The sequence below is a fragment of the Puccinia triticina genome, chromosome 14A (assembly GCF_026914185.1).
Source record: "Puccinia triticina chromosome 14A, complete sequence".
NCBI classification, from domain to species: Eukaryota; Fungi; Basidiomycota; class Pucciniomycetes; order Pucciniales; family Pucciniaceae; genus Puccinia; species Puccinia triticina.
The window spans coordinates 4,952,845-5,092,373 of NC_070571.1; the positions used below are offsets into that span (position 1 = coordinate 4,952,845).

A 139,529-nucleotide genomic window follows, 5' to 3' on the forward strand; every position below is an offset into this window, starting at 1 on the left:
TTTTCCTAAAAAAAATGATCTCCCTGGATTGAAAGAGCTAAAACTTACATTATTAAATCAGATTACCCTCAAAGTGTAGGAAGGTCGCGTTCCGAGCTGCCTGAATTACAAATCAATCAAGAAGCTCATGCGTGGGTACCAGTGGGTCAGTTCTTTGAATTTTTTATGTATTTTACTATCCCTCAGTTTGAATAGGCTGTTACACTTCCATGTTAATGATATATGTATATCTGTATCACTAAACAGGCGGATTTGATACTTTCTTGAATAAGTGTAAGTCGATGATTTCTAAATTCAAGCCTCCACAATACATAATTCAAAAAAAGGAAATCTGATACACTTTGAATTTATTCAGGGATATTTCAGCTAAACATCCCAATGTCAAAAAGATTAGTGACATTATAAGTAGATTAGCAGTTATGCCTCTAGGCATGGCAGTATCTGATAGCCAACCTGCCAGCATCAATATCAAATCAGCAGTTTCGAGATTGTTGCTATTTTATGGAAGAGAGCTTCTTCCACTTTTCATGAAAGAATTCACAGACCAGTGGGGCAATGCATCTAGGGAAGAAGAAGGAGCAGCTTGTCTTGAAAGTTTGGAGAAAATTCTGGATTTATACCGCGGTGGGGATTATTTCCCAAAGGAAGATTTTATTTTGGTGACAGATGCACTTTATGCCCTTAAGCTCCTGTATGAATATGACTTTATCAGATACTCACAAGTGAAAGACTTGTTCAAATCTGAAAGGATAATAGAATCCATTGGGAGGCACCTTGTTCACTGTCATGGGAAAAAATATCCTGATGTCTCTGGCTTCAAAAACTTCATACCTGATATGGATTTCTTAAAGGAAGACTCACAAACCTCAGAGATTCATTGGTTGCTAAGAGGTGAGCAATGAAATGACACATTGAGGCATAAATTTCTGACAATATTGCATTTTTGGTTTAATTAATTATTTTATCTTAGTGCTTGACAAGCCCACTGAGGGAAAGGTTCTTCTAAAATCAATGCAAGAGTATTTTTCAAATATGGAAACAAGAGCTACCAGAGGAAATCTTCCCTCAATGAAATGGGCAACACTACTTGACAATATGTTTTATCAAGAATTTGAATGGATACACTCTTCCACAACAACTAGTCAAGAGCAATTGGAATTTTTGTCAGTTTATGTAATCAACATTTTACAAAACAAATTAACAACCACTAGCCTGGAAGAAGTTTTGTCAAACTTCTGGATTATAAAATTCATACTCAAATACAATGCCAACAAGGTAAATCAAGAAATAGTCAACACAAATTATAATATCCTGTTGCAACATTCATTGATTGAGAAGATCCTTGAAATCCAAACAACTCGAAACAGGTTCTTTGAAGACACCTGGTGGTTTGATTCAGCAAATCCAACAGTCCGCATTCAAAGTACTCGGTTTATTGAGGAATTTGAACAGAATAAAAGGAAAACAACACCTGAAGATTACATTGAACTGAAAACTGAAACCAAGTATTTAATTCAGGAAATGCTAAGATTCATTCCAGGAACTGCAAAATTTGGGATTGTTTTTGTTTTAAAAAGCATTGACAGAACTGGTTCTGTAAACCTGAGGAATGGATGGCTAAAAAAAGTGGATTTTGTAACTGATCCCTCCATAAAAGAGAGATGTGTTTCAAGACGGGAAAAATGGAGAGCATCATTCCATGATAAAATAGATAGCCACAGAAAGAAAAAGAATGAAAGGGAGGGTATGGGTCAAAAGTAGGTGAGAAAGTGAGTATTTTTATGAACCCATGGAATATCTCCTGGGATCCTAACCAATATATTCCATCAGGAAACTTTATATGACAAGAAAAATTGACTTTTACTGTTAATATTTGTTTCATTTAGGCAGGTGCAGATTCAATCTACAAAATATTTGATCACATACAAATTTCAGAGGGAAGCCAAAGATTTTTTCTTTCAACATTTCTTTTTCCCCTTCTGCATGTCTACACTTTCAGATTTGATCTTGGTTCTGTTGATTAATTCTGTTATTCATATTTCTCTTATCAAATCTGGCTTTTTTTTCAAAAACAAAAGAAAAAAAAATTCAAAAAAAAAAAAAAATGGAACATATTTAATTTTCAAACTGTGAAAAAATCCTTGTGCACTGCAGAAATTGTCCACTCAAATTCCTGTTGAAAGTGTGTGGTAGTGTACAAACCTTTGTGCGCTGCAAATGAAAAAGATGAATTTCTAATCTTTATTGCTGTCAGCCAGCAGAGATGACTTTTCTTTGTTAATTTCTTGGAATTTTTGAGACCCTCAGTTTGAAAGAAAAAAAAAACTAGGGCCTTTTTTGGTGCCAAAGAATTCCTTGATATATTGAGGATTATTGGGTAGAGATGGCAAACAGGTAATTGTTGCTGGATATCCAGTAACTGTTGGCAGGTACCCGTCTTACCGTACAGGTAGCTGCTGGCAGGTGCTGGGTGTCCAGTCTGAGTGAAATTTGAGGCAGGTACCTGCACCCGTCTCAGGTAACTGGGTTTGAAGTTCCTACCCTAAAGGGCAGGGGTGGCTCTAAGTGCCAGTTTGCGGGTACCCAGTGCCTGTAGGCGGGTAACTGTCTGTTGTTGCAGGTACCCTCTACTAGCAGGTGCCGGGTGCAGGCGTGGGTGTCAGGAATTGGTGAAACTTCAGGGGGGTACCTGCACCTGCCAGAGGTACTCAGGTGCCATATTCCATCTCTATTATTGTGAAATCTGATCAAGTTTTGGTGGGCCTGATTGTCTCACTCTTTTTTCTCTCTGTGCATTGCTGATCTGCATCCAGTACGCTGTAAATCCTCACTGCCCCTTCATCTCAAGCCTCAACACCAAGAGCTCATCTGTGATTTTGCTTTTGTCTCAAGAGGTTTAAAACTTTGCAGGCTCCATGAAACCCCCAAAGGAGTAGTGGTTGAATCACAACTTCAGCAAGGCAATGGCAAAATGGGGTGAGTTTTAGCCAGTACCCATATAATAATGAGACAGTGCAAGGAATGGATACCTGCATGTTTTTGAGCCATCCAATACACCTTTGCAAGAAAGGTTCAGGCGGGGAGAGTGTTTCAGATTGATTCCCATCAATAAAATCAGTACATTCAATTGTGTGATCTTCAGATTATTTATCAGCTTGTTACAGCCATGATGATCACAAGTTTCATCGATTTCTCTGGCCTTCTGGCCTGGCAAATGTATTTGGTAGTATGTAAACTGACTTTGGCCAAACCTGCATCAATGGCTCAATGAAATCCAATTGGGGGCAGTAAGGAACTTGCACAACCCAAAAACCGCAAGTAAATGGCACAATAAACTTTCTGGGGTGAGCACTGCACCTGTACAATGCATTCAAACCTGTGTGTTGTTGAGCCGTGCTATACTTCTTTTCAAGAAGTGTTCTGGCGGGAAAGGTGTTTCAGAGCTGGCTTTCCAGCAACAATGTTGGGCGAACCAAGATACATTGGTATATTTGATTGTGTGATTCTCAGCTATTTAATCCCCCCCAGGCTTGCACTGATTCTTCTCCCTAGTGTCTTTGCTTGTTGTTAACATATTAAATCTTCTTTGTGTTTAAAACTTTTTATACTGAAAATTTACAGTCTAGAATTATATTTGGCTTGATCATTATCAGGATTATCCAAACATGCTTTACCAATTCCACATATGTATCTTCCTAGCAGTTTTCCTCCAAGGGTCCTTCATAGGTGGGAAAAGGTTGGAAAAACGAATGCACAGCTGGGAGCGCGGCTGGGAAGGCTTGATTAATCCCGCCTGGAAAGGTGAGCTTAATCCTGCCCAATTTTGTCCCAATGTCATACTCACTAAAATTTGAACTATAAAAACATTTATAAATAGAACAAAACGGGTACAATGCAGCAGCATATAAGTGTGATGCTGACTCTCCTTCAACGGATCTCAAAGGCAGGTTTTTGTTATTTAAATCCATATGAGAGAGAATCAAAAAAGCTGACACTGTTCATGAAATCAGAGTACCCAAGAAGGCTCTATTCTGAGCTCAATCAATCAAAAAGTGAAGAACTACTTGGGGTGTTTGATGAAGTTGGTGAGTTTTCAAATTCTGATTTATTCCTATCTCTCTCAGGCTTACTCATTCTGACACCTTTGTGCTAATACTGCACCTATGTATCACAATAAAGGAAGAATATTGTATAATTTGTCAAGTGTTGGTGAGTTAACAGTTTGACAACTTGAGTCATCAAGGCAGAAAATTCACAAGAAAAGCTAATAAGTGTAGATTCAGCAGGGGAAAATCATCAGGAGTATCTTGATCTCAGGATTATTCGTACAGATACGGAGGAATTAATGGGAAATTATGTCAAGGCAGCACTACAGGTGATACCAGAAAGCGATGCTGCTAGTAACATGGAACCAATGCTTTTTGAATTGTCAAATTTTTATGGGAGAAAACTTGCCCCACTGCTTGCAAGACACCTTCTAGAACCAAGATATTTCAATGAAGAAGTTAAGAAACAAGAAGGAGAAGCTCATCTTGCAATATTGAAGGAAATTCTGATCTCAGAGCGTGGTGGAGACAGCTTGCCACAAGAAGAATTTGTCTTGGTTAAAAATGTACTCAGTGCAATTCGTCTCCTGTGCCAATATAAATTCATCACACCGGAAGAAGTGAAAGACTTTTTCAAAGATGAAGGAGTAATCAAGACGCTGGGGAGACACCTTGTCCGCTGTTATGATGAACAATACCCCAACCTCGTTAATTTTAAAAGCTTCATACCTGACATGGATTTCTTAAGGAAAGATTCCAAAACCAATCAATACCATTGGTGGCTAAACCGTAAGCAGAAAACTGGGCCATCCCAATTGAAAACAGATCATGACTAACAAAGTTGGAATTCCTGTTTGAAATTTTTATTAAAGTGATTGACGAAACCACTGAGGGGAAGATTCTGTTCCGATCAATGCAGAAGCTGTTTGCAAACATGGCACCCCGACGAGTTTTAGATGGCGATATGTCATCATCCAAATGGGCAGTCTTCCTTGATGAAGGGCTCTATCAGGGATTTGAATGGAAAGGCTCTGCCGTAGACCCTCACAAAAATCAATTGGCTTGTTTGAAGGCTTACATTGAGGATATTTCACAAGACCAATCAACAACCGACAGCCTTGAAGAGGTGTTATCAAACTACTGGATTAGAAATTTAATATTCAGATACAATGCCAATAGCATAGGTTATGCGCTGTACGAATCCGGAAGACGTGATCTCTTGAACCAACATGACATGACTGGGAAGATCATCCAAATCCAAACAACTCGCAACAGGTTTTTTGAGGAAAATGGGTGGTTTGACCCAAACGCTTCGCCAATAAGGATTCATAGCGCTCAAAAGATTGTGGAATTTGAACAGAACAAACACAAACAAACCCCAAACCGTTACATGAATCTGAAAGCTGAATACGAGAGTTTGTTGGAGAAATCAGTAAAAATTACTGGATTTCATCACTATGGGATGCGTTTAATTTTAGACAGATTCAACAAAGATGATCCAATCAATCTTATGAATGGATGGCTCAATCCGATTGATCATGTAATTATCTCCCCAGCAGACAAGCCGGGCACCTCAAAGCTGAAAAAATTGAAAAAAACGCTTAAGAATTTAATAGGTTACCAGTAGGGGGAAAAATGGCCATTCATGTAAGTACATGGAACAATTACTTGGATAAGAACCAGTATGATTCCAGTCAATGACTGCAGAGGATGAGAGGGAGTATGTCGTGTGGCTGATTTACATTCTCTTTGGGCAGGTGCACTGGTCAGTGGAAATTGTGATCACCTCACAAGTTCATGGAGAGGGGCCAAAATCAATAATCTTCAAGATTTCCAGTTTTTTTTTTCTTTTTTCTTTATTTCCTCTGTCCCTTCTACCATTTCCGTGTTGAATCTTTGTTACTTGTTCCAGTTAGTCCTAATATTTTTCTTCATATGTTTCTCTTGACTGCAACAATGTGGCCATTATAAGTTTGTTTCAGAAAGTGCATGTTGCTTGTGTGCTCCAATGCGGCCACCAAGAAAGTTGTTTCCATTCCTGCCGTTTGGAATGAGTCACTGCGAGAGCCTGGGCAAGGGGTTGCCTTTATCTTGAGTAGCCTGCATCTAGTGCCGATTACATACTCAGAGCCCTATGATCAAATGGCAGGAGGAGGGGGAGATTTCCAGGGAGGGTTTCCGATTGAGTTTGGATCGATGTCGGGCTTGGCGGGCTGGATACATGCGCTGGAACGCTGGCGGGTGCAGGGGCAGTGCACCCAACTGGGAAGACGGACAAGCCCGGCCGGCGCGCGGGAGACGGCCAGCCCACGAACCGCACCATGCCAGCGCCGAGCGACGGACACGCCGCCGAACTGGGCTCATCGGTGCCCATCTGCACCCCACACGCCGTCTCCGTCTCGCTGCCGACCTGGAAGGACAACGTCGACTACGAGCTGGGGCTCGACCGAGTCCATGCCAGGCTCACCACGGGCTATCCGCGCTTCTTCATCCACCAGGACATCCAGAAGGCTCGCCTGTCTCGCTCTTCTCTCCCCTCCCTCCGCGCGGACAAGCACTGACTTCGCCTGGGTGTCTGCACAGCTCGCTGAGATCTGTCGCGCTGCCCATGCCCTGTCGGCCCAGGAACGCTGCATCCTCTTCCCGTCCGAGAAAGCCGCCAACCTGTGCCGGAAGTTCGTTGCCGACCAGGCGCTGAAGCAAGGCCTCTCCGAGCCACGCCTCGAGAAGCGCTGTCGGATGGTCCGCTTCGAGGCCTCTTCGGGGAAGCCGTCGAGTCCAGTGACCACCCGTCCCGAGCCTCCCCTGCGCGTCTTCGTGCTCTTCGTGCCGGACCAGAAGATCTTCGGGCTCGCTCGCACCTTCTGGCAACACACCGGCCTCGGCATCTCCTCCCGGTTCGCCGAACGGGCGCTGCGGCTCATGGGCTCATGTCCCGTGCGAGAGTCCGCCCGGAACCCGCTCAGCCCGAGCCTCGACGACTTCCCCTCGCCTCCCAACTCGCCCGCGGCTGCCCCGCGGCGCTACAACGTCAAGCAGAGCCCGATGTTCCCGCTGCCTGCGCCGCCCATCACCCCCCGGGTCGAAACGGACGAAAACACATCGACCTACGTCGAGGAGCGCTACGGCCGCAACCTGCCCATCCAGCATGTCCAGGGCGCCAAGCTAGCACTCCGCCGCCGGATCGCCGACATCCTCGTCGAGACCCCGCCCTCCGACCGCTCCACCAGTCCGCCGGCAGCACTCAACCTCAAGCGCTCCGAGCGGGGCGCCGGGCAATTGACCGAGTCCGACATCTATCTGTACCCCACCGGGATGAGCTCGATCTTCTACGCCCATCAACTGGCCATGGCCATCCAGGCACGTCTCCGCCCCGGGCAGGAGATCGGCAAGAGCATCTCCTTCGGATTCCCGTACACCGACACCCTCAAGATCATCGAGAAGTGGGGCCCCGGCGCACACTTCTTTGGCCACGGCGAATCCGAAGACCTTGCCGCTCTGGCCCAGCTGCTCGCCCACAACCAGGCCCAGGGGCGGCCGCCGATCGCCGCCCTGTTCTGCGAATTCCCCTCCAACCCGCTCCTCAAATCCCCCGACCTCGTTCGTCTTCGCGAGCTGGCGGACCAGTATGGCTTCCTGGTCGTCATCGATGAGACCATCGGAAACTTTCTGAACGTCGAGGTCCTGCCATATGCTGATATTCTGGTCAGCTCGCTCACCAAGGTGTTCAGCGGAGACAGCAACGTGATGGGCGGCAGGTGAGATACACCCATCCCTTCCCCTCGCCCACTCCCCCATGGAGAATACAGATCTCACGCTCTTTTGGCACCGACACACAACTGGACCAAAAAGCATGATCATCAACCCGTCGCAGAAGCACCACAGCACGTTGAAGGCGCTCCTGGACGGAGACCCGACGAGCGGGAGCGGGATGTACGAGGACACATACTTCGGCGAAGATGCGATATTCATGGAGCGCAACTCGCGCGACTTCCGGACGCGGGTGGCCAAGATCAACACGAACGCGAGTGGGATATGTGCGTATCTAAAGAGCCTGACCGAGTCGGGGGACAACAAGATCATCAAGGCGATCCATTATCCGCGATACACGACGCCGGAGAACTACGAGACGTGTCGGCGGAAGCAGCCCCCAGGCGGCTACGGCGGCCTGTTCAGCATCATCTTCAACGACCATGCCTCCTGTGCCACGTTTTACGACCATCTCCGCTCGTACAAGGGCCCCTCCCTCGGCACCAACTTCACCCTCTCCTCGCCCTACGTCATCCTCGCCCACTTCCACGAGCTCGAGTGGGCGAGTCAGTTCGGCGTTGATGCTAATCTTATCAGGGTCTCCGTCGGCTTGGAGGACTTGGACACGCTGCTCGAGTGGTTCAAAGACGCCTTCCTGGTCGCTAACTCCTCTTCGTGACACTTATTACCCTTCTTTTACTGCTCATCTACATCTTCTCCCTCTCATCCAATGCATTACAAAAGAACAGACCTGAATATGTGGTGGGGTCACCGCAAAACATTCGTGTCTTCTTTTTGCTGGAGCCAGTCAGCTTGTCTGCTGCAATACTCCACCAAAGCCCGTGGCCCCTGCTCTCACAGTTGAACTTATCCAATCCTGGGATAAGAAGACCATGCTTCTCTGGCATCCAGAAGAAAATAGGGATGTAGACTGAAATCAAGCTTGGGCTGGATGCAGCGAGCGTTGCTTGTGGTGGATGCAGAATGTTTTGAGAGCTTTGAGGGCAATGAGCAGGGATTTCACTGCAATCGAACTTGAGATTGGGACTTTTGAATCATCAACTGTGAGGCATGCAAATCCCTAGCCTAACAAAGCCTCGCGAGGCTGCCGAGAGCCATGCGCAAAGTGCATGCGAGGCTTATACCCAAGACAACGGAGCTCGCGGATCTGAGTTTGAGGTGTAATTCTCTCTTTTTCTACATTTTAGATTCCACCACTCACAATGCCGCTGAACATTTTTCAAAGGACTAGCGCTGCTTGATTGTGCAGCAATCCCTCTGTTCAGATTTCTTTTTCCTTTTTTTGGACATGCTCTCATTCCCCGGTAGTGTTGACTTTCTTTTTGTTGTTTTTTCCCCCGCAAACATCTCTTTTTATTTTATTTTCTTTAAATAAAACAAGTACTGGCTTTGGCGGGCCAACTTTTTAAATTTGGGGCATGTCTACGTATGGGGTGATGGGTTATATCACCCTGGATGGCTGAGATTGGAGGTTGTGTAAATGGAAATCTGGACTTTGGACCAGGGAGAATTAGCATGATAGGAGCGGAATTCTATAAATCTGAGTTGATGGATCCAAAGCCAAGAAGCTCAGGATTAGTGGCTTCAAAAGATTCTTTGATTGGGTTGTGGTAAGTATCTTTCCTGGGCCATGGAAGTTGGTTTACACCAAACCCTCAAGACCCTGGATTCCTCACACGCAAGACACGGCCGCTTGGGTGTAAGTCCCTCTCCCGTTGTGCATCACACCTCAACAAGGTTCCCTCGCCACAAAGGGACGAGGGAAAGTCAGTGCAAATCCAACAGTGACAGGGAAGTTGTGAAATCTGGAACCCTTGATCCCCCTTGATTCAAAGCCTCAAAAGCAAGATATCCCCAAAAAATATGCACATGGTTTGGGAACTAGACATCCCAAAAAGTCTCATTTTTTGCGCAGAAATCTAGCTATTTAAGTCTTTAAATCAATTGTTAGAGGGAGGGGGGGACGTACATCTCACCAGAAGTCGACTAGTGCTACAAAGTGTTGTTTGAAAATGGCAAGCAGCTGTTTTAAGTTTTACCCATAAACCTCATAATCTGCTGGTGCTTTGTGCTTGCTCTCAATCAATTTTCACCAGCAAACACGTTCTACACCTGGTCCTGACTAAATACAAAGCAATTACAGGCAACATGAAGCCTTATATCATTATTTGAGGACTTCACATTGCATAATTAATGACTTGCAGATTTTGAGGGAGGTTCTAATTAATCTAATTTTGACAATTGGGAGCAATTGACTTTTTGTCAGCAAATAAGCTGCTTTAGAAGGCTTTCCTTCCAGATTAACAGTGTTGAATAGCAGACACGAGGTACTTGATTGAGGACCAGGTGAGGCGCCTGTGGCACATTTGCCAAAAATTAAAGAAAACCTAGAGGCAAAATCTGCTAGAAGAAAGTCAATGAGATTCCAATAATAGAAAGGATTAAGAACTCGACAAGGAAGGGGTGATGAAATGTTGATTGAGAATTGATGACTTCTTTTTCCGGTTATTTGTAGATTTCATTTTCTCAGTTGAGCAATTATGGGAAGGTCATAAGCCAAGAAACCCCCGGGAGTCGCCCTCTTTGAAACCTAGGATTAAAGGAGATAGATTCTGGGTATACTGGGAATTACAAGAATTCTAGGGATGCTAGGGGTCCATAATTATCTTTGCGCCAGTCATATTCCCCAGATTTCGAATCAAGAGGCCGAGTGCCACTTGAACGTCCTTAGGGTATCCCGGTGTTGCATGCTCTGGGCCGGACGAGCTTCTCCGTTTTGGCTCATCAGCGATCCATTCTATGATTTCCAGGTTTTCTGGCGTGATGTGACCGTCCCTCTCTACCTTATCGGAAATTTGCACAAGCGTGTTTACGTATTCAGCACCTGGAATTTCGTTGAAGTTTGGTGAGTAGCCCAACTGTTGCAGCGTCTCCTGGAGGTAATCAAGAATCTTGTGTTGCATGCTAAAGGGATTGCCTTCAATCGGCTTCACGGGGCCTGCTTTATAACGTTCATCCGGTTCGACGAGGGTGCTCATATCACCTGCTGGAGAAAAAAATCAGCGCGGGGTTGGTGTTTCTGGAGGGGAAACAGAACATGGATATCATAACTTACCTTTCCGCTTTAAGCTTCCATGATGGATGCCCTGCTGCGCCTCCTCTGCGCTATTAAACCGACCGACTCCGTTCATATGGTATGCCTCCTCCATCCCATGATCATGGATCCAGTTGCCGGCTGAGTGTTCACGATTCATACGATCTTGTCGAATAAAGCGCCGGAATGTGCCAGGAGTGCGAGTCAGCTGTTGACCTTGTGATAAAACGTGCCGAAATTTGCGAGGAGGGCAAGTCAGGCTCAGCCAATATACATAATATGGAAAGCAGACTGGAGCAGGAGATGTAAGTTACCAAAGCTTATATCCATAGGAGCAGCATCCATCGGAGCAGACAGTAACAGACGACTGGCCCCCAGCATGTGGAGAGCAACGTAAAATGACGATTTCTTGACCATGGTAATGATTTTTTCACAGTCAAGATCGAGGGAATTTTAGTAAGGGGTGGAAAGTCCGCTCCGGAACTTTGAACGTCGCGGACGAGCTGTTGTGGCCCCGTTGGGCAGATATTTATGTGTCCCACAGCAGTTGTCTTCTAGCTTGAAACCAGATTTGAGCATTTCGGGTTTCCAGACGGCTGGAAGAAATGTTGCCAGTCTGTCTATGTAGGTACAGAAAAACATGCAAGAGGAATCGTAAGAAAGAATGCAGCTTCCAGTGATATGAGAAACAGTTTTTGGATACGTTTCAGGCCTAAGGTTCCTTTTTTGAAACTGTTTCGAAATCAAGGGACCACGGAAGCCATTTGGGCTGCCTCGGACCGAAAGCCCTGCGACAAAGGTCCCGTTGGGATCGCGCACCTTTGGTCAAGAGGTCAGGCGGCATGACCATAGTCAATCCACCGCAGGCCTGCCCGTCTGTTGCCCCTTGCCAGTCGGCCACTCGGTGTCTTGACCAACCCCGGGCTGACTCTAAGTACTTTAGCGCTGGAACCCGCGGGGTACTCGGCGTTTCCATTCCCGCCGGTGGACATAAAGTGCCTGCGGGTATGCCCTCTAGTGCTCGGGTACCAATGCGCCGGTTTTCTGTACCGTCATCCAGGACACGGGATATACCCGGCAATTACTCAACCAGCAGAAGAAACTAGAAGATATGGATGAAGCTCCAAGCCTGTCTCAGCCCGAACTCAACAAAGTCCCTCTGCTGCGGGCGTGTGTCTTGCAAAGCAAGCCTTCGACAGCCGGGACTTCCGCGCTATCGCCCCTTCTTGGCGCGCCAAGAATCTAAGTTTGGCTGGGTGGAATTTTTGAAGCTTTATAATCTTTGCCCCCTTGACATTCTTCAAAATAAAATAGCTTAGGTTGTAGGCCTGATTTTTCCTAATCAAAAATTCCGCAAAAATCCCCAAACAGCTGGAATTACAAGCAGTTCTCAGCTTGACTGCTGCACCTTGCAGCTTGTATGCACAATTGGTGGTTGTTTTTTTGTGTAGATTTCTCTCAGAGGATGCTATCAGCCCTACAACACCACAATTGTTCACCAGCTGTATACATAACTGGAATCAAAGTGGCATTCTTGCTGTGCCATTTTGGGGAGGTACAGTTTAAGTCCCTCCTGACGGAGGCTTGCTTTGCGAGTTCAGCCTACCCCCCGGGGGCCCAAAGTCTTGAGGGACTTTGATAAGTTTGGTCTCAGCCTGTCTCAGCCCCCTGATTCAAATGTGACTGCAAACCTAGCTCAACTAAGCCTCTTGAACAGAGGGTCCCAAAGGGACCCTGTGTCCCCATGGGACACTCTCTGTAGAGAAGAGGGCACCCGCGCTGCCCGGGCGCTTTAGGCCTAGCGGCTTGCCCTCTGAAATGACAGGACTTGTGTTAAGTTAGACCGCAACCCCCATGGTACAGAAGAGCTGGGTCTGTATGTATTTCCAAGTTGCAGACAGCAAACACGCCCTGTGTCAAGTTGCACAGAGCTACTTGCAAAAAAACTCCTCCAAAAACACCCCACCAGAAGCACCCCATCAATGAGTGAACACCTCAGGAGATTCCATGGAATTCTCTTATCAAGTCTAGCCAATACAACTCTGTGGTCCCTCCCCAAATCATTGCAACAACAGTGCCTTGAGCATTAGGTATGTGACTTGACTTTCTAACAGATAGTACATTATCATTTGTGCTTACAGCCTCTCATTCAGCCTGTTCTCAATGTAGACTCCTCCAACGGACCATCACATACATGGTTGCCGAGGCATACTTACCTTACTAAATAGTTTAGTGGGAATCCTTCAAGAATCTACTCACAATTCTGGATTCACCAACCCTGAACATGGAATTTGGCCGGAAGACCATTGCAAAAGAGGTTGACATGCTGTTTTTTGCTCATACAAATCCTCTCTAGAAGATTCTTGGTGATATGAGGTATCTTTTGTACACCGTTGAAGCTTCGACCTCTCCAAATGTCAAGGCTTTCATGGCCATCACCGTGCATGGTATCACCTCTGATTGGAAGGTATTGTATTTCAGGGTGTAAATGGGTGGGGTTTTTGGGTTGAAAAACAGCGCCCAAACCCAACCCAACATTTAGCGTGGGTTGGGTTGGGTCGGGGCAGATTTCAAAATATGCTGCCCGAACCCAACCCAATGTCATACTTTTTTGGGTTGGGTCGGTTTGGGTCTTGGGTCGACCCGACCTATTAGGCGCCAAAACCCCCCAACTTGACTGTTGGAGGCGCTATAGTCAGGTTGCAGGCTGACCCAATTGGGAAATAGGTTGCCCGGACCCGACCCGACGATTTTAAAGACTGGTCGGGTTGGGTTTGGGTCATGCCATTTTCTTTAAGAACGTGCCCGAACCCAACCCAAAACCCAATGGGTCTTGGGTTGGTTTTGGGTTGGCCCGACCCAATTACACCCTGAGTTGCATTACTCTTTGGGATGCCAATGGTTCATGGCAAGTACACATTGTTCAACTCTCTTGTTCTACCATGCATTGTGCCCTCATCTAGGACAACACACCGGTGACAATTTGGGAGATATATTTGTGGGTAATCTGGCCAATCTGAAGATTACCAATGCGCTGTGCTGTATCACTGCTGATACTGCATCCAACAACTCAAACCTTGTAACACAAGTCAAACAGAAGTTGCGTGTAATTTTTGATGCAGACCCTCAATTGTTGGGCTGTACGGCCCATGTTATCAAGCTTGCTGCACAAGGTGGCATCAAGTTCTTTGGTGACTGCAGCCATGATGACACGGAGAAGGAGGTTACTCTGAAGTTCCTAGTGCAACATAGTGTTGAAACATAAACCTTATCATAATCTGCTGGTGAATTTTATTTGATCTCAATCAATTTACATCAGCAATTAAATAAATTTTACCCCAGGCTAAATAAAAAACCATTCATTATTTGAGGACTCCATATTGCCTAATTAATGACATGCTGAATTTGAGGGAGGTTTGACTTTGGAAATCAATTGCAAATAATCCTTTCACAGGTGATAGGCTTCTTTAGAGGGCTTTCCTTCCAGGCTAACAGTTTTAGATCACCAGTAGTAAGTGCTGCCTGGGAACAAAGAAACTGCCACAATTCAAAGAGACAGCCAGGTTTATAACCCGACCCCAAAAGCAAAAATAGCTATGAGAAAATCGGAATCAGATAATAGAAAGTAGCACGAAGGAGTAGCACGAAGGTTCTTGGGTATGGTTGATACTGAATGATTGATGAGATGTTGATTGAGAATTGACGACTTCTTTGATTTGAAAACTTGTTTTCACTTAATTAGTTGAGTGATTGTTGTTTATTGAGCAGTTTTTGATCCAGGAAAATACCCAAAGTCTTCCTCATCCTCGGGCCCCCAAGGGTCTTCTAGGAATTCTGGGGAGTCTGGGGGTTTGGGGGCTCCAAGGGGTTCTTCCCATGACTTTGTTATCTTCTGAAGATTGCCACACAACATGTCGATTGCCACGTGAACTTCATAAGGGTATTCCGGTTCCGGCGCTCCACCGCGTGCTGACCGTTGGGTCGTCCGTTGCGGCTCATCGATTTTCCATTGTAGATATTTTTGGTCTTTTAAAGACATATGTCCTCCGTGCGTCTCTACGTTATTGGAAATTCGGACCAGCTCTTCTACCAAGGCGACACCTGGAGTTGTATTGAACTCTTCTGGTGAATAGTGATTGCGGAGTGCATGAAGAATCATGTTTTGCACGCTATTGGGATCGCCTTGAATTGGCTTCACGGGTTGTGATTTATAACGTCTGTCCGCTTCTGACAGGGTGCTACCATCACCTACTCGAGACAAAATGAGTTAATCAGTGGGATGCTTGAGTTTTCTGCAGGGGAAACAGAACATGGATATTATGATTTACCTCTGCGCTTCGAGCCTCCACGATTGTTACCCAGCTGCGCCTCATATGGGCTATTAAGCCGGCCGACTCCGTCATGGCTTGCCTCCTCCATGGTATGATCGTTGATTGATTCGCCGGCTGATTGTTCACGATTCAAACCATCTTGTCGAAAAATGCGCCGATATTTGCCAGGGGTGCGAGTAAGCCCTTCTGCAAGAACGTGCCGAAATTCACGAGAACAAGTCAGCCAAAATGCAGAATGAAGAAATGACAATACAGCAGGAGACGTTAGTTACCCAAGTTACCGAAGCTTATATCCATAGGAGCAGCATCCATCGGAGCAGATAGTAACAGATGACTGGCCCCCAGCATGTGGAGAGCAACGTAAAATAACGATTTCTTGACCACGGTCATGGTCTCTTCACAGTGGAGATCGAGGGGAATTACGGATTGGGCAAGGGGTATCGGATGTATAGTAGGGTGTAGAAAGCCCGCTCAGGGATTTTGAACGCCAGACTGAGCGGGCCCGAATGGTCATGGAGCAGATATTTATGTTCCCTGTCCATCTACCCCACGGCTGGTGTTTTCTAGCTTGAAATCAGAGTTGGCCATTTATGGTTGTGAGACGGCTGGGATACAACTGAGGAAAGCTGAGGAAAGATGAGAAAGAATGTACATATTTATGTATGAACCAGTTTTTGGATATGTTTTAGGCCCCAAGTGTTTCTTCCTCTTCCTCCTGATCCTCTCAAAACAGGAAGTCCTTCATGACAAGAACTGGGCTGCGCGCGCACCCGGCTGTTGAGAACGAAATTTGCACAGTTCTAAACCGCTCAGTTGATCAATCCAACTCATCCGTCAATTCCATAGTCAGCTTGAAGAACCCACTCATGAGGGCAGCAAGCTGGGCTGGGCAGGGAAACTGTTGGTTGGTGCTACCGTATCTTGGTGTTTGGAAATCTGAAGGAAGGTTGGATTGGTGGGGGATTGCCGGCACATAGCACGTCGCGCCCGACGATCAGAGCGGACCGGCCATGGAGAGGAGTGTGCACTCCTGTCGATGCTGAGCAACCAGCGAGTCTTGAAAGAATCGATGGACGATCTGGACAATCCGAGCTCGGGCGGGCTCCCGGAGGAGCTGGGTCTCCCCCGGGGGAATATCCTCCTTAAATATGTACCAACATCCCACCTCCCCCACTGCCGTCACCCACTTTCTCCACAAACCACCACCACCGACACCAACAACCATGCTCAGATACTCGACCATCCTCGGCGCAGTCGCTCTGCTCTTCCTATCCTCAGCCCATCCCAGCCGAGCAGAAGCCGGGCAGATGATATACAGCCCCGCCAGCACCAATCAGCTCAACTTCCAGCTGGGCCAGCCAGGCGCCCCAGCCATCGACTCGCTCCTCGGAGACCACGCCCTCAGCCGCGCACAATCCGAGAGCCTGCTGGCCGACGACCATCTCGAAAAGCTCGCAGCACACGTCCAAGCCCATCCGGAGAAACGGCTGATCCGATGGGTCGACGGCCGCCAGGAATGGACCACCGAGGGCGAGAAAGCCCTGCTGATCTTCAGGGACGGCCGCCGCAAGTTCGTCGACATCACCGACTCCTGGCTCGCGAACGATATCCACGCCCAGGCCTTCATCCTCGACTCCGACCCCCAGCAGCTCAACCCCAACTTCGTCCCCCACACCACCAACCAGCCAAAGCTTCCCGCCGACTCCTTCCCCAAGAAAATCACCTACGGCGCCGAGAAACTCGCCCGTCTTACTCGCCACATTCACACCTCTCGGATGGAGCAACGATTGAAGAAATTCACCGACTTCAGAACTCGGTTAGTCAGTCATCTGAGACGCAGGAGAAAAGACGATTATCACTAGCAAGCGGGCAATGCTTGGTTCATCCAGATACTACCGTTCATCGACTGGAAAAGAGAGCCAAGCGTGGCTCCTCAACGAGATCCGGACGCTGGTCTCCAAGTCGAGATCAAACGTCACGGTGAGTGAATTCCCACACAAGTGGGGCCAGAACACGATCATCGCGCGGTTCGAGCCAGCAGCGGGCACGGCGGCTGAGGAGACGGCGGGGACGTTTATAGTGGGGGCGCACCAAGACTCGACGAACCTTCTGCCGTTCCTTCCGGCGCCGGGGGCGGACGACGACGGGTCGGGGACGGTATCGATCCTGGAGGCCTTCGACATCCTTCTCCGCCACAACTGGGCCCCCAAAGCCGGCCATGGCGCCCTCGAGTTCATGTGGTTCTCCGCTGAAGAGGGCGGCCTCCTCGGCAGCCAGGAAGTCGCGCGCGCGTATCGAAAGGATAACCGTAACATCTCTGGCATGGTCCAGTTCGATATGACCGCCTTTGTTAAGAAAGGCACTAAGCCCACCGTCGGCCTGGTCACCGACTTCGTCGACCCTGCTCTCACTCGTAAGCTTATCTCCCCCCCTCCCTCTCTCTTTCTTACATCTCTCTCTCTCTCTCTCCCTTCTTGCTCATTTTCTGTTTGTGCTTGATGTAGAATATTTGAGACTGTTGATCGACGAGTATCTGGCCATCGGCTGGACGAACACCAAGTGCGGCTACGCATGTTCGGACCACGCCAGCTGGATCAACGTCAATGTGCCCAGTGCGTTCACCATCGAGTCGCCTTTCGAGGACTCTAACCAGAAGATCCATTCCATCGGCGACACCATCCACCAGCCTGAGTTCAGCTTCGACCGTGCGTGCCCCATCTCTTCTGTCTCTCTCCCTCTTGCCAGCTTTCACTGATAACTGATCTTCTTGCGATATGTTTTTCAGATATGGCCGAGTTCTCCAAACTCGTCCTCGCCTTGGCCGTCGAACTCAAAGGTCTCTAGGCCTTTCGCCTGTCTCCTCTTCGGGGAGACCATTTGTACCACTTGTCGTCTTCCCCTCCTTTTCATGTTGGTTGCCCCGCTCTTCCTTTCAATATCTTCTTGCAATCCATCCGGTCCAATGCGCTTCTTCTCGTTCTTCTTTCTTTTGCTCGATGTAGATATTAATTGATTCATTGTCGCCGGCTTCTTGTAATGTTAACCATACCATTCTGCTTTCATTTCCATTATTGGACACACCGCCTGCCCAAACGAGTCGTGAATTGAGCCAACTTTCATATGTGCAGACAACACATAGATGCCATGTGTGCGTGCGATGACTGTGCAGAGGGGTCTACAGACCTGAGATTCCTGACAGCCAAATGAGAACAAGCCATGTGAAGTTCACTGTGTGTCTGCCATGATTGGTGTCAGTGCTAAAGATTTCACTTGATGCCCGGGTACCCGCCACAGGTGCGGCCCGGGTACCTTCCCAAAAAAAACGCTAATTCTCAGCACGCGCACGCGCACCCCTCACCTCTGAAAAGCACCTTGTGAGCTTCTTGGCAGTAGCACACCCCAGGAAATTCATGTGCAACTGGGGGTCTAACTTGGGTGATTTCCTACTAAAGATACCCGCCAGAACCTTAGCTACATATCAGTGCTGAAAACTCCAACAATTTTGGATCATCAAGTTAAATACTCTTTACCAAAATAGCTAGCTGCAAGGCATTAAACCACCAACAGAAATAATTTTGAGGCAGCTGGAGACTTTGGTCATATCTACTACTAATTGCCTCCACCACAGTTGATTGTGCCTCCACCACATTTATTAGTCCCTCTGCCACAGTTATTAGTCCCTCTGCCACAGTTATTAGTCCCTCTGCCACAGTTAATAGGCGGAGAGACTTGGAGGGACTGATAACTGTGGCAGGGGGACTGATAAGTGTGGCAGGGGGACTGATGAGTGTGGCAGGGGGACTAATAACTGTTTCATAGGGACTAATAACTGTGGCAGAGGCACTATTAACTGTGGGGGAGGGACTAATAACTGTGGCAGAAATGATTAGTAGTAGATATGACCAAAAGCCCCAGCTGCCTCAAAATTATCTCTGTTGGTGGGTTAATGCATTTCAGCTAACTATTTGGGTACAGAGTATTTAACTTCACAATTTGGTGCACTTTTCAGAACCATAGATAAGGTTCTGGCAGAGATCACTGCCAGCATATTTGGCTGGGATGAAGTCATCCCAGTTTAACTGGGATGCACTCAACCAATTTAAAATGGGTTGATCTTATCCAATGAAATATAAAACCAAGGGGGGGACCTTGGATTTATATTTCATCAGTTGAGATCAACCAAGTTTAAATTGGCTGAGTTCATCCCAGTTTAACTGGGATAACCTCAACCCAGCCAATTATGCTGTCAGTGTATCCTTAGTAGGAAATCCACCAAATTAGACCCCCAGTTACACAAGAATTTCCTGGGGTGTGCTACTGCCAAGAAGCTCACAAGGTGCTTTTCAGAGGTCATGCTGCACACTGTAAAATTTTTGGGGGCTTTGGGGCACCGTTGCTAATGCTTTGGCAGATTTCCTTAGTAGGAAATCCCCCAAATTAGACCCACAGTAGCACACCCATTTCCTGGGGGTGCTAATGCCCTGCAGTTCACCATGTGCTCTTAAGAGCACTTTCTGACTGCTGTAAAATTTTGGGGGGATTTGGGCACCCCAGTGAGGAGGTATAGTTTTTTCTTTAATTTTCAGCATTTTTTGTGGAATTAAAATTCTGACTCCCATTCTGGATAGTGGAATTAATTCTCTGACTTCCATCCTGGATAGCCGAATTAATTTTCCAACTCCCAAAATATTTCCGGACCAATTTTGGGTCCTGGCAACCCAAGGCGGACGTCAAATTCAGGTCTTTGGGACGTCCACAACATTTGGGAGTCAATTTAAATTTTTGGGAGTTGATTTTGAAACTCCCTATAAAAAAGTGCCCACCAAAAGTTGAAATTCTCTCAGGCCACGGGGTCAACATAGCGCGTAAGTCCGTCCTTTGGGGGTTGCTTTGCTCCCCCAAGGAGGAGGGAATTAGCTAAGTTAGCTTCTCAGCAGCCTTCTGACTAGGACCAGGCACAAGGTTGGAGATGTCTGCTTGGACTTCCTTGAGGCTGTCAACGTCACAAAATGTCTGAGTGACAGCTGCTGTCGTGGATGCGGCGGCTTTTCCCAAAGCTGGGAGCTTGGAATACGATTTATCTTTTATCTTTTTTCTTCTTTATCTTTATCTCCAATAAGGTGTCCCCCGCTGTGCGCACAGTCCCAGAAGTGGCGGGAGTTTGGGAGTCAGCTGAAGCTGCAGCAGGATCAAACGCGCACAAGCTTGTTTGGTTATCTTTATGGCCTGATCCGCTGAGGAGCCATGAATCCCGGCGGTCACTGCAAGTTTTCTCGGATCCTGCTCATTATAAAAGCATCCGGCTGGAGGTTTATGATTGGAAATGCTTGTATTGATACTAATATTATTACTCTGATGATCATGATGGTTGATGGTATTGTCCCAGATGATCTCTTGGGGGAAGAGACAATGGGTCCAGAACAAGTAGATAATAGGTAATGAAATCAAATGAGAGAACGGGTTACTTTGGGTTGGATGAATGAAGAGAGCCAATGAGTTCAATGAAAACAAAATAGGGGTGTAATACATATTTTTGCTCGCAGTTCACGATTTATCCTGCAAAGTAGAAGTCCATGAGAATTTGGTTTTTTCTAAGCTGTTATTCATACCAGGCTGTTCAACAGAAGATAGCAATTACAGGTTCACTTGACTTTGCGCCGTTTGGCTGATCGTTTGCCCCTGAGGATTGTTTCATGCTCAAGTTTCTGCTTGTGCTCTGCAGAGAAGATAATGAGTATTGATTTTGACTAGGCTAGTATTCATGCCGGCCTGTTCAATGAAAGGGAAAACCTACGTGCTTGCTTGGGCGCCCGGCTGTTCCGCCCCGGCGAGTCGATTTTGGCCTGGCCGGCATGCTTTTCATGTTGTATACATTTAGCTTCTGCTTTGGCCTGCGGATTAGAAGATAATTAGTATCTTGGACAAGGCTGGTATTCATGCCACCTTGTTTGATTAGAGTGGGAAACTCACAGATGCATCCGAATGCGCTGACAACCGGCGCCGCTTGGCTGATGGTTTCCCGCTGAGGTTCTTTCTATGGTTGGGTTGCTTCTTGTGCTCTGCGGAAAAGAAGATAATGAGTATTAATTTTGACTAGTCTGGTATTCATGCTGGCCTGTTCAATGAAAGAGAAAACCTACGGGCTTGCTTGGGCGCCCAGTTGTTCCGCTCCGATGAGTCGATTTTTGCCCGGCCGGCTTGCTTTTGTAGTATACATTTAGCTTCTGCTCTGGCCTGCGGATTAGAAGATAATTAGTATCTCGAACGAGGCTGGTATTCATGCCAGCTTGTTCGATTAGAGTGGGAAACTTACAGATGCATCCGAATGCGCTGACAACCGCCGACGTTTGCCTGATAGCCGCGTCTCACAATTTTTCCTGGAGTAGAAGATCAGGCTTGAGTGTTTGATCCACTTTTCAGTAATCTCATCATCTCTATCGTGGATCTTCAGGAAGTCTTCTGGTATCGCATAAATCAGTTGATTTAGCGCCCAGCGCATCTCCGGTGTTAGACACTGAATTTCCTCCAGACCAAAAAACTGATAATAAACTTGTGTCGTGTCAAGGGTGGCTGACGGACTTATCCAATTGGTGATGGTTGAATCAGGCTTGCCTCTCAAGTTGAATAAAAGAATAAGATACGGATTGAGAGGGTTGATCCCTTCAATTTCAGCATAACTTTTACTCCACTTGAAACTGTCCTTCCATTCAAGGGGACCCGACTGATTTTTTGTTTGAACACCACAAAAGGCGATGTTTTTGAGGTCTAGTTTTGGAGGTTCAACCCCAGGTGTCGGTCCGAGATAAATCGTAAAAAGCTTGTCAAGCCCACGCTGCCCCCGCTTACATTGGACCGCAACGCCTTGGTACAAAAAATTCATCAAGTTGCTAGCGTCGGGCGTGTACTCAATCCTGGAGAGATGGTTGAAAAAGATGCGCCCACGATCCAGGAGTTGGGATTTGTTTCTATTCTGTTCCGTGTGCAGACCCCTCAACATGTTTTCTCGAGGTTTGCCGGTTAAGGTTTCGAGAAAATCTACCAATCGAACCAAACTTCCGCCTGGGATTGATTCCTCCTCGCTACCAATACGCTGCTGTGTTTTTTGCATAGCACGTATCAAGATTAATCTGGTTGCCATTTCGCCAGCATCTCCGAGGGCAACGAGTCCTTCCTGCACTGCGATAGCAAGTTCTTTGATACATTTGACCCAACACGCGTCCTTCTTGACAAGGTATTTGCTGGCCGCTGCCGCATAGACGAACTGCGGGGGATAATCGCTGACGATCATTTCTCGAGTTGAGTCGATGAACATACAGTGCGCCGCATGACTCGAAACAAGTGTTGAGTTTATGGGTGAATGTGAGCCTAGCCGGGTCTGTATCATAGAGCCCAGCAAGGCAAAGCATCGCGCCGGGGTCAATTCTTGAAGAGTAGGGGGTCTAGACAGGCCCAGTAGTTTTGCCCCAGCAATCATCGCCGTCTTTCCGATGGGATCTGGGGTACCCTTTGCAGTTGCGCCTTTGAAATATAACCCGTAAAATGGGCAACCATAGTTGAAGAGCCGAGCGGGCGATTCCAGCTCACGCCAATTTTTTGGTGGTTTGTTGACATCATCGACAAACAGGTCAAGCGTTGATATTTTGTAGATCGGCGCAAACAATTCGTAGCCCAATTGGTGGCCCCTGGCACTTGGGTCTTCTGTTGACGACGGACTGAAGTTGGCCACCTTTGAAGTTGTATCAGTGAAGACGCTAAAGATTCCCTTTTCGGCGGGTATCTCGGATAAAGCCCGGCGAAACAAGCAAAAGTATGAGACATCATGATTCTTGTCTATTGGATCCATCAAATTGCTGGGCTCATCTATCGCTATTAGTACCTTCAGATGTCCGTGTTGGATGCATTGAATACTTTCGCTCATTCGCATTGCAGCATCCTTCAAGGAACAAGTCAGGCTCTTCGCGTCCTTCTCTTTCATCGCTCGCATCCCGTTCCTTACACTAGCATTGAATTTCGTTTTCGGTGTGTTGTTCTTTTGAAAGCTGTAATTAGTCCATTCTTGCAATTGCTTTACCACGGGTTGAGCAGCAGTTTTCTTATTTGAAAAGAATTTAGTCACCGTGTTGAAAATGGCAGTCAAAAAGCTGAGATAGAGGATATTCATGTCCTTCTTCTGTTCCACCCGTGGGACCATGTCCTGAGCAAGTTCGGAACGAGGGGGCTGGTCGGTGGAGTCGGCAGGCCGGAGACAGATATACACCACGCATGTGTGGTGAGCCAGCTCCATGAGCAATCGAGTTTTGCCGCTCATTGTCGGGCCAACGATCGAAGTGTAGGGTGCCTGGAATTCACTTCTTTTCCATTGATATGCAAAGTTTTGAAGGGTTTCCAAGCATGGCATAACGATAAGATCGTACCGCTCGTATTTTACGGAGAAACCTTCCTGGACGACGTCTGTAGACCAGTCGATATCTTCAACTCGGGCAGTTACATCTTGAGCTGGAGTGGTGGAACCAGGTTTCTGAAGTTGAGCAAGCATGTCTTTGACCCCCATTTTAAGATAGTTGGTATCGGCCGGGAACCGCAGCAAGTAAGCACACCGGATGAGTTTCAGTTTTTCCTTTTTTCCCTTTTTTTTCTTGTGTCCACCAGGGTCTATGAGGCTCTCCTGCAGTCTTTCAAAATTTCCCACATTAATGAAATTTACCCATGACAGGCCGAAAAGTTTATTGCTGGCGGGAGGAACTGCTTGGAAAACTTCGTCGTTGTATTGTCGCACCTTTTCCACTTGAGAACTCGTATAGCGTGTCAGTGGGTGTCAGGAAGCTTGTGGTGACCTGAAAGGAATCACTTACATCCAACAGCTTTGAGAAAATCATTGAAGGACTGTTCACAATTTCGAAGATTCCGGTGAAGTAAACGAAAGCGGTCGCGTTCATTCTTCGTGGCTTGATCGTCTTGATTTTGTGATGGAATGTTTGACTGCCGACAGTGATGAGAGTCCATCAATGTTGAGATGTCAATCTCCCAGCTGTGAATATGAGGAGATTAGGAGGGAATCTTACTTTGGCCATCGTCGGGTGGTCGGTTGGAGGTGTGTTGGGTGTGTTTCGGGTTGCTGGGTCGGTATTGGGCACCATGTGCCAAACTTAGCTAAGTCCCTCGATCGGAGGCGCGCGAGGCGACCCTCCGAAGGAGGGACCCTAACTTGACACAAGTCCCCCCTGGTGGGAGGCTCGCTGTGGCTGGCCGCGAAGCGGCCACTCCCGCAGGGAGGGACTTGTGCACAAAGTCAAAATTTTGGCTGAGAAAGAAATCATGAATGGCTGGAGGAAAAATACTTAGCATCACCCAGCCTCCCCCTCAGCTCCAGTGGACCTGCCCCAGAGCCAATTTACACTTCTCAATCTCAGCTTTCAAATGGCGCTGGTCTCATCTCCTCAATCCTTATCATTTTTTCTGTACTAATGTTTTAAAAATAAAAAAACACAAAGAAATGTAAACCAAGGAATTACAACCATCATGCCTTGTGGATATTGGATTCACAAGCCTGCAGATATCTGCAGATCCTACACCTGTAGCCACTCAATTGTTGCAGATAGGATATTCAATTGTGCATATTATAATAGGATCTTCAGTGCAATGGAATATCCTCCAGGATTCCTTTGACCTCCAAAACGGATTCCTTCAATCAGTTTTGGAGTTTATGCCTGAAAAACTTGGGGGAGGGTGCCCATCAGCACTGCCAAGAAAACTGTCTATTCAGTTTTTCTTGTACATATTTTGGTGAATTTTAAATTTTGTTTTTGTGTTTTTAGGATTGAAAATCCTTCCTTTGTCTGCCAGCCTGCAGACATTATTCATAAGCCTCTCCTACGGCGAGCCCTCCAGGCGGGGTCCCCCGGACCCTCCATTTGAGAGGCTTAGTTAAGCTAGCTTATGCCCTACCTCGCAAAACAGTACGCAGCAGAAATCCCATTTGGCTGAGGAAAATTTTCAAAAAATTCAACTCTTGATATCTCGACTCAAGTAAAAGCCATTGGAAATCTGGGCAGACAGAATTGTCCGCCTACATACATCTGCCCTTCCACCTGCCACCTCCCTGAGGCAGTGGTGCTCTATTTCCACTTTTGAATCTGAAAAGGGAAATCAGGGATTTGTGAGCGCTCTTAACACAGGTCCTTGGGTAAATCCATACTTTGACACATGCCAAAGATGGTCTTATGTACAACATCCCTTGAGTCTGACAGACCAATACAAATGTGCAACCCAATGCGTGTGATTATCAAGAAGGTGGTGTTCAGCTGTCAGGTTTCAGAAAAACATGCACTAAAACAACTGCTAGCACTTGCAAGAAGGCAGTCAGATGTCTTGTGTTGGATAATTATTTATAAATCAGGTTTGGGTGTTGAAAATATATAAAAAAATGTGAGCAGACAGCCATGCTTCTTGCACATCTTTTGGGGTAGCTCACTTGGACTCAAGTACATTTGTGTAGCTGCTACAGGACAAGACATAACAAAATGTGCAAAACACCCTTCTGCTGCCTACTGTTTTGCGAGGTAGGGTGTAAGTCCCTCCTTTGGAGGGTTCCTTTGCAACAGCGCTTGCGCGCCTCCAATTGAGGGACTTAGATAAGTTTGACCATGTGCATATATTTATGTATTTACACAAACCACTACTCCTATCAACTCCAGCAAGATGGCTCAGTCCGCCAACAAACAAGGATTGCTTCACCACCGTCTGCGCAACAGTCTCACTTTACAAGGGATCAACACCGTTTCAGATTTCTTCAGTCGTGAACGCAGCGGTAAGCAAGCCAAGCACTCAATCATCAACCAATGTAATAACTTAGCATATTACAGAAATCCTGGAATACAACCAATCTCTTATGATAATCATGTCATTGGATTCCCATAGACGGCTTAACTTGGCAATAGTGAAAATTATTTCCCTTGACCAAGAACATCACTTCACACCTTTAGAGCCTCTTGTCGCGCTCATCCTCAACGGAAAAACCCAATCCAATGAAGAGATGCATGATCTCATTGAAGAAAACTTTGCCAGCACCCCAAACCCCAGTCCCCAAATGACCGATCCCCCAACATATTTAAATGTCCGATCAACCCCGGATGGGACCGGCACCACACCCGGCCTCACCAATTCCTTGGGCCAGATTGATGAATTTCTTCATCTGTTAAAACGTGAACTGAGCAACTTAATGTACACAAATGTCCCAGGTTTGTTTGAGCACTTCACAAACAAGTAATTCATGCCTCTTGATTTGCGCCTCACTCCCCACAAAAGTTTTATTGAAGAAAAGTGTGCAGACAAATTTCACGACAGGTCAAAGACTTGTATGTGGAACTGGATCAATACATTCTTTGCCCAGTTGGAGAAGCAAGAGTCAACCATTCAGAATTCTCGTACTTGGCAGACTGCTCCTACCAAGCCTTTGATGGGTGTTGATGGGCAACACATGGTGGACGGCCCAATCACGTCCCGGAGCATCAACACCAAAAATTCCATTAAAAATGTGCTAGTCCCTTTCAAGCTTAAGAGTCACAAATCAGATGCCAACAATGCTTACATCTGTTTAGCCAAATATGTCTACAAGGTCTTCAAATTTCAGCCAACCCAAAGTTTTGTTGTTGGGCTTACTCTGTGCAGAACCTGTCTACAGCTCTGACAGTTTGATAGATCCAGAGCAATTGGTTCCGAATTGCTTGACCTCAAAGCGGACAAAAAACACTTGAAAATGTTTTTTGATATCTTCTTATACTTCTTAACGTGCAATGAGAAGCAACTTGGCTTTGATCCAACCTTCATCAAGAATAAAGCAGGTCATCAGATTGTTGTAATCAAAACTGACGACGGTACTCAAACACTCTTAATTGACAACATCCTCTTTTGAGCAACAGGAATCTGCACACGTGCAACAACCTGCTAGAAAGCACATATCAATAGACAGAATGGAAGTTTTCTGATCAAGGATTCTTGGAGCCTGCTGACCGGGGAGAGGAAGGTGTTATGCTTTGTCAAGTTAACAAAAAGAATGTAGCTCACATGGCGCGATATTATCACCATGAAGATGTTCACATGGCCAAGAAGAGAGTCAAAATCCAATCTCACATCTGGAGAGGAATCAATTTCCAGTCGAAGTCAACGATTGAATTCACTAATGCACCCAATGATCCACAAGTGCCAAATGAGTATTTTAATTGGGTTCATAGGTGGTTGGTCCTCAAAGATGTGGGGCAACCCATTTGGAAAGCTGATTGCCCGGCTTGTCTGTTGAAGGCCCTCAAGGACTGTATCAGAGGACACCAGGGATTATTGCAGGCTGGCTATCTTCACCGAGACATCTTGGTCAACAATCTTATGATTGGTGACAAAGACAATCCGTATTGAAATTTCCTGATTGACCTGGATGTTTCAATTCCTTACCCTCTCAAAAATTGCGTAGAACGCAAAGAAAGAACTGGCACTAAAGTCTTCATATCAATCAACTTGCTCAGAAAACAACATGCGCATGATTTCATGGATGATCTGGAATCATTTTTTTTGGGTCTTTTTATGGATTTGCATTCATTTCCCTGCCAAAGAACAGAAAAGTTTTATTTTGATACAATGGATTTACTGCACCCCGCAAGGGCTAGCACACACAAAGGCTGGTTGCCTCACTCACATTACAGACCTTAACAAGCATTTCACATCTTGTTACACCAAAGACCCTCTCATCAAATGTGTGGGCAAGTTTGCCAAAACCATGCGCAATCCCGGTGTCAGAGGCAAGAATTCCAAGAAACTTTATCAAGATATATTGACCATTTTGGAAACTGCCTGGACAGAGCTCAAAGCATCATCACCCTGAGTAGGTCCCCCAATCTTCCTCTGCCTTTTTGGCTAGCCCACTGACTCAACATCTCATTTCTAGGATTCTAGTTTTTGCTTACATTTTCTTTCCAATATCATCATTGAATTTGTTCCCCATTGTTTTTGATTACAAATCCCCTGTGGATATATTCTTCTTCCCTCCCTTTCCCAAACCATTTCCAATTGTTTGAATTGTAATTTTACTTTTCAATTCAATAGTCAATAGACTCAATTGCATTCAGATTCATGTAAAATCTTGTAAAACTTTGTAACAGATAAGTTGTATAATCAGAAAATAGGCTTAGATGTTATCCCGCAATACCAGCAGGAGCAGAAAGTATCTGCTATATAACAAGGAGAAAAATGGTATGGAAAAATGAATGTAGAGAATTTTAAATTTAGTTCTGGTTAAGAATTTGAGCCACTTGTCTTTCTTGTAGCCAGGAAATTGTGAATTTTCATTTGTTGCACTTGGGCATTCTTCATTTGTTGGCAAAAATTATTGAAAATACATCAATGGCAATACAAAAATCCCAAGGAGACAGAACTGTAGAGGAGATCCCAAAGGCTTAGAAAGATGTGGTTCAGACCTGTGAATGGGCTGGAAGGTGGAGCTACTGAAAAGTTGAAACACCTTACAGCCAAATGGTACTTTCTGCTCCCCTATGAAATTGTGGGATAATATGCAAGTCCCTCCCTGCAAAAGGGGCAGCATTGCTGCCAGCCACAGCAGCCCTCCCACCAGGGGGGTTCTTGTGTTAAGTTAGTGCTGAGATGAATGAAAATCTTTTCTGAAAAAAAACATTGAATGTTGAACAGGACCTACTAAAACTGCAAGAAAAATGTGGTACATAAAAACCATCATGATGGAGGCCCCTGGTATCACCCAGGGCATATAGACCCAGTTGGGGTCCCAAATTGAATGCATCTGTATTCTGGCCATTTAGGAGAGAAGTTTACCTCCTTAATAGTCAGTCTCCAAACCCATTACCAAGAAGGACATACTCCCTTCTTGACTATTAATAGAGTTATTGCCCACAAAGAAGGGTTTCTTGCCTGCTTGATGACCAGTCTGCAGACCAACCAGCAAGAAGGAAAAGCTCCCACATTGATTTCCAATGTGTGTTGTCCTAAATAGCGGAGGGGAGGTATTCCCTTCTTGAAGACTTGTTTCTCACAATAAAAAAAAGGAAAAATATGAGCCGAGTTGCTGAATTGACTGGTGTAGTGGTTATTCCTGTGTTTGCAGGTGGGGAAATTCAAAGTTTCATTTATACTGACTAAACACCTCAAGATAAAGCCAATTGGACATCAGAAATTGGATCCAAGGCCAAAATAACCCCTAGCAAAGCTGAAACAAATATGATACATGGAGCATATCTGATAAACATTTTTCATTGAAGATACAGACCTAGATGTCCAATTTTTTGTTTTCAGCCATCAAATACTTAATAATGGCTAAAAAGACAAAATTGGGAATTTTGGTATGCATCTTCAATTTAAAACATTTACCAGATACACACCATGTATCATATTTGTTTCAGTGTTGCCATTAGTTACCCACTGGAACCACTCTTAGGCCCCAATTATAAAAAGTTTTTGAAACTTTATTCAAATATATTTCTGATTGTTTTGAAGCCCAGTTCTAACTTGTTTATAGTTACATACAGGATTTCAAAAGTCATTCAAAACCTGGCCAATTATAAACCAGGCGCGCACACAGGCAATTTAGGCCTTAGTGTACAGGAATATTTGCCACCTCAACTGTTCTGCTCTACTAGGGCGCAACCAGTTGGCATGGAAACTCTACCGGGGTTTGCAACCCAGTCGGCGGGCTTGCATCGGACGGATGCCTACCTGTTGACCTCGCCTGGCGGCCTAGACCCAGGCACCTTCAGCAAACTGGCCCTGTGCACCTTCTGTTCCAGCTTTGGCTAGACCAAAGAGCTTGAACAAGTCTCAAAAATCACATGTTGTGACACCCGGAAAATTCTGTTGGGGCTGCATCCACAGTGACTGCAGATGTGTTTGTCTGGGTGTTGCACTACAGTGTTCAAAAGTAAAGCCAACACCGTGTGAGGTCTAGCTTAACCAAGCCTCTTGAACGGAGGGGCTGAGGGACCCCGCCCAGAGGGCTCTCCGTACACCCAGGGACTCCTTTGACAAGAATCCCAATAGTGCCCCTGCGCGAGGTCAGGCCAGCGGCTGTTGGTCCAGACGTGCAGGTGGGGAGGGGATGGAACAATGGGTGGTGGATACTATTACATACCAGGATCCCATTGAAAAGCACCACACCTTCAAGATCACATGGTACAGGAACCCATACGGTGTATTGAGACCTGTAATTGTGTGTTTGCAAATTTTAGCAAAATTCAACTTCTTTTGAGCTCAAAAAAACTTTTGAAAACCTGTATTTAACTATCAACAAGTTATAACTGACCTTCAAAACAATTGGAAATATATTTGAATAAAGTTTCAAAAGCTGTTTATAATTGGGGCCCTATATCTCTACTGGATCACAAGAAACGCAAATCACACCTTTCATGTACCAGTTGAAACAGTCTCACAGATGGTTTCACACACAATCTCAAACTCAACAATCAAATTGCATTATTGAATTTTGTTTTCCTTTCATTAGTCTCAAGCTCCTATTTCCCATTTGCATATGTTTGATTCCTGTTTACATATCTTTGATCCTGGGAAATCCTGGAATAAATATATTTGGCACTCTTCTGCATATAAAAGGGAAATATTGTAGATAGACTGCTAAATTCACTCATCATTTTCTATGTAGGGAGGCCTCTGCCTGCCAGCAACACTGTAACTGTTCCAATCCATGGAATGGTATTGGTTGGTATTGACCCAAAATCCAATCTGATATCTTTGGATTGGATCAGATTGGCCTACATACAAGGGATGTGCAATCTGGTGCATCGCCCCAGCAATGTGATATTACATCATATCACATCCTTTTCACTGTGATTATAGCTGCACTGTGTTATGCCACGCTACAGAACTTGTTTTGTGGAAAAAAGGGGAAATATGCCGCTGAAGTCGGGGTAGCAGGCACCTTTTTGCGTCCTATGTGCATAGCTTTAGCGCAGATCCAATGAATGTATGCTATGCTATGCTAAAATGTAGAAACATTTGGATATGCCACATCACCTGCCACTAACCTCACTGTTACATTTGGCTGGGTGAGTAAAATAATTTCTTAGAAAATCAATGAACCCTCTGCAATCCTTTTTTAAAACTGATTTATCAGCTCATGGTAGACACAGAAGGTTGGGGAGGGTCTGTGCAACAATATTGTTTAATCGAGATCAGTGGAGGACTTCCTGTTGCAATCAGGGAGCAATCAGGGAGGCTCCCAGAGTCCCAAAGCCTAGATTTCCCTGCAATATTTGGCTCAGATCTAGGTCTGGAAGGGGTTCCCAGATTGACAGTAAGTCCTCCAGTGAGGACTTTCTGTCAATCTGAAAAGTCAGATCTGAGCCAATGGATTTACTATTTCATAGGGAAATAAATCTAGGTCCCCAAAGATCCCCAAAGTGATCCAGAGTTCCAAATTTCAGATTTCCCTGTGAAATCTGAAATTCCAGATCTATTCAAAGTTGACAGGAAGTCCTTCACTGCATATAGTGATGTCAATGAATATGTAAACCAAATTCTCAAAGAAAGGGAAGACTTGAGTCTGGAGGTATGTGTTGGATTGAGTGCTCAGGGAATTAATAGAGTTCATTACGTTTACATGGAATGAGCTAAATAGTAACTACAATAACATGTGACAGTCAATGAAGTTGAGGACTACATACATGTCACCTACATGTACCAACAGTATGGGTAAAACAATTGCAAGCATATTTTGCAGATGTCACAGGAGGTAATTTTTAAGTTGATACAGGATCAATTTCTTTTGCTCAAGATATACACAATCTGATACTTAACAAATCTTAGATGGAGTCCTTCTGTGTAGTTTGAAAGAAGTTTCTTGCATCCCTTGGTCAGACTCAAGTGTGATAATCCACAGAGATAAAACTAGTCAGGTTCCAGCTAACACATCTTTCATCAGCAATGAGGGAGGAGAGGTTTGGAAAACAAAAAATGTAAACCCTATCTGCCACAGGGCTGTCACAGGTGGGGTTAAAAATTTTCCAGGTGATACATTACACCTGAATTTTAGTAGATAGTTGTACACAATCTGACACTTCAAAAATCTTAAATAGAGTCCTGTTGTGCAGTTTGAAAGAAAGAAAAAGAAAGCTCAGCTAACTCTGACAATTAGGTTTGGATACTGGAATGTGTCAGATCAATTGCCTGTTGTGTGTATCTGCGATCTAATTGTGTTTACCATCTTGGTCTGGCAAAAGATTTGAGCGGGGGCAAGTACTGGCCTTTCCGCTCCGTTCCGTGTGTGCGGGTGCCTGGAGTTGGCTACGCAAGACTCAACAATACTGAGCATCTCGTGGCGCAGTCTGAAAGAAAGCAAAAGAAACCTCGTGTAACTCTAACAATTAGATTCGGATAGGCAAGTACTTGTACGTGACAGATGATCCAATTGCCTGTTGCACTTGTTGGATCTGATTTTGTTCACGATCTAGGTACCTGCCGGCCAGGCAAAACATTTAAGCAAAGCCATGCGTGCGAGTACTGGCCGTTCCGCTCCTCTCCGTGTGCACGTTTTCTTGCAGTGCTTATAAGCGGCAGTCTCTGCGGTCTCAGAGGAGATTGTGGTTCTTCTTTCCCAGCTTCAGCGAGTTTACTTATAAGTTCCTTCAATTCCTCTCAACTTACATTTCAAAATGCTAGGCGAAAGACTCAAAGTGCTAGTGCGCATTTTGACCATCTTCGATTTACTTAACACCAATCTCTTGACCACCGCACTCGATGCAGAGCTTTCAGCATCAGTTAGGCGCCCAAGCTTGGATGAGCCTCTCATAAGTTCAAGCAGCTTCCCGCGCTCAACAGAGAATTTGAGGTCCAGTGATTTCAGTCAGACTCACAGCGAAAATCAAGTTGATAAACTGGGTGATAGCTTGAAGGCTGTCACAATACCTGAAGGCATAGAGGGAGGGGAGTCAGGAAAACCTGGAGGTATCTTCGAAAAGGACGGCAGCCATGTCGCATTGGGAGCTTCTGGTATAGAAAGCGGGCAGCAGGCGTTAGTAGACTGAGTTTATTGATATTACTTGATGTGCACAAATTACTCAGATACATTTATCCAATTTTTTTAGTGATAAACCCAAAGTGGGAACGCTGCTCAACGATCCGACCGAAGCAGAAAAATATGGCAAAGAGTCTAGCCTCTTTTCCTCGTCCGAAAGTCCTCTTTATAAGGAAATTCACCCACCAGAACCTGAGCTATTCGATAATGGGTTTTACAAATCAACCTGCTTCCAAAATCTCAATCCATCCAATCCCGACGAACCAGATGAATGGTGCATACTCATCAACTCCACCATCAACCATGGCAAAGGTTGCGTTATCGTTTCCCCCGCGAAATACTTGGATGGGTTCTTTAAAGAGGGACTCAAAATATCAGATGATCCGCCAGACATTGGCGCCGCAAAGATTGTGCCCATGCCTGAAAAAGGTGGTAAGGGAGTCGTAGCTGCTCGTAAAATCGAAAGGGGTGAATATGTCCACCAGCTATACCCGGTTGTGCTGTTTCCACGCATGGACCCAGTGTGGAACACTCCCTTTGGCCAAAGTATCTTTCGACCAGCTATTGATCATCTGCCACCCCAAACTCGGGATGCCATATTGCGTCTTGCCAGAAGGGACCAGTTTTTTACCAGTGTGATTGCAGCCAGCAGTTATGAAACCCATCACACAGTTTCAGACAAGAAACTTGATTTTGCTGCAATATATCTGGATGCCTCGTAAGTTCTGCTTGCTTTATCTTGGGGTTGGTAAATGCAGAACAAACATTTTTTTATTTTTCTTTTCCTCCCCAAACAAATGGCAAACAGGCATTACAATCATTCCTGCAAACCAAACGTATATTACTATGTTGATCCCGAGACACAACTATTGCACATGAAGGCTTATGAGACAATTGAAGCGGGCGAGGAACTTACTATATCTTGTAAGCAATCATCGTGAATTCTGCTGACCGTGAAACTGAAATTTTGAAATCATAGATGTTTTCCAAGAGTTGTATCAGCAAGACAGGAAAGAAAAACTGAAAGAAATCTATGGTTTTGATTGCACTTGCCCACATTGCCAGATGAGTGAAGAGCTTGTGCAGCAGTCAAATGAAAGAATTTGGAGGCTCAAGGATCTCGCTGAGCTCTCAAAAAATTCAAATCTTTATCCGAGTGAAATAAAGCAGTTTCTCAAATTTGGTGAGATGGTGAGTAGCTGTGATTATTTTTTAAGAAAAAAATTACAGAACATATGAACCGATTGAGTTCACTTATGCCTCTTACAAATACAGGAAAGAATCCCCAAGTTCATAGCCCGTGCCAGCCTGATTGCCGCCCAACTTGCCAATTCAAAAAAGGAAATGCAACAAGTTAAAGAGCATGCAGAGAAAGCCAAATTCATGGCAGGTCTGGAGGGCGGGATAAACTGGTCTGCTGCCGACGTCAAGGATTTGGAAACACTTCTCCATGAACCCGAAACTCACAGCTCTCATTTGTCATACGAAGTCAAGGGAATTGAAGGAACAGATGGAAAGAAGCCTGGCTTCTTCTCCTCGCCCAAAAAACCTGTTTATAAATACGATAAAGAAATTCCTCAAACAGAACTTGAGCCGTTAGATAAAGGGTTTTTCAAATCAACCTGCTTCCAAGATCCCGATCCATCCGACTCGGGGGAACCGAGGGAATGGTGCATACTCATCAACCCCACAGTCAACCAGGGTAAAGGATGTGTGATTGTCACCCTCAGTAAATACTTGGACGGTTTCTTCAAAGAGGGGCTCAATCTTTCCGATGATCCCCCCAGTTTGGGCACCGTAGAGCTTGTCACAATGGCTGACAAAGGGGACATGGTGGGAGCAGTGGCTACTCGCAAACTGGAGACGGGTGATATTGTCAAACAGAAATACCCGGTTGGATTGTTTCCAGAGGATGAGCCGATATGGAGCACCCCCTTTGGTCACAATATCCGTCGGCAAGCCGTTGATCATTTACCGCTCCAGACGCGGGCTGCCCTGTCGCGTCTTCCCGGAAAGGGTGCCACCGAGGATGAGTTCATTTCTAGCGTGGTTTCGGCCAACACTCTGTTGACCTCTCACAAGGTTCATGGAACTTCAATTCCTTTTGCCGCGTTGTTTACGGATGTGTATGTTCTGGATTGATTTTATATATAGCCAGGACAAACAGAATGACTGAGGCCTCCTCGATCTCTTCCTGCAAAAAAGACAATTTGACAATGCCTGTAGATCCAACGTGTTGTTCTCCTTGGACGAAACAACACAGCTAATGAGTATGAAGGCCTGTGGTCCCATTGAAGCTGGCGAGGAACTTACCATACCTTGTGAGGAATTGCTTTTTTTTTTCTTTTTTTCTTTTCAAAAAAGTGGATATTTGCTTCATGGAGTGCGACTCACATATCTATCACAATCACAGACTTGATTCCAGAATATCTGCGGGCAACTCGGTACAGAGAGCTGAGGGAGATCTATGGTTTTGATTGCACTTGCTGGCACTGTTCGCTGAGTGATGAACTTGGAGAGAAGTCAGATGACAACGTTATGCGAATCATCCAGCTGTGGCATTGGTCCAAAAAGAAAAATCTTTCTCCCGCTCAAGCTGAGGAGTTCGTTAAAATCAGTGAGGAGGCAAGTCTATGATCTGGCCTCATTAAATCTTGAAAACCCGATGACTTGTTGAGCTGACTTTTGCATCTTCAACAAAACAAAAAACAGGAACAAATTCCCAGACAAATAGCACTTGCACACCTGATGGCCGCTAAAGTGCACCACTCGAAGGATGAAATTCGGAAGGCGCATTTAGAGAGGGCACAACTCATCGGGGACCTTGATGGTGGACAAAACTGGACTAAAGCTGAACGAGAAGAGTTGGAAAGGCTTCTCGGAGAGCACGAAAAGTAGCGGTCCCATGATTAATCTCATGTGTTGTCCAATGTACTTTTCCAGCTTTGAATTCAGGTCAATGTGTACTAGCAAAGGTTTTTTCTTTTATGTTTTCAAGCTTATAACTAGCCATGAAGAGATCTTGTCAAGTATCAACTGAATACATGTAAATCCACTGTTTTGTGGAAACTATGTTGTGTTTTTGGCCTGTGACTACTACTTTGCTGCATGTTCATTCTGCATGAGGAGTGGGCACTTTTCTTACGGTCACTTTTGAGGATACATACTTCCGCTTGTGTGTTGCAATAGCTTGGCCTTCGACGGAAGTCCCCTCTGCGCTTGGGTTTTGAGCAGTGGCAGGATCTACTCCTTGGCTGGTGGCGATGCGCAGATCAGACGCGGGTGAGTCAGGCTGTATGCCCATGCAGAGTGGGCCGCGCTGTGAAAACACCCATCCCCCGCCTACACAGCCCGAGCACTTCTCCATCCAACCACCACAACAATGTCTCGCCCTTCATCCCGAAACCACCACAGCGACAAACCAAGCCACTCCAGATCAAACTCACGCCGCTCGTCGGTCACCAACAGCCAGCAGCCGCACATCCCACCCGACCCATACTCCTTCTGCAACTCATTCTGGGGGGAGTACGGCTACGACGCACTGCAGAACAAGAACAGACACTCCTCCAAACTCCTCGAAGAGCTCAGACTATGGTACAAGGAACGGGCGGCGATCGAAGAGGACTACGCCAAGCGGCTCACCAAACTCACCAAAAACCCCCTCTTCGAATTCCACTCCTCCAGCAACAACAGCACCAACAACGAGCTCGAAGTCGGCGGGATCAAGCGAGCACTCGAAACCGTCAGGGATACCACCAGACAGAGCGCCCACTCCCACCTCGAACTGGCCGGCACCATCAGGACGGCCCTCGAGAAAAAGCTCGCCGAATTCGTCACCAGGAGGGAAGGACTCAAGAAAAACGTACGAACCACTCACTCTCTCGTCTCACTACGGATGGCTGATCCCCTCTCTTAGCCTCAAGCTGCAATCGAGCGACTACACAAGAAAAAATCAGAACTCGTCGAACTCACCGAAAAAGTTGAGCACACATCACCCACTAAATTCTTACAGCAAGAAACGCACCGCTCACGCCGATCCTAACTCACAGTCGCGCAAGAAGTACGAAGCAAACGCGATCGCCGTCAACGGATTATCCGCCCAGACACATCTCGTCCAAGGTCGCGATTATGACAAAGTGACGGCAAAACTAGAGAAAGCGCAGCAGAACGTTCAGATGGATGGTAAGCTTACAGTCAGTATAAATACTCCACGTGAGATCTTACCCTCCCCATTTCCTGTGTATCTAGAGCGAGAATATCGTTCACACGTCAAAAATCTGAAGGAAACAACAGCCGAATGGAACATGCAGTGGAAAGGATACTGCGATGTCAGTGTTTTCTTTTTTTTTTTTGCTGTCCTTGGTGCTTTGACGCACGGTGGTTCACAAGGAAAAGCTCACCATCCGACTTGCTTTCTAGCTCGTACAAGATCTTGAAGAGGAGCGCATCGATTTCATTCGGACTTCGTTTTGGGATTATGCGAATGGAGTCTCCACAATCTGTGTTGTGGATGATGAGGTATGCAGCCCCACTCCGTCTGTCAAAAAAATGCTTAGCTCATTCATCTATCCTTGATCATAGCAATGTGAAATTATCCGGAAAGCTCTAGAGCGATGCGATACCGCCCAAGACGTGGCTGAATTTGTTAGGCAGGCTCGTACGGGGAGCGACATTTACGGTAAGTACCGGTCCACAACTCGCCCCTTTTGTTACACAGACATTGAATCTCGAATGTCTCAACAGTTGCGCCTGAATACGTCAATTATGCCCGAGGGGAACAAACTCCATACAGTCGCGCACCTGCAGTACAGGCTAACTTTGTCAGATCATCCATCCGCAATCCACGCGCTGCCCCTTCAACCACCAACATCCAAGATCTGGCACATGCCATCCGCTCCGGTTCATCCTCACCAACCGATCCCATCCTTCCACCTCCCACCGCCAGCCGATCCACTTCTAAGGCTGCAGTCAAGAGAGGCGGAGCCATCGCCGATGCCGTGGCTGCCAATTCATTCACCAATGGTGATCCCAACCCCGGGCTCGTTCCTCGAGCCTCCATCTCCCGCTCTTCCATGGGCGCATCAATCTCCCGAGCCGCTTCCCCTGCAGAGGCCATGGCTCAAGTCGTAGGCAGCAGCACGAGCGACAGTCTGAACAGTCGGCTGAGCACCCAAAGTAACCTTCATCAAAGCACCGCTACTGCCCCCTCCGTCCCGCCACCTCAACAACATTTCCCCAGCAACCATGCACCATCACAACCGACCAACCCAAGACAACACCACGAGCCAAATATTCCCAAACAGGAGCCCACCGGACCTCCTCCGCCACCGGCATCCGCCAAGCCTGCCAATCGTTATGCACCAGGCTATGCGAATAAAGAGCCAGCGCATCCCGCCAACGGCTTGCCTGCCCCATCCAACCGGCCTGCATCTCGGGCGTCAACCAACGGCGGAATCCAGCCACCCTCGGTGCCTGCAGAAAATGGGCAAGTCGATCCATTGGTGGCAGCCCTAGAAAAGCTGCGATCAACCCCGTCGATCAGCTCCTTCCGTCGGTCACCTGCGCCCAGCGCGACCCCTGCCCGGGCACGTCCGAATGACGAGCACGATGGTCGTCGATCAACCTTAAACCAGCCGTCCTTGAACGGCCAGCACAACCGAGCCAGCTCGCCCGCGCCGAGTGCCCGTCGGTCAACCTTAGACCAGCCGTTCTCCTCTTCCTCCCATGACCCTTACAAACGTTCTCATTCGCCTGCAGTCAGCACTCGCCGATCGACCCTGAACGAGCCCCAGTCCGGCAACATGTATCAACGCGCCAGCTCGCCGGGCGCGCGTAGGATGACGCTGGAACAGCCCGGCTCGTATGATCCTTACAAGCGCTCGAGCTCGCCAGCCGTCTCTGGCTCGATGATGAAGCCGCCCAACGACATGCGTTCGAACGGGGGCCGGAGCCCAAGCCCGCAGCCTCATGGGGGATACAACCGGGGCGGCGCGCCCTCGCCGGCCCCTTCGAGCACCGGCATGTCCTACCAACACCAGCCAACACAGGCTTCCCACCCGACGGCCCAACAGCAACATCCGGCGCGCCAGCAAAGCTACGGTCATCCCACGTCGCGGTCGATGCCCATGGGGGTGGCGTTGGATGCCCGGGGCGGGGTGGTGGAGCAGGCCGGCGGGGGAGAGCCTCCGAAAGCGAGCCACCAACACTCGCACAGCCAGTCGTCATCGATGGCCATGATATCCTCGCCAACATCATACTCGGGCAGCACCTCGCAGACCCCGTTCCGGGTGAGCCAACCCCACGCCCACAATCCGCCGGTCCACTCCCAGCCCCCCACGGGCTACGGCGCACCCCGGCCGCCTCAGCACTACGGATATGCAGGCCAGCAACCACCGACCGCCCAGCAGCCGCCGCCTCAGTCGACCACCCCCGCGCCCCCCGCGTCGGCTTACCAGCAGCAGGCCCAGCAGCCCGCCGCTGGCCCTCCGCCTTCCCAGTACTCCATGCCCCCCTCCCAGTCCCAGCAGCCCTTCGGCGCCCAGCAACACTCGTACTATAACGCCCCTCAGCCCCCCGCTTCCCCCCAACCCCTGCAAGCTAATCAGCCTATCCACCGTACATCCAGCGTCTACTCCCAGCCTGGGCATCCTCCCCCTCAACAGCAACAACCTCAACAGCAGCAGCAGCAGCCTTACTATCAACAACCCTCCCAACAACAACAGCAGCAGCAGCCTCAGCCTCACGCTCAACAACCCGCTCAAAACCCCTCCCCGACCGGCAACTACACCGACTCGGGCCAGCCTATTCTCTTCTACGGTACGGTTCTATTCATCCCCTAGACCATCAAAAAACCCCGCAGAGAAACTAACGAAGCAGGGGTTGTGTAGTGAGAGCGCTGTATGATTATGCAGCAACGATGCCCGAGGAGTTCTCGTTCCAAGCAAACGACGTCATCGCTATCACCCAGACCGACCCCGATGGATGGTGGCAGGGCGAGCTCGTCGACGAGTTCAAGCGGAACCTGAACGCCAGAAACGGCCATCGCGGCAACGTCCTCCCGAGCAACTTCGTCGAGCCTCTCCATTAAACCCCTCTTTATCTTGTCGTTTGTTTTGTTTGATGTTTTGTGGGTCGTTTTTGGAGCGGTTCGGTGTGCTCGTGGTCTCCGGTTTCTCGTCGTTGTTTTCTGCTCTTGCTCGCGTTCTCTGGCCGTCCGAATCGGCCCTCTCTCAGCCCATCCTCTCTCTCTGCCTCTCTCTCTGCCTCTCTCTCTCTGCCTCTCTGACCCACACGCTATCCCCTTGTTGTGTCGGCCAACACATGAAAACATGCATTGGCGCCCAGCGTGGGTGCATCTGATTCTGTCCATGTACATATGGCCATGTTATGTAGTAGTATCGAATATAGTATATCTGTTTTTGGGTGCGGTTGGGGAGGCGGGAAAAATTAAGGTGTCTGCTGAGCTCTTGAGCCAATTGTGAGTTCAGAGAGACCACCGTGTGGAGCGCACACAGTGCCGAGTTCCGAGGGGTCCTTCATGCAGATATTGCTGGCTATGGAGGACCACCATCCATGCGTTGTACAGATGTTTTGTCTCGAGCAACCGTTTTATTCATCATTACAAAGAGACTCCGGTGCGGCTTGCAACCAGACACAAGAGGCGCGGCAGATGGCGCACATCTTCAATACTTCATGACAAAATGCAGCTTTTTTGTTTTTATAAGGTATTTACATATGCAAAACAACAGCACAAGAATAAGACGAGAAGAGCTTTGATACAAGGATCTACGTGGAACAAATACAAGATAGATGGTGGTGTCGGCCAGTGACGATAGAGGAAGTGGAGATAAGCCAGTCGGCCTGCGGCTCATGCAAGAAGGCGGTATCTAAGTGGCGGAAGCCTTGCTGTTCGATGAGCTGTCCGCTTGTGCAGCTGAGGCGCTAGGATCAGCGTCGGCTTTTGGCGGAGCATCATCGGCGGGCTTTGGCGGGCCGTCATCGGTGGCTTTGGCCTGCGCATCAGCGCCGGCTAGGTGAGCATCAGCAGAGGAATCTGCGCCGGAACCGGCTGCACTGGCGCCGACGATCGGCGCAGACGGGCCGCCATGGATGACGACTGCTCCGACGGGGTGTGGGGGGAACGGGCCGCCTGGTAGGGGAGGGAGTGGCCCGCCTAGGCCGATGCCTGCGCCTAGCCCCGCATGGAGGGCGCCCACCACGGGGCCAACTGCGCCGAGTGCTGCGCCCACGATGCCGCCGGCCGCATGCAAACCGGCGCCGAGTGCGGCTCCGGGACCAGGACCGGCCAGCACGGGAACAGGGCCCGGGCCAGGCGCGCCAAGCGGGAGTGCCCGCCGGTCCAGCGGCTTCTCGGCCGGCGCTCGGCGCCCTTTCGTCGGGAAGTAGTGCGCCCCATTCGCCTCCCGCGTGTCCAGGCTTAGCGGGGACGTCCATACTCCATTTGCAGACAGGACGATCTGGCTGATGATGACCATCATCGAACTCACGTTCATCTTCAACATCGTGCTGGCTTTTCGGGATCGAGCTGAGGCGATGGTCAGTGTCAAGCAAGACACGTGTATATTACCAAACGAGTAAAATTTCACTCACGGGAGAACAGGTGGCTCGGGTTAGTGAGCCTTGTTGGATTGTGTTGACGCCGGAGTATATACAGAGAGGGGGGTGGATATATAACAGCGACTGTCGAAGTCAGGCGAGGGTTGTGTACGAGTTTTCACAAAGAGCTCCCGTTGGATGGCTGGTTCCCGAACAAGCGGCTTGGCTTTCAAAGCTTCGAGGCAGACAAACGGATAGGCCGAGGAAGAACGAGGCCCGGGCTACTAGCGCGACCGGATGAGATGGGAGTGGTGGTGGGGGAGGCTTTGGGAGATGTGGGATTTGAGGCAGGAGGCCACAAGATGCGGTCTTTTTAACCGATTCCAAGCGGCCTCTTCGGGAAGGCGCACCCTTGCACTTGTAGTGGGTTGACGATGGGGGGCGTGGATTGGTGGTGGCGAGAGCACCGTGAACGATGGAAAATTAAAGACTGCATGTGGTGAGGGTGCCGTCCAGCTCAATGAAACGAGCTGATCCTTGATGCCCCTTCATCGAAAGCGGGGGAAACAGCTATCCGCCGACCCAAACCGGCCACCTTTTCCCTGGCGGAAAACGATTACCATGTGTCGCGCTCTCTCCCTGAAGGAAAGCTGAAGGTAGCTTAGAGGACGCGTGGTTTGATTTCGGCGTTCCTGCATCCTAGACTGGAACAAGACTTCCACCGTCGAAGCAGGTTTGACGCGTGATTGGAATATTACGAGGCACCCAAAGGAGCCTACCCCTCTAGTGGTGGCGCTTAGAGCTGGACGCGCCTGTCTCCCATGGCACAGCAGACGCGCTTTAGAGGAAGAGGGTTCGCGTTGCATCAAGCAACTGTTGCCCGGCTCTGCGGGACCAGTGCCAGACATCGGAGCTAGCCCGATAAGTCTGCCCGAAGTAATCCGAGCAGTCTGCTCGCCGGTCCAACAGGTCTGCTCGCTAGTCCAAGCAGTCTGCTCGCCAGCTGCTCGCCGGTCCGAATAATCTACTTGCCAGTTCGAGCAATGTGGCTGTCAGGAGCCAGGAGATTTCCCTGCTCTTCGCCAGCCTAAATGATTGTGCATTGCTGTCCCTTCTGTCTTCTGACCAAACCATGTCTTCTCGTGGGTATATTAAGACGGGAATACATTAAATATGTGACAGGGATAGCGGAGCCAGCCTCTCGAATGAGAAGTGGGGTCTCCGTACTGTAGATCAAAACTTTGCAGGTTGGAAGGTGGACGTGGATTTTGTATCTTCTAAGTTGACCATCACATCTTCGTGGGGCTTGGGAAGCTCTAACGGGATCGGTTTGTTGTTGGACTTTTGTTCGGCTCGGGTGGTGTATAATGTGTTCTGGATCGAAAAGGTCAGGATACTGTGCAGAAACGACGGCACAATCCAGCTCATTAGTTCGTGCAGAAATTGGACTATGTTGGCGTTTTCCCTCTCTTGGAAACTAACATGGTTCCTATGATGACTGAAGGTCCATGGATCGCCTACGGAAGAACAAGATGATTGGCGTCAATCGCACCATAAGATGCACCCGTGAAGTGAGCTTACAATTTCGTCTATCAGAATCCAAGTCGGGTCGGCATAGTAGGCAGTACCCTGGATGCCGATGTACTTCAGGTTTGTTGGCATATTAGTATTCAGGAATCTCTTTGATCGCAAGCAAAGCACTTACCAAGTATATCACTGGCGGTAGGTGCAACAGCTCTTCAAGATGAATCAAGTATGCTTGGTTGATTAGCCGCTTTCTCACCTGGAGCAAGGGATTGCTGCGGTCAGAAACTGCAGTCCCTCCTGAGGTTGTGCCTTTCATCACAGAAGTACCTGTGAGGCACTGCTGACGGAGGCTTCGTAGGAGGATTATTGAAGTCGGGATATAAAGCTTCAAGAAATTTATTGTTAGCTTCTACGCGTTGTTCATTTTTTTGAGGGTTCTAAGGGGACATGAGCATCTTACAACGGCTATTACACAATGCTGCCCCGCATAGAGGAGAATCATGAACTTGATATTGTCAATCACATGTTTCTACGCAAGGACGCAGCGGAAGATCAGTTCAAAATATGCTTGAAGGCTGGGACACTTCCAGGTACTCGACCTTACACTTCTAGCATGGAAGCCTTCCGTAGGTTTCAAAAGTTGAAGCAACTGTAACGAGCTATATGTATCGGCCCGCCAAGTTCGTGCACCTTTGTAAAGGGCTTCAACAACTTGGTCGCTGGTGTCTTCGACCTCTCTTAGAAAGATGGAGGTTGCAACAGAGATCCACAAAATAATCGCTTGCGGTTTGATGAGTGGGCAGATAGATTATAAGTGGCTGTTTTTCCTCATTTTTGTTGTTGGTAGAAGCAAATCTACACACCACCAGGAACAGCCACAACAGCGACAAGTAAGCCGTTGAGCACAAATCGTTTGAGACCCGAAAGCTTGATCGAGGCTCCAGTTCGCGCCCGTGCTCCTAGAGAGGTGAGGTTCATCACTGATTCGATGCCTAAAATCCACAGAAAGACTTCGCGTATTCCATTTGTATAAGTAAGCACATCAGCTCGGCTGTTTTCAATTTCTGCGCTTGCAGATTGACAGGCAGAAGGCTAGGAGTCTTACACCTGCCAGCCAGAATTCCATGATCAGTCCAGATGATGGGTTGATAAAAATGTGTGGCTCAAGCAAATGTATAACACTACTCACCACGAAACAGCCGCCGAAAAAATGAACTTCCCAGTATGGAGAAACATCTTGTTCGAGAACCTCAAGTGACCGTTTTGAACCAGATCCTGCGTAACTAGATCGGAAAAAGCGCCTTCTCATGAAAAGTCAAGGAAGAGGAAACGCGGGCGAAAAGGCAGGTGACTTCGATATCAGCAAGATTACTAATGAGTTACAGGCAAGTTGAGACGCAACTTACACACAGAATAAAGGAGCATCAACAGCACGACTTCATTGAGCAGTTCCACATGAAACAAGCCAACTGTTGCGATATTAAACCAAAAGTCCCCTCAAAATCAATGGATTATGTGGATTGAAGGATGTTGCGAATTTGTTTGATGTGAATGACGACTAACGTTTGTTGTACCTGAAAAAACGCAACTTATTACCTCTGCTGCGTAGCCAAAGAACAGCGATGGCTTGGCAAATTACACTTAATCCAACAAAGTCGATTAGTCCATGAATCAGTCAGACAGCGCGTCAGACAACACCCGATAGTGAGCAAGGTCAGGCTAGCGCTGGCTTTAAAAAGAAAAAAAACACTGACATGATGAACTGGAAGCATATGATTCGACGGATGATGCGTCCCACTAGAACTGGACGACCCCCCTGATAAGAGAAGAACGTCAACTCGGCGCATGTCGGGTTTGGAGGTCGTCGGTACTGACCCTGCCCAATTCTTTGACGCGTTCAGCCGTTGCCGCGTAGGGGTTGACGGATGGTGGTATGCTGTAAATAAACTCGAGCATGTCTATGGCAGGGTCCCTCATGGTTATGGGAGATGAGATTGATCCAGGGATCAGAAAGGCAGAGTCAAGATTTCAGAGACAGCCAACTCTCGAATAATGCCTTCCGGTTGCTTATAAATATGTGGAGAATGCGGTCTATTTAATATTTAACTATGCGGCTATTTGTTGGTTCGCCAGCAGTTTTGCACTCCACCAAGTCCCTCGGGCTCTCGGCACTAAAGGTGGTCACGGAATTGGTGATCTGTGCGCTAGGGTGCACAGGCCATCGAGGAAGCAAGGCTGGATGTGCCCAAGGAAATATTACATTGGGGCGGTGTGGCCTGGCGCGTGAGAACTTGAAGATATCTTACGAAAAAGGTTAAGGGGATATGTGTGGGTCCATCAAACAGTTGAGGCACGTGTCGCTCAGAAGGAGGGAGTGGCATTGCCAGGCATTCCCCAGGCGTTTACCAGGCATTGCCGGGCAAATGAGATTATATTTCAGCCAATATATATCTATATATTGATTTCGAAAGAATGAACGAGGGCCCAGAATGAGCAAGGGCACAGGATGTGTGATTTATTTACAAATGATAACAATCTGTGCTACTTAAATAGTCCAAATCATTCAAGGTGTTTTTGAGGGTGAGGACTTCCTACAAACAGATGAGCTTAAAGCATAATTCCAAGGACGTTTCGAGGCGTGCGAATTTGGCCTTGATTTGGCCTCTCGCTTTCATTGTCATCTGGCTCGTCCGCTCTCCATTCATGTCCGAAGTGGAATTGGGCTTGATACTCGGTGAAAAGGCGGTTCCCCTCTGGCAGGGAGCCGCATTTGATCTTGATGCCGGCATGTGCGCTATAAGCGACCAGATCGACGATTTCGGCCGGCCTGAATCTTCCCTTGCCGACTTGCTTGACTTGCACCAATAAGGATTTCAAGTCGATCCAAGTCGGAGATTCGTGCTTGATTAACGCTTTGATATTTTCAGGCCCGATTTGATAATTGGCAACAAGATGGATCGTGGTGATGTTGGAAGATTCTCGGAATAAATTGATAAATTCGGTCGAATAGGGGGTGTAGACCGATAGATTCTTGAGCTTCGGTAGACGAAAGACGTATTTAAGCTCGGAGTCGGTCAGTTTGGTCCAGGGATCGTCGCCCATGATGCTAAGAGGTACATCACAGAGCGAGAGAGAAACCAGACTGTCTTGGAAAAGGCTGCAAAACCTGTGCAAAGCGCGAAATGAAAGCTGCGTGTTTCTGTGTAAAGTGATTCCTTCGAGCGCGCCTTTCCACTCCATCTTACTCCAGCCCCAATCAAAGGAATCTACCATGGAGAAGTCGATAAATCTGAGTGACGATAGCGAGGCCAGATGGACGGCCAACGGCGGCAGAACCGGCTGAACGGAATTCGGACACTCGCAGAAGTCGCAGGTGGGAAAGGAGGCAGCAATCCTATCGAGACGAATATGGACTAGATGGACCATGTTTCTGATCAAATCGACCAAATACTCCTCTTTGAAGCTTTCTTCCTCGGTGTGATTGACGAAATGAATGTACGTCAGGTTGGTAAGTTGAGCGATCGGATGCAACGCCGTGGGTGCTGGGTTGAACAGATCGAACTCGTCCAAATGATGCTCAAGGACAACTTTGAGCTCGGTCAAATTGGCACAAAGTTTCAAGATCTCGCCGAATCGGCCTTTTTCGAATCCGTCGGTGATGAGGCCTAGTGGCTTCGCATTGGCCGCAGCCTGACGACGGGAACTGTCCCGGACCGAGAATTCTAGTTTGACAGTCAGAGACCGGACCTTGCTGGCTTGATGTGGGAGAATGTCATTGATGAGTAACTTGAACGTTTTGTTTTTGGCGTTCTTCAAGTCGAGCATCTAAAAGCGAGACATGGGTAGAAAAGCAGGAAAAAATCAGCAACCAAATTCACAAAACGTGTTGGGGACTTTGATGAGGCATGCGACTGGCAAACGCTCGGCACGGGCGCAGGATTGGAGATAGCTATGGTAGAAAGTGCAGAGAATGACAGCCAACGCACTTTCCAATTCGACGGGCTGCACAGCTCATAAAACGTTCGATCTACCAGTGCAAGCTTTAAGAAGCGGGCGGAGGGAGAAATGTGCTTCTCCATTAGACGTTCAAGACATTCAATGATTCGTAATTTGATCTCGGTCGGGAGGTCAGACAGCGAGCGCTTGCCTGCTTGCGAGTCTACTTGCGATGGAGGATCCATACTAGATAATAAATACTGTTGCAATCTCTTGGTTAAATATTGACTACTCGATAAGGGCCAAGATTGTTGATGATGGCACTGCAGATTGTGCTCGGGTCGATTGGTTTCAACGTCTATGTGAGGTGACGAGAAACTCGATGGAGGAACACGAGGGACAGTCTTATCCAAAAAGCACTTCCGTGGGTGATTTGAAGAGTTGCGGATAGGGTATATATGGTGTTTGTTTGCACCGTTTAGGAGCCTAACTATGAAGCCATCTGGATATGTATCTTCAGGCCAGCCTTTTTTGTGGTCTACGGGCAGATATTTTACTGTAGCTGAAAATATGATTGCGCACTTCTTTTTAGTTGCGACACCATCCATCTCTTGCTAAGTTCAACGATCTATCTAGGGAAAAGAGCCGCAACCCCAAATAGCAAAAACACCTCATTCAGAGCTCTTCTATCTGTTCAACATCTGAATTCCTTTGCCCATTGGCACGTATAATTCCTCAGTTTATCCGTGTGTGATTTATGCTGGAAGGCCACTGGTACCTTCACTTTCGGAGGGCATACTGAAGAGCCTTCGCGCCCCACCCCCCACTGAGTAGTCCAGGAGAGTCCAGTGTACCACTCGTCGGCCTAAACAAAGTTTTGTCTCCATGCCGCCTAGTTCCGTAAGCTAACTTCAGTAAGTCCCTGCGGTTTAGGCAACCAACAAGCTTTGTTCGCTCAAGAAGAGGAAGGAAAGAAGATCATGAGACAGAAGGACGAGGGCTACTATTTTGGGGTTGAGCCTTGAGGCCAGGCTCGTCCGCCATAAATGCTTGGAAGGTGAATATTTCAATTACAGGTGATAAATATAGAGACCTAAGGAGAAGGCCAATCAAATGTTCCGTGGATCCTACTAGCTACAAATTTATTCCGGATAAACACACACAAATACACCAACGCAACAAATACGAATAACGGTTAAAAACGAGGGAGAAAAAATGTTGCACTCAAGCAGTACTAGGGTGACGGTCCATAGAGGTAGGATAAGTATATGTTGCGTAGGTCTTGTTCGGCGAGGTACAGATCCGTGTCTTGCGTTACCGAAGTGGGGACTTGGAATGGGTGTACTAAAACAAAATCAAACGGGACATCACGAAGTCGAAGAAGAAATAAAAATGATATGCGATAGTAGTGTGTTGAGGAATGTGAACTTGAGTACGTGGGTGTGTCCGAGTCAACATGCGTTACATGTGGGACTTTTTTTGAAGGAGAACGACCAATGCTTGGGATGATAACTTATTTCTATTATGATGACGGTTAACATGATTAGGTATGTATTAAGAGGAAAAATTACGGGTGACGCTTAGATGGGGATTGTTTGAGTGACTTGAGTGTTCTCGAGTGCGATTACAGACAGCTTAGATTTTACATTTTTCACGGGGCTGGAGGTGATAGAAGATTTGGACGACAGGTCGTCATTAGAGTCCAGCGAGCCTGCGTCGAGTGGGGAAGGATGGTTGGTTTGGGTGACGACTTGACTCTTCTCGAGCGAGATCTTGGGAGGCTTTGGGTTGCTCTTCACGGAAGTAGTATCAGTCGGAGATTTCTGGGAGCGCGCACTGGAGGTTGTGTGAGAGTCAGCCGCGTCAGGCGAGGGCGAGGCGGATTGGGTGTCTTGACTAGAGGTAATCAAGTTTTTTGAGGATGGCTGCTTGGAGGGCTGGCTTGAGAATGACGACGGTGATTGATGATGGGTCGGACTCGAACTGCTTGCTTGCTCATTGGTGTTGGCGCTTGCGACGGTCTTCCTGGACGGCGCAGGCGACTGCGGGCGGGTCGGTTGGCGATCTGAAGAAGTGGGAGCTGGCTCTGGTGATGGCCCCATGCTCTCTTCCTCGGCGATGGCAGAGGGGCGGCTGACCAGGTTCCGTGTGGAACGGTCCGAGTTTACCGAGGCGCTGTCAGACCAGAAATGCGAGTTGGGGTCATGCAGCACCCGACTGGGCAAGCCCAAATTCTCCCAGACACTTGCAATCGACGAGCGCCACGAGCTCGGCCGGGCGTGAGGCTTCATTTCTTGCGAGTGTGCCTTTTGAATACGCTCTGCCTTATTGATCCTCGAGTCCAACGGCAAAGAAGCCGGTCGACTTGGCCGGTTTATCCCCCGTCGGGAAAATGGATTCGAAATCCCTGGTCCCGCTTTGGATTGTGACTTCGGGGGCACGTGCTTCAGGGGCTTGTGACTTGATGATGTACTTCTCGAAGGGGGGTCACTGCTTCCCTTCTCATTCTTCTCCATCACGGACAAGCTATCGCTCGGCTTAACCCGTCTACTCTGCCGTCTCCGCCACAGTAGTAGACCAATGATTAGTGTGACGAAGAAGGCTGTAAGAGCCCCAAGGGCTATGACTGCTCCGCGGGATGGCGGCGGGACGGCCGGTTCGGTCGAGTGCTTTGAGGCCTGTCCTGGGACTGCCTGAACTGTAACTGAGATATTGTGGGGCTCATCTGCGTGCGAGTTTGTCGAGTTATCAGAGGGGGACAATTGAGAGGAAAGTGTGGCATTGGCTTGCATTGACGAGGGCGGGAGCATGACAGGCGCTGAAATTGAGTTGGAAGCGCCATGATTGGCTGGAGGGGTCACGGGTGATGGAACATACGGCTCTGCTTGAACAGCAGGCCCTGAAAAGTTTTGGCTGGTAGAGGGACTTTGAGACGATAAGGCGCTGGGAGGCTGAGAGGAAGGGGGCGGTCCCAGGCTTGCGGGAGAAGGCGAGGCTTCCAGGCTTGCGGAATCTTTTTCGGGCATAGTTACGAAGGGTTGGATTGTGTATTCCGGTGAAGTGGTCGAGCTGGTCTGAGACGATAGCTCCGTCGAAGTGTCGGCAGAAGTGTTGAATGGTAAAGCTTCAACCTGTTCCATGGACGTCGCTGAACTAGCAAGGCCTGCTTATCTCACTCATGGTCACTAGGTTTCAGAGGGGGAAAAACGAGTTGGTCAGAAGGTTCGTCCTAGCTTCCTTGACGCCCTGGCCGGTTTAAGCTGATAGGTGAATTTTTAGAAACGGGATGGAAGAGGGCAGTAAGTGTCACTGGGAGTGATGGGATTTAAAATCAAGCTGGGGTTGCCTAATTGCTGGAGTGATGTATTGCAATTGGGAGCCGAAACATGCCAAGCAAGCTGAAGTTTGGGCTGTCTTGACAGAAACTGCGGCTACTTGACGGAGCTTCCCGGTTAAAAGCTGCGCGAAGTGGAAGATGTAGACGCAGGTGGTCCAGAAGGGTTCACTTACATGTGCGGTTCGAGACTGGAAGGGTAGCAGGATTGAAATCGGGAGTGATGAAGTTGAAGTCAAGTGCTTTTTGGGGAAGGGCAATTGGTTTGTGACCTCAGCTTTGTGGCGGAAAGGGTTCAGATAATTTTGATATGAGGTAGCGAGTCGAAGTAGCACGGGTGCCGCAGGAATAATAGAGCTCCCAAAGAAAAGGACACGTCGGGGGATTTGATTCCGGAAACTAATCAGCAAGGGGCCAGAGGACAGAGAATCAAATGTCAACTTTGACTGGATGAGTGAGTGAGGGAAAAGGAACATATTAGTCATAAGGCATGGATGTCAAGGAGATTGACAGAAATGAAATGGCGAGGTGACCTAGCCACCGAAGAAGTTTATGATGTACTCACCGAATGCGATGATGTTGCTGGATTAGCAACCTTGCAGAGAAGGGGATCTCGGTTGTATGGCGAGTGAGTTTATTGAAGTCGGGGAGAGAGACAAGATAAAGAGTATGTATGTCTCTTGTTCAGAGCGAGGTTGCGGTGGTTGGAGGATGCAGGAAGACCCATTGGCGCGCAAACAGGACATTTTATTATCAACTAGGACTGAACAATCACGACTTTCGCGTGCTAGTTGGTGACTCAGTTGGACTGCCCGTTTGTGTTTATGTATGTACTGGACACATGATCCCACCTTCGGCCGGCCGGTCTCAATCCCAGTCCCGGCCCGGCCGGTTGAACTGAAACGAAGACGGGAGTGACCACACAAGGCAAATGTCCGGGAGATTGTCCCTTGACAAGCGCTGCGTGAATGCTCCCAGATGGGTGAGCTGGGATTCATACTCAGTTCGACTGTCCCAGTAGGCATTCAGACCGTGTTCAACTCCGAACCCATAGCAAAGTGCGCAGAGGACTTCGTTTAGTTCAGTTCAACGCTCAAATCAGGGGTGTAATGGGAGTGGGGGTGCCACGCTCAAGGCACACAAGAAACTTGCTCCGGTTCCAAAAAAGCACACGATCCCAGCCGAAATAGGCTGAAATCCATGTGACAATTTGTAGTACACATACTGCTTGCATCCACTCTCAAATATGTCGGCCGTATTGGACTGATATCGGCGCAAGCGTCCGCCGCAACGAGTCGTGCATGGGCAACTTTGAATCCCTCTAATAGAGGGATTCAAAGTTGCCCATGCACGACTTGCATGCACTTTTGCAAGTTGGTGTTCAAGGCTTTTGAACACCAAATTCCAAAAAAAAACATTCAAGCAGGCTTAGGGGGTGTAGGACAGTGTGGCTTGCATGCACTTTTGCAACTCGGTGTTCAAGAATGAACTTGAACACCAACTTGCAAAAGTGCATGCAAGTCGCATCTGATCAACTTTGAAACCCCCTATTACATCGGCCAGGTTGGACATCATATTGCCGATGTCCGATTGGAAAAGAGGCCCGGGCGGTGTAATATCGCCGGACATCCCACCAACGCAGTCCTGTTGCGATGTTGTGTTGACTGAGGCCCCAATTATAAACAAATATTCGAGTTTTATTTTGAAACTATTCGAAAAGAAATTTGAAACAAAAATGAAATCAATATGAAAGATTTTTGATTTCAAAAATCTCTTGAAAAAACTTCAAACAACAGGGTGCACATATAAACAATTGTGCATCCCTGAGCAAGTAGCCTGCCGGAGTGGGCAGGCAGGGGCGAGATGTCTGACACGGGCAAGCTGGTTAGAATACAGCTTGCCTGTTCAGCCTTGGCTGTCTGAACCAAAAAAGAACCCGCACACCTCGCCACACCTTGCCAGGCCAACACGCACGCGCGGCCGGCTCCATGGACGTTTGGATCATCTGCGGCAAGATTGTAGCCGTATTGACAAGCGTTTTGTCCCGTGGTCCCGCCGCCAAGGGCAGGATCATATTGCCCCTGGTGGTCCCGGGCTTCCTGGAGGTGTTTGTAAGGGTAGGCCATCTTTTTTTTTTCTCAGTGAGTGCAATCGTGCAATCTGGTATATTGGTACTGCAGCAGCAGTTTTTTTCATGTGCCAGCCGACCCCCGCCCGGCAAACTCCGCCAACCCAATACAGCCATTAAATGGGGGGCTGAGGCACCAGTGGCCTGGCAATCATACAGGCATACTGCCTGTTCAAAATTTTGAGATTCTGGAATCTCAAACACCCCTCCCGGGTGTGTTTGAACAGTTTTGGGATTATTTTGAAATGAAAAGAACTCAAAACAAAGTTGGTTTTGATTTCAAAACGATTTCAAAATAATCTCAAAATTGTGTTTATAATTGGGGCCTGAGTTGTTGATGGTGCATTCTTCTTGCTCGAGGCTGTCAAAAGCTGTCGAAGTTGGTCATCCGTCATATGTATGTAGTATTGAGTAACAAGGCGGCGACACTGAAGGCATGCGCAAGAGTTCTACATGCGGACGCAAAACTCCAAAGTATCTCCGAAAGTATTTCAGAGAGCCTCCAAAGTACCCGCCAGCAGCAGCGGATGGTCGGCACTTGGTCAAAATATCTGACAAAGTTCCTCCAAAGTAAGATTTCAATGGAACTTTGAATGTCCTTTGGAGATCCTTTGGAGGAAAACCTTCCTCTGAAGACTCTCCAAAGGACATTCAAAGATCCTTTGGCAGGCCTTTGGAAAAACTTCAAAGAATTGCTACTTCAAAGCCCCTTTGAATGGTGACTTCAAAGAGGCTTTGAAAGCATTTGAACTGGCCTTTGAAGGCACTTGGAAGATTCTTCAAAGGCGATTCAAAGTGTGCATCCTGTCAGGCTCCCCAGATTGGCCCCCAAATCGGGCTCATCTGATTGGGCTCCTCTGATTGGGCTCCTCTGATTGGGCTCCCCCAATTGGGCTTGATTGGACAGAATGCTCCGGGATTGGGCGGGCCCGTGGGCCTGCCCCTCACAATTGCTTGGGATATCTTGCTGTGTGTATTTCTTGTTTGGCTAATATATGGCTGTACATACATGTAGAGAGAGGAGAGACAGAAGGGGGGGAGAGAGAAAGAAGCAGGAAAGAGAAAGAAGGGGGAAAGGGATAGGTTTTTAGTTGGAAGGTAATACAACTTCTGGGGGGGTGTGTTTTGAGCAATGGAGGCCACGCACTCCATGATTTGTTCTTTGGAAGGGGGCTCTTGGTTCTTGGCCGGTTTGTCGTCAACATTGCGGACGGTCTTCTTACTGTCCCAGAGTTGTTGGTCGAGCTCAAAGATGAGCTTAGAGTACGCCACGCCGTATGCGGGCAACTTCTTCCTGATTCTGACTAGGTCCTTGTCGATATCATCCCAGAAGGATATTTGCTTCTGGTTCAATTGTCAACGTTGGGTGTTTTGGTTATGGTTGGCCATGAAGCGCAGGTAGCACAAGCAGATCTTAGCGCCGGGGGGAACCTTCTTATGAATTAATTCCTTGTTTGCCTTTTTGAAATCAGGGTGGAATGTCGAGTAAATGTGCACAATGAGGGAATAGAGGTTGGGTACCTTGGAGGGTGCCCCCCCGTGAGACCAACCTTGATGAGCAGAGCCAGGGTGGTTTTTTCTTGCTTGACGTACTTGGTAACAAGAGCTTTCAATTTGGGGCCATTGTGCCCCAAAGGCGGTAAGTGCGCGGTGTGGAATTCTGCCGATGCACTCTTGATTGCACCCTGTTGAGAGATAGGTGAGAAAATGTACTGCTCCACCTAAGATATACTGAGAGAGAGACTTACAATGGTTTTAGAGACTGGGGTCTCATTGACACACAACCAAGTTGCGGCGCGGCTGCCGTAAGATCAAAGGTCCTCATCAAGTAACACTCGTTGGACGGTCTCGCAGAGATGGCTCTTAAGAGGTTGCTGAACTCAAAGGGGGAAGCGGTTTTGTCAGGAATAGTGATTGAGCCAACGGATGTTGAGCGCGGATTGAGGTCATTATGGAGGGCCAATAGGAGTATGGCCATGTTGCGGGCTTCTGGCGTCATCTGAGAAATTGAGACTCTTAAACAATTACCTGACCCGAGTAAGAAGGTTGATCACTCACCTGAAATAGGGGCTGGGCCCGTTCCATCAGCTCTAGACTGAGGGAAAAGGTGCCCTCAATGGCTTCTAGGGCCACCTGCATCTCCTCAAGGTCTTTGGGCAAAAGGGCCGCAGACCCTCCGGCACTCGATTGCAAGGATCGACTCAGTTGCCTCGAGTTGGCGCTGCTTGGGGACCACGCTTGATGGGGTTCGGGTGGTAACAGATTCATGGCGTAAGGGGACGCCGGCGCGCCAGTTTGGGCCACTGTGGGCGTGCGTTGGGGTCCTGCCTTGCTTGGTCGGTTGTGCACGTCTGGGGGGTTGGAACCTGACAGGCTTTCAGCTGAAGGGGAGGGGGTTGGAGATGAGATGGGGGAAGGAGTGAGTGAGTGGAAGAATACTCACCAGGAGGATGATTGGGCCCTCTGAGGGCAAGGGAGTTGTTTCCGACGGAGGAGGCGGGGTTGCTTCCAAATGGGGGGGCTGCTGGGGTGTTTCTAAGGGGGCTGGCATGAGTCAGATCCACACCTTGGTGTCCGGAGAGGTTGTTACCGGGGATGAGGTGTGGGTCATGTCCGGGGGTTAAGCTGTAGTCATGATGGGTGCCCAAAGGGTCGTAATTACCCTGAAACTCGTCCCAGGATTGCTGCCCACCAAGGGGCTGCGACACTGGTGTTGCCTGCAACATTGAAAGCGGTTGTGCCATTGAGTTGGGCTGCGCCAAAGCGTTTGGGTGGGCCATTGGATTTGGTTGCACCATTGGGTTTGGTTGTGGCGCCATTGGATTTGGTTGCGCCATCGGATTTGGTTGCGCCATTGGATTTGGTTGCACCATTGGATTTGGTTGCGCCATTGGATTTGGTTGCACCATTGGATTTGGTTGCGCCATTGGGAAGTCTAGTGTGGGCAAGGGTGAGGGCTGGTAGTCACAGGAGATACTGTAGAACACATGGTGTTGGTGCCGTGGAGTCCAAGGGGTTTTGAGGAGTCCGATTGAGTTTGAGTTGCCGGTGATGGGTCCCCTGGTGACGTGGCAGTGTTTGGACTCCTTGAGTCCAATGGAGTCGGGGTTTCATGGCGGCGCTGCGCTGCGGACTGCGCGGCTAAGAGGGGCGGAACGTGCATCAACTCAAGTCCAGGGGCTTCCCTTTCTTATAAAAGCAAGCTCTGTCTGAATTATGATAAAATAAAATTTTCAAAGCACACTTTCATAAAATAAAGGCACACAAAGCACATTTCCATAAAATAAAGGCACACAAAGCCCACTTTCATAAAATAAAGGCACTCATTCCTCCCATTTCCCCAAATAAATACCATATATCATTTCCCCCATTTCCGCTATTAAATTTGCATATAAGTAAAGCTTGCTTGGGAATATCCTAGTTCTGTTTTTTTCCATGCTACCACAAAGTCCCTGGGGTTGGCCCACAGCCCCCCCCAAACATTCACACTGGTAAGCAGGGTTGGGTCTGATTGCACCAATTGGGTGAACTTGCTGAAATTTTCTGGTTTATGATCAGGTTTGGAGCATCACATGTATCCTGATGGTACATACAGATACAGATGAATTATGTGTAAATCAAAATGGGCCAAGGAGGAAAATATTCCATTACATATTAAAGCCTCCACACATATAAGAAATTTCAATGAAGTACAGGCTTTCCATAATCAGATGGCACATTCTTCACAAATTTCACAAAAACCTGCCTCATCAATACCACACAATTGGACCCAGGACCCCCCTGAGCTGCATGTTGACATTGTTCCAGATGTTCTGCCTCCACCACTTCCTGAGGGCTCTCCACCTGGCCATTCCCAAAGGGTGGAGGTGGATATGGATAATTCAGTTGGTTTTGGTTTTGGATCTGATGCAAGGCATGAAGTTGTTTGTGGACCCCAAGAAATGGAACGCTGGTTCAACAATGCATTGGCGGCTGGATTGATGGATGAAGAGGTTTTATTCCCTAGTCAAGATGCACCTCTCCCTGATCATCAATTTTCAGAAGCATGCAAAAATTCCTCTTGGTTCCCTTTCAGATTCAAGGAGGTAAGCTGTCTATTTCACAGCTATGTCTCATCATCATCAATAGATTCAATAGATAATGGCTGATTTTTTGCTTGGCATGGCCATATATATCAATACATTTCACCAGTATGCAGTCTCTGCTCTCATGCTTGGGCACCTTCATAATTGATTGTCACAGACAATGTACAATCAGATACATATCATATTGACTGTGTGTGGCATAGAAATCCCACACTGGGATTGTCAGGGCGGGTCTCTATTGTGGCCGTGCCCTGAATATTAACCTTAGATATGTTCTAACGTTTTCAGCTGATCTCAGCTGTCACGACGTCTGTCGGAGCTCGACTTAGCCGCAGCGCAAGGAGGAAAGCCGCGCCTCCGTCTGGAGGGGCTGGTTGAGTGTATACAACCGAAGTCCTAGGGACTTGTGGAATGGGTCCTGTCTAGGACAGGGAAGAGAGAAAAAGGGAAAAGCCCAACTTACCTAGTAGAAACGGGGAGTCGGGTCAAGCGCGCAGAGAATGAGAATAAGAAAGGTGGATCAGGAAATAACCCCAATCGTTGTTTTTGGCGTAATTGGTTGAATACAACAATAATGTTGGGTGTGGTAGCTGATCTGGGGATCTTCTTGGTAGGAAGGTTCCCCAGTACTTATACCCCAGGTGTGCTGGGCTGACTTGTGGGCCAATGCCCACCGGTATATCTACAATCTATCCACCTGGGAATCTGCTTAGAGGATCCCAGGCAATGTTTGCTTGCTCACTTGAGGCCGGTGCCCAAGCCCTTCGTCATCAAGGTGCTTACTTTGGCAGCTTTTGTGCTCTTACTTGTCTGCGGGCCGTCAGCGCTTGCGACGGTCTGTGGTTTGTTGACGTCTGCTTTGTCTGGACTAGTAGGCGGCTGACAGGGATAGCATCAAGAGAAACCGGGAATTGATTAGGAAAGCGTTAGATGTTCAATTAAAACAGCATGTGTCAGTATTCAATAACACCTGCTATTATCTGAGTCTGAGGGATATTATTGGACATGTGGGCCTCTTTTGATTTATGACTGTTGATGAGTTCTGAAATAGTGACCTAGTGCTGAACTGCCTTGTCTCATCTTCCAGGAATTGGCAAATCCAATAGTACACCCACATTTACAATTCTACCCGCATGACACCAATGGTAAGAACATCAGAGCATTGTACCAAAGTGCAAAATGGCGTGAACACCTCCCCCGACAACACCGTGTGCAGATGGCTGCAGTAGGCAACCAACACTACTATATTTTTGAGCCCATCACTTTGATTGGATCACCAGATAGTTACATTTTGGTGCCAATATTTTTCTACCAGAAGGTCACTGAGGTAGAAAATGATTTATACACAAAGTGTATTAGGCCCAAATTCACTCATCCAGATGAAGAAGGAAAATTCCATTTGACACACTATTGCCAAGAAATTTATGGCGCGGAGAATATCCACAATGCAAACATTTCTGAAATTTTGGGACTGTTTGGGTGTGTAACAAAAAAGCTATACAGTTAGCAGTAATTTTCCTACTAAGCCTGCTGCGCACCCCTTATATCTCATTTTATAATGACACACTATTGCTAGGAATTTTAGGGAATTAATTTGAAGCATATTTCTCTGTGATCTCAAAATTTTGTGCCTTTGGTGTGTGTAACAAAAAAGTTATACATATATGCAAAATAATAAATGCAAGACCTATTTGGGCTACAGGAAAGCTGGTGAAAATTCTGAAAATTATCAGGTCATGAATTTGCACATGTACCATGATAATGTGAAATTTTTGGGGCTACTGGGGCACAGGAAGCGATATTACAGGTCCCGGCCGCGTTAAAATATGATTTTTTCATGTCAATTTTCTCTAGGCTCAAGGAGACCCCTAAATGACTTGATTATTTTTTAGGGGGATCATAAAAGCTCATTCTATTGATTCATCAAAAAATATCTCAAGAAATGCAAGCTGTTTTTTTGGGGGAATGCACAGTGCGCGAAGAGCCGTGGCAAAAGCGCGCACTGCGGGCGGGACGTCGAGACGACGACCCCCACAGTGCGCAAAGAGTTTCTTGCAGTGCGCAAAGTAAGTCCGTAAAATTATGCAAACCAACGTTGAACACCATAAATGTCAGGCAGATGGTCAAATAAAACCAAAGATTCACATGCTGCTACACCTCCCTCAATCAATCAGGCGATTTGGACCACCAATTCTTTTTGCCACAGAGAAATTTGAGAGTTACAATGGCATAGTCCGCACTGCGTCTATTCATTCCAACAGACAAGCTCTCAGTCATGATCTGGCTCTGAGTCTCACATTCAGCAATTATCATATAGAGAGGCTCTTATTCTCTGGTGCCTATATTTATGATTGTCAAACAGGAGAATACTTCCAAGCATCATTGGAAATTACAAACATATTCGCACAGAATGAACATATTCAACACTCTTTTGGTTACAACTCAAAATCAGTTAACCCCATGATTTCATACCGCTACTTACACAATCCCAAAGTGAATCCATATGATGAAGAACAAATCCCATCCGCACTGAGGTTAAACTTCCCAAACAGTAGAATCAGCCAAGTTTCTTCAATCAAACTTAATTCAAAGGAAACCATTTACAAGGGAATGTTTTATTTGGTGAGCAAAGATGCAAAACACTCATAAAATGCTACCACTGATAACCAGTAATAACAACACTATCCATTTTATGTGGCTAATAGGAGCAAGGTTCCCAAAATAGCCATGTGATAGCGTGTGTTCAATCAGTTTGGGTGGTAACTCCAGGGAATCGATTCTATTTGCGTCGAGTGGAATGCACACGTGGGCAGATAAATCATCATACAAAAATGTGGACACTGGCCAAAAGTTCCACATCAACCATTTTACCTGTCCCTGTAAGTCCCTCTGATATAAAAAACACATGAGGATCCACTGAAAATGATCAAGAAGTTCAAGAGAAAGCTGATTCCTGACAATTACGAACAGATGGTCAAGTGTTGTCTCAATGTACAGCATAACTGCTTTGATGGAGGCTGCAATATGTTTGAAGGCGCAGTGCCAGTCAACAAGCGACAGGAGGGAACATCTGTGTGTCATCACATCCAACACACAAACTATAACAGTTATCTGCTGAATTCCTTTGCACATCATGAGGGTCAGATCCACCGCCATGAATCTTCTTTGCAACCACAATAAATTCCTGAATCACTCATGATGAACGCATTTCATGAGGGACTCCAGAAGTGGCGCGGTGAAGATGAGCCTGATGGTCTCAGTGATTAAAATGTCTTTGTTTATTTGAATGGATGTTCCTCTACTATGTAGCACAATTTATACCTTGTTGCTCCTGAATTTTTCACCCCATCCATTTCATAAAAGGGACCCCAACCATTTCATCAAAAGGATGTAGCTGTTCACTACATACATTTCATTAATGGGTGTAGCATGTTTTATGTCAATCATTATTTATGAAGCTAGCTTGGGAATTTCTCTCCATCATTGTTGTTCAAGCAAGTCTGCATGCTTGTTGAGTTATGTGCAGTATAGCCCAATTGAACTTATTTTTTTTGGTTGACTTCATTATTTTTCTTCAGATGTAATTTGGATAAGTATTCTTCAGAGGGAAATTGTATAAGCATGATATTCCCATCAGAGTAAATCACAAGAAAACAATAAATAAGACACAGAGATTGCATCAGCTTGCAGGAGATTGCAGGTCAAACCAAGAGAGAGCAGGATTGGTAGGGGCATGAGCTTATGGGACAAAATGGGACCAAAGAGGAATTGCAGGGGGTGGGTCACAGCCTCACAGGGGTAACAGGACATTTTAAACAAACAAGTGAGCAGTGGGGGAGGTGGCGGTTGCGGGAGGGAACACATCAGGTCTGGTTGAGTCATTTCATGGCCTCGGGGACGCCATCTGTGAGCAAAACCGCAGGCCCGTAGCGCGTCCCAAGGTTGCAGAGGGTCTTGAAGATAGACCAGTGGTAGAGCAAGTGCTTCTCAATCGCAGCTCAAGTCACCTTGTCCCCGGCCTTGATGTGGCACAATTTGAGATACTGGTCCATTGACAGGTCACGTGGTGAGGTTGGAGGGGTTGGGGTTGCAGGTTCAGGTTGACTGTTGGTCTTCACTCGCTTTGGTGTTGGGGGAGATTGAGTCAAATGAGCCGACAAACCGGAAGAAGCTAGTTGATCAACCCTTGACAACCGCTCCTCCTTTGGCAAGTGGGCGTTGTTGTCACCAAAGTCGCCGGAGAAGAACTGGTTTGTCTGTTTGACGAACGTCTCCAAGAAAGATTTCTGTTTCACAGCTCGCCAAGGGGGGGGGGGGGGGGGGGGTTGGGGTTGTCTTCTTGCGACACAACATTGTCTTCTTGCGCGGTGTCTTGTTGGGGGCCAATAGGCTGCGACCCGTTGCAGGACTCCTTGCAAGCCTATTGGGTCAAATAGTGTGGTCAATATGTGTTCTTGTCAGCAAGGAGGGAAGAAAAAACTACCCGCTTACCGTTGGGTGGGTGCTCTCCTGCTGAGACAACATCGGAGGCTTTGTTGGCGGAGGGGAGCTGGTGGGGGATGTCAAGGGGAGTGTCCAGGTGAGTGATGCCCTTCGCCATGCATGTTGGCACCACTCGCCTCCATCGAACGGGTTGACATTCAAAGGTCCTCCAAAGGCCCTCCAAAAAATAATCGGAGGGGAGGGCTCCGCCTCCAAAGATCCATCAAAGTCAGCGGCATTCAAAGGTCCTCCCGAAAATAATTGGAGGGGAGGGCTCCGCCTCCAAAGATCCATTGAAGTTAGCGGCATTCAAAGGTCCTCCAAAAAATAATTGGAGGGGAGGGCTCTACCTCCAAAGATCCATTGAAGTCAGCAGCATTAAAAGGTCCTCCAAAGAATATTGGGAGGGGAGGGTCCTTCCTCCCAATGGACTTTGGAGTAGAGTGAGATGTCAGAAAATAAGGTTTTATCCGGTCCAACCCAGTGGCCGGACGGATATTTCTGTCACCTTCAAATGTCATTCGAAGTTTTTGCCCCACCTTTGGAAAATCTTTGGATTTTCTTCAAAGATCATCCGAAGGACCACAACTTCGGAGGTCCTCCAAGTGAAAACCCTCACTTCAAAGGTTTTTCGGCAAAAAAACTTAAAAGTGCGTCCGCCGTGTATCGAGTGCTTTCTTCCAGAGTTGGAACTTGATGCCGTCATCAAGCAAAGGCTGAATTATCACAAGTCCCTCGCTTTGGAGGGCCCTGGTACCAAAGAGGTCGCGCATGGGAGATGCTTTGCATCCCGGGAGGCTTAGTTAAGTCAGAGCAAAGGGTGACTTGGTTGAGTTCCCCAAACTTAGCTAAGTCCCTTGATCGGAGGCGCGGGAGCGCTGTTGCAAAGCAACCCTATGAAGGAGGGACTTACGCCCTACCTTGCAAAACAGTAGGCAGCAGATGTCTGCTTTCAGCCTTTTTTGCTTGTCCCTCTGTAGAAGATACGCAAGGACAGCTGGGGCCAAGTCAACTGCTCCAAGAGGTAGCCAAGAAGCATGGCTCTCTTCTGGTATTTTTCTTTTATCTGTAACACTTGAACTTGCTTTTTTAAAAAAAATGTAAGAGCTGCTAATTTTTGACAGGCGTCAAAAGTATGGCTTTGACCAAGGCCTATTTGAACAATGCCCTCCCAAAACCCATGAACTACTTTTTGTTTCATTTGGGATTCAAGAGAGTTTTTGGAGGGACCCAATCTCAGGAAGGTGGCTGGTGCAAGTGCTGATGTAGGCGGACAAAACTGTCTACTCAGAATTTTGATAGCCTATAGCTGAGTCAAGATATAAAGAGTTGAAAACTTTGAAAGTTTTCCCCAGCCAAATGAGATTTCTGCTGCCTACTGTTTTGTGAGGTAGGGTGTAAGTCCCTCCTTTGGAAGGTTGCTTTGCAACAGGGCTCCCGCACCTCCAATTGAGGGACTCAGCTAAGTTTGTGAGTTCCCTACCTCCTTGGGGGAGCATAAAGTGGAGGACTTCCCGTATGATCTGGCACTCTCACAGATGTCAATATAGACCCAAAAATTCTAGATTTTTGCAGGGAAATCTAGCTTTCTTGGGGTCCAGATCACTTCTGGGAGACCCGCAGATTCCAACGGGAAGTCCTCCAGTGGCATGCAAATGGCAGGGGAGATGTCACCCTGCCCCCAATACATACCTCCGTCTAGAATTCTGATTCTCACTGTGCCTTTTGCACCATTAAAATCACCAGGTTCTTAGCTTATTTTCACCCATTTCAAACTCCTCAATATCCATCCCCCCTGGCAAGAAAAATCCTGTAATGTTGTTGCATGGTGGATTCCTGGAACCAATCCCCCCCTTTGAGCCCGCGCAAGCACAGGGATTTTCAAATTTTGAGCTCAAAAATGCCTGGGAGACCCCTTCAGAGCCAGTCCACAGTAAGTGGATTGGGCTATTAAATATGAGGGGCAGTAAGCTAAAAAAACAAGAGATTAAAACTGAGATAGCAGGCTACAAGTCTGTCTACTCAGTTTTTTTAAATCACAAACTATATTTTTTAAATTATTTTCAAAAAACCTATACTGTTTTTTACAAAAAATATTTGAGTCTTCAGGGCCAATGATGTGACATTAGAGGAAGCCTTGACTTTGGAGACGCTTTACACCTCCTTGGAGAGGCTTTGTTAAGCTTGCTTTAGCAATGCCACCGCGGGTGCCAAAGCCTGGTCAAATTGGCAAATTTGCCTCTCAGGGCCACCCTTGCAAGTATGATACTCTCACATTCTCCCCCAACAGCAATACCAAACTACACATTTCACAACCACAAGCTACCAATTATGGCAACTTGTGGTGCAAAGCTGCCTCACTCCAGGTTGCTAAAACTGTTTCCCAGTTGCCAAACTCAAAGATTTGGCAACACAGTTTAGCACCTGTGGTGGAGATGCTCTTAGAATGAATTATTTTCTGTCAAAATTGGACCCTAGAAGCCCCCAATGAACGGGTGCAATGTGTTGAGATAGTGTATTAGCATTTCCCTATGTAGTATGCTTCTAATCTATACACCCACATCTTTGGCTATATTGTACATGTATATACACTACACCCGGGGAAATCACGCAGATTCCACAAGGACTCCATGTGTCAGCCACGCGCGAGGTTGGACCAGCGGCTGGGGGTCCAGGGAATCACAGGGTCACCACCGGGAGTAAAGCCCGTGGATTCCACGGCAGCTTTTGGCTCCGCGTGGAATCCCCGTGGATTCCCTGTGATCCCAACGTGAAGGTTGGGCCCACGGGTGGATCACGGGTCCTTCACCCGTGGACTCCCTGAGGATTTGCCGTGATACCCACGCGCGGGTTGGGCCCACAAGATGTGGTTTGGTTAGGTAACCCGGGGGGGAGGGGGGGGGGCGGAGCGGATCAAAACTGCGGGTAATATTGCAGAATGTGGTACCACCAGGGTACCACAACTGCATTGCATATCAAGTAGCTGTGAAATGTAAATAAACAAAGTAAAAATAAAATAAAAACAATAATATGCCAGACAAAAGGAGTTGGGAAAAACAACAAGGAAACAAGTTAAGAGTGTGAGAGCACAAATGATCAGGAAATACATGCACCCAGGCCTACAATCCCAATCAATAATCTATTGGGTCAAGAAAGGGGAGGAGGAAAAGGCCTTTAAGCGGGTTACCGACCCCAAACAGCCTTTGGGCGAGCTCTTCCTCAATCCTAACCTGTTCTCCATTGACAGTACCACCGCCATTGCTTTCACGGTGATTTCCAACTCCGGCACCTATATGGCCTATGGCCTCTCCCGCTCTGGGAGCGACACCTACACTGTTTACATCCGTCACACTGACTGCCCCCACACCAAGACTGCTGCCAATGGCGGCAAGAGAGGTGAGGACCCTGGGCGGATGAAGGACATTGTTGAGAATGTTAGGATGACCGGTGTCAATTGGATGAGAGACCATTCCGGTCAGTGCAACAAAATCTGCTTGTTAGGAGGGAGAGGAGATGAGGATCATGAATCCTTCATGAGATATCAATTGATAAGCTGCTTGTTGACGAGAAGGGGGACTCACACGTTAGCTTGAGGACAATGTTGGCCCACTGCCCCAGACGCAGGATGGCGCCGTTTTCCGGCGACTCAATCGTTATTTGCTGCCCACACACTTGCTGGATCCAGCTGAGGCCCAGGAGGAGGAGGGGCGAGGGGCGGCCATGGTGGGTGTGTGTGGGTCAGGGTGGGAAGAAAGGTGTGGGGTTGATGGTGTGAAGGTGAGCCCCAGGGGCCGTGAGGAAGTGGGACTGAAGGGTCAGAGGGCGGGGTGGCGGGGCTGGGGATAAAGTTGTCACTTCACTTGGGAGTGGTTGAGTGTCCTCAAAACGCACATGAGCCAACCGATATCACTGAAATAACTCTAACACCGGCAATGCAAGGGAATCCGTGGGTTCCTCGTTGTTGAGAATGACGAGGAACTCACAGGGACAGTTTCCACTGGGATCCCTGAGGGAGCCGTGGATTTGTCGTGATTCTGCCCATTGAAATGACGGGAAAATCACAGGCGGTTGGAGACAGCGGGAAAGCCCGTCGTCTCCACGCATTTTCCACGGGAGGGTGGAGACAACGGAGGGAGTAGTGAAATCCACGTGGATTTCACAGAGCCGGTGATCCCGTTGTCTCCACAAACACGAAGCACCCCCGCCATGTACGGGTGCACCCAGACGGCGATCCAACGTTGGATAAAACCTGTCCAACCTACCGGGGATCAAGCGGCGATCCGATGTCGGGAGGAAAAGTGACGGACAGGTTGGCCTGACCCTGACGTCAGCATTGAGGGTCGGACCGTCCCCGACGTCTTCCCCGGGGTCGGATAGACCCTGACATCAGGATTTTTTCCTCCCCAAGCAGAAGCCGTCGGGGCAGTCAGGCTGACCCTGAAGGCGGGGTGGGTGTTGGGCCAACACCTGCCAAGACGACCGGGTAAAAATAAGTTATGGTTGGAGTCTAACCCACGACCTGGCAGGCCTGGCGATGGGGCCGGGGTGGTTGCCGAGGGGACCTCTCCGCCGGCTGCACTATTGTGCCATTAACTATACCGGTAGACTTGAAAACATGTTAGCAAAAATTCCAAAGATCACCCCCCATTGGAGGAAGTCCCTGAGTGAAATTTTAGACAAGTCAGCAAGCCATCTTTTTTTTTTTTTTTTTCTTGGTGTGGATGCTATGTAGATGCTCTTGTGCACCTTGTGGTGTAGGTTGAGGACCACTTTTTTTGAGTGGTTTCTTGACCTTCGCCGACGGACAAGATAGTCCGACTGGACAAAAGCCGGTCGGATTGACTGGCCCAACAGCCTTGTCAGACAAGTCGGCTTATTCCCTTCAATAGCCGACTGCCTCATGACAAAGTTTTGGGCAATCCAATGCTCCTGCCCCAGCCATTGGGACTGTTGGCTTGATCCATGCGGCAAGCCAACCATGCTGACCGGGGCATCGGCTCAGCTGGGCTGACCTGAATCTGACATCGGGGGCAATTTGACGTTGGCCACCTTTTACAAGTGGAGCCGTGGTGTAGTCTTGTTCCCCCTCACTGTGATCCTTTCTCACTGAATGATTATTACACATTCACTCACTGTGCATGGAGTATGTCCCTGACATCTCATAAATCTCTCACTTAGCCTTGTGTGACCTTTTGTTTTCTTTGACAGCATGAAAATGTATGAATTTTTGCAATTTTGGGCAAAATGGTATGAATAGGTATGAATTGGCTTTGGCACCCAAAAGGGTACACATGGAACATCACATAAATGTATGAATTTCCAATGGAATGCAGGTAAGTTGGCTAAAACCCACAAATCCCTGCTCAAACTTGGGTTTTTGGGATCCCTGGTTGGATTTAGGCTCAAGTGTACGCATGAGAATGCATGAATCATCAAAAAAAAACCATTTCCCAGTGCCCCCTGATGTATGAATTTAGGTGAAATTCTGGCTGGATTTTACATGCCACCCATTTATAGGAGGTTTCCAGGGTCCTGTCAAGATTGAAAATTTGGTCAAACTGCGTGCTGGGGGGATGCAGCATTCAGGTGGGCAAGTTGGGCTGACAAGGTGTTAACCTGTTCTTGAGGCAGTGCAAAAGTGGCTTCTTCAATGTTTTGATTCAGGTTGAAGAGTCTTGTGCAGCAGGTATTTGGTATTTATATCTCTTTTATTTTTCTCTGTTTTTTAATCTCTGCTACCATGAGCTCAATCTTCTCTTGACCAAAATTAAGTCTTTTCAGAGTACCTGGGATAATGGAAGACTTCCTGTAGGGTCCACGCTCCCTGGACAGAATGGAATTTCACAGATCTGTTCCCCAACAGATTACCTGACAGATCTGTACATCTGTAAGCACACAAATACAACAGACATATATTTACAGCCCTTTCCACCACCACCCACGGTTACCACCCCACCATCACCTGCTACCGCCCCACCACCACCCGCTACCACCCTACCACCACAAGGCACAGATTCCTTTGAGACACAAACAGTGACTCGGAGGAAAGTCTGGGCCAGTTTAATTGATTTGGTTGGGTTAGGGGAAGGCCGGGGGGGCTGGCTGGAATCAAGAGACTGGGAAGGCTGATCAGGCATTGTGGACAGGTTTGCTGTTGGCATGCGTTGGGCAGGAGATGCCAGCTGCTGGTGGGGCTGCTTGGTTGGTGGTTCAGCAGCCTGATCTACCAGTCCCTGGGAGATCTGTGATATTCTAGTCTGTCCGGGGGGCATAGATCCTACAGGAAGTCTTCCAATTGTGCGTGCAAAGCTGACAAGCCGGCTTTTAACCTGTAAGAAATCAAGGGCTATACAGTGATACCCAATAACAGTAAGCTCTGCACACACCCAAGGTGCGGTCCTCCTAATCTTGATGAGAATAGAGAAGATGGTCCTAAGAGCATCCGCATCCGTGGCTAGATTAGCCTGGGCTAACTAGCTTGGATTACAATTGGAATAGGCTAATCCAATCGGCCATCCGCATGGGTGGGGATTAGTGGGTCCAAGGCTGTCAGAGTTTATGTGTTTAGGTGCCTATATGTTATGTGTTTGGCACCTAAACGCATAAAGTTCATGCTAACAAGCATGATGAATATGCATGTTGTGTTTAGTCCGAGGACTAGTGGGGTCTACGTCTAGACTCCACTAGCTCCAAACGGAGCTCCGGGTCAAGTTGATCCCAAGTTGATCCAAGCCAATGCGGATGAGGGGGTGGACTAAGCGCCCTAATCTGGGCTAACTTAGCCACTGATGTGGATGCTCTAATGTAATTGGTATATTTTGGGGTTTGCCTGGAAGGAAAAACCAAATCTTTAGGTCTTGAGTTCAATTCCCAACCAAAAAAGGCTCTTTTCTGTCCAAATTTGCCCTGCTGGGCCTTTCTCCCAACAAATCCTGCTTATGTACTACGTATCTAAGGGCCTGTACCATAGCAACTCAAAAAGCAGTTTTTTGGCTGGAAATCTGCTTTTCTTACTGATGAATCTTCAGCAGAGGCTGGGGAAACACGAGGGAAAAACAGGCCTGAGGAGGAAAGCTCAAGGCCGGGAACAAAAACAAGGAATCCCACGAAGGGGCTAAGCTGCTTAGCTGTGAAGGGGAAAAAGGCCCCTCACTACAAGAGACTCTCAGGTCTCAGGGAACAGGCGCAGGAACTGATGCTTTAGTTTCTATCTATGTAGCTGAGTTAAATGCTATTACAACTTTTGGGGCTGAGTTGTGGGACAGAAGGTGAAACATGGATATTCAACTGGAGGGGAAAGAATGAGTGACAGGTGATGGAAAGGCAACAAGACATGGAGTTTCAACACTTACAGAAAACAGTTTCCCCTCAAAAACATGTACCACAGCACCCGTTTTTGGGGAGATCCAGTAATCAATTTCCTTCAGAAATTGCCAATTTCCAGAAACAGGTCTGACCCTGTTTTCTCAAGCAATTTCCACACTTGCTGCACCTGCCCATCCCACCTCTCGGACGATACAACACTCTCATCCTGGATAGTCCTGCCACCAATACAAAGTATTTGTTTGAGAGGAGCTCTGTCCTCCACCCTCCCGGACCATCTATCATACAGGTCCAAGAGGAATCCTCCCCTCTTTCCACCTGATATAACTTGATCGGTCCGAGAGGAAGTAGTGGACTCTGGAGTGTTCCCCTTGGACCAATACAATGTATAGGTATTGGTCTGAGAGGATCTGTCTCCTCTTCTCCCTTGGACGGAACAATACTTCCTTCATATCACTCAAAACCACCCCTTCTTCCTCTCCACCCAATTTAACTAGATCGGCTCGAGAGGAAGAAGGGGTGTTTTCCCCTTGGACCAATACAATGTGTCTGGGGAGGGGTTTGTCTCCCTTCTCCCTTGGATGGAGCGGTCACAGACTTGTCTGCCTCTTCCTCTCTGACCGACACAGCTTGATTGGTCTGAGAGGAAGGAGAGGTTTGGCCCTCCTGCCTTCCATTGTGGACCGATACGTGTTTATCGGCCTGATGTTGAGGAACCCCGTCGGCCTCAGACTGCATAATATATGTGTTATGTATGTGTGTACATACATAGTCCGAGCAGAGAAGATTCTTGCAGCAAGGAACTCAGTGAAGGAACTTGTGGTTATGGTACACGTTTATGCAGAGCTGTTTTTATTGCTTGATAAACAGAATAGTGAAAAAAAGAAAGCTGTTTTCCTTGCGCGGGAAAAACAGATTTTGTATGGTACAGGCCCTAAACTGGGTCCAATTGGGAAAAACCCAAACTCCCCACATATCCAAAAGCTGGAAGCAGACTGTAGCACAATTTGCATGGGGTGGCTTCTTTGGGGTTTTCCGCGCCCCCTCTCTTTCACATGTTTTCTCCACACCGGGGGCGCACTAAAAAGACGCCCAACGTGGGGCTCGAACCCACGACAATTCGATGGCCACAGATAAATACAGACTGTCTGAGAAACCCTACAATAAGAGTCGAATGCTCTACCATCTGAGCTAGCCGGGCGCGTAAGGAAGTGATGAGGGGCCAAGACGCAGCCAGCGTATATATTGCAAGTGGTAAGTTGCGCGTTTATATATGAGCTTTGGCCGTTTGTCATTAGATTCATAAATGCTGTGCGAAGTTGTCAAAATCCCAAGGTTTTATGTGAAAGCATTACAATGGTTATCAACGACTCGAATGGCTCTGTAGACAAGCACTCCGCTGAAGTCGAAGGAGAGTCGCGCCTTCCTGATTCAAAGTGCTCCCAGACTTTACTCCCCGTGAGGAGCCGAATGACCCGCAGGGTCTCTGCCTCACTGACGGGACCGAACTTGGGCGCTCCGCAGGAGGGACTTAGCGGACGGATGGACTTTGACGAGTTAGTGACGGGACGCCGGACGGAGGGACTTTGAGATGACGGGAGTCGGGACGCACCTCGTGCGAGACGCTTCGCGCCGTGCCCCGCGGCAGGCGAGGGTTGTGAAGCTCGGTGTTTTACCCGTCAAGTTATTCACGGATCGCGCCGGGATCCACGTCTCAACTCCGTATACGGCGACGAAGCTAGCCGCTGCCCGTTCACCATACCATCGGATACCGATTTGTTGCATATTATCTAAAGACATTCGAACAAGCGTGAGTACCAGAGCATGCTTGATGTGAACCCTTGGCAGGTGATTGAAATGAGATCGACCGCATCCTTCCTCTACTCTAGGCTCGCCCATTTCAGAACTACACCACCATTGCGTTTATACCTATCCCTCATTCCCCCAAACCAGGTCTTGATCTAAAAACAAGCATGTATGTCTCACTGTGCTTGCCGTTAGGTGCTCTAAGTCTAAGTGACGTGTTGGTCCTTCGGCAGCTTTTCAGCTTGTCAATCGTCTTCATCATCGCCGGAATCCATCCTTTCTGCCAACGATTCACCGTCGGAAAACAGTCACAAGCGTGAACTCCCAACCAGGTAAGCTGACCAATTCTTTTGTGAATCAATATTTTCGAATCTAACTATCATATGCTTTCAGCCCGGCCTCGCCAGAGCAAAACGAGCGCGACGTGATGGGTAAGCTACATATCACTGAGACGTCAAGCGTAGACGTAATCCATTCGATCATCAAAGACCCGTCCATCAAGACATCAGATGAAGCAACCAAGGTGCTCTTCAGCAATATCTCCTGCTCGAACGGATCGGTGCGTGCCCAGGCTTTGAAGGCACTAGGTTTAGCCTTATCTCGCCAAGAAAGCCACGGAACGGCTTGGTTTGAAAGCGCGCTAGAATCTCTCATGCATTCCACCGAAGCTCTCGAGGTTTGCAATGGCCTCACTGCTCTTGCCGCTATCTGGTCGATTTCTCAAGACCAAGCACTCCCCTTCGTTCAAACCGAAGGCTTTTTTTCGCGTCTTGCCAACTCGGTCGTTAAGCTTGCCGCGCTTAATCAGAGCCGACCAGAAGAGGCCGATTTGAACAAATTCTTTTCCGACTTTCTTGCGTGTTGCCTAGACCACAAATCACTCTGCGCAAAAATTCAATCAGAGTGGCCCGAATGTTTGGATCGGTTAACTGGGATCTCTCGAGGCACCAGTCCTACCTCGGTCTCTATTCCTGCCCGTTGTGGAGCGATTCTGGCGTTACTGAAATTGCGAAGATCAACGGATCTCCAATCCGCGGCGCCACCTTCATCTGATCAGCTTTTGGACATTCTGATGATAAGCTTCTTGGGGAACAAGAATCCTCCAGACTCGGCCATTGAAAGTCTGGCGCTTCTCAGTGAGGAAGAATCCGTCCGAGCAGCATTGAGACAGAGGTCCGAAGCTTTCTTCCAAACTGCCAAATCTCTCACACGAAGTGATCGGGATCACGAGGCCGACCAAATCAAGTATACGCCCTCTCGATCTTTAGCCTTTGGACTAGCGACCATCATCCTCCATCTTGTATCTTTCAAGTTGCTTACAAAAGAATTTCCAGCTGATGATGAAGCTCGAAAGCAGCAGGAACGCAGAAGAAAACGTATAACAGTAGCGGCGAAAGTTTATCATTCCAACCTACCCGAGCAGGAATATAGAGCTGAAAAATATGACAGGGAGCTGTTGGTTTGGCTCCGGTCTACACTCGAACGTGATTCCAACTTGATCCAAACCTTGGCTTGGCTTTCGAAGACTGACGATGCAAGTCCACAACTCAAAGCCACTATTGCCAAAGTGTGGCTGAACCTTGTTGAATATAACCACTGCGCGACCCTTGTATCGAACTCTGGGGGCGCAGAAATTGTGATGGATATCATCAACACCCCCAAATTATCTAGTTATCTCTCGCAACAGCAGCCATCTGGCACACCAGCTTCCGTGACGAACGCAATGTCAACTCTCAGCAGTCTTGTCCTCGATCCACACGAGCTTGAGATGATCCAAGTGTTGGCCAACTTGTGGTGTTCAACCGAGAATCTTAAGCAATCAATGATCAAGTCACTCATCATTCTGTTCCTACATCCGTCTTCGACCAACCTTCAGATTTACCTGGCTCTCATAGCCATTCCTCGCGTTATACAATCTGACAGTGCAAAGGCCGAAGTGCTTGGATGCTCTCAACTTCTTGATCGATTGGACCAACTCACAGTATCTGAGTTTTCTCAAGAAATTCTTGAACTCATGGATAGCCTCATTGCCGAACCAGCCTACTTCAAGAGATTTGCGCCGCCGTCGCCAGCTGACTCAAATCAAACCGATATTGCGTATATAACTAGGCTCCAAGATTTAATCAGTTTAATCGAGGATGAAGAGGTAGAAGTTTCTTCTGTAGCTGCTAGAGTGTTCTGCTGCCTTATTGAAGCATCCCCGGAAGTCTGTCAAGCAATCGTATCAGATCACTCATTAACTAAGAGTTTGTTGGAGACCTTCGAAATTTCGTCTAACGGCGAGCCTGATTCGGGCGGCTATTACTCGTCGAGAAATGGGGAAATGTGTGCAGCATTTCAGGCAATCTACGATAAACTCCCCTGCCCCTCAGAGGGCAATCCTCCTCAACTCCTTGTCGACGACCGTTTGCATTATGGGCTCTAGCTCATAGCCAAATTTTGCTCGACGGTTATGGATCATGGAGATTACAAGGATTGTCGGTTTCTCCGAGTGGAGATCACGAGGCTCTCCGAATGCATCATCAAGCAATTTTACTCACGAAAAAAGTTCAAACACTTTGATCTACATAAGTGGAAAGAAGATGACGATGAAGCTGATGAAGATGATGATGATGATGATGATGATGATGATAAGGAGGAGGAGGAGGACGATGATGACGATGATGTAGACAAAGAATAGGAGAACTTGAGACAACGGAGAGAAGAATGCGGCGGGGAGGATGGTAAGGATGAAGAGGAAGCTGGTGGCGATGGAGGTTGGAAAGCAAATGAAAATGAAAATGATTGTCAGAACCAGAAGACTACAAGCAGAAAACACAGTTTACACATGTACACAACAAAGGCTAGTCATGCTACCAATAATAGTAACACAACGGTTTCTTGACCGTTATTCTTATAATTACTTGTAACGGCAGTGCATTACATTACTGCACCAATGTAAGAGCCAACTTTCTGTTATTGTGAGCGCATGCGGAGTGCCAGATAACAAGTATAGTGGTGGATTTCCCATTGGGTCTACAAGCCCCACATAGGAGTGGCTTATGAGTTATCTCTCACTTCAAGCAGGAGAAGAAGTATCTGCTTCACAACAAGCCAAAACTGATAAAAGAAAAATGAATAGACAGAATTGTAGCTTCTGTACCTGGGAAACATTTGAGCCACTTACTTGTCTTGTTCCTGCACAACAATGCTTGTATGGAAGGTGCGGGGGCAGTGCTCCACCAGGTTCAGATGGCTAGGGACAAGGAGCAGGAGGAGTCTGACAGGGCATAGCACATTGAATCGAACCGATTCGAGTATTTGTATTTGAATTCAATTTGAGTCAAATAATGCCTGGGCAAATTTAAGCTTGAATATTCAAAAAAATTTGAATAATGGCTCAATGGGGCGCGTAGAGGGCCAATGCAAGCTTCTCTGGGGTCCAAAGGCCCCAGATGAGTTTGCACAGGCCCTGTACCAGCCCCTTTGGTGCAACAAAAATAAAATCTGCCTCTGGCACTTTGAAAAGTGCGTCCGCCACTACAAAAGGTGTGTCTGCCACTACAAAAGGTATGTCTGCCACTATGCAAAGTGCGTCCGCCACTTTGAAAAGTGCGTCTGCCACTATGAAAAGTGAGTCCACCACTATCAAAAGTGTGTCCAGCACTCTGAATAGTGAGTCCACCACTATCAAAATTGCGTCTGTCACTGTGAAAAGTGCGTCTGGCACTATCAAAAGTGCATCCAGCAGTCTGAATAGTGAGTCCGCCACTATCAAAAGTGTGTCCTCCACTATGAAAAGTGTGTCCACCACTATGAATAGTGCATCCAGCACTATCAAAAGTACGTCCAGCACTATCAAAAGTGCATCCGGCACTATCAAAAGTGCATCCGGCACTATCAAAAGTGTGTCCGGCACTCTGAATAGTGAGTCCGCCACTATGAAAAGTGTGTCTGCCACTATGAAAAGTGCGTCCGCCACTATGAAAAGTGTGTCCACCACTATGAAAAGTGCGTCCGGCACTATCAAAAGTGTGTCCGGCACTCTGAATAGTGCGTCCGCCATTATGAGATATGCCTCTGGCAATATTATAAGCACCTTTGGCACCATTATATGTTTGACGGATGACCCCCTCAAAATTGTATGGCCCAGAAATGGGCCAAAAAAAGTCAAAAACACAAAAAATGTAATTTTTTGGTGTTTTTAATGTACTTTGGAAGTTTTTCCGTCAAATATCTCCGAATACTCAAATATTCAACAAATCAGTATTCGAGGGGCCCAAAAAACGCGTCGAATACCACCGTGCTATGCCCTGGAGTCTGAAAAGACATATGGCGCCTCACAGCTTGGATGTCTATGCCAGTGGTCAAGGCAAGTTTGTCTTTCTAGCATTTGAATTTGTATATGAAAGCCCAAGTTTTTATCTGACATGCTGCATATAAGTAGAAAAATGAAATAGATTCTCTGTGACACTTTCTTTTACAGAGCTGTAAAGAAAGAAAACTTAACTCTTTGAGATTGCAGCGGCGCAGCCGCCTTGACCTCTAGCATTAAAAATCCAGAAAACAAGAGACCCAGTTCAGCTATTCTGAATCATTTTGATTAGTTTCTTCAGTCTTGTCTGAGCATTTAAGCTCAACATTGTGTTTTCTGGCACCCCAAAAACCTTTTCCAAGAATTTTTAGGTGAGACAAGTAGGAGTTTCAGTCACGGTAGTGGACTGCCCTTCCGGTACAGTATTCATCACTAGTACATATGCAGATTAGACGGGCAGTAGCGTAAAGTACAAGGAAGTCCTCCAATACCGATTGGACGGGAAGTCTTGGGAAGACTGGAAGAGCCTGAAACAGAACTAAGCAAGAACTGGTATTGATCTACCGTTGGGATTGCTTTTGGTGTTCTCTCTTCAAAGTTCCGCCCGTCTGATAGAAAATATTTGTGGATGGACTGCTTGCTGAAACATCGACACGTGATATCACCCTCTCGAAAATGTATCCCCTTCAGCTCCGTGATCGCCACCTTTCCGTATACCTTCTCGTCTTGTGGTCGAACCTAGCAGTCTTGGCCACATCTCCAGAAAACCCGAACACCCTCCGATCAGAGATCCCTTATACCACTACAGACCTACTCGCCGCCTCGTCAGGACCCGGCGAATTCATGGGGGAGGAACCGACGCACAGGTTTCCAATTCTAGAATCCGAATTCACTTCAGGTCCATTCTTACAGGACCTCCCTCAGGCGAAACTGGCTGTCTCTATTGGCCCTTCAAGGCAACCATACCCATCCAGCCATCAAGTGGGTCGGATCAGTGGTGGGTTCAAACTGGTCACCCTCTTAACACTGCGACATCTAAAAAATCACTTCATCTTTTGCAGCCTCCAGCAACCCAAGGATCCGCGTGGCACCGGATGACATCGGAATCGGACACTTACGTGGGACTCCACGCCGTCAGAGTCAGTTGGCGTGAAATATCTGGGTCAACTGTTGATCAGCTGAGAAAGATTTGCATGACTGATCTATGTTTCGCAACAGCGGGCGACAAACTGTCCGCCATCATAAACAATGTCCGATGGTCTAAGACTAGAGCCCGAACATTAATCGAAGTGGCAGAGCTCCTTCAACAGTATCAACCCGAGCCGTCCCATCGAAGCTACATTTCACCATCTGGTAAAATCATGATACCTTTTCTCAACGATCGAAGACGAGAATTCGATGAAGCATTGACCACGGTGGATTTCGATGGCCTACCTCATAGCACGATCGTCCGCTTAGACAGAACCACCCATCCCAGCTTGCCGTACGCCAGGTATAAGCTACAAAATGGCATTGAACTACTAAGAGTCTTAAAACACGACTCCAATGTGCAGAGAGATCGAATATTAAGTTTGCATTACAGGAACTTAATCCTCTTCATGCACAAGCTCTATGAAAATGCCTTGAATGACTTGGGAATACCTCTAGCCGCCCAAGTCAAACACCAGATTGGAATGCTAAATTGGCTGGATGAAGAAATCTTTGCGCGAAGGAAACGATATCCAATTTTAGGGTTTATTGAAGCGCCGTTCCCGATTTGGCAGGAAAGTCTTTCCGAAAATACAATCCGACCAGCTCAAGTACATCTACTGAGATTCTTCTCCCAAGATGAAAATGCTCTTGACCTCCTACACCCCACAGCCTGCGAGCTAATTACAGAATTCCGACGCAAAAGTGAGCAACCGGAAAGCAGAATCTACCATTTTCTCTCAAACGTTTTGCTGATATTTTGGGGCCTTTTCTCCTGGTGCTTGACCTGATCTTTCTTCCAATTGGCAACCATAGCACCGGATCCAATATCGTCTCAAGGATTGACTCCATTCCAATTCTATAATTTTAAACCCCCCCAAGAAATCTTATCAACCCTTTTGAAGGCATTCCCACCCGAGCTTTCCCATCAAGTGTTTCGTAACGTGCAGGATCCACAAAAGAAGATAGTTGAATCTATCATCTGGAATTTCGAACAACAAATTGATAGATTCCCAGCTGCAATAGGGGGTTTTAAATACACTCATCCCAAATTACCCGTTGCCATATACTATTCAACGCAGCTACAAAGTACCCAACAGTCTCAGCCACTCAGAATTCTGAAGGAAAGCGACTCATTGCTATTTCGGGAAGCAGAGCTCTCAATCCTTATGAAGCATTTGTTGATAGATTTGGATAGCTTTCATGAGATGATCATTAGATGCTTACCAACTTTTATCAACACAAGAGAAAAAAATGAAACCAGAAGGAAAGATTTGTTGGAATGGTTGGTTCAGAGGATGATCAAACCAATTGACAGTCTACCAGTTCATGGACTTTTTCCAACAAAACCAAATCACTTACCTTGGGATAATATCTCTGAGGAAGACTCTGTCAACCTATTTGGACCAGTTCAATTGAAGCTGATCAAACACTTCTCAAGGGACAAAAAGAAACTTCATGCTAATTCAAAGCACCTTGTTTTATTTTTAGCTACTTGGTATATGCACCATCGTCCAGATGAATTGGAACATGTGATCAAACTTGCCAAGGAAAAATTTCACACTTGATTTCTTCATCTAATTCATCATGTATTTACTTCAAATCATCTTGTAGAATCTTTCATTCCTCAAAAGTTGCACATGCCCCACGTGCCCACTCAATCCTCACAAGTTAGATCTGGACAAATCTCTGTGTAATTTTCAGGAAGGATTATGGGGACTGAAATATTGGCACCAGTGGCAAACTTTTGCCTCTGTGTGTAGTGCTCCCCCAGTTTGTAGAGTGAGGTTTACTGAAGACAGCTGGAGATTGATAGTAACTCTGTGCAAGATACGGCCTGGAGCTTTGGAACAATATTGGTGATTGCATCACTATGCTGGGTTGTATATAAACTAAGTAATTCTGGAGTTGAAGAATTCTCCATAGCTATGTACTTGATCATGAGCATCACCCTCAGCTATGTATTGGATCCCAAAGGAGTTCCCACACAGGCATGTTGGTGCAGAAAATAGCTTATGTAGAAGATGGAAAACTGCTTGGCCAGCAGGTGGTGGTTTCCCGCCAAGGATAATGGTGTGAGAATTCACACCTAGGTGAAAAGTATTGATCTCAGAAAATAAGAAATATGCGGGGATCCAAACCAGCTTCCAAATCAGGTAAGAAAAGCAAAGCTTTTTGGCAGTCCAAGCTGCACAAAAAAAATTGAAAAAACTGATTGTAAAGCCCCTGCCTTCAGCAGGTTTTCAAAGAAGGAGTCACAGGATTACATAATCCCTCTGCAAGGCAAAATTGAGTCTTCCCCCTTCTTTCCTAGTTTGGTAGAGAGATTCCACTCTCTCCTGACTAGGTGATCTCTGTTTCTTGTCCTCTTCTCTTTCTCTTTGATATGAGTTGTACTTACTGATAGAGATTCCAATCTTTCCTGACAAAGAATCACAGTTTGGAAATAAAACATTCAAAGGATCCAACCTTTTCCCTTCTGCTCCCAGTTCCATATTGTCACCAGTTAAGGTCCACATGACCCTTATAAGGGGCTAACAACATGTTCAAAATTACTCACACAGTTCCCTGGGTAATCCATTGTGATGCTAAAACCAGGCCGGGGACCCAAAGTTTCCACACGGGTTTGCAGAGGTTGTGGGCTGCGGATTCTGCAAGGCTGGCGCAGAGCGGCACAATGCGGAATGTGTCCACAAGGTGGAGCGCGGGGCTATGTCCACGGCGCGGCGGAGCTGGACTTGACTTAAGCAGGCCGGCGCGGACTGGATAGTATAGGCTGTGACTGGGGGAAGCCGTGGCAGCCAAAGCGGGCTACGTCAGCAGTCGTAGCTGGGGCGGAGGCGGCGTGTGGGATCCCGGCATTGAAGGCTAGACAGGGGCGAGGAAGCTAAGGTGAGAGAAGTCCAACGGTGGGCAATGTTGTGTGGCAATGTTGACAGAAGATCCGTGTGAGAGCGGAGTGGGCGGATGAAGTGCGTGATTGTGGGAGCGGGGCTTGGCAGATGGTGGGCAAAGGAGGATGGTTTATTTCTCTTTTTTGTCCAAAGGGGGGGGGGGGGGGGGAATTTTTTCCCCCATCCATCCATCCATCATCTGATCATTCTTTCTTTTCTTTAAGGATTCTTACTTCTTTCTTTTTACTATGGTACGGATTCCCAAAGGCAGAGATGTTACTACTTGCAATGGAGTTGTCTTTTGTGTACTTTACGGCGGATTTCACGGTGTTTACTGCGGTTTTTCTATGTGTCTTGCGGTTATTTATACATTAATTTACTGGCTCTTTGATCATTGCGCCCTTACACGTACTTGCGGAGCAAAGCAGAGTTTCCCAGATCCCCCGGCTTTTCCAAGGAAACATCTTGGAGCAGCAGTGGTCCTGAAATTTCTATGCAGTGACCACTTTTGCTCACCACACCATGGGGAAGATATTCAGCCTCAATATGACATTTGCATGAACACCTTCACCACAGCCCCCATGGAATCTGGCCCGGAGCCTTTCTCTTGGCTTGTTTTTGAAGGACCAATTTCTCCACCCACAAACTATAACCTCTTGAGTGTATATACCAATGCTTCCAGTTTCCATCACACCATCCCTTGCTGTATCCAACTGCTGAACTAAATGTAAATGCAGGGGGTACTCACATTAGTGGAGCAACATGACACCATCTTTGGGTTTGATCCCTATTCCTTTGGTGTAATATTTCTTCATCTTCTTGCTTTGTCTACACTATACACCAGGAAAAAAAATAGTCACTTGATGACAAGTGACATAATGCCAGCTCCAGTGGGCTACCCACCATCTACCCACTATCTACCCACCATCTAAACACCATCTAAACACATCTTCCCCCATCTACTTACCTTTCAGAATTTCCACAGGAGATCCTCGGTTTTATCTGGGCACCACTAATCCTCATTTCTGGTCAGCTGATACTCAGCTTTGACTCCCAGCTCATGCTCAGCTTTGGTTTCCAGCTCATGCTCAGCTTTGGTTTCCAGCTCATGCTCAGCTTTGAACCAGTCCAGGACCAGCTGATTCTCAGCTTTAGTCCAGTCATGGCTCAGCTTAGACTCAGATTAGGACTATCCATGGCCCAGCCAATGCTCAGCTTTGGACCAGTATTGGCTCAGCTTATTTTCAGATTTGGATCAATCAGGTACCACAATGCCATGTTATAATACCTCTGTTCATCACATTGTGTGTTCAGTTGTCAGTCCATACCCATCATTATTCAGTAGTACTTAGCTCACTGTGTTGCTGGCAAAACATCAGCGCGACAAAATCCAGATTTTGTCACCTGCTAAGCTGCTTGCGGGCAGTGTCAATGGTTAGAGCATCACTCATGAAATTTGAGGTTGGGGTTTTGATTCCTTCTGTATTCAAGGTTGTGGGTTCAACCCTCACATCTCTTGAAATTATCTTTTCACATTGTTCAATATGCACTGTATTTGGATAAAGATGAAATCCAAGACCTCTTTATCAATAAGGCTGCACAGATGATTTTTGTTTGACCTCAGAGTTACTTGAAAAATGTGTCTTTATGCAGGGGTGTAAATGATGAGGAACTTCACAATATTATGAATGCAAGCCATAGCCCCATCCACCTGAGATCCATGCACTATAGTACACTTCATTTACTCTTGCAAAAGCAGGGTGTTTCTGTCTTAATACCTCAACTATCAATTCTATGGTACTGGGCCCAATGGCATTCATTGGACCAGCTTGCATTAATGCCTCCAACAACACCAAATAATCTATCTTAGCTCAATGTCTCCCTGAAGGTAAGAATTTATTGGAAGAATGTCGGATGGCTTATATCTACTATGGATCCCTGCACTGGCCTGAAGAAAAATGTCTTTCAGAGGCTAAGGGAAACAAACAAGAATTTTATATGTGTTGCCAAAATGGAAAGGTCAAGTTGTACTCTGCTCCAGAATTTCCACCATTTCTCCAGAAGCTATTGACAGGCACTCGCAGGTAAGGGAATTGTTGTTGATTTAATTTATTCCTGTAGCTCACGTTATTTGAATGTTCTTTGTAGATTATAAATTTTTTCAAAAGTTTATTACATACAATAACATACTATCCTTTAAATCATTGGGATTTACCCTGAGAAACCAAGCTGCAAAAATTTCCGGAGCACCAGTTTTTACAATCCAAGGAGGCCTGTCATCAAATTGGACCAATCCAACCTTCAGGAGATCATGCTGCAAGTTTCACTCAAATATTTGTGACAAAGGATTGGAGGAAGCAGAACATCAAAAAGAGGGTGCACTTGGAGACTGTTCAAACCAGATCACAAGAGATAAAGTGGATGTTAAAACAATACACAAGTTACAGGATTTTAATTATACTCATAATCCATATGTGAAGTTGTACAGGATAGCCGGCAAATTCTTGAACATGGGCAAAAATATTTCTACTGTACTAAAAACTGTTCAAACCTGCAGCCTTGATCTGAGAAGGTATAACACTCCAACTGTTCTCCAACTATTGGGGAGGTGATACTCTTGATTTTTTAAATTCAATTAAATATTGAGATATAGAGAGAACAGGTGGGCAGAAAAGACACCTTTGAACTCTAGTATGTAATACTTAAAGCAGTGGATCTTTCCCTGCTCAGAGATTACCATACAAACCCACCAACCTTAAAATAAAAGTGAGTGGGTTTTTAACAACCCCTAAACTTCCTCTTCCTTCCACTTCAGCTTTGCCTTTGAGTAATTTTGCTAGATACAGGTGATTGTTATAACACCTGTAATCTAGATCCAAGCAGTTTCCTTAAGCCTTGAGGAGAAAAAGTGCAGGCTTGGGGCATTGCCACATCCCCTTAATTACTCAAGGGTGCTAGTCCCTCCACTGTGCAGCATCAAGTTGGACTTCTGATTAATCTTGTAACTATAGTGTCACCAAACAAAAATACCATCAACTTGGTGTTACACAACATACCAGAGCTGAAAACACATAAAAATGTTGTCCAAATGATGCCTTTTTAATCAAGTTCTTTGTGCCTCTTTCCTCATGAGGAAGAAGACTAAATATTGGGGAAATTGCTGATCAGGATCCCTGAGAGAATTTATCCTGCCTGGCTTGCCCACTAGGAAGTTCCCATAATCTGGCAGGGACTAAATCTGAATTGTAATTTTCAAAGAAAGAAAAATATATTAGATTATTCAAGGGAAATAATTGAATCAAGAATTCAAGTGTGAAATTGTTCCTTGAGAAGTGTGATCAAAAGTTCCAATTCATCTGGATGGTGGTGCATATACCAAGTAGCTAGAAATGAAACAAGATGCCCTGGCATAACATGAAGATTTTTCCCATCCTTTGAGAAGTGTTCAATCAACTTCCTTTGAACTGGTCCAAATAGGTGGACAGATTCTTCAGCAAGCATGTTGGCCCACGGTAAGCAATTTGGTTTTGTTTGAACCAGTCCATGAACTGGTAGACTGTCAATTGGTTTAATCATCATCTGAACCAACCAATGCAACAAATCTTTCCTTCTTTTCTCTGGTGTTTCTCTTGTGTTAGCCCAATTTGGTAATTTCTGGATGACCATTTGGTGAAATCCATCCAAATCTTTCAACAAATGATTCACACGTGCCAATAATTCTTCTTCCTTAAATGGCAATGAGGTGCTTTTCTTCAGAATTCTGAGTGGCTGAGACTGTTGGGCATTTTGCAAGTGTGTGGATTCATATATGGCAATCTGTAATTTTGGATGAGAGTGTTTCATCCCACCAGTTGGAGTTTCAAATCTATCACTTTGCTCTTTAAAATCCAAGAGGATAGGTTCAACTATGTCACTATTTGGATTCATCAGCTTGCCAAGACTTTGATGGTAAGCTTGGGGTGGCAATTGCCTCAAAAGAATCAATATGGTTTCTTGGGGTGCTTCATAACTTTTTATTTGAGATGGAGGAAATTCTTGATATGATTTTGGATCCGGTGCTTCAAGTTTCAATTGGAGGAAAGATCAGATGACGCACCAAGAGAAAACACTCTAAAATATCAGCAACAAGTTTCAGACACGACATTAGAGTCTGCTTCCCACTCACTTTCGCGTCTAAATTCTGTGATTAGCTTGGTGGCTGTGTCCGGTAGGAGGCCAAGAGCATCCTCATCTTGGGAAAAGAATCTTAGTAGGTGTACTTGAGCTGGTCGGATATTTTTTTCCTGAAAATCCTCATCCCGAATTGGGAATGGCGCTGTGATGATTCCTAAAATTGGATAACCTCTAGCTTGATCAAATATTTCTCCATCCAGCCAATTTAGCATTTTTTGTTGATGTTCTACTTGGTCCACTAAAGGTATTCTCAAGTTCTCCAAGGCTTCTTCATAGAGCTTGTGCATGAAGAGGATCAAGTTCCTGTAATGCAAACCTAACACTTCATCTAGCTGTGGATTGGAGTTGTGTTTTAAGACTCTTAGTTGTCCGATCCCATTGTCATGCCTATAACAGCCGTATGGCAAACTGGGGTGAACAGCTTTTTCTAAGGGAGTGATCGCATGATAATTGAGGCTACCAAAAGTTTGAGGTATCGTGGCCAGTCTTGCTTGGAACTCTAATCTTGCGTTTTTGAGAAAAGGTATCAATATTGTACCCGAAGCTGAAAAGTAACTTCGATGGGACGGATGCTTTTGAAGGAGATTTGCCACTCTGATTAATTTTTTTGCTTTAGCCTTAGTCCCTGTATTACATTTCCCGGTGTCGACCTGTTTGTCGACTGCTGTTGAGGAATAATGATGGTCATTCAAATTACTCATGAGTTAGCATTTCCTTAGCTGATCAACAATTGGAACGGATCATTCACGCCAACTGACTCCGACGTCGTGGATTCCCACGTGAGACCCCGCTTCCATCCGGTGGCAAGATCAAGACCCTTGTTTTGCTCGGAGCTGCAAAAGGTGAAGTGATTTGTTTTGTTTTGTTTTTCAGTTGTCGTAGTGTTAAGAGGATGGCAGGTTTCAACTTACGACTCATCCGTCCCACGTGATGGCTGGCTGGGTATGGATATCTTGAAGGGACGATAGAGGCATCCAGAGCCGGTCGAGGAAGACCATGTAAGACTGGACTTGAAATTGACTCGGATTCTAGTGTCTGAAGCCCGTGTGTCAGACTTTTATCTCCTCGTCTTTCTTCCCCCATGAATTTGTCGGGTATAGTCACCGCGCTGCCCTCAACATAATTCGGCGACAAGGCGGCGAATAGTTCATCAGTCGTATACTCACTCTCAATCGGGAGCTCCAAGCGGAAGCTGTTCGTGATTTCTGGAGATGTGGTCAAGACTGCTAGGTTTGCCCACAAAAGAATAAGGCATGTGGGACGATGGCGACCAGGAAACTGAAGAGAAAACATTTTGGAAAATGTGATATTAGGTGCTAAGCCTATCATAGCCAACAGCCCACAACTGTTTTCTATCAGTCGTTTGGAACCTGACGAGCTGAGAGCTCCGGAAGAAATCTCAAACGGTACATAAATACATACCCCGGTTTAAAATTACTGGCCCATTACCGGGAACAAAGTGGGAGGTGATAAGGTCCAAGTAGCTGCGGAAGCAAGGCACGCCCACCGCGGCGAGGGCCCAAGGGAGAAGCGGGGCCTGAGGCGCAGCAAGCACCGGCCAGCGCCGCAGCAAAACTATGTGGGCGGGATCAACCGGCCGCTGCAGAAACTTGATACCGTCGGCCAACGTAACCTTATCGGATCCTACTCGCCCTCGTGAAGGTATCAACCACAGTTTTCCACCGGGATCGAAGACGGGAAAACTTTTCTCGCTCTAACACATCTACAATCACATGTCTAACCTGATGCAACAAACGACAGCGCTAGTGAAGCAGATGGCCGGAATCCAACCGCAACAAGGAGCAAGCACAGAAGAACCCCCGGAGGCGGCAGAAGAAGCGGTGGATGAAGTCCCGGACCTGAACCCGCCAAAGAAGACGAAGAAAGGAGCGGGGCAAAAAGAGGCGAGTAGGAAAATCGCCACCCGGTCGACATCAAAAGTCCCAGAGGAACCGAACCAACCGTTAGCCGCCCAACCCAGCGAGCGCGATGGATGGGAGGAGCTGTTGATGGACGTAGGCATACAGACGGGAAAAGGCGGTAAGTTATCTCGATACCAACGGAAGGAACCGAGAGGAAATCCAAAGGAATAGCAATTAACTAGCCTTACCGCTGTTAGCCTATAAACCAGAGGAACAATCGGATATCACGACGAACGATCAAACGTCGAAGAAACGAGGAAGGCCAGGGTCGGCGTCGAACCCAGTCGTAGCAGACGAAGAAGCAACCCGATCGCGGACCCAGGGAGCAGTCCCAGCCTGGAAGATTCAGGAGACATTGGTCACGATGGTGGAAAGGGCGATGAAGGCAGAGGCCGACGGTGACATGGCACTGGCGGGTCGGTTATACGACATAGGAGCCGGCCTAGGGAGAGCGGTGCCAACGAAAACCCAGGCCGTGGCTGATCGAGACGAAAGATCCACGAAGCAACCATACCCGGCGGTACCAGGCCTCAAGGTCCCCGTCCCAGTAACCAAGGGGAACGATTCGGCCAACTGCTACAAAGAGAGACAGCAATCAGAAGTGACCAAGTCAAGCGGGACGACGACCAAGGTGATCGACTTGATCTGCGACGAGTCTGCAGTCCCCACATCGGTTGATGTGGGGCTGACCCCATTTTTTCAAAAGAACCTGGAGGAATTGAAGGGACCACTCCCGTTGACAATCTTCAACGAGGAATGGCAGGATAAAGCCATAATGCATTACTCCGAGAAGAAACCCAAGGCAGAAGAAAGCGGATCCGACAGATTCCGATACTCAGGTTACCCCTACCCGAGCAAATACTGCCAGACATATAACGAGTGGTCAGTGAACCATCAAGGGTTCGTCAGCGCCCTCGGGAAGATTGGGACCGCGGCTCACGCCACCTTCGCAGGGTGGCTCGTAATTCACAAGAGGCATTGCGACGCCATAATAATCCGCGATGGTTACATGGCAGGATTACGGTACGACATCCAGATACGGTCGAATGCATTCGCGCATCGAGTAAAACTCGGGGACGGTCGAGTGTCAGTCCCCAAGCTTACCATCAAAGTCTTGGCAAGCTGATGAATCCAAATAGTGACATAGTTGAACCTATCCTCTTGGATTTTAAAGAGCAAAGTGATAGATTTGAAACTCCAACTGGTGGGATGAAACACTCTCATCCAAAATTACAGATTGCCATATATGAATCCACACACTTGCAAAATGCCCAACAGTCTCAGCCACTCAGAATTCTGAAGAAAAGCACCTCATTGCCATTTAAGGAAGAAGAATTATTGGCACGTGTGAATCATTTGTTGAAAGATTTGGATGGATTTCACCAAATGGTCATCCAGAATTACGGTACGACATCCAGATACGGTCGAATGCATTCGCGCATCGAGTAAAACTCGGGGACGGTCGAGTGTCAGTGGCCAACATCTCGGTTTACCGAGAAGACGTGGTGAGGAAGGCCTACGGCAAAGCAAGGAAGTTCGAGGAGGTGGACTTCCCCGATAACCCGTACTCGGCGGGAGGGAGAAGATACGGGTGGGATCCGACGACCGGCCAGCCAAAGTCAAAAGGTGACAGTGGCGCGAACATCCTCCCTCTCCACCTACGACAACCAGACACCCGTCCAGTAGATCCGAAGCAACCAAACCAGCAAAGAAGAACTTCGCCAGACGCTGCAAAGGGTCAAGAGAGGAATGGGAACGGCGGTCAAAAGCAAGGTCAAGGGGGGTATAAGGGCAACCGATACAACCCGCGACATGGCGAAAGAGACGGCGGAAGAGACGGTGGTCGAGACGGAAACCGAAGGAACTTTTAGTAGGCTACAAATCTAAACTCTAATTCTTAGTACTTAGTAATACAGAGACCAAAGCGAGAGGTCTCGGCGTCAAACGCATTTGTTCTTTCCTTTTTTATTCCTCCTTGGTTTAAATGTTAATGCATTTGGTGACCCATAAACGCGCGAGGTTGATGAGACCACAATGTGAGAGCAAGGATCTGATTGTTGTGCAAATTTCTATAACAGTGAGAGCAGCAGGGAAGGGAGTACAGACAATAAGGAAGACAACGAGTCAATACAAGAATGGGAGGATGACCCACATTTCTGGCCGAAGACAGTCTCCTGTGAGATGAACATCCCGCGATGGCGACTAGCGCTAGAGAACGCGGGCCTGCTGCCGGAGTTCGAAGACGTCCTTGTAGGTTTCAAAGAAGGTTTCAACCAAGGAATTCCGCAACACGTGGTCAAAGGATTCCAAAACTATTACACGCCACCGAATCACAGCTCAGCGCTACAAGCAAGATCTAAGATTGAAGAATCGATGAAAAAGGAAGTGGAAGCGGGGAGAATGTTTGGACCGTACACAAGGGAACAGGTAAACAAGCACTTCCCGTTCTTCAGAACGAGCCCGCTAGGGGCGGTGATTAACGGAGACGGGTCTCTGAGACCGATCAACGATCTGTCTTTCCCGCACGGAGAAGTAGGGATCCCGTCAGTGAATTCGTTTGTGGACTCAGACGAATTCCTAACCACTTGGGACGATTTCAACGTCGTCGCAAAATTCTTAAAGAAGACAAAGGAACCAATTCTCCTAGCGATTTTCGATTGGGAAAAGGCATATCGACAGATCCCTACAAGGCCGGACCAGTGGCAGTATCTGATGGTACAAGATTTCGAGAACGGGATAATGCTAGATACACGAATTGCCTTTGGCGGGGTGGCTGGTTGCGGATCATTTGGACGACCGGCAGACGCGTGGAAACAAATAATGCTAGCGGAATTTGATGTCCTCACGATTTTCCGATGGGTAGACGATAATTTATTTGTGAAAAGAGCAGACTCCAGACTTCTGATGACGGACGTGGTGAAGCGATCCGACGAACTGGGGGTCAAAACAAACAAAGAGAAATATGCGCCGTTTGCAGAAGAGCAAAAGTATGTCGGTTTCATCTGGAACGGAACCCACAAAACTGTTCGACTCCCAGCCAAAAAACTAGCGAAACGGATACTACAGGTGCAAGAATTCTTAGAAGATGGCACAGAATTTTGGTACACTGAGGTTGAAGTTATTGCGGGTCGGCTGAATCACGTTTCATACATTCTCCCTCAACTACGGTGCTACTTATGTAGCGTATATAGGTGGCTAAAGAGTTGGGTATACAAGGATAGGAAACGGCCGATACCCAAAGATGTGAAAGAAGATTTCCAGGTATGGCTAGCAACCCTAACAAGTTTCAAACCGACACGCTTGATCAGTCTACAAGAACCGACCAAAGTAGGCTGGGTCGGCGACGCCTCAACAAGCTTCGGAATAGGCGTTACAATTGGGAAACACTGGGCACAATTCCTCTTGCGGTCGCGCAAAGAACTAGAGAAAGGGATTGCGAAAGACCTGGATATGGAAGAAGAAAGGATATCACGTCTAGAAACCGTGGCGGTGCGATTAGGGTTGCTAATGCTCTTTAAACTCGGCGCACGAGCAGGGAAAAACTTTATTGTCTGGACAGATAATACATCAACAGAGACGGTAATAAATAAAAGAAAATCAAAAGACAAATTCGTCAACGAAGAATGGAAAGTCATCCAGAAGATGTTGATTGAAAGACAAATTAATCTGGTGGCAAAAAGAGTCAACTCAGCGGAAAATCGAGCCGACTCACTCTCACGGGGATCAAGAACGGGCCACAGAAGACAGGACCAAATAAGGATTGATGTACCTAGTGATTTACGAAACCTGATCGAACAGGTTTTAGAGTAAGGAATCCATTAGTTTAAGCAAGTAAGAGACAAATGCAATTAAAAGGAGCACAGCGGCTAGGTATGGGTGTGGATAGGCTAGCTCTGAGCAAGGCTCCAGTTACCTGGAGTTACGGGTCGGGCTCAGACCTTAGGGAGATTTCTCCAGACAGCCGGGATGGAGTCAAGGGGCCGGAAGGCACTTGCCTCTTTTCATCTACCAACAAGCAGGTCTCAGACCTGCCTACGTTAGGTAAAGAGAAAAGAGAGGAGCTCCATCCCCCACAACCCATACTTGAGTAGCTTGGAGAGAACAGGACTCTCGGGCTACTCTAGACAACTAGGAAGAATTTATTCCACTGCAGTTGTTGAAGAAGTCAATCAAACTAAAAAAGCTAATAGAAATAGCAAGCGCAAAAGGTGCGCCACAAGAATAAATTCCCACAGCGGGCGGGACGCGGTAGCAGCAGATTGGATGTTACACTAAGACCCATGTTCCGATGCGACGCGATTTTTCTTCGATCAAATCACCCCAAACCTTAAAAAAATAGCTCTCATCAAACTCGAAGAAGCACTTCGCGTCAATCCGGGAACCCTCTCCCAGCTCCAGATGTGAGCCATATTTCTGGGGGGTCCAGTGCGGGGGAGCCCACTGGAATGCTGGAATCTGGAACTTCAGCTCTTGGTGTGTGCATACCTTGGAAGGCGTGCTTGGTGCGCATTACATTAGATGGCAGCTGCCTAATATTTTATCCTCATTTTTCCGGGGCCCGGCGCGGCGAGGCCACGCGTGTGACGTGTTCGATGCAAAGTGGATCAACATACTTTGTGGCGCGTCGCGGCTTTCACTAATCCCTGTGACCTGATCAACCCTTGCGACACAGAAAGTCAGGGTCCCCAAGCCTACACCACGGGTGAAGCGCATCGGAATGATTTCGATCGGCAACTAACACGGTTTAGGTTTGCCCGCAGCAAGGGCGGAGCCCTTGACGGTCGGCAATTCACCTGAAATCTACTCCACACAAGCCGCTAGCAGACCATTCTGGACACAGCGGAATTTTGATAAGAGCCATTCTCTATGAGGCTTGCTCACTCAATGCAGACCCATTTTTTTGAGTTTGGTTTTAACCCTAACTTAACACTAGTCCCCCCTGGTGGGAGGCTTGCTGTGGCTGACACAAAGTCAAAGATTTGGCTGAGGAAGATATCAAAAATGGCTGGAGGAAAATTATTTAGCCTCACCCAGCCTCCCCCTCAGCTCCAGTGGACCTGCCCCAGAGCCAAAATATACTTCTGGGACTCAGCTTTCAAATTGAAATGGCACTGGTCTCATCTCCCCAATCCCTGCCATTTTCACTATACTAATCTTTCAAAAATAAAAAACAAAAACACAAAGAAATTCAAACTATGGATCTACCATCATGACTTGTGGATCTTGGATTCACAAACCTGCAGATATCTGCAGATTCTACACCTGTAGCCACTCAATAGTTGCATTTTGTTGCAGATAGAATATTCAATCATGCATATTATCAGAAAATTCAAAAATGGATCTTCAGAGAAATGGAATATCCTTCAGGATTCCTTTGACCTTCAAAACCAATTTCTTCATTCAATTTTGGAGTTTAGGCCTCAAGCCAATAGGTGTGGACCAATGCACATCAGTATTGCCAAAAAAACTGTCTATTCAGATTTTCTTGAAAATATTTTGTTGATTTCAAACTAATTTTTTAATATTTTTGGGCTTGAAAATCATTCCTTTGTCTGCAAGCCTGCAGACATTATTCATAGGTCTCTCCTACAGAGAGCCCTTGGGCGGGGTTCCCCAGACCCTCCATTTGAGAGGCTTAGTTAAGCTAGGGCTTAACCCAAATTTTGATTGGGATGATTCCTCCAATCATACTGGAAGCTTTCTAATTGCTTTTTGGGTTTTTGCACCATCCAATGAGCTTTCTGGATTGAATGTCGGAAACTAAAGTGTAAGTTGTGCACTACGGGATTTGAACCTGTGTCCTCAAAATTCAAGAGTGATGATTTTTACCAACTAAGTTAAAATAACACAGCCCGCAAACGGGTGATGAAATTGTAATTTTGTTGCGCTGATGTAACACAAAGTCAAAATCAAATTTGTGCCCTGGCCCAGTTGTCACCTGGCGTTTTCAATGGCAGTTGCAAGAGCAAATAACAACCCCTTGATGGCTGGTTAGAGCACCACTTCCAGCCATCAAGGGGACAATGACATACACACCTCCTGTGATGACCCGTCTGTACCAGCCATCAAGAGGAACATACTACAATCTTGATAGCCATTCAGTACCAGCAGAAAAGAGTAAAGCACTAGTTATACTCTTGATGGCTGGTACTGATTGGCCATTGAGAGGTAATACACATACCCCTTGGTGCCTTTCATTACACTAGCCATTGAGAGGAAAGCATTAAACTCTTAATGGCCCTTTTGGCGGGCCATTGAGATAAAAACTCTGTTGGTGATGTTTATAAACACCTCCCTTGATTGCCCATCAGTACCAGCGATCAAGAGGAACATAATACACCCTTGATGGCCTGCAATGATCAGCAATTGAGAGGAAATACACACCCCAATCAATGGCCCTTCAGTACCAGCCATTGAGAGTAATATACTACACATCAAGAGGACATACACACGTCACTCAATGACCCAACCAGTCATCAAGAGCAAAGCGCTGCACTTTTTATGGCCTGTCAGCGCAGGCCTTCAAGAGTGTAGTATATTCCTCTGAATGGCCGGTCAGCGCAGGTCATCAAGAGTGTAGTATATTACTCTCAATGACTGGTACTGACGGGCCATTCAGCGGGGTGTGTATTTCCTCTCAATTGCCAATCATCGCAGGCCACCAAGAGCTTATTATGTTCCTCTTGATGGCCGGTTTAACTGCTGCACTTTCCTGAAAACAAATTCAAGAAGTGCAGCGCAGCGGGGGACCACTACGCAGCCATCCCACAAAAAGGTAACGCAGTGGCTTATTGCTGCGCTACCGCTGAGAATTGTGGCTCGCCGCTTTTTCCCCAAGCCAAAAAGCAATAACGCAGCAACCGCCAAAACCAATGCGCTTTGTGCTTTCCACAGCAAAGAGGTTTCAATGTTACTCTGAAAGTCGGATACACAAACTGTTACTCCATTCTTGATGATTGGTTCACCAGCACTTGAGGAGAGAAGCTTCCCTCCTCAAAGGCCAGTCTGCAAACCGGTCCTCAAGGGGGAGAGAATTAATTTGTGTATGTGTTTCTGTTGAAGCTATGACTTTGAGGTTCAAAGTCAGAGAGTCAGAAGCCTGAGAATTTCACAAATGAATTAGATGGAGGGAAAATGAGGGTTAGTCTCACAGGATGTGGTTCTAATATGAGTGCAGCAGAAAAATGGAGAACTGATGGGGTCTGATTACTTGATGTAGACTTGTATGTAATTATAGGCTATATACAAGTGATCAGATTGTGGTTGTGGGTGAATTGAAGCTTGTTCAACAGTAAGCCTTGACAAAGGCTTGTGTAATACCACAAGCTTGCTTGGAGTTCTTGCATGTCAACTGCAGGCAGTTGCTTGACTTTTTCTTGCAATGAAAATAACTCTACTAATCAGGTTTCAAGGACTCCAAGGTGTGAGATAGCTGTAATATTAAACTTACTAGTGATGCTGGAGAATTTTTTTAATCAAGAAAGAGTTCATTCTAGAAAACATGATTTTTGGGAGAAGTAAGAGAGAACATCAGGAAATCAACAGGCTCTTATATGTGGCGGGCACCATACAGGCAAGATCAGGGTTCAGGGGGCTCCAATTAACATTGGAGTTCCAATTGCCCCCCCCCCCCCCTGCAGTGTGATTGGCTCAAAATGCTTGGGTTGGCCCGGACCCAAGGCAACCTGACCCAAACCCAGCATGTCCCAAGTTGGGTTTGGGCTTGGACATCATATTTTCAAATCGGCCCCAACCCAACCCAATGGGGCACTGTTTTTTTGACCCAACCCCAGCCTGTTTACACCCTGAACTGGACCAGACCAGCGGGCCAACAATGTTCTCTTTTTGAGCTTGGGTTGAGCCAACCAAGAAATCTTCAAAAGAAACACCGCGGGGTATTTTTGTAGAGGATGTTTTTGTGCCTCCAGAAAGGAAAAAAAAAAGACTACATATGTGAGGAATTACTGCTCAGGATCTCTCAGAGCATTAGCTCTGCCTGCCTTGCCTACTAGCAAGTGCCCAGAATCTGGAATGGAACTCATCTGAATTATTGTCTTCAGGGAACAAAAAATGAATCATTAGATGATTGGAAGGAATTAATTAGATCAAGGATTCAAGTGTGAATATCCTGCTAGGTAATTTTGATCACATATTCCAATTCATCTGGATGATGATGCATATACCAAGTAGCTAAAAATAGAACAAGGTGCTTTGAATAAGCATGCCGGTTCCTTTCGTCCCTTGAGAAGTGTTTGATCAAATTTCGTTGAACTGGTCCAAAGAGGTGGACAGAGTCTTCGGGGGACATGTTGTCCCAAGGCAAGCGATCTGGTTTCGTTCGAACTAGTCCATGAACCGGTAGACTGTCAGTTGGTTTGATCATCATCTGGACCAACCAGTGCAGTAACTCTTTCCTTCTGGTCTCTCTTTTTTGTATCGTGTTATGCACCTCTGGAAAGTACCGCATGATCTTTTGGTGAAAGCTGTCCAAATCTATCAGCAAACGATTGACAAGTATCAAGAGCTGGTCTTCCCGAAGTGGCAATGAATCGCTTTCCCTCAGAATTCTGAGTGGCTGAGAATCTTGGGTACTTTGTAGGTGTGTGGACTCGTATATGGCGATCGATAATTTTGGATGAACGTGTTCATCCCCCCCAGTCGGAGTGTCGAATCTATCGCTTTGTTGTTTAAAATCCGAGGTGATAAATTTAACTATCTCATCGTTCACAGCCTTCACACTACCAAACTTTTCTTGGTCAAATTGAGGCGGGAACAGCTTCAAAAGGATTGACAACGTTTCTTTGGGGGGTTCAAAAATGTTGAATCGAATGGGTGCCAATTCTTGAGATGACTTTGGACCCGGTGCTTTAAGCGTCAATTCGAGGAAAGATCATATCAAGCACCAAGAGAAACAATCATCCAAAATATCAGCAAAAAAAATCGAGACACGATAATAGAGCCTTCTACGTAGCCCAGTTACTCACTTTCGCGTCGGAATTCTGAGAGTAGAAAGGAAGCTGTTTCCGGTAGCTGTTCAAGAGAGCCTTTGGCTTGGGAGAAGAACATGAGCAGTTGTAATTGAGCTGGTCGAAGTGTTTGGTCGGAAAGATCTGCTTTCCAAATTGGGAATGGCGCTTCAATGGTCCCTAAGAGTGGATAACCTCCAGTGTGAGCAAAGATTTGTTTATCCAACCAAGTAAAAAATTCTTCCTGGAGTTTTACTTGGGCAACTATCGGTATTCTCAAGTTTTCCAAGATTTCTTCATAAAGCTTGTGCGTGAATAAGATCAGGTTCCTGTAATGCAAACACAACACCAGATCTGTCTGTGGATTGGAGTCGTGTTTCAAGACTCTTAGTAGTTGAAGCCCATTGCAGTCGTGGTTATCCCCGCTGCAGGCAAGTTTATACCTGCCGTATGGCAAACTGGGGTGAACGATTTTTTTTAAGCCACTGAACGCATAATAATCGAGTTTTGGATCAGTGAGCTGGGCCAGTTTGTCTTTGAATGCTAATCGTGCGATCCTGAGGTAAGGTATCAATATTTCACCCAATTCTGTCAAATAACTTCGATGGGACGGCCTGAATGGATGGCTTCGAAGGAGCTGTGCCACCCTGTCCAATTCTGACATTCTGGTGTTAGCCCGTGTCGGATTTTTTTCGGCTTTGCCCTGCTTGGCGACTGCCAACGAAGAATAATGAGAGCCATTCAAACTCATCAATCAAAACTTTCTGAGCTGATCAACAATTGACCCAGATCATCATGCCTACTGACTTCGACGTCGTGGAGTCCCACGTAAGGCCCCGGCTTCGGTTTCATCCGATGGCAAGCGCGTTGTGGTGCTCGAAGCTGCAAAAGATGAAGCGATTTTTTGGTTTTGGTTTTCAGTCGCCGCAGTGTTAAGATGAAAGCCTGTTTGAACTTACGATGCGTCAGTATGTAAGACGTAGCTGGGTGCATTGGATGTCTTGAAGGGCTGATCGAGACATCCGGATCCGCTGGAAGGGGGACACCCTGTAGGAATGGACCTGAAAAGAACCCGGAGAGTACGATTGGAAGCCCGCTTGTCGGAGGTCCACCTAGTTCTGCTCGTGGTTCTTCCCCCATAAATTCGTCGGGTGGAGCCACGCCGCCTGCAGCAACATGATTCGGCGACGAGGCGGCGAATAGATCATCGGTCGTATACTCACTCTCGACGGGGATATACAGTCGGATGTTTTCCGGAGATGTGGCCAAGACTGCCAGGTTCGACCACAAGAGTATAAGACACAAGGAACGAAGGTGAACAGGGAGCTGAAGAGGCGACATTTTGGAGGCGGTGGAAACAGGGGCTGCCAACAGGCCACGAATGTTTCCTACCAGGTGCCCTGGCGAGCTGAGAACTAGAAGAAGTCTCAAACGGCACCTCCCTTCTCACTTCTCAGTATGAACCTGCTGCAGCTTGTTGCAGCAAGAACGAAGTGCCCCGTTTTCAACACCCATGGTCTGATGCGACGATCACGCCCCAAAACTCCATGCGTACACACACATGCATGGAAGTTCCACATCATCATTTCAATAAGGTCCCACAGCCCTGGCACGCATGTTTTTTTGATGGCATAGGACTGGAAATTGCATCAAGAAGTGTGTATACACGTGATTATGATGAAACAAACTCGGCCAACGCACCAGTCTCTTTAAATACTGATCCTCTCATTGAACTGACACACTTGGTTTGTTCTGGCTTAAGCTAACCGTCCTATCACGCCGATTGAGGCATTCCCCAGCAAAGGAATAAGCCCGTAGCGCTGGCATGCTGATCACTAATAACAAATCTCCGCACATAACTCCTCCATCCCCCCTTCCGCTCTCACATATCCTCCCAATCTACACTGTGATGTGCGCGTTTGTGGGCCCGTGTTATACATATGTCCCAACTCAGCGTGAGGTTCCCGAGTGGATTCTTGATGAGAGAGAAGTCCACCTCCTAAGATTACGAACAAGCAACAATGTGTGCAGTGCAGTCTGAGATCTGCGGACTAATGTACACTCTGCCTCAATCCCCTGCGTCCAGGAACAGAAGTGCGTAAGGACCAATGGTGATGCCAAAATAACCTGCCCCACAACGATCACTCGGATTGATTTTTTGTTTTTATTCGTCGTCGTCGTCGCCGACGTCGACGTCGAGCCGGATCTTTTCGGGCGGGAGGAGGGCGAGGGCGGTGTCGTCGTCGATGTCGTCGGGATGGGACGGGTCGAGGAGGGGGAAGTCGGGGAGGATGCGGACGGCCTGGGTGTGGAGGGTGGTAGGGTGGACGAGGACGATGGTGCCGGTCTTGGAGAAGCGGGGGAGCAGGACGACGCGGGTGCGCGACGGCTCTGTCCAGCCACCCGCCATCAATGCTTTCCCTCAGTGGTGGAGACACGCGGAGACGGGGACTTACTTTCGGGGGGCCCGAAGACGCGCAGGGCGGTCCCGAACGCCGGCTGGTTCCCGACGAAGAACACGTCCGGCAGCTGGCCCAGCACGAACGGATCCTGGTCCCGGAGCGGGTAGCAATCTGGGCCCGCCCCCGGATCAGCACGGAACACGCGGGCAAGCACGGGGGAGGGGGATGCGCACGCAGGGTGTCCGGGGCGGTGGGGGCGATGTGGCCCCATTCCAGCATCTGGGTGGCCAGCTTCAGCCGGTCTTCGTCGGCCACGTACTTGTATATGTCGTCGAGGTTTTGGCCGGAGGTGCCCAAGAACCTGGGACGAATGGGAGCGAAGATTGAGATCGGATAGCGAGCAAGAGAGAAAGAGAGAAGGCGAGGCTCACGTCGTGCCGCCGATCTCGGCCCACCACGGGTTCGGACCCATGACCAGATCGGCGGGTTTTTTGGCGGCGGTGGCGGTGGGGAACAGGCAGCGATGGAGGGCCTGCTGGGGCAAGCTCTGGATGGTCGGGTCGGCCGGGCCAGGCATGATGTCGATGGGCAGTCCGAGCTGGCTGAGCAGCCGGTCGGCATGGTCCGTGGCTGGAGGGGCACATGTTGCGGGCTCGTATGCCGCGCGTTTCTACCCCAGTCGTGGTGGGTTTTCTTTTTTCAGTTGAACACACAGATTGGAGGTTGGTGGTGGTGGTGGAGAACGCTTACGAGCTTGGCTGATTCCTTGGTCTGGGACACGGCCGGCTTCTCGGCGGCCGGGGAGGCCCGGGTGAGGTTGCCGGCGATGAGCAGACGGCCGACGCTCGCCGCGAGTGCGCGTTCGTCGTCGCCGCCGATATGGCCGTTGAGCCAGTCGACGAGCGTCTCTGCGCGCGCCTTGGCCCGGCTGGAGTTGTTGTTGTCGAGGTCGAGCCCGGAGACGAGTGCGACGAGAGGCTGGTCCTGCTTCTGCGGACGAGGAGGGGGCGGCTGGTCGGGTACGCCGGCATAGACGATCTCGTGGACCTCGAAGTCGCCCTTGCTCGTCTCCCGGCCCCTCGCCCCAATGATGATTCCTATAGGTGCAACTTTCTCTCAATGTTGTGTGTTCCTGGTCGTTAGAGAGGATGCGGCGACTGACCGGTGACCAGCATGTATTTCTGCAGATCGACGCCCACGAGCCTGACGCGCCCGGATTCATCCTCGAGCATGATCGAGTCCTCGTCGGGCGACAGCCACTTGCGGGGGGCGAGGGCAGGCCCCAGATGATGCTGGAGAGGAGGCGCGAGGTGTGAGTGGGTATGGGGGCGTTGTTTGGAGAGAGAGAGAGAGAGAGAGCGAGAGACCTCTCTGGCCAGGTCCTCGAGCACGTTCGGCTTGAGCTTCATCTCGCAGTACACCGTTCCGATGACCACGGAGAGCCGGGAGGGGTCGATGTCGAGGACCCTGCAGGGCACATGGCCGGGCCAGGTGTGCCTGCAGATCGTGTCGAGCTTCTCGCGCAGACGGGCGAGGCGCAGGAAGTAGACGTTGGCGAACTGCTGGGCGTAGGAGCGGGCCTTGAAGGGGATCACGAACCCGTCCCGGAGGCGCGGCAGGGGGTCGTAGGAGAGGGCGGCCATGGCTGGCGGCCTCCTGCCCGGCGACCGGCGGGCGGCAGCTGGGGGGGGAGCCGCGCCTGCGCAGGGGGCCCGCAGCAGATCGACTGCGGCACAGCCCCATCGCCACCAGCCACAGCAAACAAGTCAACAACCCACCACCCACCCACCCCACCACCTAGCCAGGATGCTCTCGAGCTCAGCACCGACAGCCAGGATCGCCAACTCGAGCAGACTGCTCAAGCAGTCCAACCAGTTCATCTCCCCACACTCCCTCCTCCTCCGCACCCGATCGGCAGTCCAGCAGCGAGCCCGGAAGACCCGGACGACCCGGCCGAGCCGATCGCCCAGCCTGCTGGCCATCCTCACCCAGCACACCGCATCGAAACCACCATCGTCCTCGCCCTTCCTGCCCACCAAGTTCCGCTCAGAACACTCCAACCCGGCCATCGACCCCGCCAAAGTCCGATGGCGCCCGCCGCTGCTCAAGGCCCAGGCCCGGGCCATGATCTGCAAACAGGCCTTCCACTGGCGCATCCTCAGATACATCTTCAACCTCTCCGCCGACGCCCTCGACCCGCAGAAGACGCCCCGCGAGAGCCTCCCCCGCTCGACCCGCAACCTGCTCGCCCAGAAACCCAACTTCTACGACGGCTCCCTCACCCTCCACGAGTTCGCCCAGATCCCCGCCGACCCCGTCCCGAGACTCGTCGAGCTGCTCGGCGGCCCCGAGCGCCTGTCCGTCAAGGATAAGCGCCTCCTCGGCCTCTTCCAGGCCCCCAAGGACATCGCCAAGCCCGTCTCCAGCACCACCACTCCCGCCGAGCCCCACCAGGATCAGCCCATCCGCTCCAACCCTCGCTACTCCACCCCAACCCTGATCCCACAGGCCTTCGGACCCTACATCGGCAGACGCAAGCCGTTCAAGGGCAAGATCCGCGAACGGCACCGGGAGGCAAAGGTCGCCGAAGTCACCCAGAAGATGGTCAAGATGGACGACAGAATTCAGACCTACAGAAAGGTTTGTCCTCTCTCTCTCTCTTCCTCTCTCGTTATATATGAGTAACTAACTTTTAAACGTGCTGCACAGGAATGGAGGGTTGTCAAGGAGAAATCCAAACCGGCTCTACCCTTTTAAATATATCCGCTCTGATGAAATCCAAAACTTGTCTTGTCTGCCGTAGTATGAGTACAGCAGTAGCAGTCGTTGTATCTTTGGGATATATACATGGACATCATGTCTGTGTAAGAAAAAGGACTCATGTGTAATCAAATAACAAGTCACACTTGCAGATACACCCCACCTTCTACTAACAACAACAACAACATTTCAGCACACACATTTCCAGAGAGAGAGAGAGAGAGAGACAGCCCTCTCAATCAAGTTTTTCGAGGTAGTCCAAGCGCTCGAGGATGACTGATTTCGAAGTTTCTTCGATCTCCCCGGCGAGGAAGACCTCGTCGAGGATCGAATAGACCCGATGGAACTGGAAGACCAAGTCGAGTTCGCAGACGTTCCCGAAAAACGCATCTGGATCAGAGAGAGCCCGAAGAAGCATTAGTCCGTGTGTCTGCTAGAGAGAGTGTGTGTGTGTGGTTATATGTACCCAGGACCTCGACGAAGAGATGGATGGCCTCGAGGTACGAGAGCTCGTTGTCGTTCGAGTCGATGCAGATGCAGAAGAAGAGCCCGGCGTACCGGCGATAGACGACCTTGCTAGTCCGGAACTACCCATGCACGCCCATCAACATGTGCGTGAGTGTGTCAGGGATGGGGCTGAGGGGAGAGATTACCTCGACGAAGTTGGACTGGTATTTCTGGTCGCGGGTGGCCACCAGGCGATGGACCTCGCCGCGGATCTTCACCTTCTCTTCGTCCTCCATCGGCACGTACCATCTGGGAGAGAACGGGCGGCCTTCAGCACGGCGAGACACGCGGGGGGGTTGGGGAGAGAGACTGACTTGGACAGCCGGGTCTTGCCCTGCCGGTTCTGGACGAGGATGAAGCGGATCATGGGGGGCGAGGCTGCGCGGCGGCGGACTCGGCTCGTTCGATGGCCGGCGGGACGATGTTCGTGGGCTCCCAAACGGCGGCAGTCAACTGTTTGCTGAGGAGTGCCACCAAAAAAATTCAAGTTACATACAGGGGGTTCCAGAGTTGGCCAAGCACAACTTGGCCCATTCTGGCTCAGCAAGTTGCAAAAATAGTCAACAAGCTACATAAATACATACATAAAACTTGCAGAAACTAGTCCATGCAACCTGGCCAACTTTGCAGGCAGAATATTGGGATGGCCTTTTGCACTCAAAGGATGTCCAATGCACATGGGATGCAAGAAGCACGGCAAGCAGAAGTGGGTCAGGAGGGCTCCTTGCACAAGGCCTCACAACATCCTATGATCTGGGATCGACCCGTGTTGGGCCGGTTCTCCAGATAGACAACCACGACACGGCCGGGAGTGCACTGTCGGTGATAAAGCTCTCTGGGCTCTCTCGCCCGCCACAAGCATGGGTGTCCATCACACAGTGTGGGGTGGGGCCGCAGAAGCTGTCCGGGACGGCGTCTTCAGGCACAGGTAGCTGAAAGGGATGTCTCATAGCAAAATGGCAAGCCCCGTCCCAGCTAAATTGGCAACAAACAAGGAAGGAGACATCAAGAAGACACGAATAGAGGGCCGAACAATTCATCCAACAAGGGATCAGTTTCTCGGACGGTTTTGATCATCTTCAAGAGCTCCTCCTGTCTCTGTCCCTCTTCCTGGTTACTACCACCACTGCGCTCGTCGCCAGATGCGTGATCTGGTTTGACGAAGCTCTTGAGCGTGTCTTCGATGGTCGACTGCCGAACGGCCTCGACTTCGGGCTCTGATAGCACATGTCCAGGACCTTTGCAAAAGAGGAAGACAAGAAGGAGGGGGGATTGGAGTGCTGTCTGGGCTCGCAGGGCACGAGAGAAACGGCGCACCATCGGCCTCGTCTGCCCCAGCACGCCGCCATTCAAGCCAACAAGTCGCATACACCGCGACCAATCTGCTCCTCCATTCCACTAGCAGATCCGCACACATGGCGAATAACAGCTGGAGTAACTTGTTGATTTCGATCACGACTAGATAGCTCGATCGGCTCAGAGTCAGGGACAGTAGCGTCTCGCACAGATACGGAAGGATCACCTGCAAGATCAATCATTAGTATAGCACAAGTGAGACGACTGTTTGACACTCAAGATTCCGCGCGCTCTTACTCGGATGTAGCGGCCGATGCCATAGCCCAGGTCGCGCGTGATCTCGATAAACCGAGAGACCGCGAACAGGTGCAGCTCGACCTGGCCGGGCTGTCCCTGCCCTTTGCCGAAGGTGAGGGCGTTGAAGATAGCCTGTTCGATCAATCGGTTGAGGTGGAGATACCGGGCGGCTTGGTCTCTCGCAGTCTGCCGACTCGCGCGCCATTCCACGTCGATCAGGAGCCTGGTCGCTTCGAAGGCCGCGTCCAGTAACGCGTAGGTCTGCTGGATGTTCAGCAGACTGAACGTCGTCGAAAACGCCTGCCGAAAGCCGCCCCCTCATCACCATCTTTCGGGTCTCCCCTCAAAGTGTTTCCAAAGAAAAACTTACGTTTTGGAGGATCGAGTTGATCCCTGTTTGGCAGATGAGCAACGGCTGGACGTTCCGGAGTAAGCAGATAGATAATTGGATCCCTCTGAGTCGGTAATGCGGCATCGTGCTCTCGACCAACGTGACGATCGGGGGGATCAAGAGCGGCCAGATCTCCTTCAAGCCCGGATCCTGCGTGCGAACAGGATACCGGATCAGCCGACATGCAACTTTCTCGAAACGAGAAAACGATCAGGATTGAGGGCGTGAATTACATGATGTAGTCGGTCTAGCACGATGCACATGGCGTTCCACAGCCCGATCCCTTCGAGTTTCCAGGCCGGCTCGTCCAGTGAATCGGACGAAGGCCCAAGGAGATGTTCTTCTTTGCGCTCGATCTTCCTTCCCGTGGCAGGATTAACATGGCGCGAGAAGGTTTTTTGGGCCGTAAAGAGCGGCTTGATCTGGGTATCCAAGACGATGTATGCGATTTCTAGGTCGATGTTCCAGCCTCGAACGGGTACCTTGTTGACGGAGTATGGCATTCGCCACAGACGATCGATGGTTGCTGGAGTCGAAGAGAAAATCAATCCCATGGCTCGATTCAAGTACAGTTAAGGGTTGTTTTCACTCAACTGTCAATTATTTTGCGAAGTTCTGGGTCTAGATCCCACTCATCATTTGAGTAACCCACCGAACACCAACACGCCAATCGATAAATCATTTCGCAGCGACACTCGAAGCAGGATTGCAGCTGGCTCTCGTCCTCATCTCCGGTCTGGTTTTCGAAGACAGTCTCCAGTAGATCAGTCAGGCTCGAAACCAGACGGATGTTGCGATCGAGGATCCTGGTTGATTCGATCTGATTTTGAATCAAGTCGGCCGTTCGTTCTAGCTCTCTGGGGTTATAGTATATGCGGGAATCGATCTTGATGTGGCCGGCGAGCTTGCGCAAAGCCGCTGTGCTTGACGATGCCACTTCGGCAACCGCGTCTGGACCGAGTTCTGCACGAGCGTTGGTCTTGAGAGCTTTCCGGATCGACCTCGTCAAGCGTCCATCGAGCTCGTCTCTTTCTGGCGGCTGCAGAAACACTAGCAGGCTGAGCTTAGTTGTTGGCCATGCAAAGATGCGAGATGGACTTACCGGTGCCTGTCCAGTTTCTAGCGACCGATCGAGCTCCGCCAGGGTAGTCATCAGGGCAGCCCATTCGTCCGAGCTATCGTTCATCTTTCGTCCTCCGTTTGTTGCTGAGATCAAATCGATGTCCGTATATTCAAAGCGGTTTCGGCTCAGTTTCCTCTCCGTGGGTTACAGTGGCTGTCGTCTATACTGTCAGTTCCGAAAAGGAAACCCTAACTGGATGACTTGGCGTCAAGTCTGGGAGCCCATATCATCTCAATTTATCCACCCAAGATGTTCATTTTCAGTAAAAAGAAAACCCTGACTGGATGACTTGGGAGCCCATATCTTCTCTATCTGGGAGGGATGAAAAATGGATTGCTTGTCCATTTCAGAACATCCTGGTAATGAACAAACGCACAAGATTGCTTGTAGCCCAGTTTGCCCAATATTGTGAATCACACCACTGCTTGATTTTCCTGTTGCAATCACTGCAAGAAAAACTCTAGAAACTGCTTGCAGTTGAGATGCAAGATCTCAAGGCAAGCTGTGCCTCATGCAAGAATCAAGCACTGGTTGATTCCATGCACATTGTCTAATTTATGCAAGAGTGAGTCTAAGGTACAAAAAACTAAGTACAGGAGTTGACACCTGTGCAAATCCCCCTTTCAAGTTCAAATTCCCCTTTCATGTGCACATACCCCTTTCATGTGCACATACCCCTTTCATGTGCACATACCCCTTTCATGTGCACATACCCCTTTCATGTGCATATATCCCTTTTGTATGCATTCACCCCTTTCATAATGTGTACATAGCCCTTTATGTACACATACCCCTTTCATGTGTGTATATCCCTTTGATGTGCATGTATCCCTTTCAAAATATGTACATACCCCTCTCATCATGTGTTCATGACCCTTTCATGTTTACATGGCCCCTTTGAGTTTTTTAGATCCCTTTCAATTCCCTTTTATCATTCAGTTGTACATACCCCTTTCATGTGTGCAAAAACCCCTTACTGCACATACCCCTTTCATGCATAAATACCCCTTTCATGCATACATACCCCTTTCATCATGTGTACATATCCCTTTTAGGTGTTAATACACCTCCTCACATTCCCCTTTCATGTGTACATATTTCTTTCATCTGTACATATCCCTTTCATGTGTACATACCCTGTTTATGTTATTCTGGCTGGATTCAATGGTGCATGGATTGTTTAATAAAATTAAATAAAAGGGTGCTCAGGGGTGCTCATTTGCCTCAGCCTACTGCATGAGCACTACAGCATGTTCAACATTGAGATGCTGAACAAGGTACACACTCAAGGTGCACCAGCACGGAATTTGTGTGCTTGACTCCAGCTTGAGCTGAAGCTTGGTTGAAGCTTGCTGCATCTCAACTGCAAGCAGTTTCTAGAGTTTTTCTTGCAGTGAATATCATCGGATTGATTGAGAGGGGAGACACAACAGCATCCAGGTACTTCAACAATATCCTATTCATTTCAGTATCAGGAGGAGATAATGTGAATCGCTTCCCACACTCTATTAGACTATATCACCCAATGAGGGGATGCGAGTCATTTCTTTCCCCTGTGCCCCAATTGTGGGGCCAGGGAAACGGTTGTTCACCTCATGAACTTTTGCCCAAAGGCTAAAAGCCTTAGGGTGGCTCTTCGGAAACATTTGCGACTTCAGCGGGTCCGCTTCAGGGCGGAACGACTCGATTTGATTCTCGGAAACCGGAAGGCTGAAGTGGCCTTGGCAAGATTCCTTCAAGACTCAAGACGTTTCTTGGATCACTTTCCCAAATAACATTTTCTCCAACACATCTTGTTTTTGGTCTCCTTTCTTTTCCTTTTTTGTTCTTTGCCTATCCTCAATTCCCCTCCACCCTTATAACACTAGCATCATTTGTAGTTGTGTTAGATTGATCATGTGTTTCTCCATTTCACAAGGTTGTTACTTAGATTCATAGTGTGCAATGCCAAACGGCCAAATTACACTTAAAAAAAAAAAAAAAGAGTCATTTCTTCCCTCTGCATCACCCAAGTGGGAACGAGAGGATGAGAAGGGCTTTCCCCCTTTGGGCTGATACTCTAGCTATCAGAGCAAGGAGAAGTTGCCAGTAGCTTCCTCAGCCCAAGGGGATGAAACAAGCAATGAAAATGTCGCCAACAGCAAGCAAATTGCTTTCACTTGATGACAAGATGTGAGCAAAATTTGAGGCAGAAGAAGTTGTTTGCCTACTCACTGTTCAGAAATTTTCCTCCATCCCAATATTGTCGTTCAACACAAACAGCTTACTCAACTCTTTTTTGCCTCTGACTCGAGTTTCATCTGCCGCTGTGACTGAAAGACTCATTGTTTGTTTGCCTGGGGGTGAGTTTGGTGCCCAGGCAATCAGCTCTGATCTTGGTTTGGAAACAGATTAAGACTCTTCTCACTCCAATAATGAAACTGAAATTGAAGAAGTAGACACAGACGGCTTAGAGGTTTCTCCAGATGTTTATTCATAGAGTCTTGGAAAAATGACTCCCAAAAATTGGGAAAATGACTTCCATTTCCCAACTTATGTTGCCGGGACCAGGTTTGGGAGTTGTTTTCCCAATTATATATTTCTTTTTGGGAGTTGTCCGCACAGTTTGTTATTTTTTTTTGACAATAGAAAAGGGAGTCGGCCGCCTAACTGGCCCTCCACAGAACACAATTTTGGGAGTTGTCCGCGTGCACCGGTAGTTACCCCCGTTTCCATTCTGACCTGGGCGCCGCGGGGAGACTGCGCGTAGCGTGTGTCAGGACTTGCTGCGGAATGCCGACAGGGTCCAAAGGGGGGGCGCGTGTCCCTCACGCGTGTGTAGGGTCCACGGCGCCATCCTGCCGCACTTCAGACCGCGGCCGGCTACTTTCCCCATCCCATCGCCACCCGCGACAGAGGCTGCTACACACCGCTCTGAAAATTTAACTGTGAAATATGAAAATTGAATAGATTGTGAGTGAGTGAGAGAACAAATGAAAATATAACAAAGATAACAAAAAACAAAACAAAGAGATTCATTGCCACTCGGAGATTGATTGAGCCACATGTGAGAGATATTGGAAACAGAAGTAAGTAAATGAAGTTGAGTAAATCAACTGAATCCATGCTGGAGATATCAAATTCCATCGCAGTCGTGTGGCAATCTAGCTTGTATCCACCCCCGGTGTGATGGCCAGTCTGCTGTGGAGCTGCTGTTGAACAGCTGAGACAGGTGTGTGAAAGGTGGTCCTGGCCGGCTATAGGTAGCGGGTCTCATCCCCGCTCTGCTGGAGATGCTCTTAGCCGCGGCCTACTCATAAGTCAGGCCTGACCGGCCTTGAGGGTTGCTTACATTCTGAGGTGTAACGATAAAGAATGGATGTCACACGTGGGGTGATTAGGTTTTGGGATTAACCGGCGCGAATCTTCAAGATTGTCTCTCATACATTAGGTTTCATTATCCTCATGTATCACGTTCATTTCTCAAGTTCCGCTTGTTCTTTTCCTTCTTCCCTACACACTCATCTCACCGTGTCACTCATCTTGTACCGATTAGGTACAAGTCGCTTCTCTCTCTTGTTCGCTTCTCTTGGAGTCTTATCTCCTCGATTGCTCACGGCTGCTACCTGGTGTTTCATAGGTTTAGTTCTTTTCTCATATCTTTATCTTTCTTATGCTTGATAAAGGAATACACACACTCATCTCACCATGCACCGTGTCACTCATCTTGTACCAATTAGGTACAAGTCGCTTCTCTCGGAGTCTTATCTCCTCGATTGCTCACGGCTGCTACCTGGTGTTTCATAGGTACAAGTCGCTTCTCTCTCTTGTTTGCTTCTCTCGGAGTCTTATCTCCTCAATTGCTCACGGCTGCTACCTGGTGTTTCATAGGTTATGAGCCCAGCCCATTGAGCAGAGGTCAGATACAAAGACTTTGATGAAGCACAAGTGACGAGTTCGTTTTTACCCTGGCGGAACAAACTAAACTTCCTGGCAACTTCGGTCTTTACTCTCCCAAAGCCACACCTGTTCCCCTTGAAGAAGCAACGACCAGCGCATCTATCAAACAAGACATAAAACCCATAGTTGAATCTCAAACATCATCACTGTCCTCCGAAGATTCCAACTCAACTTTCCTTCCCAAAGATCTTGTACCTACTATCATGGCTACAGAGTCTTCTCTACCCGGCAGTTCTGCTCCCTCAAGCATCAAACTCTGCACTGAAAAACTCAATCATCTCAACTTCACAACATGGCGCTACGACATTCGATGCTCTTTAGGATTTATGGGCTTGGATAAATTTTTGAATGAAAGATTTCAAAGAGCTAAGAGTTTATTTCTTAGTTAGACTCTATTTATAATCTATGTACAGTTTATAGATTAGAAATGGAGAAGCTGGTATATTACCTAAGAGCAAGCAACTAGCCGCTCTATCTCTTAAAGACGAGAAGCTCGGTTGTTCTACCGAGTCTGCTTTGAGTTTAAGTTGGGAATTGTTCCTCCAGTTCACTGCGACTGTTTACGAGTTATTAGTCAGTTTAGACTTTCGCAGAACTGCTGAGAGAAACACTTGTTTCTTACTGAACGAGGGCCTTTGGCTCTTATTGTCCAGTTTTCTTCGCTTCGGAGAATCAGCGCAAAAGTCTCTCGACGTTGTCTGTTTCAGAGAACGTCGATGATCCACTTCAGCTTCCATATTCTCTTTTCTAAGCTTTGGACACGATCACTCACCGCTTTTAGTATCTTCTCTTTGAGTAGCTACCGCGGCTTTATCGGTCTGTCTTTGATCCTGTTCGACGATGTCTAACAGATTCGGAGATAGCCTTTTTAGTTCTTTCTCATTAGACCGTTAGCTGAATTACGCTACTTACCTTTGGTTTTTGCTGTAATTCTTTTTTCTAACGTCGTTTGGCAGCGTGGTTCCACGTGTTGGTTCTTGCTGCTCGCGGATGCTGAAACTGTAATCAGCATTGAGCTGTCATCGGTATCTGCACTTTTCCCGCTGCGTGGCTTTGACTGCGGGGAAATGGTTCGCTTTGCTCACCTTTCTCCGCAGCTGTTTGAGCTCCCAACATCTTCCTCAATTTATGAGGTCGATGCTGTTTGCCTTGGCATGTAATCTCACAGCCATCCATGCTCCAAGTCGCAAGATTCGAAGCAGATTCAGAGATCGGAATGATTGACAGGTTTTGAAGCGCCTTTTTGATGACTGATCTACCAACCGGCTTTGTTAGGAAGTCGGCAGAGTTGAGATGAGTCTTGATGTAGGCGAGTTTCATGATTCCGACAACTATGAGTTCTCGCACGAAATGCAACCGGATCGACATGTGCTTAGTCCAAAAACTGTTTTGCAAAGTTTCGCTTTTTGCAAGATCGATGGCTCCCCGATTATCAATGTTCACCGTGATGTTGTTGTGATTTGGTAGAACTAGTGTTTCATCCGCAAGATTTACCACCCACGCGAGATCACGTCCAAGGTCTGACAGGGCCTTGTATTCCGCTTCTGTCGTTGACAATGAGACCGTGCTTTGTTTTGTTGACTTCCAGTTGATCAAGTGCCCGCCAACTAGAACTACATAACCCGTGGTGGATCTTCTGGTGTCTGGGCAATTTCCCCAGTCGGCATCAACGAAAGCCTTCAGTTCATTTTCAGTCTGCTTTGCATATGTAAGCCCAATTGAGCGCGTGCCTTTTAGGTACCTGAACACTTGAATTGCCGCTTGATAGTGTTTGATACCCGGCCGTTCAAGATATTGTGACAGAGTGCTAACCGCATACGAGATGTCCGGTCTTGTGAGGATGCTGAGATAGTTTAACGATCCAACCAGCCCTCTGTAGCTGACTCCCAGGTTCTCAAATGCCTTCACTTCTTCCGCAGTCGCTTTCTTCAAGTATTCTCTTGGATTCAACGGGCACGTTGCCGGATGAAGATTTTCAAGACCGAATTCTTCCAACTTTCTGTCAATGTATTGAGTCTGATTAATTTGAATGCCGCCGTTGAACCAATCAATATTCATTCCCAGGAGAAATTCCGCCTGCCCCATATACTTAATCTCAAATTCTCTTTCCATCTCTGCTTTAAAGACTTCTGGCTTGTCGCTGATGATTACTAGATTGTCAACGTGCGCAAAAATCCAGGTAGCTGGCTTTCCTTTTTCCGCCGTTCTCCAAAAGACGCAGGGATCTGAGATTGCTGCCTTGAAACCTAGCGAGAAAAGATAGCTCGAGAGTCTCTTGTACCACACGAGCGGGGCCTGCTTCAAGCCGTATATTGCTTTCTTCAGTTCAAGTACCGAGTTTGGTGGACAGTCCAATCCCGGTGGCGGCAGGAGAGTCACCTTGTCTTCAAGCGGACAGGTAAGGAAAGCGCTCCTTACGTCCAGCTGATGGATTTGCAGCCCATGCTTTACCGCAAAAGAAAGAAGAAACCTGAGGGAAGCTGGTTTACCAGTCGGCGCATACTTGGCCTCAAAATTCAAGCTGTGGATCTGCCGAAACCCCTGCGCACATATCCGGGCCTTGAATTCAACCACTTCGTTGCTTGAGCCTAGCTTTTTTCTATATGCCCATGTCGCCGGGATCGGATTGTCAGATTCAACTCGAACACGAACAATCCAAACATTATGCTTGTGCATGTTCTCGACCTCTTTCTTTTCCGCCTCCACCCAGCGTTGACTTTCCGCACACGCCATGGCCTGCTTGTGGTTTTTGGGCTCTATCGAGACAGTCACGGTGTACGCCTGCTTCCGTTCTCTCTTCCCGTCTACGATGTTTCGTCAATCGATGTTGCCGATGATTGCCTTGCCTGGGAGCTGACTTTCGTCCTCCTCCCAGTCCTCGGACCCTTCAACAGGTTCTTCCGCTGGAATGGCCCGTTTCAGCTTCGCTAGTATGTCCTCAATGTCTGATCTCTCCGCCTCGCCATCATCGTCCCACTCTTCCAAGGTTGGCTCCGCCTCTTCCTCCAAATCTTCAAAAGGCAGCTCAGCCTCCGAGTTGAACAGCGGTAGACGCTCCCCATTGGATAAGTTGTAGCTCCTCCTGAGTGCGCCACATTTGGGAAACGTGCTTTCATCAAAATGAGCATGCTTGGCCGTGAGAATTTGCTTGTCTTCAAGCCGGCATATCTTATATGATGAGTAGTCATTTTCATATCCTATAAGCACGCCCTCCCACGAGATCGCAGAGAATTTGTCTGTTCTGTGTTGCTTCGGCTTGACAATCCAGACACGACAGCCAAAAGGCTTAAAGAAATTCAGGTTCGGCGGTGTCTTGAAGAGTAACTCAATCGGAGACTTCTTACTCCGAGATAGAGAAGGGAGACAGTTTGTCGTAGCAGTCGCCGCTCGTACGGCCTCCGCCCACCATTCGGGCGCAAGTTTTGACTGAAGAATCATGCATCTGGTCATGTCGATTATAGTTCTGTTTGCCCGCTCCGCCAGCCCGTTGTTTTGCGGTGTGTATGGCGGTGATACATTGTGTTGCACCCCGGCTTCCTTGAGAATACCGCCGAGAAGTTTATTGCAGAACTCACCGCCACCGTCAGTGATAAGCTTCTTCATCACGCATCCCGTCTGATTTTCGAACAACTTCTTGAACTCGATGATTGCACCCGGGGCCTGACTTTTCTCTTTCAATATCACCGTGTGGATGTATCCGGTGTGTTGATCCACCAGCGTTAAGAAGTATCTTGCGCCCCCGTTTGTTGAGGGCGAGATGGGACCGACAAGATCACCATGTACAACTTCCAGTGCTTCACTCGTTTGCTTGAAGTGACTGTTGCATGATAACCTGATGACTTTCCCTTGCATACATGCATCGCAGGCGTGCGTTTTCTTCATATCAATAGGCGTGCCGACCGCCGTCGCTATTCTCGCCGAGCTAGCATGACCTAATCTGTTGTGCCATTTCACGAATTTGGAGGGTTGCTTAGCCGCCTCCGTCATGAGTCCAATCGGCAAATCAACTGGGTCCAGTACCCCTTTTATTTCTAGCAGATCATTCGAGGTATCTACGGCAAAGGGTTCTCCATCGTCGATCCTCACCGCGTATCCATCCGTCCCTTGCTGAATGAGTGCTTTTGTCTTCATTAGTTGGACGAAGGAAACCAAGTTCCTGGTGAGGTTTGGAACAAAAAGCGCGTCTTTGAGCGTGAGAGTCCCTCCATTTGCTAGCGGTAGCAACGCGTCACCTCTGGCAGTTGCCACTAGTTGCCCTGGTCCACTCCCCGTCGCGATATCTATGCATACGGGGCTAGTAGTTTTGAAGTATCCCATCGAGGTCAGCATGTGGTTGCTGGCCCCCGAGTCAAGGATCGTTGTTTGCGACTTCACGGAGCCTGAGTTTGACAGGAAGGTGAACGACGGCCAAATATTGTTACCGTCCAATTGAGGACTCGACGAATCCGCCTCAGCATGATAGGAGGAGCTCTTCTCCTTTGCTTTCTTCGCGGCTGCTGCTTTCTTCTTTTTGAGATGTTCTTTGAAAAGATTTGGATGAACAGTCCAACACTCATCCTCCGTGTGGCTTGCCTCAGGATTGTGCTTCTTGCCTGGACACGTTATCGGCGCATACGTCCGCTTCTTCTTGTTTGCAACATCGGCTACCAACGCAGTGGATGAGGTGTGTGATGAACTAGTATCTGGGGCCTTCCGCTTGTTGGTACGTTCGAATCGTCCTACTTCCCTCAAGCGGTTGATCACGAACTTTGGTTTACCGAGAGAGTTTAGATCGCCAAAAAGACTTTGCATTAAGAAAGGTCTCTTTTTCGTAATGCGACTTATGATACTACAACAGATCACAAAGTCCGGAACCACCATCCCTAGCGAATCGAACTTGGAAAGACACTCCTCGATACCGACTATGTAAGCCGCCATATCATCGTTGAACTGGGTGTCCTCCCACTTCGCCCAGACCTCGTAGCTCGCCAATATTGAATCTGACGCATAGACTGACTTGAACATCTGCCAGAGCTTGTAAGGATTGCTTGAGTTGTCCTTTTTAACAACAGTGTTGAATACTCCGTCAGTCAGATTCGCGCATAGTAAATTTGCCGCCTTTTGCGCTTTAGTCTTGGCTCTCCGATTCATGTCGGGTAGGGGTGGGTTGTTGATGTAGGACACCAGATTGTATTCAGATAGCACCATGCGAATCTTCTTTTCCCAAATCTCAAAGTTCTCCCCTGAGAACTTGGGAACTTTCATCATAGGTTTGCCGCTCGTGCTGTCGCTTGAGTCACCATCTGAATCGGCCATTTTGTTGTCTTGCTCCTAGTCTTTGCAATTTGAGGTTGCGTTCGTAGCACCGAGACTGTAAATCTGAGAGATTTCAAAGAGCTAAGAGTTTATTTCTCAGTTAGACTCTATTTATAATCTATGTACAGTTTATAGATTAGAAATGGAGAATTAGCTGGTATATTACCTAAGAGCAAGCAACTAGCCGCTCTATCTCTTAAAGACGAGAAGCTCGGTTGTTCTACCAAGTCTGCTTTGAGTTTAAGTTGGGAATTGTTCCTCCAGTTCACTGCGACTGTTTACGAGTTATTAGTCAGTTTAGACTTTCGCAGAACTGCTGAGAGAAACACTTGTTTCTTACTGAACGAGGGCCTTTGGCTCTTATTGTCCAGTTTTCTTCGCTTCGGAGAATCGGCGCAAAAGTCTCTCGACGTTGTCTGTTTCAGAGAACGTCAATGATCCACTTCAGCTTCCATATTCTCTTTTCTAAGCTTTGGACACAATCACTCACCGCTTTTAGTATCTTCTCTTTGAGTAGCTACCGCGGCTTTATCGGTCTGTCTTTGATCCTGTTCAAAGATGTCTAACAGATTCGGAGATAGCCTTTTTAGTTCTTTCTCATTAGACCGTTAGCTGAATTACGCTACTTACCTTTGGTTTTTGCTGTAATTCTTTTTTCTAACGTCGTTTGGCAGCGTGGTTCCACGTGTTGGTTCTTGCTGCTCGCGGATGCTGAAACTGTAATCAGCATTGAGCTGTCATCGGTATCTGCACTTTTCCCGCTGCGTGGCTTTGACTGCGGGGAAATGGTTCGCTTTGCTCACCTTTCTCCGCAGCTGTTTGAGCTCCCAACATCTTCCTCAATTTATGAGGTCGATGCTGTTTGCCTTGGCATGTAATCTCACATTGAAGACCCACACTTCTGCTCTCATTGCTCGTCCCGACTATCAAAATAAGTTAGAACAAGTCACTAACTTTATTTGACTTCACCTCTCTCGATCAGAAGCTGTGCGCTTTGTTCCCAATCTGGATGTTTATGATCCTGTTGCTCTTTGGGATGCTATTCGAGAACATTACGCCGAAAGTTCAATCAAAAATTCTGCCAACCTCATGGATAAACTACACGACATTTCTTTCCCTGAAGACTCCATGGCCGAAAATATTGACAAATTTCGAACGACTTTTCAACTCATGATTGAAGTTAGTGCCGAGGACTTTGACGTTAAAAGTCTTGAATTAGTTTGGATTTTCTTTGTTCTCAAACGACTTCCTCAATCTTACAACACCTTTTGAGCTTTCCAATTCTCAAGCATGAAGAAGGTCAATGGTGTTCGACCAGTCATCATGATGTCTCAATTCCTGACTGATTTGGAAACTGAACTACGCCGTCAACGTGAAGCTTCCGTTCAAGCCTCCGCAGCTGCAACAGCTTTGGCAGTATCATCGCAAAATCGTGGTTCCTTCAAAAGCAACAATTCCGCATATTCTGGATCCACTCAAAAAGGCAAATCTAGACGACCTACTTGTCGTTCAGGAGTTCATAATCCGGATACTTCTCATACGGAAGAGGAATGTCACCAATTGCATCCGGATAAAGCCGTAGCCTATCATCAGGCTGCTATCGATCGAGTCCATTCAAACACAAATTTGAATAGGGCTCTTCTTAGTGTCAATTCTGGAGTATCTGATGCTATTGTCCTTGACAGCGGTGCTTCTGGGCATTATCTTAAATACCAAGAATATTTCACGTCTTTTACTTCTATATCGTCTTCTGTCTACAGCGCCAACGGCGCTGCTATTCCAATAGTCGGCATCAGATCCGCCACCATACCTGCGTCAATGGGACCAATACACATCTCCAAAGAATTCTTTGTTCCTGAACTTTCAAACTCGCTTATTCCTCAATTCTGTGAAGACTCACCGGTCTTCCCTTTCCCGGTATGCTACCTTATGCCTATTATAGGCATCTCTTCTGCCCGCTCTCGGGCTCTCCTCTTGTTCTCAGCCGCTCTCGGCTGCTCTCTTCTTGGTCTTCTTATCGGTCTTATCCAAGACCGGATTCTCTGACTCATACTGTATCTTCAGCCGTCCTCGGCTCTATATTCCTATACATCTTATATCTCTATAAACGGCGCTCTCGCCTTGTTATAGCTTATTTCGCCAAAGCATGTATATTAGTGACCTAAGCCGCGACCGGACTTCTCCAAGTCCGGCCATCCCCTTTACCTTTATCCGTCCTTTACCCAATATCTTGTATCATCCCATCCCATGGGACATATCCCTTTCCTCTCGAGTCCTCCCTACTCTTTGCTATGCTTCGCTACCAACCCCTCGCCTATAAAAGGAGGCTCCGAGCCGTGCAATGTATTCCCCAACTTAGTTCTCTCGCATTCTCCGCTATCCAGAAAGCTGCGAGACTTCACAATCCTTCTACATAAGACAAGGATACTTGATCTTGTCCATCTCAAACGGCTCTGGTTTTGAATGTCGCAAGAATGATCATGTACTTTGTCGGGGATCTACTACGGACAATGTTCTTTTAATCAGCATGAACACTTTGAAAGCATTAACAACGACATCGACTTCGACCCGCTCTTCGATCGATCTCCATTGTGCGCTTGGGCATCCGAGTCTTCCGTACCTAAAGAAGGCTTTTCCAAATGTCAAATTCGAGTCATTTGACTGTGCCGTCTGTGATGTATCAAAAATGCATCGAACTCCCTTCTCTGGATCTTTTCCTTTGGTTTCTAAAACTCTTGACTGCATCCACATGGATCTTTGCGGACCAATGACCCCGCCTTCTCGAGGGGGTAATCTTTATTTTATGAAGATTGTCGATGGATTCAGCAAATATAGATTTATATTTCCGATGCGTCGTAAGTCTGATACCTTTGCTATCTTTGTGGGGTTTCTTAATCAAGCTGAGACCTCCACTGGTAACAAACTTATCTCAGTGGTATCAGACAATGGAGGTGAATTTGTTAATGATCGGTTTCAACAACTTTACAAAGAGTGTGGAATTCAGCATCTAACTTTGGCCCCATACACTCCTCAACAAAATCCGTTCTCGGAATGGGGCAACCGCACAACGATCGAAAAAGCCAGAACCCTACTCGCCACGTCGGGGCTCTCTCTGTCGTGGTGGGGTGAAGCGGTTACGACTGCTGTTTTCCTCAAAAATCGATCCCCTGACAGTTCGCTCAAATTTGATTCACCTTATGAATTCTGGCACGGCACTGCTCCCAATCTCTCAAAGTTGATTCCCTTCGGTTGTCGAGCGGTGGTCTATTTGGAGAAATTCACTCGGGCTTCTAAATTTTTGCCTTCTGGAGTGGAAGCAATCTTTTTAGGTTATGACGAGCATCACCACACATACAAATTGTTGGTGCCGTCTAACTCCAAGATTGTTTTCTCTCATCATGTGAAATTCTCCCCCGCCTGTTTTCCACTTCTGACTTCCTCCTCCTCCAGCACTCTTCCAGGCGATCTTTTCGATTTTGGGATTGAATTACCACCAACTCAAGACATTGAACCGACATCTTCTCAATTGTGTATCGGTAGCGATCCGATTATATCATCCTCGCCTCCTCTCGAACCTGTTTCTGAACAACATCAATTATCTGATGTTCCAGAAACATCTTCTTCCCATTCCATTCCGCCGACTTCACCTCCTCTCAAACATGCCTCTGGACAAAATCAACCTCCTGATGGTCCAGAAGCGTCTTCTTCCCAATCCAATCCGCCAATCTTACCCACAAGTTTGACCAAAAAAGGATATGTTTATGTTCCGCATTTTAATCAAGCGCCAAAGAACATTGATTCCTCTATCGATCCTGTAAACATATTAGACTCGACTCGTCAACAAAAAGCACTGGTTATTCAACCTCATCAAGCGAATCTGATTGTTGGAGAACCTGCCTCACTCAAAGACCCAAGAACCTACGGAGAAATACTTGGTCGATTAGACGAAGAAAACTGGCTTATGGCTGTTGAGGTTGAGCTTAATAACATTCAACGTCATGAGGTCTGCGTTGTTGCGCCTCTCATTCCCGGCTGTAAACCTTTGGACACTACATGGGTTTTCAAACAAAAGTTTGATGCAGACGGGGATCTTCTCAAATACAAGGCGCGGCTCTGTGTCCAAGGGTTCCGACAAGTTGAAGGTACGGACTACGATGCCACTTTCGCTCCAACTGGACGACCAACAACACTTTGCTTAATTCTGGGCATCGGTGCGTTGCACGATTTTGATATCCATCAAATGGATGTCAAATGCGCTTTTCTAAACGGCATTCCAGAGGAAAATCTTTACATCAAAGTGCCTGCAGGAGTTGGAATCGATCTTCCTCCGGGCCACGGTCTTAAACTTCAAAAATTGCTATATGGTCTTAAACAGTCTCCTCGATGTTGGTATCAAGCTCTCAGCAAATTTTTCACTTCAATCGATTTTCTCCCTGCCGAAGTCGACCCCTGTCTTTTCATCCACCAAGACAAATCTTCCTTCTGCTGCGTTTTCATCCACGTTGACGACCTTGTCATCGTGGGATCAAACGTTCAACCCTTCAAAGACAAAATCACTGCTCTCTTTGAAATGGAAGATCTTGGTGAATGTAAATGGGTTCTCGGCATGAGAGTCACAAGGAACCGGCAGAACCAAACAATCACGTTATCTCAAGACCGCTACGTGCATGAAATTCTGAAAGAATTTGGAATGAAAGATTGTTGACCGATAACAGCTCCGCTTCCGACTAACGCTGTAACCTGTCCTATTGATCCCTTGCCACCCGCCGCCAAATTCAACTACAGGAGAGCAGTCGGTCTGTTAAACTATCTTGTTCAATGCACATGACCAGACCTCGCTTTTGCCTGTAGTTATCTCTCTCAGCATCTAAATAAGCCGTCGAAAACGCACCAAAATCAATTTCTCCACGTAATGCATTACCTACAATATTCAAAATTATTTGGCTTAACTTTAGGCGCTGTTTCCCTTCCTTCATCACCTTCTAAACTCATTGCTTACGCCGACGCCAGCTATGCCACAGGCACTCAAGCATGCTCATTTGCTGGGAGTGCAATACTTTTCAACGGTATAATTGGTTGGCGCTGTCACAAGATGGATGTCGACGGTCCCGCGCTCTCAACAACGGAAGCGGAGTACTGCGCCTGTTCTGAAACCGGACGGGACATCCTCTGGGTTCAACAACTTCTTCGATCTCTCCGACCTTTTCTAGACCTGCCCGTTGATAACGTAGTGCTTTACTGCAATAATCAGGGCGCCATTGCATTGCTAAAAGATACAGTCTATCAACAACAAACTCGCCACATTGGAGTTCGGTATCACTGGCTCAGACATCACATCGCCAAGGTCAACACTTTTCAACTATCTTATATTCCAACCAGTCAAAACATGGCCAATTTTCTCACAAAGGCGCTGGCCCCAATCAAAATCAAGGCCGCCTTGTCGAATGTTTCTGTGGAGCTTTCCAAATTACTCGCTTAGTATGACCTATTGAGCACGGGGGGCTGTAACAATAAAGAATGAATGTCACACGTGGGGTGATTAGGTTTCGGGATTAACCGGCGCGGATCTTCAAGATTGTCTCTCATACATTAGGTTTCATTATCCTCATGTATCATGTTCATTTCTTGAGTTCCGCTTGTTCTTTTCCTTCTTCCCTACACACTCATCTCACCATGTCACTCATCTTGTACCGATTAGGTACAAGTTTCTTCTCTCGGAGTCTTATCTCCTCGATTGCTCACGGCTGCTACCTGGTGCTTCATATGAGGGTCCTGGAAACCAGGGAGTGGCTTTCCAAGACCCTTGTGTGTGGGTCGGGGGAGGTTTGATCCCCAATCCTACGCGTTAAGCCTCTTACAATTAACTTCTCCCGGCTCAAGCTTCCCGAGAGGGGAGTCTTGCCCGGGAGAAGCTCCCGAGGGAGGAGACAGCGTCGGATCGGATCCTCCCGAAGCATAGAACACCTGAGGGTGTTATGGCACAGGCGCTAGACCCCACGCGTTGTGGTGGACAATCTGGTACACGCGGAGGAATCAAGCTTTTTGCCGCGCATGGCGCGCGCTGGAGGACGTCAGGATTCAAGACATTAAGGTATCAAGTTCCCAGCCCTCAAGGCTTCCTCAAGATTCAACGGCGCGGCGTGGCGCGCAACCTCAAGGCGTCTCAGGTTTTCTTTTCTCCTGTTCGTTGAAGGTCTTGTTTTCCTGTTTTCTTTTTTGTTTGTTATCTTCTTCTTTCACTCCTGCGCGCGTTGGATAGGTTTGGATGAGGGGGGTTGGTCTTTTATTTGTTGGTTTTGTGTTCTTTTGTTTTGTTTCTGTTTCTTGTCTTGTTGTAGTGCGCGTGTGCGCGCTAGGTTGTGATGAGATGTCTGCTACATGTCACCAACTCCAAGGTTTGAGTTCAGTTCGAACTCCGGCTTTGGAGCAGCATGGACCTACTCTGAACCATATTTTCAGTCTTCCATCAAATCTAAAGTCTATTAATCCTGGCGCCTTCCGCCCGTATTTCTGAGTTTTCTCACGTCTTCTAAGTTCAACACCCGCAACGTCAATCTTTTCCAACTCTCTGGTTTAGATCACACCCCGCCGGCAGTATCCCCGGCTCCCCTCTCAACACAAACACCGCCGACGCGCCTTTCCAGCCGTCAGAAAAATCAACCCCCCCCTTCTACGCTTACACGAATCTCAGCGCTCTTTTTCGGCCAATCACCCCGGAGGGCATACGTCTCATTCTCTTTTCTTTCTTTCCCCTCCCCGAACTGCTGCCGGCCTAGCACCGGCCAGAGTTCCTCAGCGTTAGCGTGGGTCTAGCTCTAGACTTATGATCAGCAGGGCGGGCGGGTGGTTGAGAAAATTTGGCTCGGAGGATAGAGCAGCCTGGGAGGTGAGGAAGATGGGATTTGGCGGGAAGCAGAGTAGAGTGGGTTCTACGGAGTGAGCGCTGGGGGGAAAGTGTGGTGGTTTGAGACAATGATGATAATATTGGATCAAACTAAACTTGCACCAGGACTAGTGCTTGTGTCTAGTCAGTCTGAGCCAAGCCCCAAAAAGGGGCTCCAACAGAAAGGAGCTAGGTCCAGGAGAGAGCCCTAGACCTTGAGTCAAGAGGAGCTCCTCCAGGGGCATCGGCTTCCATTCTCCCCTTACCGCCCTGTACGGCCCTTAGCCCCAGCCAAGGCGCGTGGCGAGGCGTCACGCCTCATCTGGCATGCTAGAAGGCTCATGTTGTACAGGGCGCGGCTGGGCGGTCCCCATGGACTCCACCCACCATCCATACTCCCACCGGTCGTTGCCTGGTCAGGCGGAGGGCTGTGAGCGCGCAGCTCTCCGTGCGCACCAGGAAAAAAAAGTAGTCAGTTGATGACAACTGACATAACACAGCTCTGGTTTCAGCTCCAAAGCTACTCCATCTGCTAGTTCAGGGCTGGCTGGCACACAGCTCAGTGCCCATTTTGGCACAGCTGAAGCCTCTAGCTTGCATTTTTCACAAGCTGCTCCTCAGCTTTGTCCCAGGCACAGCTGCTGCTCAGCCTTGGCCCAGGCCCAGCTGCCCCTCAGTCTTGGCACAGGACAAGCCAATGCTCAGCCTTTGCCTGAGCAAGAACGGGTGTTGATAACGGCACACCCGTCCCCCGGGGGCACGCCCTCGCCCACGCCCTTTGAAAAGGGCGTGTGGCGCTGGTTGGGTCTAACGCACCCTTGAAGGATGTCTCCCGCGCCCGCGGGAAAAATCCTTCAAGGGGGGAATATGCGGACCGGTCAGGTGGACCGCACGCCCTTTATCAAGGGTGTGCGAGTCGAAGGGCATGCACGCCTCTGTGTGGGCGTGCGAGGGCGTGCACGCCCCCCCCCCCCCCCCCACATGGGCGTTCACGGGCGTGCACCATGGCTCGTCGGGAGCCCCTCGGCGGGCAGGTGCAAGTATACCTGCTCGCCGAGAGCCCCTCGGCGGGCAGGTACAGATCTCACCTCGCCGAGAGCCTCTCGGAGAGCAGGTATACATGCACCTGCTCGCCGAGAGCCTTGCCTGCTCGCCGAGAAGGATAACTCTCGGCGAGCAGGTATACAAACACCTGTCCGCCAAGCCTGCTCACCGAGAGCCCCAAGGCAGGCAGGTGCATGTATACCTGCTCACCAAGAGCCCCTCGGCGGGCAGGTGCATGTATACCTGCTCGCCGAGAGAAATCCTCGGCGAGCAGGCATACAGATCCCACCTCGCCGAGAGCCTCTTGGCAAGCAGGTATACTTGCACCTGCCCGCCGAGCCTGCTCACCGAGAGCCCCTCGGCGGGCAGGTGCATGTATACCTGCTCGCCGAGAGAAATCCTCGGCGAGCAGGCATACAGATCCCACCTCGCCGAGAGCCTCTCGGCAAGCAGGTATACATACACCTGCCCACCAAGCCTGATCACCAAGAGCCCCTCGGCGGGCAGGTGCATTTATACCTGCTCGCCGAGAAAAATGCTCGGCGAGCAGGCATATAGATACACCTGCCCGCCGAGCCTGCTCAACGAGAGCCCCTCGGCGGGCAGGTGCATTTATACCTCCTTGGCGAGCAGGCATACATATCCCACCTTGCCAAGAGCCTCTCGGCGAGCAGGTATACTTGCACCTGCCCGCCGAGGGGCTCTTGGCGAGCAGGCTCGGCGGGCAGGTGCATGTACACCTGCTCGCCAAGAGAAATCCTTGGCGAGCAGGCATACACCTCTCGGCGAGCAGGCATACATATCCCCGCTCGCCGAGAGCCTTGCCTGCCTGCCGAGAGTTATCCTTCTCGGCGAGCAGGTATACAAACACCTGCCCGCCGAGCCTGCTCGCCAAGAGTCCCTCGGCGGGCAGGTTCAAGTATACCTGCTCGCCGAGAGGCTCTTGGCGAGGTGGGATCTGTATGCCTGCTCGCCAAGGATTTCTCTCGGCGAGCAGGTATAAATGCACCTGCCAGCCGAGGTGCTCTCGGTGAACAGGCTTGGTGGGCAGGTGTATGTATACCTGCTCGCCGAGAGGCTCTCGACGAGGTGGGATCTGTATGCCTGCTCGCCGAGGATTTCTCTTGGCGAGCAGGTATAGATGCACCTGCCCGCCGAGGGGCTCTCGGTGAGCAGGCTCGGCGGGCAGGTGTTTGCTCGCCAAGAGTTATCCTTCTCGGCGAGCAGGGATACATACACCTACCCGCCGAGGGGCTCTCGGCGAGCAGGTATATGTACTTGCACCTGCCCACCGAGGGGCTCTCGGCGAGCAGGCAAGGTGCACGCTTGTGCACGCCTATGTGGGGGCGTGCACGCCCTCGCACGCCCTTCGAGTCGCACACCCTTGATAAAGGCCCAAAGGGCGTGCCGTCCACACGCCCTTTTCGAAGGGTGCGGGCGTGGGCGTGCCCCCGGGGGACGGGTGTGCATTTATCAATGCCCGTTCTTGCTCAGGCAAAGGCTAAGCAGCAGCTGGGCCTGGGCCAAGGCTGAGCAGCAGCTGGCCCTGGGCCAAGGCTGTGCAGCAGCTGGGCCTGGGACAAAGCTGAGGATCAACTTGTGAAAATTGCACTAGAGGCTGGATAGCCAGCTGGAGCAGGTGTCATGTCAGTGGTCATCTAGTGATTACTGATTTTTCCTGGTGGCGCCGTTGGCGTGCGCGCTCCGCATCCCTCCTGTTGGTTCCTGAGTCTGACACAGCTAAAGGCTTTGAAAGGCTCAACCCCTCTTAGGGGGAGCCTTTATGTCTCACATGTGCCTTGCTGTGTGTGGGTCAAAGGGGGAGAAAATGTCTCCTCTCCAAAAACTGTCGCCAGTTTTTGCCCTCACTGATGTGAGGCCAAGACATTTCCCCCCGAGCAGACACTGAAACCTGATAGCTCAGGGAGTAGGGGATGAGGCGCCAAGCCCACTCTCTCCGGCTCTACAGGAGCCTGAGTCCGGGTGGCAAAAACCCCCTACTCCTGGAGTGACGGAAATGTCTGGTATGTATTACTATCAAAAAGGTTTGGTTGCTTTCTTCGCCCACGCAGCGGCTAGCTTCTTGAGCAGGGTTATGGCGGCGGTCTTCTCTGCCGGCGAGTAGGTCTGAATGTAGAGTTGGTAGCAATCTGATACCCAGAGGCCTAGCTCGCATATCTCCTCTCTTGGGACTCCTAACGCGTATCGAAGGGACGCGCCGCCTACCCTGAAGGAATGGCCCAATATGCCTTTGAAACTGCCCATGTCCCAAACGGATTGAAGGCGCCGTATTACCTTGGGTTTAGTTAGATGTTGTCTGGCTCCGTCGAGGGTGTATCCAAAGAGCGACGTGTTCAGGTCTCCTGCCTCTTGTAGGCGGCGTTCGACTGCTGCTACCGGGCAGAGCAAATTATTTGTTGGTTGTAACTGGACGTATTGCACGTCCCCTGGTTTGCAGGTCTTTGCGCTCCAGAGACGTAGGCGGAGGACTGGGCCGGCTTTATCGTTGGAGAACAAGGCGTCTGTTGTTAGGAGTGACGTTGCTGCTTTAAGCGGCCCTTCTGGTGAGCCGTAAGTAAGTTCGGCCAGACGTGCCATTCCCCAGAAAGCTACCAGCGCTAGGTCAAAAATTGCCAGGTCTTGTGGTCCTCCTTTTATTAGACTCCTTGTTAAGAAAAGCAGGTGTTCTAAATTCACCGCCTTCTTCTTCGGGTTGGCTGGAACTAGGGTGTCCAACTTGGCCGCTACCCGTAGGAGGATGGTGACTTGCCGCTTGGCCTGTTCGGGGTACTGTTCTCCGTGGTACTCGTGCCAAGCTTGTATGCCAAAAATGTATTTCTGGATGGTCAAAGCTGAAACTTCTTGTGACGTTTTCCTTTCTTTGTTTCGGCTGGCCCAGAATACAAAGCCAACAATGTCCTTGACCGTTGCCGGAAGCAGAAAGGGAATAGGGGAGACGTCCTTCCGGTATCGCATGAATTTCTTTACTGCCGCGTTGTAGCTGTTGACTGTATTCGGGCTGAAACTTCTGAGGAATTGTCGGTTCAGGGCTGGTGGGTCGAGTTGTAGAACGCCGTTTGATGTGAAAGCTGACCATCTGCTGTTTGGCATCGTACGGGTTGTCAGAGGTTAATACCAGGACTGTGTGTCGGTGTGGTGTTGAGTGAGAGAGAGTGCACTCGCGCGTCGTCTCTACACGAGACATTCTCATGGTTGTGACGCGCGACAGGTGGGGTTGACCTCTTTGGTCTCTTCCCCCCCTTTGCCTGTCGCGGGTCTATTCCTGGCCTCTCAGTCAAAAACCTCACCAAAATTAGTCTACTTGGCCTCCTGGTTGTGGCTCGACTAACTTCTTGCACCTTTGGCGGGGAGACTTGTCCCTGGGCCTCCGGGATTGGAGAGTGACACTCGAGATAATGGCACTTCTTATTTGGACATTGCTATTTGCAGGAGATTTTAAAACCGGGGGAGACCCTATTGGCATGAGTGAACAAAGAAGAGCGGGGGAGACCTCTTTTGACATGAGTAACCAAAGACTTCTAGAAAGGATATGTGGATTGCGGTAGCTTTTGGAAAGCGGAAAGACAGTTTCTTAGAGGGAAATAAAAAACGGATCAGGGGCCTTGTTCCGTGAGCCAGATGTTCAGGTCCTCCGGTAGGATGATGGGAACAAAATCAGCTGCCAAGTGTCCAGACAAGTCTCCTCGTGACAACGCGTCTGCCTTGTTCTCTCCCAAGGTTACTCTCTTCGCTACCAGATCTAGCTCTAAGTCTACCAGCAGGAACTGAATGCGCTTCCACTCCTCGTTCACCCATTTGTTGTTTGACTTCCGGTTGTGGACGAGGCATTCCGTCGTGGTATTGTTGGTCCACACTACCAAGGTTTTCCCTTGGCGGACGCTCAACTTTTTGAGCATGAGCAAACCAATCCGTATTGCTACCGTCTCGAGCCAGGCAATTGTTCTTTTTGGTGTCAATGCTTGACTCCAGCCCTCTATTACTTTGAGGCGGGACCACTTAGTTCCTATCAGAAGGCCTATTCCGTATGACAAGGACGCGTCCCCTACCCAGTTTATTTCTGTTGGTTCGGGGTTGGCTACTATCCGTGTGTTGGTGAAAGACATCAGCGTGTCTAACCAGAAATGGAGGTCTTCCTGCGCATCTTGTGGGGTGAAACGGGTGGCCTTCTTGTGTTGCCAGTTCTTCAGCCACCGGTAGATTGAGCAGAGATAGCACCACAGCTGGGGAAGGAGCATGGACACGTGGTTTAGGTGTCCCGCTAAGATTTTGACTTGGTTCAAAGAGGCTTGGTGGTTCGGCTGCAAGAACTCTTCAATCTGTTTGATTTGCTCCTTAAGCTTTTTCTCTGGTAGGCGCACTGTTTTCTCTTCGCCGTTCCACAGGAAGCCAATGAATTTCTGCTTGGTTTGGAAATGGGAGAACTTGGTTTTGTTTGTCTTTACTCCTAATTCGGTTGAGCGTGCAACAATGTCTGTCATAGAGACTGACGACTGGTGTGTCTTGATGAACAAGTTATCGTCCACCCAGCGGAAAACCTCTAGTATGTTGAATTCATGTTTCATTAGGTTCTTCCACGCGTCTGTTGGCCTCCCGAAAGATCCACAGCCGGCGACGCCACCAAACGTTATCCTGGTGTCTAGGATGATCTTGTCATTGAAATCCTTAATCATTAAGTATGGCCATTGGCCTGGTGACGTTGGGATTTGGCGGTAAGCCTTTTCCCAGTCAAAGAGGGCTAGTAGGACGGGCTGTTCGATCTTCCTGAAAAACTTGGATACTTGGGCGAAATCATCCCATGTTGTCGCGAAATCATCGGTGTCTACGAAGGAATTTACCAACGGTACAAGCGGGTCGTTGCGTGGGAATGAGAGGTTGTTTATAGGTTGGAAAGATCCGTCCCCGTTTGTTACTGCGCCTAGCGGGCTTGTCCGGAAGAACGGGAACACTGCGTTCACTTCTTCGGGTTTGTAAGGGCCAAACATCCGGCTCGCGGCGATCTCTTTCTGTATTGACTCTTGGATCTTATCCTTTGCTAGCCAGGCTGACGAGTGATTGGGTGGTGTGTAGTGTGGGAGGCTACCTACTTGGTGTTTAGGGATGCCTTGGTCGAAGCCTTCTTGGAAGCTGACTATCACGTCTTGATATTCTGCCCATAGGTTCGCCTTTTTTAGCGCTGACTCCCAGAGTGGGATATTCATTTCGCATTTTACTCTTGTCGGCCAGTTTTCCGGACCTCTCTTGCAGATGCTTGACTCAGTTTGGCACTCCCTGGTGTTTATTTCTAGAAACGGGCTTTATTTCATTTGTATCGAGCAATCGGCAAGTTCAAATAAGAAAAAGGAAACAACATATGTCAACGTCTGATCTCAAATTCATGACAGACGTGAGCCAGTATGGCTTGGAGAGGGAAAGAGGGGCAAATGCTGATGCGGTTGACGGGACGGTCTCGACACAGCAGAGGAAGAAACAAAAAGACACGACATATGCAAGAGGGGGGGGGGGTGAGGGACAGGGGAAAAAGAAGCCGGTTCTGCCCTACTTTGGGGGTGCTTGACTGGGTTGGTGGCTGTTTCGACAGGGGTGAAATGCACGGTTCCCTTATTGTTAGCGTCTTCCTTGTTCTGCTAAAAGAGGGAGTTTGTTTTAAACCTCACCTAGTAGCTTGGTCTCTAATGACCATTTGCCCGTTCCCCGGGTAGCTCTGCTGGTTCGCCATGCGCTGCTTGTGGTATTGGGGGTTGAAACGCTTCCCTCGGTAGCCGTTTCTGCCTTGCCCTCGCTGCCTTGGGGGTCGCGGTTGGGTCCACTGGTTGGCCGGTGCAAACTGTGGCGGGCCTAGATGGCTTTGTCCGGGGAAGTTGAACTGGTGGACCATCGCCGGCGGGCCTTGGTACGGCATGCCCTGAGGTTGGTAGCCTGGGTTGAACACCGGGTTGGATATAACGTGTTCCCGGTGTCTCGTCTTTGGCATGCCTGTGATTGGGTCTATTCCATCCCTTGGGCCTCCTGGGGCGTATGGGTTGTCTTTGAAACCCAACTCGTCGAATCGGCGGGCGTCGGTGTACGCCTCTTGAGCCATGTTGGACCGGAACACTGATATGTCCGGGAAACCTTCCACTCCGTTGACCGTTACTCTGTGGGCGAAAGCGTTGGTGCGGAGGTGGATGTCGTACCTTAACGCTGCCATATACCCGTCTTTCAGGTGGATCCTGTCGGCGTTGGCTTTGTGTTCGAGGAGCCACCCCGCTACCGTTGGGTACCTGTAGATTTCTGCCAGCAGTGGGTAGTTACGTTACGTTGCGTTATCCGCGCTATTTTCGTAACGTAACTACCTGCGTTATCCGCTGCACCCCTTTACGTTACGAGTAACGGGCCGTCTGCGTGGCATATGGATAGCGTAACAGGTCTTTTTCTGACGCTGTTACGCTACGTTATCGCTTGGATAACGCGATAACAAGCCCTCAAGGGCCGTTTTGGCGCTGCAGTCAGCTCATTATCTGGCGCGCCGCGGGCCTGGATAACGTAACAAGCAGAAAAAAATGGTCCAAACAATGGCGCAATAACGTAGCGCACCACCGTTACGAGTAACTGTAATGATAACGGCTTAAAAACCGTTACGTTACCGTTACGTTACCGTTATCGGTAACATAACTACCCACCGTTGTTTCTGCTAATGACTCATAGAAACCACGATGGTTTATGGTCCAGTCACCGAACGTTTGCTCCCACTCGCTCGGGTATTTGAAACCGGTATACTGGTCTCGTTCTCCTGACGAGCTTTCCGACCTGGGCTTCTTTTCTGTTGTATACAGTATTGCGGCGTCCTGCCAGCCTTTGTTGAATATGGTCAACAGTAAAGGACCTATTTGAGTAAACGTTAGTTCTACCTTCTTCTCTTTCCGATTTCTATTCTTATATTGGTGAAGGGACTTTGCTTGCCTTTTAGCTCCTTCATATATCTGTCAAAAAACGGAGGAAGTCCTCGGCCTAGGAACATATTGACTTTGGTTTGGAACAACACGATACCGTTTTCTTTCACCGGTTCTGCACTTCCCTTCTCTTTCTCCGCGTGCTTCACCATGGTTAAGGGGGCTTGCTTTGGTTGATCCTCTTTGACAATCCCCGGTAGAGCGTTCAAGATCTTATCTGCTTTGGCCGCATCTCCTGCCATCTGAGCTTCTAGCGCCATCTTCAAGAGTTTCACTTTGGCGTCTGGTTCTTCGGCTGTTGGGGCGGTTTTTGATCGGAATGAAGAAATATGTTTGGTTCAGGATGTTTTCTGTCTGCTTTGGGTTAGGCTCTACATTCAGGGGTCTAATCTCACCTGTGCCCTTTGCCGTTCGAAGCATACTCATGATCTGAGGTTCTTTGCTGTTGTCTTCCTCTTCTGACCCTCCCGGTTGGGCGCCTTTAGCTGCTGCCTTCTCCGCTGCTAACAATAGTCGTGACTTCGCTTTCCTGCCTGGGATGGCTCCTGGCGGATTAGCGTGGGGGAAACTGACTGTTGCGGTCTTCTCTGCTGGTGCAGTTCCGCTGGGCCCTAGGCTTTGGACGGAGTCGGTCAGGTCATGTATATCAGACATTCTAGCTTTGGAGTTTGTAACAAAAAGACTGTAGCTCTGTTTTTGTATATGTAAATATTGCTGATTTCAGCAGGGAAAGAGTTTTGACTGTGTGGATTTTCTTCTAGGAAAAGACTGGAGCAAAAAAATGAAGGAATTTCCCTGTGAGGAGACAGCGATGGCGGAAGAGCTGAGGCGCACGGAGGAACTCCTGTGTCTCTAGCTCGAGTGCCTACTTATTGGGACTCGTTTCTTCTGCCCGTCTGTCTCCCGGATTGCACGTTCGCAGCACGAGCTGGAGTTCTCGGCCGTGAGATAAGGTGCGTCGTGTTAGCCGCGGGATAATTCCTGACGGATCCTCTAGCGCACCTATGGCCACTACTCCGCACTATACTATACATAGCATGGCGGGGGCGGACTATGGTACGCAGAGGGGTTACTCTCTGCCCAAAACTAAGAAATTTCCCGCGTCTCCAGCAACGCCTCGATGACCAGGTTTTTGGCCTCCAAATTCTTGCCTAAGTCCCGCATCCTCCCCTTCCCCCTGCTCAGCTCATCACCCGCACCCAACACCTACATAACAGACCATCACAGGTCTTACAACATACATACATAACCAACGCCCGCACATCACTCCACCAAGTACATAACACTCAGCCACCGCCCGAACTCACCCCGCCCAAGGCAAAACCACACCTCCGGTGCCGAAACCATACCTCCCCGCCCGGACACTCAACACACCCAGCCGTACTCACTCGTATTGTAAATAAATACTGTAAACAATCATACTAACTCGTCCCGGTAGCTGAAGCACCCACCTGCATGCGACAAATCATAAGCAACCCGGTGCAGCCCACCAGGGACCATATTGTTCATTTACTCAGATCACTCGCTTTTAGCAAGCAATCTTGTAATAAAAATTACTCGCTTTATGTATTGTAATTTTTCTCTGAAACTAGAAAGTGATTGATCTGCGAGATCCCTTTCCTTAAGTTGTCTGACCCCTTTTGTCAGGTGTTTCTTGTAATACATGCGCATGTATATTTCAAGCACAATAAGATAAAAACATTCAGAAAGAAAAACATTGGGACTTGTCATGTGAGAGCAGAGAGGGCAACCAGGCAGCAAGACTATCATATCAGGATAAGTGAAATAAACTACAACAAAAAAAGTGAGAGCAAACAGAGCTGTGTATTGTACAATGTATCATCCATCCCTCCCCCTCTGAATTTCCACCATTGCCTGTGATCTTCATCATCATCTTTCGCACATCGTCAGTTGTTGTCGTTGTCCTCATCCTGATCACCATCATTGTCGTCATCATTGTCATCATCCTCCTCCTCCTCCTCCTCCTCCTCGTCGTCGTCGTCATTGTTGTCGTCTTCATCTTCGTCTTCGTCTTCGTCTTCATCTTCGTCTTCGTCTTCGTCATCCTCGTCATCCTCTTCCGCTTCGTCTTCATCCTCGTCCGAATTGTTGATAATTTGCTTTTGTTTCTTCTTGGTTGCATTGTTTGATTTCCCTCCCTTCTTCGCCTTCGCCTTTGTCGCCCGGCCTTTGTTTGAGTTGGTTTGATTGGATTCAGCAGCTTCCTTACGGGTGGTGGGATCATCGGGATCTGCGCCCAAAGTCTCAGGGGCATCAGCAGCAGGTGGCCCCGTGAGCAAGACTAAGTCCTCGTGAAAAGCGCGTAGGATCAGTTGCAGCTGCTCATTTTTCATCGCACCGGGTTTGCCGCAAAAGTGGTTCACGCCAATCTTGTGGTTGTTTTCCTTGATACGCAGTGTAACCCCAAGCTTTTTCAAGGTTGGCGCTGTGGATTTGCCTGGCCATTGCTTATGCAAGCCATGGGTGACATCGGCTGAATCAAAGCCCCCCTCAGTAAGAACCATACATGCGTTTTAGCAAGGGTATGAGAGAAAACTTACATATAGCCAAGTTTAACTTCTCCTTAGCGGCTTCGTAGTTTCCACTTTTACTGCCTGCAATATCAAAGAGAATGAAAGATATCAGTGCAATAATAAAGGCAGATAGACGTGCGGATAGACGACTTACCAAGATCCCAGGGAGTTTTGGTGGCAACAATTTTGCGTTTGCGGATCTTCCGGGGTTTGGTAACAGGAGCCAGCTTGCCAGTAGCTCTTCTAATCACCTGCTGACCTTCCGCAAACAATAGGAAGTTGGCCTCGAGGTCGGTCTTCTTATTGTGTGAAAACATATCGACAAACTGCTCCCCCATGAAGCTACCACCACTGATGACTTCGCCTCCTGTGTCCTTGGGCTTGTACATAATCAGAAATCCCTCCACCTCGTGTGAGGCTCCAAGGTTCTTCAACTAAATCATCGATGTCAGTGTGATTTGGATGAAAAATAAGGAAATTGGACTTACATCAAGTATGGTCTTTCGGCTCCAGAGTTCGGTCTCGGCATGCCGGAAAAAACGGTTCTTCTTGTTTTTTTCACGGGATGCTTCCGAAGTCCCGCCGTCCAGTCCATTACAATCACCACGTCCAAACGGATTTGGTAATGTCGCCAAGAAATCAATATCTTTAAATTTTTTTTGCGCAGCCTGATCAAGCTTTGCCCAGAGGCGACCACATTCAGCCTTTCGTTCCTTATCACTCAGATCGTCTGGAATTTGGATGGATACATGTAAGATGAGTAATCAGATGTGACTGTAATTGGAGATAACCAAAAGAGTGAGTTAAGTGGGAACTTACAGTTGTAAAAAGATTTTCGAGCTTCAATGTTGTATTCACAGAAGTTGTTGTACATCGTTGGCCCTCTGAAACGACTTCGGTTACCCAGATGCTTCAATACTGGATTAAGTCTGAGCAGTCTTTCCGCAGCGATTACGTGGACTTCGTGTTGGTATCTCTGGTAAGCGTCGGTGAGAACACGGCGATCATCAGCGGTGAGACGTTTGTATCGCGCGTGGGTGTGAACCTTTTGGCGCAACTGATTGAGTTCAAGATCCTTCAATGTCTCTACAATGCTTGGGTCCAGACGCATTCTACTGTTCTTGACAGAACTTGGCCCTTCAACGACTCTGATTGCAGTCTTTTCGCGAGGAGGATTGGAAGACTGAGTTTCCGGAGAAGAGTCATGTCCAGAATCGTCAAAGGCTACGTCGGCAGTCTCTTGGCGAGCAGAATCGTTGTTGGAAAAGGAGTTATTTTGAGCATTGGAAGGGGAGCGCTGTCCAGGAGTTCTCGGAGTATTGGTAGACTGAGTAGTGCTAGGCTGCGATAATGGCTGGGTGTCGTTAGCCTAAGTATTTCGCCGCTTTGGGGGACGAGCACCCAAGAGCTGGCGTTTTGTAGGGGCTCGTTTTTGGGTGGTGCTGCCAGTTGAGGGAACCCGTAGCTGACCAAGGGGTGCCAAGTGATTGCTCGCCGTCTGGCTCCCAAACGTTGGTGGAATCATTCTTGCAGGTGGCGATTTGGGAACTAAAAAATAAAATTAAGAAATTTATTGTCAGTCTTGATGGAATGACCCGGCTTGAAGGTGAGAGGAAGAACCTACATGATAGCTCGGGAGTGGATAAAGGAGCCAATCCTTTTTGGCCTGTTGCTAAGGAAGATCGGATGCCGGCCAAGGAAGATGTTTTCGGAGTCGCAGAATGTTTTGCTTCAGGATTCAAAATTAAGAAATTTCTTGTCAGTCTTGATGGAATGACCCGACTTGAAGGTGAGAGAAAGAACCTACATGATAGCTCGGGGGTGGATAAAGGAGCCGATCTTTTTTGGCCTGTTGCTAAGGAAGATCGGATGCCGGCCAAGGAAGATGTTTTCGGAGTGATGCCGGCCAAGGAAGATGTTTTCGGAGTCGCAGAATGTTTTGCTCCAGGATTCAAAAGGAACTTGGTTGGCGATATAGAAGCTGATGAGAACAGAGCGGGGCTTTGATCAGCCAAGGAATGGCTGGACCGAGTGGAACTGGAGGACAATAGCCAAGCAGATTCCAGGAGGGTAGAGCCGGGGGCCCGAGGCGTGCGCCGCTCAGAATTTGGAGCCGCTCCCCCCATCATAGCTCGTCGCCAAAGCTCTTCCATATAGTTACTCCCGGGGCGGGAGGACCGTCCGGCCGGCTGGCCGGGCGGCCGCGGTCCTAACAGTGAATCTCTTGAAGTTCGCATGCAAACAAAACAATAATGTATATAATAGATATAGACCGTCGAGTGAGTTGGATGGCAAGGGAAGATTTGTGAGTTTTAGAGTTGGCAAGTGGATCTATTTATAAATAACAAATTGGAGTCACTTGTGAGGCTAGTCAGACTGTGGGTCCAGTGTCTGATTTTTTCCGATGTTTGATACTAATTAGACCGTTGATCCAGTTACCCTTTGTTTCTGATATTTGATATGAAACTGGTGTTCTGGATTCACGTTACTATCTCCCCACCAACTTGCAAGTACAAAATAAATATGACCTTTGTGGATGTGGATTATTTACTACTAGGCAAGATGTTCCGCTGAACCTGATCAGACTTATAATATCCAGTGTACCCTTTGTTCCTGGTATTATAATTTGATATGAAGCTGGATGCCTCGACTCGTGTTGCGGAACAGACTTATAATATCCAGTGTACCCGTGTACCCTTTGTTTCTGATATTATAATTAGATATGAAGCTGATTTCCTGGACTCGTGTTACTATCACCGCACACGCAAGTACGCAACCAATAGTGATTTGGCTCAAAAATAAGTTCTTAGCTGCAGTTCGCCGCCGCGCCGAGGTAAAAGCGCTCTTGTCTGAGCTTCTAAACCGCCCGAATCCTTTTTCAACCACTGGAAATAATTACACCAAGCGGTTCTTCAAATCGCAATGGGAAGAACAACGTCGATTCAAGGAAGCACACACCGAAGAAAAAGAAGAACATTGAGCAAAGTTACTTGAAGTTTACAAGCAGGAAGCTGCCCTAGATGCCTTGAGGCAAGTCTTCTGGGTAGATACATAGAATGAAACTACTGATCTTATTTGTTGGCTCATGCAACAGGTCTCGCTTGTGTGAGAATCCTTCTGTTTATCTCACTAGCGCACAGGAGGTTCATGACCTCCTAGATAAGTTGGAAGAGACGGCTCAAAAACTGAAGAACGCCGCCGAGAGCTTAGGTCGAACCAAGAGGCCCCATCCAGATGACGCTGACGGTAAGCTTAGTCCATACTCCAATATCTCCACTCTTGTTTATCACTCACCTAGTTTTGTTCTTATTAGAGGAACAGAAACTCCTCTTGCTCTTGTGGGACGCTAAGTCGGCGCTATATGTGCAAGCCGTGCAACTCTGGGCCGAACGCCAGCCACTCACCAACTCCAGAACATTGGGCCGCCGTCTAGGAACAAAGTTGAGTGAAAAGATTCAGAAGGCAATCCAAAGTCGCCGTGGGCCAATCAACAAACTCATCGCGCATTACAACACTCAATTTGATCATTACGTGGCCAAGTTTCCAAGAGAACAAGTGGCCCACGCAGAAAATCATCCATTAACGTACGAGGCGTTTGCCAGCATGGCTATCGACCACAAGTTTTGGAACGATGGTATTTATTACCATTCGAAAGCACCCTGGGCAACCAATCCGGATGTGCGCACAGGTATAACTTGCATCCTTGTGCTTGGTAGAGTGGACGAAGAGCTGGATTTAATAACTCAAGAACTGGCGCGGGCAATGTCTTGGGGAGTAGCTATGTACACGCACATGACAGACTACATCAAATACATTCGATCTCGTATGTTTTTTTTCCCTTACTACTTTAGATTTCTTGGTACTCACAGCTTGTTCACTGTTTGTTGGGTTGGCCAGAGGAGGAGTGGCTCTAGAGAACAACAATAATTTGAGTGAGGATCACCTTGATAACCTGGAATTTGGCGACCTCGAAAGAGGCGAGAAATTACGACTAATTAATAAGGAATTACAGTCTCGTTTGTTTGATCATGGTACACTAATGATTGAGTGGTCGGATACCGTCAAGTGGATGTGTGCTCGTTGCCAGCCCAATCTACTTCGCGATCAATGGTCTGAATGGACCAAACTTATAGCTACTGTATTAAACAATCAAGCTTCTTGACTACCAAGTAGAAATATGCAAGAGGTGGTAGTTGACATTGTCTCCAAGGACGTGGTCTTAGGAGTACAGACAGAAGATGGCGAAGAGCTTGGGGAGGCTGATCAGGGCGCTTGGGAGGATATTGCAGAATCTTAGTATTATTTTCTTTGTGGTCTTGTTTGATCTCTGTTTTCCCCTTGTTACTCGCCCTTCTTTCTTTTATCATTCTCAACGTTTTCATATGTGTATCAACGATTTCATATCGGTATTATTATTGGTCATGATTGCATTTGACTAAGTAGAGAGTACAACTGAACGAATTAAAATATACATAATCTGCCACAGTTGAGCGAGTGTTGAACTCTGGTTAGTCACCGGTGTGGTTAGTTCAAGTCGGACCAAGTTGATGAGTAACTATTTAAGTGTTGGACATTTTGCGGTGTGGTGTATGTTCTGGTTAGTCCGAGTTGAGCCGAGTTGCTGAGTGAAAGTGAACTTTGTGGTAGTGTTACATACTTGGGTATGCGATGACCGGGCTCAGTTTGAGGAGATGGTGCGGGCGGTGCTCGGTGGGGGTGAGTTGTTACAGTCGGAGTGATGTGCGGGGGTTGTTTATGTATGTATGTTGTAAGACCTGTGATGGTCTGTTATGTAGGTGTTGGGTGCGGGTGATGAGCTGAGCAGGGGGAAGGGGAGGATGCGGGACTTAGGCAAGAATTCGGAGGCCAAAAACCTGGTCATCGAGGCGTTGCTGGAGACGCGGGAAATTTCTTAGTTTTGGGCAGAGAGTAACCCCTCTGCGTACCATAGTCCGCCCCCGCCATGCTATGTATAGTATAGTGTGGAGTAGTGGCCATAGGTGTTGTAGCGTGTCACCTGTTGGTCACCTGCTTGACAGATCCTATCTGTAGACAGATCTAGGGGATCTGTCATGGCGTACACGGGGTTGTACGCCCTCTCAGGAATCCCTGACCCCTTGTGCGCCGGCGGAGTTATGGACACCGGAGGCCTTGGGGCTGCGCCCTGTCGGCCGCCTCTCAACAATGCAACTATTACGCTACGGATAGCGTGTAATACACTAATTTAGCGGGTTTTTTAGCTCCGCTACGCTAAACTAAATTGTAGCGCCGGCGTATTACATTTAACGCTAACTGCTAGCTCAAGAAAAATCTGGAGATTTTAATCACCAGAAAGTAGCGGTTTGTAGCAGCTGATCGCTATGCTTCAGCTACTTTTAGCGCATATCCGCTAATTTAGCAATTGTTTAGCGCCCATTATCGCTAATTAGTTGCTATATTAGCGGGCTCAGTATCACTAATTAGCCGCTATATTACCGGGCTCATGTCGCTATGTTAGCGGTAAATGTAGCAGTATTTGAGATCTAGACTTTAAACTAGAGGCCAAAGCGGCTACGCCGCTGCAGGGTGGAAGCCCCCTGCCTTCTGTATAGTGCAAACCCATTCCTTGCTTTTGAACCACATGTGATCCCCTTATTGAATCACATTTTGCTATCCTGCAATTCTCCAGCCTCCACCATGAATTTACATACCATGGTGCTAACCTGAACCCCTGACCAAAAACCACTTCTTCTGTAACACTCCTGATTTATCATCAGGCAACTCCGAGGTCTCGCATTGGTACTAATGCAGCACAGCCTCCTTTGCCCAGGCACCCAGCTCCAAAAACTCATCAGCATAGCCTGCATATCAAAACTCCAATGGCAATACCTAAATTCTATAGTCTTTTCCAGGAATTCAACTGGTTGTGGAGAACCAAGTGATGTCAATCAATATATTGCTTGGTGAACCAAATTTAAACCAGAGTCAAAAATTCAGCATAGTAGGCACCTTCCCCTCAATATGCACTTGCAGTCAACTTCATCCCAACAAGTTGATAATCACAGTGATATTATTATTGTAGTTTGCACCAGCAGTTTTGTGGGCAGTGACATGAACAATAACCTGTGTGAGCGGGACAACATTCCTGTGGAATAACACTTGGTTCTGGATCTGTGATGATCAAATTAATTGAAGAGTTCATTTTTGAAGATCTGACCTTCAAGATATTTAAAGTTTTACTTTAGTCCTCACCCAGACAATTTATTATAGATCAGAGAGAGACAAACATGGTAATGAAGATCCTGCAGATGAATGTGATTGACAAGCTTGACAGGACAATTGGCGAATCAGAGGCATGGCCATCATGGAGGGTATTTAATTTTTTTGGGCCAATGATCAAGCTCTTCTTTGGCACAGTCAAAGAGGAGTGTGTGTCTGAGAGGAAGACCTCGGCCGATCAGCTTCCACCCAAGTATTGGTCGTTGCTACTCAGCTTGAGATACAGGCAGGGCAATCATGTTTGGCTGTCTAGTTGACTGCTCGACGGTCTCAATAGATGTAAGCCGTCGTAGTTCCGGAGACTGATGCAGGACAGAAAATCCTTCAATTAGAAATCCGCATCCCTTATTCATGGCCCGCCATGATTGCGAAGGAATGACAGTAGGTTGGATCATTGGTTTCCTGGGCGCTCAACCGTGATACATAGCAGTAAGACATTTACTTGAGCAATTAGGTAAAAAATAAAGCCCTCGCGAGAAGACCGCCCATTGGCAGGGCGTCTAGATTAGGATGAAGTCATGAATGTTAAGTTCGGAGAAGAACGTGAAGATAGGATTGATTTTTTTAGAGCTCGCGTTAAGCTCGATCGGCAGCCGGTGCGGCATCTCGTCGATTGCTTCCTTATAGCTGGCAGCGTCTTGCTTGATACCTCCAGCCCCAACAGCCTCCTTGATCCTTTTGATAGTGTCTTCAAGAGCCTACTTGCTCAAAGAAAATGTATTGGTAACTGAGAAAATGATATTACAGATCTTACCTTTCGGCTCGCCGTCTTGACCAAAATTGTCACGAAGTTGGTTAATGAGCTTCAAGCACGAATGAATAAGGTCAATGTGACTTGAAGCAATTACTTACAATTTTCGTGCATTAACTGAAGTGTTTCTTCGCGATTGGTGCTCATTGGGACCTCTACCCCATGAATACGCAGCCAACCGCGCACTCAATTGTCTGCCAATCTGACGTTTTCACTGGAATTCGAAGCGGAATCGGAATACTTTTATGAAAAGAAGTCAAATCGTTTCGCTTTCTCGGCCTGGTAGTAATCCATGATCAATTGACCACTTTGAATCTAGAGAAAATATGATTCTAATTGTCAATCACCATCAATGGACACCGGGATTATTAAAGGCAAACCTGTCTCATTTGGCTTTTGCTCCAACCTCCATAGAATAATCATCTCACACTTGTCGCAGAGGTTCAGCAATACCATGACTTTCCAACCAAGATCAAAGAGCGGATTCGTTCCAGCTGTTGTAAGATTTATCACGAGCGCTGTAGTAGTTGTCGGCGACCATGGAGAGATAACTAAATAACGTTCCAAGAGGATTAATTTTGTCTCGCAAATAATATGAAGTTGGTTATAAACAGCGCTAGGACTCAACTCTTTTTTCTTCTTCTGGGTTCCTGATTTGACAATCCCTTTTCTCTCCAACCAGCTGCGCAGTAAAAAAACACTCGAGTGACTGGAAACAAGTACATAGGCGGGCGAGCGCAGTGGTGGCGAGGATTGATGGAAAGAAAGATGGTGGGAGTGCTTGGTCCATAAAGCTGATGGAAGGCGAGCAGGGCAAAACGGCAAATGCATGATGGGCATGGTAGAAGAGGGCTTGTGTGTAGGAAAGCAACTGTGGTGTCTAGAACGGGCGTGAGGTGAGTGAGGCGGTGCAAGTGCTGTATGGTTGTAAAAAACTATCGGCCAAGGGACATGTTTGTGTAACCAATTGAAATGTCAGTAGACAGCTATGGGGTGATGACAAGGAACGCAGGCAAGGGGAGGAACAAACCAGCGGCGAATGGAAAAAAAGCTGAGTTGGTTGGAAAAGTGGCTGGAAGGCGCTGGGTTGGTACGGTGATGGTAGCAATAGTGAATGGTAACAAACAGGGCGTTGGCGACGTTCGGTACAGTGTGCGGTGGCATAGCCCATCGTGGTTATTTAAAGGAGAGCAATTTGCATCGGTTAAAATTCCAAAAAAGCAACTTTAAATGATTTGATTAATTTTTGGGTTTACTTCGCGCACGGAGGGAAACTCGTTGCGCACGGGAATTTCCGTTGACTTGACGTCACGTGACGTCGGGCCCCCCTCCGTGCGCGCCACCAGCTCCCCTCAAAAAACTATCCGCACACGGGGGTGCCGTGCGGTGACACTGACAGGTGGCTGGGGTGAAGCACTCCGGCCATCCGGAGGAAACAATGCCCTCGATGACCGGCACAGACCGGTCATTGAGAGGGTATATCACATCTCTCTCGATGACCGGCATTCCGGTCATCAAGAGGACACATCCACCGGTACAAACCGGTCATCGGGAGGCTACAATCCTCTCGATGACCGGAATAGACTGGTCATCAGGAGGCTACATCCTTCTCGATGACCGGAATAGACCGGTCACCAAGAGGCTACATCCCTCTCGATGACCGGAATAGACCGGTCATCAAGAGGCTACATCCCTCTCAATGACCGGAATAGACCGGTCATCGGGAGGTTACATCCCTCCCGATGGATGACCGGAGTAGACCGGTCATCGAGGGGACACATCCCTTTCGATGACCGGAGTAGACCGGTCATCGAGGGGACACATCCCTCTCGATGACCGGTCTAGTGAGAGGTCACATCCCTCTTGATGACCGGTCTATGCCAGTCATCGAGAGGGATGTGTTCTCTCGATGACCGGAATGCCGGTCATTGAGAGAGATGTGTTCTCTTGATGACCAGAATGCCGGTCATTGAGAAAGATGTGTTCTCTCGATGACCGGAATGCCGGTCATTGAGAGAGATGTATCCTCTCGCTGACCGGTCTACTCCGGTCATCGGGAGGGATGTAACCTCCTGATGACCGGTCTATTCCGGTCATCTAGAGGGATGTAGCCTCCCGATGACCGGTCTATGCCGGTCATCAAGAGGGATGTAGCCTCCCGATGACCGGTCTATTCCGGTCATCAAGAGGGATGTAGCCTCCCGATGACCGGTCTATTCCGGTCATTGAGAGGGATGTAGCCTCCCCATGACCGGTCTGTACCGGTCATCGAGAGAGATGTGATCTACCCTCTCGATGACCGGTCTATTCCGGTCATCGAGAAGGATGTAGCCTCTCGATGACCGGTCTATTCCGGTCATCGAGAGGGATGTAGCCTCTCGGTGACCGGTCTATTCCGGTCATCGAGAAGGATGTAGCCTCCCGATGACCGGTCTATTCCGGTCATTGAGAGGATTGTAGCCTCCCGATGACCGGTTTGTACCGGTCATCGAGAGGGATGTAGTCTCTCGATGACCGGTCTGTGCCGGTCATCAAGGGTTTTGTTTCCTCCGGATGGCCGGAGTGTCTCAACCCGGCCACCTGTCACCGCACGGCACCCCCGTGTGCGGATAGTTTTTTGATGGGAGCTGGTGGCGCGCACGGAGGGGGGCCCGACGTCACGTGATGTTGAGTCAACGGAAATTCCCGTGCGCAACGAGTTTCCCTCCGTGCGCGAAGTAAACCCGTTAATTTTTTGCATACCCCCTTTTCCCAAGTGTGTACTAAGGGGATATCTTTTTTTTTACATGTACCAGGGTTCCAAAAAATTGGGGGAACATTTAAACATGCATTAGAAGCTTCGTTTGAAATTTTTGAGAGAAAAAAATAGGTACGTGGCGGGTACGTGGTGTGCTTAGTAGAAAAATGACTGCTAAATGTATAACTTTTTTGTAACACATTTAAAGAGTCTAAAAATTTCAGAAATGTTTCTATGGTGTATATTCTGTGCGCCATTAAATTTATAGCAATGGGGTAAACACCAAACATGAGATATAGGGGGGGCGGGCAGCCTTAATAGGAACAATCTGGCTAATTATTGAATATCTTTTTTGATAAATTTCCCAGAAGTCTAAGGACTGCAGGGTTTATAGAATGATGCATATTCTCTGCGCTCTGAAACTTTTGGCAATATTGGTACCTCAGAACATCAGATATAAGGGGTGCGC

At 48.0% G+C, this 139,529-nt stretch overlaps 21 protein-coding genes across 21 annotated transcripts in view; 11 read left to right on the top strand and 10 right to left on the bottom strand.

The window, feature by feature from the left end:
• PtA15_14A447 (uncharacterized protein) overlaps positions 1-5,673 on the top strand; it is a gene marked incomplete at both ends in the record, with an annotated part of 5,814 nt that extends 141 nt beyond the window's left edge. Inside the window, 5 exons of the mRNA XM_053163164.1 lie at positions 62-145; positions 247-273; positions 4,332-4,835; positions 4,919-5,461; positions 5,525-5,673. Coding sequence (XP_053027118.1) covers positions 62-145; positions 247-273; positions 4,332-4,835; positions 4,919-5,461; positions 5,525-5,673 — 1,307 coding nt within the window. The remainder of the gene's footprint in view (positions 1-61; positions 146-246; positions 274-4,331; positions 4,836-4,918; positions 5,462-5,524) is intronic.
• A 1,112-nt stretch (positions 5,674-6,785) lies between these two features.
• Positions 6,786-8,475, top strand: PtA15_14A448 (uncharacterized protein; the record flags this gene model as incomplete). Its single annotated transcript, XM_053163165.1, has 2 exons — positions 6,786-7,804; positions 7,899-8,475. 2 exons carry the CDS (start codon positions 6,786-6,788, stop codon positions 8,473-8,475), a joined length of 1,596 nt encoding a protein of 531 aa, XP_053027119.1.
• A 7,990-nt stretch (positions 8,476-16,465) lies between these two features.
• PtA15_14A449 (uncharacterized protein) lies at positions 16,466-18,086 on the top strand (the record flags this gene model as incomplete). Its single annotated transcript, XM_053163166.1, has 4 exons — positions 16,466-17,058; positions 17,132-17,655; positions 17,747-17,947; positions 18,028-18,086. The coding sequence occupies 4 exons, from the start codon at positions 16,466-16,468 to the stop codon at positions 18,084-18,086; spliced, it is 1,377 nt and encodes a 458-aa protein (XP_053027120.1).
• A 5,501-nt stretch (positions 18,087-23,587) lies between these two features.
• On the bottom strand, positions 23,588-24,379 carry PtA15_14A450 (uncharacterized protein; the record flags this gene model as incomplete). Its single annotated transcript, XM_053163168.1, has 4 exons — positions 23,588-23,593; positions 23,671-24,026; positions 24,095-24,221; positions 24,305-24,379. 4 exons carry the CDS (start codon positions 24,377-24,379, stop codon positions 23,588-23,590), a joined length of 564 nt encoding a protein of 187 aa, XP_053027121.1.
• An 8,538-nt stretch (positions 24,380-32,917) lies between these two features.
• Positions 32,918-35,916, top strand: PtA15_14A451 (uncharacterized protein; the record flags this gene model as incomplete). Its single annotated transcript, XM_053163169.1, has 7 exons — positions 32,918-33,276; positions 33,350-33,997; positions 34,088-34,203; positions 34,259-34,470; positions 34,555-35,405; positions 35,485-35,600; positions 35,693-35,916. The coding sequence occupies 7 exons, from the start codon at positions 32,918-32,920 to the stop codon at positions 35,914-35,916; spliced, it is 2,526 nt and encodes an 841-aa protein (XP_053027122.1).
• Positions 35,917-36,661: 745 nt separating this feature from the next.
• On the top strand, positions 36,662-40,366 carry PtA15_14A452 (uncharacterized protein; the record flags this gene model as incomplete). Its single annotated transcript, XM_053163170.1, has 8 exons — positions 36,662-37,141; positions 37,196-37,258; positions 37,329-37,461; positions 37,528-37,607; positions 37,699-37,797; positions 37,861-37,957; positions 38,023-40,095; positions 40,167-40,366. The coding sequence occupies 8 exons, from the start codon at positions 36,662-36,664 to the stop codon at positions 40,364-40,366; spliced, it is 3,225 nt and encodes a 1,074-aa protein (XP_053027123.1).
• A 799-nt stretch (positions 40,367-41,165) lies between these two features.
• Positions 41,166-41,801, bottom strand: PtA15_14A453 (uncharacterized protein; the record flags this gene model as incomplete). The annotated part of the gene is made up of 1 exon (XM_053163171.1): positions 41,166-41,801. The coding sequence occupies one exon, from the start codon at positions 41,799-41,801 to the stop codon at positions 41,166-41,168; it is 636 nt and encodes a 211-aa protein (XP_053027124.1).
• Positions 41,802-43,068: 1,267 nt separating this feature from the next.
• Positions 43,069-45,339, bottom strand: PtA15_14A454 (uncharacterized protein; the record flags this gene model as incomplete). The annotated part of the gene is made up of 12 exons (XM_053163172.1): positions 43,069-43,231; positions 43,318-43,352; positions 43,417-43,479; positions 43,541-43,747; positions 43,823-43,891; positions 43,967-44,142; positions 44,226-44,413; positions 44,552-44,663; positions 44,769-44,831; positions 44,926-45,002; positions 45,117-45,178; positions 45,238-45,339. 12 exons carry the CDS (start codon positions 45,337-45,339, stop codon positions 43,069-43,071), a joined length of 1,317 nt encoding a protein of 438 aa, XP_053027125.1.
• A 630-nt stretch (positions 45,340-45,969) lies between these two features.
• Positions 45,970-47,543, bottom strand: PtA15_14A455 (uncharacterized protein; the record flags this gene model as incomplete). Its single annotated transcript, XM_053163173.1, has 2 exons — positions 45,970-47,187; positions 47,349-47,543. 2 exons carry the CDS (start codon positions 47,541-47,543, stop codon positions 45,970-45,972), a joined length of 1,413 nt encoding a protein of 470 aa, XP_053027126.1.
• Positions 47,544-48,878: 1,335 nt separating this feature from the next.
• Positions 48,879-50,438, bottom strand: PtA15_14A456 (uncharacterized protein; the record flags this gene model as incomplete). The annotated part of the gene is made up of 1 exon (XM_053163174.1): positions 48,879-50,438. One exon carries the CDS (start codon positions 50,436-50,438, stop codon positions 48,879-48,881), a length of 1,560 nt encoding a protein of 519 aa, XP_053027127.1.
• Positions 50,439-62,023: 11,585 nt separating this feature from the next.
• Positions 62,024-65,646, top strand: PtA15_14A457 (uncharacterized protein; the record flags this gene model as incomplete). Its single annotated transcript, XM_053163175.1, has 3 exons — positions 62,024-62,028; positions 64,575-64,801; positions 65,552-65,646. 3 exons carry the CDS (start codon positions 62,024-62,026, stop codon positions 65,644-65,646), a joined length of 327 nt encoding a protein of 108 aa, XP_053027128.1.
• Positions 65,647-70,006: 4,360 nt separating this feature from the next.
• Positions 70,007-72,881, top strand: PtA15_14A458 (uncharacterized protein; the record flags this gene model as incomplete). The annotated part of the gene is made up of 5 exons (XM_053163176.1): positions 70,007-70,108; positions 70,335-70,460; positions 70,540-70,625; positions 70,690-70,788; positions 70,850-72,881. The coding sequence occupies 5 exons, from the start codon at positions 70,007-70,009 to the stop codon at positions 72,879-72,881; spliced, it is 2,445 nt and encodes an 814-aa protein (XP_053027129.1).
• A 2,544-nt stretch (positions 72,882-75,425) lies between these two features.
• On the top strand, positions 75,426-76,729 carry PtA15_14A459 (uncharacterized protein; the record flags this gene model as incomplete). Its single annotated transcript, XM_053163177.1, has 3 exons — positions 75,426-75,747; positions 75,812-75,889; positions 75,969-76,729. The coding sequence occupies 3 exons, from the start codon at positions 75,426-75,428 to the stop codon at positions 76,727-76,729; spliced, it is 1,161 nt and encodes a 386-aa protein (XP_053027130.1).
• Positions 76,730-82,950: 6,221 nt separating this feature from the next.
• On the bottom strand, positions 82,951-83,923 carry PtA15_14A460 (uncharacterized protein; the record flags this gene model as incomplete). The annotated part of the gene is made up of 3 exons (XM_053163179.1): positions 82,951-83,669; positions 83,764-83,838; positions 83,917-83,923. The coding sequence occupies 3 exons, from the start codon at positions 83,921-83,923 to the stop codon at positions 82,951-82,953; spliced, it is 801 nt and encodes a 266-aa protein (XP_053027131.1).
• Positions 83,924-84,780: 857 nt separating this feature from the next.
• PtA15_14A461 (uncharacterized protein) lies at positions 84,781-86,814 on the top strand (the record flags this gene model as incomplete). Its single annotated transcript, XM_053163180.1, has 3 exons — positions 84,781-85,045; positions 85,125-85,558; positions 86,614-86,814. 3 exons carry the CDS (start codon positions 84,781-84,783, stop codon positions 86,812-86,814), a joined length of 900 nt encoding a protein of 299 aa, XP_053027132.1.
• A 6,369-nt stretch (positions 86,815-93,183) lies between these two features.
• PtA15_14A462 (uncharacterized protein) lies at positions 93,184-97,938 on the bottom strand (the record flags this gene model as incomplete). The annotated part of the gene is made up of 12 exons (XM_053163181.1): positions 93,184-93,270; positions 93,912-94,073; positions 94,150-94,607; positions 94,701-94,775; positions 94,853-95,301; positions 96,095-96,284; positions 96,350-96,466; positions 96,529-96,656; positions 96,727-96,965; positions 97,046-97,392; positions 97,458-97,587; positions 97,687-97,938. The coding sequence occupies 12 exons, from the start codon at positions 97,936-97,938 to the stop codon at positions 93,184-93,186; spliced, it is 2,634 nt and encodes an 877-aa protein (XP_053027133.1).
• A 163-nt stretch (positions 97,939-98,101) lies between these two features.
• On the top strand, positions 98,102-99,052 carry PtA15_14A463 (uncharacterized protein; the record flags this gene model as incomplete). The annotated part of the gene is made up of 2 exons (XM_053163182.1): positions 98,102-98,935; positions 99,005-99,052. 2 exons carry the CDS (start codon positions 98,102-98,104, stop codon positions 99,050-99,052), a joined length of 882 nt encoding a protein of 293 aa, XP_053027134.1.
• Positions 99,053-99,290: 238 nt separating this feature from the next.
• On the bottom strand, positions 99,291-99,929 carry PtA15_14A464 (uncharacterized protein; the record flags this gene model as incomplete). Its single annotated transcript, XM_053163183.1, has 4 exons — positions 99,291-99,445; positions 99,522-99,642; positions 99,709-99,811; positions 99,877-99,929. 4 exons carry the CDS (start codon positions 99,927-99,929, stop codon positions 99,291-99,293), a joined length of 432 nt encoding a protein of 143 aa, XP_053027135.1.
• Positions 99,930-100,567: 638 nt separating this feature from the next.
• PtA15_14A465 (uncharacterized protein) lies at positions 100,568-105,505 on the bottom strand (the record flags this gene model as incomplete). Its single annotated transcript, XM_053163184.1, has 8 exons — positions 100,568-100,800; positions 100,880-101,084; positions 101,156-101,455; positions 101,526-101,696; positions 101,780-102,072; positions 102,141-102,585; positions 102,649-102,752; positions 105,481-105,505. The coding sequence occupies 8 exons, from the start codon at positions 105,503-105,505 to the stop codon at positions 100,568-100,570; spliced, it is 1,776 nt and encodes a 591-aa protein (XP_053027136.1).
• A 19,881-nt stretch (positions 105,506-125,386) lies between these two features.
• PtA15_14A466 (uncharacterized protein) lies at positions 125,387-127,434 on the bottom strand (the record flags this gene model as incomplete). The annotated part of the gene is made up of 4 exons (XM_053163185.1): positions 125,387-125,417; positions 125,506-125,767; positions 126,878-127,075; positions 127,176-127,434. 4 exons carry the CDS (start codon positions 127,432-127,434, stop codon positions 125,387-125,389), a joined length of 750 nt encoding a protein of 249 aa, XP_053027137.1.
• Positions 127,435-132,548: 5,114 nt separating this feature from the next.
• Positions 132,549-133,228, top strand: PtA15_14A467 (uncharacterized protein; the record flags this gene model as incomplete). The annotated part of the gene is made up of 4 exons (XM_053163186.1): positions 132,549-132,560; positions 132,630-132,907; positions 133,031-133,137; positions 133,212-133,228. 4 exons carry the CDS (start codon positions 132,549-132,551, stop codon positions 133,226-133,228), a joined length of 414 nt encoding a protein of 137 aa, XP_053027138.1.
• Positions 133,229-139,529: the final 6,301 nt, after the last annotated feature.